This window comes from Balaenoptera ricei, chromosome 18, assembly GCF_028023285.1.
Source record: "Balaenoptera ricei isolate mBalRic1 chromosome 18, mBalRic1.hap2, whole genome shotgun sequence".
In the NCBI taxonomy this organism is placed as follows: Eukaryota; Metazoa; Chordata; class Mammalia; order Artiodactyla; family Balaenopteridae; genus Balaenoptera; species Balaenoptera ricei.
In genome coordinates this window covers 75710310-75854488 of record NC_082656.1, presented here as the reverse complement: position 1 = coordinate 75854488, position 144179 = coordinate 75710310, and the positions used below count along the sequence as shown (strand labels likewise).

General features: G+C 40.1%; 1 protein-coding gene, 1 long non-coding RNA gene and 1 pseudogene across 2 annotated transcripts; 2 read left to right on the top strand and 1 right to left on the bottom strand.

The window, feature by feature from the left end:
- The first annotated feature begins 40149 nt into the window (after positions 1–40149).
- Positions 40150–40262, top strand: LOC132352806 (U6atac minor spliceosomal RNA; annotated as a pseudogene).
- A 48339-nt stretch (positions 40263–88601) lies between these two features.
- Positions 88602–100109, bottom strand: LOC132352361 (uncharacterized). Its single transcript, XR_009498689.1, has 7 exons — positions 99987–100109; positions 94740–94983; positions 93466–93582; positions 93005–93089; positions 91488–91636; positions 90018–90093; positions 88602–88871 (listed from the first exon to the last, which is right to left on the bottom strand). It is a non-coding gene; the product is annotated as an uncharacterized LOC132352361 (long non-coding RNA).
- Positions 100110–122360: 22251 nt separating this feature from the next.
- Positions 122361–142446, top strand: SLC10A2 (solute carrier family 10 member 2). The gene is made up of 6 exons (XM_059902705.1): positions 122361–122831; positions 129592–129710; positions 133923–134011; positions 135472–135647; positions 137898–138055; positions 140591–142446. Exons 1-6 carry the CDS (start codon positions 122455–122457, stop codon positions 140746–140748), a joined length of 1077 nt encoding a protein of 358 aa, XP_059758688.1. The 5' UTR covers positions 122361–122454; the 3' UTR covers positions 140749–142446.
- Positions 142447–144179: the final 1733 nt, after the last annotated feature.

The following is a 144179-nucleotide window of genomic DNA, read 5'->3' as shown; positions in this document are numbered from 1 at the left end:
GCAAACAGGTGTGCATATTACCAAGCTCAGGGTAATAAACACCCCCCTTACCCGCACAACAATAAGGACTGGAAACAGGGGACACTTCGGTAAATGTCTCAAGTTGAACTGAAGTATGAATAAACTCAGCTCAGTGATTATCCTGCCCTATATCCTGCTACAGAAGAAAGTTTCGGTTGTAAACCAATTCCGGAAGTGTCAAAGATCAGCATTGTCTCAAAAATGTACCTGACGGTCTCACTCCACCCTATAGGGAGTTGACTGCCAGGACAACTTTTGAACAGAAAATCAGTAACGATGCAAGGTCATATGAGTTTTCCTAGTCTTTTTCCTCCTGACTTGTCTGCATGGGTGTCTCCTCAAGGTTCACTGGTCGGACTTTTAGGAAAAGCAAACTAGCATGGTATGATGCCATTAAATCAAATTACTTACACACCCCTGAGTATGGTCAAAATAATTAAGTGGTACATCTGGAGTTAGATTTTATAATATCTCTCTATAGGTCAACTGATTTAGTTATCTGTAAATGGAGGGCCATTTTGTAATTCACTATGTCTGTCCTCGGAATCTTCCAGGCCTCTTTTCTAGAATTTAGGAAACAGAACCTTTAAGTCTTCAATCAAACAGTACTGAAGAATTTTCTCACATCCCAAAAAATTTCCTGAAAAGAGTTTCAGGCTACCTGTAAACAGAGGGAGGTGGCATCTCCAAACACAAAAGTCTTCATTAAGAATGCCTTCATCCTACTAAGGATATATGTACTGGAAGAGCCATCTACTTTCTTGCTATCTAAACACATACCTGGCAAGTAAAAAGATAACCTGAAACACTCAGCCACAGCTATTCGCATCCATTTACCAGTGGGAAAGCAGGCATTTCTGGGTGTCACCTCTCCATTGCTTTGGGACATCTGATACAGAAAACGCATAGGTTTGGAGAAGCCTCTGGGGAATGGGGCTCAATGCCATTGCTTCACTTGTGTGTCGTGTCCTTATAATCAACAACACAACTACGGGCACTTCAGGTTAGCTCAAAGGCTTTACTCTCAAATTCTCAGCCCTCCACGTCATGTTAAACTCACTGAAATAGTTGATTTCCAAGGGCTTTCGACCTTTAGCCATATTGGCCGAAAGTAATCCTCTGGACGATTCAAGTTCTGGATCTCCAAAAAGTCAAACTCTGGGACAATTATTCAATTAATAATTTAGTTTTATTAGTGTATAGAAAATCTCACGAAACTCATATTTAATACTTATTACACACACAACTTTTGTACAAAGCAGCCTTGGAGAAACAATGAAATGGGTATCACTACAATGAAATGAGTATCGGTTCCCGATTTACGATGCTTTGACTCATGATTTTTCGACTTTACGGTGGTGCAAAAGTGATGTGCATTCAGTACATGCTTCGAGTTTTGAATATTGATCTTTTCTTGGGCCGGCAATATGCAGCACTATCCTCTCTCGTGATGCTGGGTGGTGGCAGTAAGCCACAGATCCCAGTCAGCCATGCAATCAGAAAGGTCAACAACCAATACACTTACAACCATTCTGCACCCACCCAGCCATTCCAGTCTTCCCTTTCAGCACAGTGTTCAATTACATGACATATTCAACACTTTATTCTAAAATAGGCTTTGTGTTAGATGAATTGCCCAACTGTAGGTTAATGTAAGTGTTCTGAGCACATCTAAGGCAGGCTAGACTAAGTTATGATGTTCAGTAGGTTACGTGTACTAAATGCATGTTTGGCTTATGATATTTTCAACTTACAATGGGTTTATTGAGACATAACCCCATCATAAGCCGAGGAAGATCTGTACATCTTTTGTAAAAAGTCTGCCTTTTAAAAAGGAATAAAGATTGTGATGTAATATCATATTCTCTTTTGTTTGCTTTTGCCTTGCCTTCCAGATCATTTAGTGCAAAAACTTTGTCCTCGATGATGTCTGATTTTCCTAGTGCAGGAATTTTGGTGAAAAGACCCTCTTCACTCCTTGAGGGAAGCATCATGCAGTGCCTGGCACACAGCAATTGCTCAATAAAAATCAGTTTCCTACTTTCCTTCATTACAGACTTTGAGCAAGGGTAATAGCCTCTCTAAATTTCATTTTCTTTATAAATAAAATAATAATATTAATACTGCCTACTACAAAGGGTTGTTGAAAAGATTTAGTGAGTTAGCACATGTAAAGTGCCTGCAAATCAAAAAAAAAAAAAAAAAAAGCAAAATAAATGTTAGGTGCTGTTATTGCTGCTTTTGTTATACTATTATATTTCTATGTTCTAATGGTGGTATTGTATTTTTCTCTTGTAAATCACTGCTAATCCATCTAATAGGTGAATAGCATGGATCATAAATCAATGATATGTATAAACATATCTAAGGCAAAAAAAATCAAGAGTCATACCCAATGATGTGCCATGATTGTGAAGAAGAAAATAAAGGCAGACTTTCTGAGCTTTAGGAAGAAAATAGAAAAAGTCTATTTCATATTATTGAGGTGGCCATCAAAAACTTTTCTGACCATAAATAGGTATATTTTGTGGACTGAAGAGCTCTAGAAGAAACCTCTACCAGAGGACACTCTGGTAGATCCTAGGAAGGTAAAATGATGACCTGAGACACTCATCTGTGCCCTTCATGTCCAGTGGCCAGTGGAAAAGGAGTTGTTTCTGGGTATCCCCCTCCACAGCATTGGGACATCTGACACAGAAAACACAGAGGTAGTGAGAAGTCTTTGGGGAGCGAGACTTCAATGTTACTGCTTCATTTGTCTTATTTAGTAAGTTAATCAGGACAAATATGAACGGATTATAAAATGAAGTAATGTGTCACTTCTTTGAGGGTTCAGACATTTTTCTTCCCATATCTTTGCTCATTTCATGTTATTTTCCACGATGCAGAAAAAAATAGTTCAAACTCCTGGTTTCATTGGATCTGCAACTGAATGTTTGTGTCCCCGAAAAACCAGATTACAGTTAGAAAAACAAATGAACACAGCATACCCTAATGATCGGTCCAAATAGCTAAAGAGTTGCTTCTTCCTTCTTCAAACATTCATCCCAGTCTCCATTTCGGGTTTTAGAGTTAAGACTCTGATGGTTGTTTCTTATGGTTTACAAGAAGTAGATAGGAAAGGAATAAATTAAAGGAACAATAGGAGTAATAGAAAAGGAATCAATTAAAATGACCCTCTTAAATTTTCATTTTTCATCTGAAATGCCAAGCCTCTTCCACAAATCCTTGGACCTCAGCCATCAGTCTCTTACTCACTTTACCCTCTAGCTTCCGGTTCTTTTCTCTTCATGACCCCAAAACTCTTAGCCATTCACTAACACAACAAGCCATTTATTTATGTTAACTAAAATTAGAAGAAACAGGTAATTAATGAAAAGACAAACAACCAGTGTCTTCATTTACTAACTCATAATTTCATCTTAAAGAAAGCATGCTCTCGCTATGATTTCTAATTGATTCCTTCCTCTTTGGGAACACTGGTGTTGTAGTTAAGCCATTCCTTTAAAAAAAAATAATAAAATAACTATGGCTTATTTCAAAAATAAAATATGAATAACTGAAATGATTTTTGATTTCTTTTGACTGCACAAATTATTTTGAAAGCTAACAGCTCTCCACATTTTAAAATAGATTCAATCATTCAAACTCAATCACAAATTTTCTACCCCATAATAATTTCTAATCATTTCACAGTGCACACACACCCGCATCTAAATGCCTTCTTCCACATGTCAAAATAAAATTCATATCTATTACCACATCTCTGAACCATCAAATCGTTCAAAATGAAGATCATAAAATGAAGATATATGGAAATGATGTGTAATGCCACAGTGGAATGTATTCAGCAGAGGTGAGCTAGCCAAACTCCGATAATACATTCCTAAAACTCAACAGTATTTTGCCTTTGAAATAATTTATTATTAACTTTATAAAATAGTTCGTAATACTTGCAACTTAACTCAAATTTTGCTTAAAAGAGCCCAGATTTGTGCTGAACACAGTATCATTTTTGGAAGCATCTACAGGGTAAACACTGCTAATATCATCATTACTGTCCCTCATTCCATTTATAAGGTTGCTGCAGTAATTTATGCAGAAGCTCAGATTTTAGGAAAAATAATTTACCCCAAACAGAAATAATTCACTTGTGGATAATGAGAAAACTTTATTAAGACTGAATGATCTATATACACTTCCCCTTCTCCAATAAATACCAATAATTATAAAATAAATGACTCCCTTCACGTTTCTCCTCCTCAGGACCTCCACTCCGGTCCACACGTGGAAGCAGACAAAGAAAACTTCCACGTACACACACTTGCACACACCTAGACTCACATTCTCAAATGCTCACACACACGCACACACGTGTATACACAGCACACCTACACACAGACATGCAGGTGAGGACAACCCGGATGGTCTAATAAGGGTGACATGCTAGGACTGTCCTTCAATACACCTTTATTCTGGGCCCCTACTTATAGAAGAGAAATGTATCTTCTGAGCCCTATACATACCTGTGAACGAACTGCTAGACAGCAAAAGGCCTCATGACCCAAGTCCTCCCAATGCCAAAAGTGGTTTCCTGGCTGTGATCATGACGTGACTAAGTTAGCAGTGACCCCAGCTGGCATTATAACAGACTCTCCTCTCAGAGGACAAAGTTCACCTACAGAGGACAATCCCATTATCCTGGAATAACCATGCCCCCTTTTCCTTCCTTTAGCTGGGCTGCCCCTTCTCAAAAACCCCTACTCCTCTCTTCCCCTGATGGGCTACACACACCCTGAAGGATGCCAGAGGCTCAATTAAGCAGGCTTTCAGCTGAAGGCTTCAATCAAATGCTGGGAAACAACACACAGAGAAGGAGTCATCCACCCCTGGAGTGGCTAACCCATCCCAGGGACCACTCAGAAGGGATGCAGCCTCACTGGGTAGACCTTCCAGGAGAACCCAGTAAAGATATTCCTCATTCCCTCCCCCAGATGTTCCCTACTAGATGCCTCTTATCTTTAATTAATCCTGACCTTGCTGTTTTCCTTCCTGTCCCCTCCCTCCACTTGGGCTACCCCATCTCTGTGATAGAAGTGTCTCTTCTCCAGTTATTTCCCTATGTGTCTTCAGTGGGAGGCCCAGGGTGTCTTTAGATGTTCTGTCCAGCTTGGAGTGATTTTCTTACAGGAAGCCCCAAGAGTGACTCTTTTTACCAGAACTAGCCTTCTTTAACTGTTCATAGCTTAGCCCATTTTCTAAGTTAGATTCTTTCCATCCAGTCATTCCAGAGCACCTTGTCTTGAACTTCTACACATTCCTATTAAATTTGTATTACTTGAATTAATACAGCTTCCCAAAGCATCCTATTTGGGCACAAACCATGAAATCCTCTTATTTTACAACAATATGATAAGACTTGAGGAATCATTTGCATTCCTGGTTAAATGGGATATTGTTTCTGATTCATCAAAGTAACCTAATTTTCATCAAGAGTTTGGTCTTTCCCTTTTAAGATCTCCCACAGCCCAGTCCCAGGAAGGATACAGTAGGGTTCACATTGCACTGCTTGTTCCTCTCCAAAATCATTAGCCTCCATTCTGATGGTGTCAGCCAGAAAGGAGGTAGAATCCTATGCTGGTCAGAATGGCCATTATCAAAAAATCTAGAAACAAATGTTTCTTTGAGTTCGATTTACAAGGAGTTGAATTCATAACTTCTAAATGGTTTGATTTGAGAGGAGGTTATTTGTTAAAATGCCTCTGGAAAGGTACATGATAGCATGATGATTCATACGGAAGCTTAACACAAGCCATAGAGTGTATTATTTCGGAAACATCATCTCCGGGGGTCGGGCCAGCAGGCAATACATTCTGCTGGTAATCCCATCAGGCTGCGTGTTTGGTCATTACTATTTCCTTTTGTTTTTGCTTACCTACTTATCCAGTTCCCTGGGAAAGTGATCTTCTCTGATTGCTAAATGAAGATACTGAAATTTGCTCAGAAAGAAAAAAAAACAACAGCATTCTTTTAGTAGATTTTGCAATGTCTTGCAGTTTCCTTGCATCATCGTCAAAGCATAGGATTCTACCTCCTTTCTGGCTGACACCATCAGAATGGAGGCTAATGATCTTGGAGAGGAACAAGCAGTGCAATGTGAACCCTACTGTATCCTTCCTGGGACTGGGCTGTGGGAGAGCTTAAAAGGGAAAGACCAAATTCTCGATGAAAATTAGGTTACTTTGATGAATCAGAAACAATAGGCTGCTACAAAACTGCACAGAATATAGTCTTAAGCATAATGATATTTCAGTCTTACAAAGGATTATAAAACAGATACACAATAAGAAAAGTAAACTAAGATACGTGTAAAGGAATGCTTTGGAGGTCAGGGAGGTAAGGATAAACTCCATCCTAGCTATTAAGACAATGGATGGTTTCACAGAGGAGATGGCGTTTGAACTGGGGAAGATTAGGTGGGACGTGCTCATTTGGAGGCGGAAGAGAGAGAGTTGAAAGGGGAATGTCATGGCAGAGGGAAGAGGACCAACGAAGGTGAGAAATCGTGCGGTATGGGAATAGAAAGTAGTATTCCCCTTAAGTGGCCTGCAGCAATGGCTCATGAAGAAGGGGAGTGATGGGAAACATATTTGTTAAAACATGTTGAAATTAGATCAAAGAGAGACTAGCACGCCACCTGAGGAATTGCTCTTTATTCTAGAGGGAATGGAAAATCTCTGAAAGGTCAGTAGTCAAAGGTGGCTTCGGGAAGATTGCCAGCTGTGTGTAAAAAGTAGAAGGGGACACAGCTGGACACAAGACCAGTTAGGAGGCTACTGCAATAGACCTCACAAGAGAGGGAAGGAAAAAGTCCAAGAGTGTGAGGGATACCTCAGAGACAGAGCTAAGAGGGCTTAACAATCAAACCAATAGGAGGGAGACGCCAAAGAGGAGGGCTCATAGAGCCTTGAGTAACTGGGAGAACCATGGCGCCTTCACAGGCAACGCAATAGAAGGAAGCAGAAGAGAATAAGCTCATTTCCATGCATACAAATTTGTGTATTATTTCTGCAAATTTTAGGTGCATCCTCCAATCCAGAAAGTTGTGCAAGTCATCTACGGAAAATATGTGTGTTGGATAAATATCACTCCCATTAATTCTAAAGCAACATTTGCCCTATCAACACCTCAACGTGATCTCCACCTAATCTTCTTTCTGCCTTCCCAGCAGCGAGCCTTTCCACCTGATGGCTGGCTTGTCACCTCACCCCGTTCACCCACAGCTCAGGCTCTCCATGCTGGCCTTCCACTGACTTCAGGCTGCTCTTAAGCATTGGACCTTCTCAGTTCAGCCCCAGCATCCTCTCACCAGGACTTTCTAAAAATCCAGCTGGACACAGCATGTCCAAGGACCTGCCCCCATTGGATGGCTGGGCCCAGACAGAATCTGAGGTGTCCGGCCGAATGAAGGTGGCGACAGTCCCGTTGGAAAGGCAAGATGGGAGCGGAGAGTTCTGAAGAGCTGGGAGATCTCATGACAATTATCCTCAGTCATCACCACAGCGAGGGGGACCATGGAATGTGCCAGCCCATCCTGTGGGACAGCAGGGTGTCCCTCTGAGGACAGGAGGGCGGGGAAGCTCACACACCTGGTCTCTTACACACACCTGGACGTTTGCCTAGTAGAGGATGGACAGGCGTTGGGACTATTTTGCCACGTTGATTCTGCAGCAGGAGAGTGTGAGTGTGCCCTCTGGCGGCTCACGGATGCTGAAGGACCACTGGTGGCCCGCTCTAGCCACAAGCAGCAGGCGTGCCCTTCAGAGTGGAGCCCTGGGAGGCTCGGAGTGAATGAACAGCTAAAGTGAAATGAACAGAGGTTAAATGCTCTTTCACTTACTTCTAAGTGACAGGTTTTAATTAAACATAATTCACACCTCAGTTGGGCCCATCAGCTCTGCAGAGAGTCCAGGTTTCTGCTGCTGACGGACTTGAAGGCTGATAAGAGAGGAAGTGAGGAAAGGAGACCTCTGTGCAGATGGGGTGGAGAGGGAAAAGGTGCAACTTGTGTGAACCCATCAAAATTAAGAAAAGAAAGAAAGTACACTAAAGGGAATACGCTATGACTAAATACAGTTTGACATATTTAGGCTGGTGATTTTGATGTTTTCACTCTCTTAAAAAAGTAGCTAAATAACTTGTCTTTGTGAAACAATACCTTGGATCCCAATGTTACTTTTCACCAGTTTCAAAAATTACTGGAAAATGTTATCAATATTTATTTCATGACAGTAGAAATATCATAAATCCAAGCATTCCCATTATATAGATTCGACCACTATATAATGAAGCAGGGACCAAGTTATGTGGAGAACACGGTCCAGGATGACAAAAGAAACTCCGATTCCTCCATACAAGACTCCAACCTGGCTTTCAATGGAAGAAAATCTGACAGCAGCAATGGCTTTTGCCATTGAAGCCATTCCCCTTTTGTTTGCCAGAGCTAAAAACAATTAAGGATATACAGAAAAAACTTATTCTTGCTAAAATTCTATTTCTGGGGTCACAGCTGCAGGATTAACATATGTTAAAGCTCAAACTACTGAAGGTTGATTGTGCACATCTTTCTAAGTGCAGCTTAATCGTCCAAGAATGCAGATCACATTTCAGATGTATTTAAAGCATGAAAAATATTTATATAATTATTGTCTCATCCGATAAATATTAAAATCCTGAACCACTCTACTTAAGGTCCCTGAAGTTTCTGCTTAGCAAAATCCTCACCATCCACTCAAATCAGCTCAAATTCCACATCCTCCGTGAAGCCGCCCCTAGTGCCCCAACAGGAACTAACTGTCACCTCTGTGAAACCTCAGAGCACTTTGTCTTCCTAATGTGGCGCTTATGTGCCCTGGATGGTCGTTATCTGAAGACGCACACGTCTTATTTCCCTACTTCCCTGTGTAATCCCCAAGGGAAGGAACTGTAATTTACTCATCAGCATATCTGCCCTAAGAGCCCAGTAAAAGACATCCCACTTAGGAGGTGTTAAATATATTTTATAAATGAATGATGACTGCATGAAAATTCTCCAGGGTACCCCAGTTTTCCTTTTAAAGTTTGGTCTTCTAGAATATGAAAAGCAAGCTTCTGCCAGATGCACCTAGCCCGGGGCTACTCCTCCGCCACTACATCATAAATAAATCCCATCTGCTGCTCCTCTGTGCCCAGACCCTCTGGAGATTCCCTTTCAGCTAAATGGTCACTCTCTGCTCTTACCTTGGATTTCTCTCAGTTCTCACTCCTGGGGAAACCTCACTTAGGCCAGGGGTCTATTATCTAGGATGCTGCTTTCTAAGTTATACGCTCAATACCATACGCTTTTCCTCTTTAAACTCTTAATCACTACTTTCTTTTTAGTTATCTTCATTTCCTCCCTCTTGAAATGTTCCGTTTCCGGGTCTCTCCTGAAACTATCTCCTTTGAGTCTCCCACAGAACGGAAGGCAAACAGATGGTACTCCAATATCACTGGTAATTACCCCCTGAGAAAAGCATCCTTGTTCCCAAAGCAGGTAACTTGGACTAAATGAGAACTTTCGCCAGAATAACCCAGGTGAATAGGGTGATGTGCTCTGTATGTATACGATCATATTTTACATCATAGGAACCATCATCATTACTTTTTGGCAAAACCAGGCTGTCACTCCCTACAATGAAGGATGGCCAACATCTAAAAACTAATATTAATGATTTTCCTTTCTGTCTAAAAGGAAGTCTTTCAGGCTCCACCCACTTCCACATCCAACTCCACCTTGAGTATGGATCTGGGGGCACCTGAATCACAGAAGAGAAACTCTTGGGCACCTACTCTTACCAACAGTCGTGTACTCTCCTTCTCATAACTAACGTTTAAGCACAATGATCTTATTTTTAAAATGCTACTTATGCAGTTTCCACCACCACCAGGTAAATTATTTTGACTTTTTGGCAAAGTCAGTATCAAATCTTTAAACCCAGGCTTGGGACAATGGGACAAACAAAGACCCCTCTTTGCTCGAGAGGAAACAGAATTCTGCCTGCACATTCAGTTTGACTGTAACTGCAAACCATGATCTGCTGAAATTTTCCCCTAACAGTAACACTAACTAGCGAGCTTTCTCCAAGAACAGAGCATCTATGTCATCGGGCAAAATGGCAAAGGTCATCCAAACGTACTTCACACAAGAAGAAGGGAAACAGTGAGAAATGATAATTGCCCTTTTCTCACCCAGACCAGGTCCAATTACCATCAGTTCTTTGCGGTGGTGTTTTTCCTCTTTTCTATCTGGTGTATTAGAGGGATCATCCAAAGGCTACAATTTAGATGCAGGGCTCATTAAAAAGAAGGTTGGGATTTTAATATGTATACCCAACACAAAAGCAAGATATTTATTGCACTTGGCAGATGGCTGAGGTTAACATTTCATTGAAAAGATTTTTCAGAGATTAACATAACTGCATGTATCTCTTTCCTTCTTCTCTCATAGAGAGGCAAAATAGAGCAGGAAAAAGTACGTAAGGATGGCAGAGCTCCTGCTAAACTTGTCAGCTTCATCAACATTATGGACAAACGATGGTCAATTTTACAGTAAAGTGCCTGTGTTTTCCATTTCAGCATTTTGGGTCTTAACTTAGAAGGCTGTTTGGTACTGTTTTGTAATCTTCTCTTCCTCTGCTTCTTCTGACATTCCAAGTTGTCCAGACTGCTTGTGTTTTCTGTTATTAACCTTCGAAACTCCCATCCACGCTATGATAAACTTGCTGGGAAAGTAAAAAGTGAGAGAAGAGTGATGTTTTATTTTTCATTGTTCTACTTAATGAAATAGCTTAAGGAATTAGTTTGCTCTTTAAAATTTACTCACCTGTATCCGTGGGAGAGAAAATAGCTGTCACATGAAGCAGCATCAGAACCTCACAAGTATTAGCATTTCTAATAAGACTCAATTCTCTCAGTCTGGTGAGAAGGAAAAAACAACTGTCTTGGTCATTTGTAAGAGTAAACTTAAGACAAGTAACTCTGGTTAATATGAGGCCAGATAATTTGAATAGTAGTGAGACCAACAGAGACCTACCAGAGGAAGTAATTGATTGATAATGGATAATCAATTAATACTATGTATGGCTAATAGCCAATACTTGACTCTTATCTCTTATGGACTCTGCCAATAGAAATAGCTCTATTTTCAACCCAACTGATAAATTCCTTCACATTGAGTCAAATTCGTACTTCAAAACAGTCCTCGATAAGGCCTGGTAAAGCCACGAACTGCACCTCACATCCAAGGTACTTTGATGTTATTTATAAAACAATTAACGTCATGTTAAAATCAGTTTTGGACAGGCTATGTCAACATGGGTAGACACAGTCTATGCGTTGGACCCTTTGTACCTTGAAAATTAGCAATTTGTTCCACTGGGGGTCCAATTTGAAGTTTCATTGTGAATAACAATAATTCATGACCTGAAAAGGAGCCTATATCACCTATGAATTGTCCTTCAGCAAACTATGGTCTGAGGCATACTGTCCTCAGACTCCTCAGAACGGTTGGTATTTGTCAAAGTCTGACTCTTTCCTGACCAACAGGCTCCCATAACTGGAATACCCGGGAGCAGCGGTTCTCAAAGGGCAGACTCAGCATCACCTGGGAACCTGTGAGAAAGACAACCCGTGAGGTCCAGCCCCAGACCTGCTGAATCAGAAACTTTAAGGGTGGGGACCAGCAGTGTGTGTTTAACAAGCCCCAGGTGATCCTGATGCAGGCTCAAGTTTGAGAACCACTATTCTTGAGAGAGATTTCTCCAAATGTGGTATAGGAACCATTGGCCTTAGAATCACCCAGTACTAGTTCCTGGAGCCTGCCCTGACTTGCTGAATTACAATACCTAGAAATCTACATTTTCCATAAGCTCCCCAGGCCTCTGTATGCACCCTATAGTTTGAGAAACACCCAGTTAGACGTAAATGAATAGAAGATTCTTCCACTGAAATGCAAAGGGGGATATGAACCCAACTATTGGATTTGCTGAAAATGTGTCATATTTGAAGACATCAGTCTAGGTCTCTCCTTCAAACTTGGGAACTGTGAAGTAAGTCAGACAGAGAGACAAATATCAAAGACATCACTTATATGCGGAGTCTAAAGAAATGATACAAATGAACTTATTTACAAAACAGAAATAGACTCACAGACATAGGAAAGAAACTTATGGTTACCAAAGGGGGAAGCGGGCAGGGGGAAATAAATTAGGAGTTTGGGATTTACAGATACACACTACTATATATAAAATAGATAACAACAAAGACTTTCTGTATAGCACAGGGAACTATACTCAATACCTCGTAATAAACTATAATAGAAAAGAATCTGAACAAGAATATATATATAAATATATATATTTATATATATATATATAACTGAATCACTTTGAAACTAACACAACATTGTAAATTAACTATACTTCAATTAAAATTTCAAAAAAAAAAGAAACAACTTGGGGACAAGTAGAGAGATCTTCCGTACTGGTTAGTATGAGAGCTAAAGTCTGCACCTTCATGGTAGCTATGAAAAGGCCTTGACTCATCACAAAGAGTGATTATTTTCTAATTGAAAAGAATAAAGCTGAAATAGAACTAACATCTCAGTGTCCCCAGATCATTCTGTAATTAACATGAGGCTGCAAACAGCCCAAGGAGTAGGCATTTTTTTGTGAAACAGGTTTTTTTTTTTTTTTGGGAGTCCAGAAATATCGCTGGTGACAGCATGGACATTCCCATGCCTCTCCTCAAGCGGCCACACTGTCCATCAGTAACATCATTAAAGAGTCTCCCTCTCCATCAAAACACAGCCAGAATTAGTTAAAAAACACTTGCCAGTACTAACAAATATTTTCATGTAGGAGAAGGGGCAGCAGATGTTGAGATGGGGAAGGGAGGAAAAGGAAAGTGAAAAATGGAAAAGCAATAGATTAAAAGACAGAAGGCCAGGCTCCAGACTGGCCTTAATAGAAGTCAATTACCTCCCCCTTTATCTTGTTGAGTGAAAATAAAAATATCTACAAGCACAGTAACATTCCTATAACAAGGATTATAATCATGGCAGCAGTCTCAAAATCCCACCCTTTTCCTCTGAGGTCTCTGAAAATAAAAATCCACAGAAACAAAACATTACATAATTAAAAACCTGCACAGTGCAGTGGTTGGACATAGTGGGTTTTCCCAGCATCTTCATACATCACAGAGCCTTTATCAAGGTAACATTTGGATTTTGCCAAATTAATTTTTTTTAGCCTTATCATTATAAATGAATGTGTCTACTCTCCAACCCTGCAAGCAGCAACAACAAACAGATGAACCTTTCAGATATTGCAAGAAACTGCTTTCTCACGAAGACAACGTGATATTTTGGAGAAAGCAGGATGTTTGCAACAAGAGAGCCTGGGTTCAAATATCTGCCCTCCCATTTAACTACTATGTTAGAGGAACAAGTCAGTAAAATCAATCTGGGTTTCAATTTTCCCATATTACAAAGATCCTTCAGAAGTTTGGATATCAGTTAAAATCCATGAAAATTCTTTAAGTGTAATGAGTTTTCATGCATGTCGCTGTACTCTAAGTGTCCTAACATTAGGAATTGTGTCTTTTCATCCTTTCCAATGCACATAATAACACATAATTTATTTAATTAGTAGATTAATTAATTAGGTGATGTCTGATCCTGTCATGGGCATTAGAATTGGCCCCAGAAGATTGTCAGCCAAGTAGACCCAAACCCCAGGGTTCAAAGCCAAACCAAGAATGGCAGTTATCTAAAATGGAGCCACCAGTTAGTACAAACCCATGTCAGAGGGTGAGTGGAGACGGTCCAACAGCAGGTACTAAATCTTTCATCTGGCCCCAGAGGACAGGGCAAGACCCAAAACTCGAGGCCATGCCCAAACATCTAGGAGTGAACAGCACAGGCATGTAGAGGAGGGAAGAACAAGGAAACAGGACCAGAGACGTCACAAACTATGCCCAGGGGACCCTCATTCCAGGTGGTACAACACCCCAAGACTTGTGTGATTCAACCTGAGTTAAAGTCCCAGGATCAGGGCAGATGGCTGGCTAATTTTTACTTACCATTATTTGAAGGAGTGAACCTACTATATTTGAAAGAACTTGGGTGGGTTTTCAGCCAGACAGAACCAAGTTCAAATCCCATTCTGCAGTTTACTAGCCTTATGACTTCATGTAGGGCACCTAACCCTTGAGAATATCAATTTCCCATCTCCCCATAAAGTTAGGATAATAATACCCTCCCTAATCCCCATAAAATTAGGATAATAATACCCTCCTCACAGTGCTTTTGTGGAAGTTAAATAAAATCAGCAGTCATGAAGGGTCTGAAACAATACGTGGCAAACACTCAACAAAAGTTAACTTCCTCTTCTGGCTGTAATTTCTTGACTTCTCTCTTGGCTACATTTTTATTAGCAATTTATTATCCTTATAAAGTTTTTAGTCAGTAAGTTCTTATTGAAAAAGAAAAATTAGACTTTAATTTTCTTTTAGCCTTACTTCAATATCTGATTCTAACATAAACCATACCACCCAGAACCTCTGATTCCATTCATAAGAGGCAGCAGTAGGATGCTGGAAAAACATTGACTAGAATCCTCGGCAGTAGACTCTTCAATAAAAGCAAACAACCTGCCTCACACTGACTAAATAGGCCTCGATACCTATGCCATAAAATAGAAGGTTCCCTATGAACTAACATTAAAAAAGAACTTTTTTTTTCAGAATGTGAAATCTTAAGATTGGCCTTTACAGGTGAAATACAAAGAAATCATAAGTTGATGAATACATTAATTTATTAATTTATTAATTTATTCAGCACATATTTATTGAGCTCATACTGTATACTTGATATTCGGTTAAAAGTTCAGGACACAACATTGGAACAGACAGACTTTGTGCTGCCCTCAAAAAGCTTATAGGCTATTTATCAGGATAGCCTGCATAATAAATGAACTTATAAAGTTTCAGTAATTTCACAAGACCAAGATGTATTTCTCAGTCAGTTAGTAGCTAGCAGTTCTCTGTGCTTGGCAGCCCTCCTTCCAGTGGTTAACACGTGTATCCAAGTTTCTTCCATCTCTTTGTGCCATCATCTTAAACACGTGGCCTCCAGGGTCTTTAAAGAAAGAGAAACGATAATTCCCAAAATATGCAAACAGCTTATACAACTCAACAACAAAAAAACAACCCAACTGAAAAATGGGCAGAAGACCTAAATAGACATTTCTCCAAAGAAGACATAGAGATGGCCAATAGGTACATGAAAAGATACTCAACATTGCTAATTATTAGAGAAATGCAAATCAAAACTACAGTGAGGTATCACCTCATACTGGTCAGAACGACCATCATTAAGAAGTCTACAAATAATAAATGCTGAAGAGGGCGTGGAGAAAAGGGAACCCTCATACACTGTTGATGGCAACGTAAGTTGGTGCAGCCACTATGGAAAACAGTATGGAGGTTCCTCAAAGAACTAAAAATAGAACTACCATATGATCCAGCAATCCCACTCCTGGGCATATATCCAGACAAAATTCTAAATTAAAAAAGATACATGCACCCTTATGTTCATAGCAGCACTATTTACAATAGCCAAGACATGGAAACAACCTAAACGTCCATCGACAGATGAATGGATAAAAAAACATGTGGTATATATATACAATGGAATACTATTCAGCCATAAAAAAAGAATGAAACAGTGCCATTTGCAGCAACATGGAAGGACCCAGAGCTTATCATACTAAGTGAAGTAAGTCAGAAAAAGAAGGAAAAGTACTATATGATATCACTTATATGTGGAATCTAAAATACGACACAACTGAACCTATCTACAAAACTGAAACAGACTCACAGACATAGAGAATAGACTGTGGTTGCCAAGAGGGAGGGGGAATGGGGGAGGTGGAGTGGGAGTTTGGGGTTAGGAGATGCAAACTAGTATATATAGAATGAATAAACAACAGGGTCCTACTGTATAGCACAGGGAACTATATTCAATATCCTGTGATAAACCATAATGGATAAGAATATAGAAAAGAATGTATATATGTATAACTGAATCACTTTGCTGTACAGCAGGAATTAACACACCATTGTAAATCAACTACTATATTTCAATTTATAAAAAATAGAGAGAAAGCGAGAGAGAAGAGAGTAGGTGATCGACAGCGCAGCCTGGAAGTGGATTACAACACCTTACCCACGTCCCACTGGCCGAACCCAATCACGGGGCTCCAACTTCATGGCAAGCAGCGCTGAGGAGGTAGTTTTCCTATATGCCCAAGAAGAAAAATTTACAGTGGGATTCAGTGAATATATAAAACGACCTCTGGCATCTCTACTGTTTGCAAACTGCTATCCTGGGGAGTAAGAGAAACAGATGCATTCCCTCCCCCAAGGCCCTTCCAGGAGCTTACAATCTAGTGAATGATGATAAATATATACATGAATAACTGATCAGAGATAGACTGGACCTATGATATTACAGAGGGTCTGAGCCCTGGAAACACTGAGCTCCTGAAGCATATGCAGGGGGAAAAAATGTAGTGAAGAAAGGGATGAGCTTTTACAAGGAAATGTGAGGGAAAGAGTTCCAGGTGGAGAAAGAGTTTGAGAAGAGGAAATGTTTGAGCGACAGCGGGGGGCCCAGCGTGGCTGGCGTGTAACTCATGAGACACATGATGAGCTTGAAAAGGGAGGGAGCAGGGGTTTGAATGTCACGGCTTAGCGTTTGAAATGATCCCTGTGTACAGCAGGTAGAAGGAGCAGATGTTTGTTTGGAGAATGCAGTCAAGAGGCACTGAGGTTCTAAAGTGAGGACCTTCCCAGGCCGCTCCTTGATTCCATGCCCCTTGGAAGCAAGTACCATGTCTTCGTCAACTCCTTTTCTTTTTAATTTTGTTTTTAATTCACTTCCCTGTCTACCCAGGGCATAGAGGGCTCACTTGGTCGGTGTCGATTGACAGAACAGCTGCCCAAATAAATGTATGAATAGAACCCTTCTGACAAGAGCAAACACCACAAGGACACTGATAACTGCCCCATACGTAGGGGATCCACGTACAAAAGTTAAGGAAAGAAACAAGTAGCAAATGATGGATAGTGTGCGCCATTTTAGAGCTGAGACCACACATCACTTGTTCAGCAAGAAAAGAGTATGATTCATAGGCCAAGGCCCAAGAAATGAAGAAACAGAAAGGCTGTCCTTCCATTTTGGGTATCTCCATGCCCCCTGCAGCAGGGAGGGCCTTTACCCTGGTTTCTGGGACAGCCGAGTTCTCAGCTGCCTCCACCGATTTCCAGCCCATTGGCCTCAGACAAGCCAGCTGCCCGTTCCATTTCTTCATCCAGACACACTGACGTTGCCAGCTACCTCCCCCAGATTTTAAGGAGGTAAAAGGAGATGGATGTCAAAGCCCTTTGAAAAGATGAAAGTCCTAAATAATATATAAAGTACCCATTTTAATGGAAAGTATGGTCTTCAGGTAGAAAGCGCAAGAGATGGAAGCAGGACACTGGTTAAAAGAGGAATGAAATCGAAAGCTTTTTTTCCCACCACCATGCTTGGCCCGTCCGCGGTGTAGGCTTCAAGTGCCAGCTGATTTGAACAGAAAGCATCCCCGTCGGCAATAAAACCAGTTTCAGACCCAAAGCAGCTTCTGCCTTGGGCTTTGCACTGGTGATTAGCTTCTCTTGTTCAGCACCCGAGGGATTGGCTCTTACCATACTGTAGGGCAACTTAATTAAAGAATCAGATAAACAATGCAATGCCTCCCTCTCTGAATCAAGCCAAAGTGTCATGAAAAATAAAACAATTAAGCAGAAACAAAGGCCCCGATAAAGTATTCAAGCAGAACAAGTTTATACAAAAACTTAATGAGGGTTTATTATTACAAATCAAAAGGCCAAGAGGCAGCACGCCAAGCTCTCCATGGCTACCTGTATCAGGCTCACCTATAATGCAACAGCGCCGAGGGGAAAACGAACAATTATGCAGAAACCACACTATGCCGCGCATGTGTCCTGCGTTGAACTTTCCCGGGAGCTTTGATAGGCTACATCTCTTTTAAGCCTTCCAGCAACCTCTCTGAAATAGGTATTAGCTTCATTTTTCAGATAATGAAACAAAGCCTTGGGGAGTTCATGTGGCTTGCCCAAGTTCACAGAATTATGAAGCATCAACCAGAACTAAAACCTAGAGAGCTCACCTCAAAACACCGTCCTGTACTGGGGTTGTAGGTTGATCTCCCTACCCTCCTCCTCTTCCCTGATTTGTGCCCACGCTGGACCTTAAGTGGCCTCAGTGATGCATTCCATTTCTCTAACTCATCTTTGAGGCTAAAATTTTGAGATGAGAAGAAAGAGATGAAGTATGGAAATATTGTGACCTGTCAGAAGGCAGAATCCCACCCTTTGTAGTTTGAACCAATTAGTGATTCTCATAGAGAAAAGTTCAGAATGGATAGCAGATGCTAGTAAGCAATATTTCTGGGCAAGCAAAGTTTTTAAATATGCTGCCAGGTGGGGTTGCCCACTCCTCCTATTGAACCATCGCCAACTTTGTGTCTGACTCTGAGGCTCCTTCCTCTATTCTGAGTATTGCTGATATGGAGGGATTTGGTCAATGATAATGGATGCTTATGAAGGTGAAAATCAATAAATACCAACGTCAAAGGTATTATAATTCGTGAGCTTAGAAAATGCCCTGTGTCCTGAGTTCTGTTGTTGTTCTTGTTGTTTTGCATTAGAGGAAATGGAGAAGAAATGTCAGATCTAAGACACTGAACTCTTAAAAAAAAAAGGCAGAATTTGAAGATAGAGATAGGTTGACAGTGAAGAAAAAAATCCTGTAGATGTGGACACCCACATCAGCCAGGACCTGAGCCTCATAACCAGGAGAACAGGGTTGTTGATGGCAATAAATGGGAGCACTGGAGTCAATGTATAGCTGAAGTGGAGACGACCCAGAGTTTTCTGGAAATATGCAATTGTGAGAGTCTTGACATGTCGGTGGTAACTGACATGACAAAGAGAGTAAAGGTGAAGTCAGAAAAAGTAAGAAAGGATCAAGTTTAGACTCAGAGAGAAAACGTGAATGATCCGTGGGCAAAGAAGAAAAAACAATGAAGGGTAACAGGATAAAACAACTAAAGAAATGAAGAAACAAATCCAAACCAAGAACCCTTATTGTAAAACCTAAATCAGTCAGGATCCCAGCAGGAAATGAATGGTACACTCACACTGGGAGAAGGGTTTATTAAACCCTTCAAGGAGGATTTATTAAAGCAGCTCTTACAAACAGGGAGGCAGGGCATTGGGAGACCACAAGAGAAACTGCAGAATCCCAAGGCTAGCATGAGCTGAGCAGCTGTCTCCACCCCACGGTCTGAAGGGCTGTGAGCAGAGAATAATGACCAGATCCTAGAAGGTGAGACTTACAGAGGGAGAACCAACTTGGTGGGGCTGTGAATTTGATTAAGGGGCACACCAACTTGAGGTTACCCTGCAGGGAGGGTTCTGGAGACTCAAGACCCCAACCACACCTCCTATTCCTCCCCTCCCTGATCTCTTCCTGGGGCTCCCCACTGGACAAATCCAACCAGAACAAGACAGTGAGGGTGCCATTGGGGTAATTCACGCAAGTCAACCACAGAGCTGAGAGAAAGGGGGAAAGGTACAAACGGAAGGTGCCCAGCTTAGAAGCCAACAGGACAAGAGTCAATGCCTCTGATCCAGAGTCTAATCTTGGTACAGAGAACCAGTCTCCAGCTATGACATCTGAGTGCCAAGGAGAACATGGAAGGACTAACTACATTTCAAAGCTCTGTGTGAAACTGATGTCACTTAGCAATCATCTACTCCTCAAAACAAATACATATCGTTTACTTTTAGAGTCGGATATAAAGAATATTAACACCCAGAATAGACTTTAATGAATCTGTTAAGGAAAACAGCAAAATATCACCCAGCAAAAATTCAACTCCTTAATTAGTAGTCACAACAAAAGCCCTAACACGTTTTCGCCACCACGAGTTACAGAGACCTCACTCGGCCAGACTGAAAAGTCAGGCTCTCGGCTGTCAGGCCTCCCAGCTGCAGGATCAGCCGCGCTCTGGGCAGCCGGTCTATGTTCGCCGCACTAACTCATTAATAGCCTCTCTCTCTAAACATTGAACTTGCCCAGGCCATCTCGTCTAGTCAATTGAGAGTTCTCTTTGGAACACGGCATGCCGAGGTTTAGAAAAGAAGCACCAGCATTTTTTTTTAACATGCCCAAGAATTATGGGTGCCATAATTGCTGTCCCACGTGGTCACCATTTAAAGTTTCCAATGATCCCGCACCTCTCGCTTATTAAAGGCTATTTGACTTAGAATGTAATAATTAAAAAAAAATGTTTTTCTACTTATGGCATCAATTATGCAGGTTGGCTTTTCTGGCGGGGGGAAGCAGAAAGTAATGAGACATCATCAGTATTCTTTGAATTTCTAACTTTAATTCACAGGTACCGTGATAGTATAACTTATTATTGGGTACCTGAGGTTGATGAATCCTCCACAGGCTGTCAGTAATTATTCTCGCGTATCTATTAGGAGGACACAGAAAATTGCTCTTATGTGCTGACTCAGAAGTGTGTGTGAGCCCTCTGCCACCCTCCCTTTTCCTTCTCCAGGCTCTGAGATTTCACCATGATCTATCTGAGCTGATTCGCTCACAAAAGTTCTATTAAATTTCAAATTATCTCATCACACTTCTGATGGTATATTAAGATATAAATAAAAGGAAATAGCGACATGATTTATTGGGTACGTGTCACCCCATAGGAAGAAAATGCAAAATGAAACCCCAGGATGATATAAGTAGCAGCTCCAAAGAAAAATATTTGAGGGGATTTCTGTTCTATCTCATCTCATGAGGCCTCAAATATAAGTTTTGGTGGAACATGAGAGCCCCAAGCACAGGACAGCTGTCCCTGTGACCTTGTCAAAGTCTGGACCCTTCGGATGCAAGTGAATGCAACCCAAGTGGTTCTGGACAAAGCAAAAAGGGAAGTGATTGGATGTCGTAACTGAGACGTTGGGGCTTCAGGAACTGCAGAAACTCACATGAATGATGGCATCCGTTGCCCTCCCCACCTTCAAGGTGACTTGTTCCCCGTGTATTGGTCTTGTTCTCACTTGTCGCAGTTCTGTCTTTCCTTGAGGGGTGTGGAGGAGAGGCCTGGGTGACCTCGGGTGTGGTCGTCTGAGCTCAGGGCCTGGGATGGGGACAGAGGATGAGCCCATAGGCCAGGTCCTCCAAGGAAGGTGGTGTTGTCTCCAGGAGAAGAGCAGGAAGGAACCCTGGGGGACAAGATCAGGAAATGTCCCTAGGGATTCTAACCCCAGAGGCCCTGAAGCTTCCCCTCCGGACAGAGGCATTGGATTTCTTTGGGGCCCCAGGGAGGCGGAGAAGGGGTCCTGAGCAGATGCACCAAGAGTTGTGAGGCTTTGTGTCTTCAACAAAAGAAGTTACATTTATATGTGGAATCTAAAAAAAATGGTACAAATGAACTTATTTACAAAACATAAATAGAGTCACAGATGTAGAAAACAAATTTAAGGTTACCAAGGGGGAAGGGGTGGGGAGGGATAACTTGGGAGATTGGGATTGATATATACGCACTACTATATATAAAATAGATAACAAATAAGAAACTACTGTATAGGACAGGGAAATCTACTCAATACTTTATAATGACCTATATGGGAAAAGAATCTAAAAAAGAGTGGATATATGTATAACTGATTCACTTTGCTGTACAGCAGAAACTAACACAGCACTGTAAATCAACTATACCCCAATAAAAATTAATTTAAGGGGCTTCCCTGGTGGCGCAGTGGTTGAGAATCTGCCTGCCAATGCAGGGGACACGGGTTCGAGCCCTGGTCTGAGAGGATCCCACATGCCGCGGAGCAACAAAGCCCGTGAGCCACAACTACTGAGCCTCTGCGTCTGGAGCCTGTGCTCCACAACAAGAGAGGCTGCGATAGTGAGAGGCCCGCGCACCGCGATGAAGAGTGGCCCCCGCTCGCCACAACTAGAGAAAGCCCTTGCACAGAAACGAAGACCCAATACAGCCAAAAATAAATAAATAAAAATTTTTTTAAAAAAATAAGAAAAAAAATTAATTAAAAAAAAAAGTTACTTGTTATGTTGTTCCTTCCTCTTCAATCCCAGAAGAGAAAACAAAGATCTGAGGCCTGGAAACAGCGGAGGCCGATGGAACATCCCCGAGGCTGGAAACCTGGGGAAGAGGACCGACTCCTTTCAAGGGTCGTTTCTTCTGCTCACTAAAAACAAATTAAACAAACAGCCACCAGAACAAACAAACCTCATTTTCTTTTAGTTCCTATAGCCTTTTAATAAAAATTCAAAATCTACTGGGAGCCTCTATGTAGTCCTTTAGCAAGTAAGGTGCAAGAGCAGAGGATGTTTTCATTGGAATAGACGGTGCTCCACGCTGATCTGTGCGGCTTTTCTTAAATGATTAACCTTTTTTCGTGTTGACATGCTGACTGCGTATTTAAGAAGTAGTATCTGATGAGTCTCCCCTTCAGAGCTGATGTAAGAGGCACCGTGGCTTCTCCATCCTATGCAGGGGAGAAAATTAGACACCTCTCTGTAGCCCTCTCCCACTCCAGCTGCATTCACCCACCAAAAGTTTTCTGAGAGGGCAGGAGTTTTCCCCTAAAAGTATTTTAAAATTTTTTTTCCTAAAAACAAACGCCTTCCAAAATCTGGGGAAATAGAGTCACAACCATCAGTAAATTCTGATACAAGGAGAAGTGTGTACATGGGCGACCATATGACACAGAAGCTCAGAAGACAGGGCAGCAAACTCTGCCCTGCAGATCGATGAGGGCTCCAGAAAAGGCTCTATTTATGCTGTGTGTCTTCAAGGACAAATAGGACTTTGCCAAGCAGCCAAGGGGAGGGTGACAGGGCTGGAGGGGGATTGAGGTCCTCCAGGCAGACAGATCTATATGGGAAAGAGCATGGAAACAGGAGAGACCACAGAGTGGAAGTTAAGATATGAGCACCGGGTGCTGATAGAAAGTATTGGGAGCCTGTGCTGGCTGGTAAAAATCTCTGTATCCCAAGTGCATTAGTCTCCCAGGATGGCCATGACAAAGCACCACAAACTAAGTGGCTTAAAGCAACAGAAATTTATTCTCCCATGGTCCTGGAGGCTGGAAATCTGAAATCAAGGTGTTGTCTGGATTGGTTCCTACTAGAGGCTCTGAGAGAGAAACTATTCCAGGCTTCTCTCCTGTCTTCCAGTGTTTGCCAGGCATCCTAGATTCTCCTTGGTTTGTAGCTGCATCCCTCCAATCTCTACCTCTATTTTCACATAGGCTTCTCTCCTCTGTGTTTATCTGTGCGTCTCTTCTCTCCTCATAAGGACACCAGCCACATTGAATTAGGGCTCACTCGACTCCAGTATGACTTCATCTTAACTTACATCTTCATGACATCTGCACAGACTTAGTTCCAAATAAGGTCACATTCATAGGTGCCATACTTTTTATGTGGACAATTCAACTCACAACGCCAAGGTAACTGGTGTCAAAGAAAAATTGCATGGACAAGTTAGACAGGTAAGGAAGGCTTTATTCAAGATTTTGCAATGCAGAGGAGATCAAGACCATTGAAATAGGTGGGAGAGATCAAACTCAGCTCCATGGAAACACAAAGGATGCATTTTTAAGCACAGGATTGAGCTGGTGGAAAAGTACTGAAGAACATTATTGGGGAGTTTGGTCAATGTGATGAGGCATCTGTGTTGGCTGATTGGTGCTGATGGAACTTAGGCTCCTACCCTCCCACAGAGACCGGCAGATGGGGCACTAGCTTTCTTGATAGTTGCTTTTCAAAGGGATGGCTCCCAGGTCCTTGAGAAAGACATTGCTGGCTTGTAGAAGATTTACATCCCAAAGGGGCAGAGAAAGAATCAACAACTGCAAATGTCTAAAGGAAATGCTCTAAGAAAAGGGGGGTCAGGGCCTGTAGTCAGGAAGAAACAGGCTAAGGAGAACATTAAGGCAATCTTGGTCACTGGTTAGTCCCAGGGGTCAGAGCTTCAATGATGTGCGACGGTTACAGGTGTGTCTGGGTATAGAGCCCCTCCGCCCAACAGCCTCAGACTTTGAGGAGCTCTTTCCATGCATTTCGGCGTGCTCTGACATGAAGGTCTTTATGTAGCTGCTGGAATTTGCAAGAAATTTGAAAGAAATTCTAAAGACCGGGTGAAGGATAGTTCATAAGGAGACAGGAATGAAGGCAAAACAGCTAATTATGAGGAGCTGGAATATCCAAAAGTAGCATTAGAGGAGACGAGAGAAGAGGTTAGAAGCATTTTTAATGTGTCTGAAATAGTCTCAAAAATTGAGGTTGATTTGATGCAGTGTCTTGTGGTCTCGAACTGTTCTGGAGACAAAAGGCCTGTCACTTTCCAGTCCTTTGAGGTGTTTGGAAAGATGCCTTGGGAAGTGTCCATTCATAGCTTGTAAACCGCAATCACCTCTCCCTTCCACTGTCCTCGTGCAGAGCAAGAGACGGAGGAAGAGGGGCTGGGAAAAGGAAACGAAAGATTGTCGTCTGTCCCTAAATGACAATCTGAGTGGCTGTCTTTCCAAATTAAAGAGCAGCACATGGGCTTCCCTGGTGGCACAGTGGTTGAGAGTCTGCCTGCCAATGCAGGGGACACGGGTTCGAGCCCTGGTCTGGGAAGTTCCCACATGCCTCGGAGCAACTAAGCCCGTGCACCACAACTACTGAGCCTGCGCGTCTGGAGCCTGTGCTCCGCAATAAGAGAGGCCGCGATAATGAGAGGCCCGCGCACCGTGATGAAGAGTGGCCCCCGCTTGCCGCAACTAGAGAAAGCCCTAGCACAGAAACGAAGACCCAACATAGCAATCAATCAATCAATCAATCAATCTTTAAAAAAAAAAAAAAAAAAAGAGCAGCACACACTCAAAGACGTCTTCAGCAGCTTTCGATAAACTCAGGATGCCCCAGGGACCATGCGTTCGTGATCACATGTTGTCTTTGGTCCATAGATTTTAATCTTCCTCAACTTAAAAAAAAAAAGGTGATGCAGTAAGCCTTGCAAAGAGGTCCACTGGGACCTGAATGAATAAAACAACCCTCTTGTCCTTTTCTGCTTGAAAAGAATTCTACTGGTAAGCAGCATAGAAAGTCTACAGGTATCAAGCTGGGCAATGTTCAATTGTAACCAGTGTATTTCTAGGGAGGGCTAAGGCTTTCAGTGAAGGGTTAGCAAACTTTTACAGGGAAGGGCCATAGCATAAACATTTTTGGCCTTGCAGGCCCCATGGCCTCTGTGGCCACTACTCAGCTCTGTAGTTGTAACGCAAAAGTAGCCGTAGTCACTGCGACAATGAATGGAGATGACTCTGTTCCAATCAGACTGACTCAATGACACGGAATCTTGACTTTCATATGCAATATTATCTTTCTTTTGATTTGTTTTCCAATCATGTAAAAATGTAAAATCTGTTCTGAGCTTGCAAGCTGTACAAAAACAGGCAATGGGCCAGATTTGGCCCACAGGCTGGAGATTTAGACCCCTGGCAAAATGAAAAAAGAATGGCAAACCCCACATATGCCCAGCGTATCTCATTTTCTTGCTTTTCATCCAAACATGAGCCAGTCATAGGGGCAATGTCCCAGTACCCACGCTGACAAAAAGAGAAAGAGAGGCAGATCCTAAGTTGCTTTACCGGTGTCCCAGCCTCATAAGTGCCTAATACTACACAGAAGCAATCATTAATCAACATGCTCGCCACATGTTTACTGAAGGCCTGCTCTGGGCCAGGCATGCACGAGACACTAAGCCTACTTACAGCAGAGACCCAAACCCTTGGCCTCATGGAGTCCTCCCCACACTGTTGTCCTTTAACCTAAGAGAGCGTTAGATTCACCGATGAGGCTCTCAAAATTACAGAGAGTGGATATTTCTCAGAATGCCCCCAGATCAATTAAACCAGCATCTCTGAGGTGGGGCACAGCCAGCCTTTGCTGCCAAATCGATTGGCTTTTGAAACCTTCCGCTGCCCACACGGCAGCCTCGGGAGTGGATTTAATTGCTTTGGGGTGGGCCTGGGCACAGGTAGTTTTTAAAGCTCTCCGGGTGATGGTAAAATGCAGGCAGGATTGTGAACACCAGCCTAGAGCTTCTAAGGAAGCAGGTTTGATGCATGAGACTCGTGGGGCCCATCAGTCACACCAACACCTGAAAGCAGCTTGGGGAGGAGCCCCCCAACCCCTGCCCACACCCCCAGCCTGCTGGTGACTTCATGTGAATGAGGGCAGAGTGTTCTAGCCTCGGTCAGTCCCTCAGATCCTCAGACCCTCTGTACCCAGGTTCAAGTCCCTGACCTTTTCACCTTGAGATCCAATTTTCTCAATTACTTCCCTTACTCCACAAGGTCATAGCTCAGCTTCTCCTTTCTCCCCGAAATATAGCCTTGAAAACATAGTCTTCTTACTACTAAGATCTGTGCAGAGTAGTGGTTCTTTTTTTTTTTTTAATTTTATTTATTTATTTATGGCTGTGTTGGGTCTTCGTTTCTGTGTGAGGGCTTTCTCTAGTTGCGGCAAGCGGGGGCCACTCTTCATCGCGGCGCGCGGGCCTCTCACTATCGCGGCCTCTCTTGTTGTGGAGCACAGGCTCCAGACACGCAGGCTCAGTAATTGTGGCTCACGGGCCCAGTTGCTCTGCGGCATGTGGGATCTTCCCAGACCAGGGCTCGAACCCATGTCCCCTGCATTGGCAGGCGGATTCTCAACCACTGCGCCACCAGGGAAGCCCAGAGTAGTGGTTCTTAAAGGATGGCTCTTGATCTGGCAGCGTCAGGGTCACCTGGCACCTGATTAGAAATGCGTATTCTTATCCCCATCCCAGACCTACGAACCAGGAACTCTGAGAGTGGGTCCCAGCAACCTGGTTTTTCTGTTTGTTTGTTTTTGTTTTGAAGTATAGTTAATTTACAATGTTGTGTTAGTTTCAGGTGTACATCAAAGTGATTCAGTTATACATATATATCTATATTCTTTTTCAGATTCTTTTCCATTATAGGTTATTATAGCATATTGAGTAGAGGTCGCTGTGCTGTACAGTAGGTCCTTGTTGTTTACCCATTTTATATGTAGTAGAGTGTATATGTTCATCCCAAACTCCTAATTTATGTCTCCACCCCACTCCTGCTATCCCCTTTGGTGACCATAAGTTTGTTTTCTATGTCTGTGAGTCTATTTCTGTTCTGTAAATAAGTTCATTTGTATCATATTTTAGATTCCACACATAAGTGGTATCATAGGGTATTTGTCTTTCTCTTTCTGACTTACTTCACTTAGTATGATAATCTCTAGGTCCATCCATGTTGCTGCAAATGGCAGAATTTCATTCTTTTTATGGCTGAGTAGTATTCCATTATATATATGTACCACATCTTCTTTATCCATTCATCTGTTGATGGACACTTAGGTTGCTTCCATGTCCTGGCTATTGTGAATAGTGCTGCTATGAACATAGAGGTGCATGGATCTTTTTGAATTAGAGTTTTTTAACAATACCTCCAGGTGAGTCTGAAGCACATTTGAGTTTGGAGAACCAATGGCACAGAGAAGTGAAGAGTATAGTGAATTTGAAGATGTCACTAAATCAATTAGCACTTGTTGGAAAAAAATAAGCAGTGGACTAAAGTTTGGGGAGATAAGTGTTTCGGAATTTCAGCCTTTGATCCCTTAGAACACTCAGACTCTAACTTGAAAGATGGTAGAACTCTTTCAGACTTGAATCCTTCCACTTGCAACACCATGGATGAACCTGGAGAACATTATGCTGAGTGCAATAAGCCAGACACAGAATGACACTCACTGCGTGATCTCACTTATAGGGGGAATCTAAAAAGGTCAATCTCATAGTAACAGAGAGTAGAATGGTTGTTACCAGGGGCTGAGAGGTGGGGAAAATGGGCTGATGGTCAAAGGGCACAAACATTCAATTATAAGATAAATAAGTTCTGGAGACATAATGAACATCACGGTGATTATAGTTAACAATACTGTACAGTCTACTTGAAATTCGCTAAGAGAATAGATCTCAAGTATTATCACCACACACACACACACACACACACACACACACACACACACACACACACAATGGTAACTATGTGAAGTGATGGGTATGCTAATTAGCTTGATTGTGGTGATCTTTCCACAATGTATACATGTATCAAAACACCAGGCTGTACATCTTAAATATATACAATTTTTATTTGTCAATTATACCTCAACAGAGCTGGGAGGAAAAAATAATGGAGCTCTTTCAGCTAAAAACTGCAGCTCTTGGGGATTATATCTCCAGACTTAGAATATTCTCTTAAATTAGATTACATAAAACATATCACAAGAACACTTCCAGCATTTCTAGGTCACCAGCATAGAACTTAATTGGAGAATGGAAGACAGAGCCGTCTCTTGCTTGTTGGAAAATTAAAACTCCTATGAGAGGGTTTGGGGTGGCAGGTGGAATGGGAATTGGGCCATGATATCACGTATAAAGCTTCAGAGAGTTTGGCCAGCAAGGAGCTAGTAAACTGAAGGGTAACCCACCCGCCACTCTAGGTTGGGCCTATCTGATCCTGGTGTTTGGATATGCTGTTTTCAGAAGCTTGGTTAAATTTGTTTTCATTGCCCACATGTCACCAAATATGAAGGCTTGAGAGGGACATAAGGATAAGGGGTCTACATAGCCATTGTCAGTGATAAACAATGCCAGATGCTAGCTCAAGCGGTAAGGATGGATTTTAATCAGTAATATAGTGTTGCACTAGGGAAGAGAGTCCAGTGTGAACGCAACTCAAATTCAATTTGTACAGAGGAGATGGGGCATTTTAAAGGGAGAAGGAAATTAGAGAGAGGGAACCGTAGGGGTTTGAGAAGAGTGAGGGAAGTGAACAATGGCAGGGCGGGCAAGGGGGCTTCGCCCATGTGAGAACCACCTGGGTTAGGCCCCTACCCTCCCACAGAGGCTGGGACACAGCGACCCTGCCTTCTGGTGCTCAAATGAGGTCACCTATCTGTGCATTTGGGGACATAGCAGGCCTATGTCAGTGTGTGCGTGTGTGTGTGTGTGAGAGAGAGAGAGCGAGAAAGAGAGAGAACAGTGCTAAAATTTCTCAAACTCCCCTGAGAAATGGTATCAGGGGAAAATAAACAGAGAAAAATTAAGAAGCCTCTCAAAGACATTTTTATCTCAGAGAAAGTGGGGCACCACCCACGGCTGCCTCTACCCAGGAGAGAACTTGTTTAGAAAATGCAGCTACATCATGAACCTTAGAAGGAAGGTTCACAGAGGCATTTCCTTTTTAACTTCAGTGAGAGAAACACAGCATCAATATTCCAAACTGCTGCTCTAAATTTGTCAAAGAGACCAAAGAAATGGCAGAAGAGTTAAAGGCACGGCCATCTAAACACAACAGATGGTAGGAAGCCTGTCTCCTGGTGGGGTGGGGGGAATCTTGAAAAACAATCAGTGCCCAACAAATATTATTAAGTGGCAAAAGCAAGCGCAGTAAAATTCAGGTGGAAAATAGATTCTCAGCTGTAACCAAGCTAGGAAAACAAGACAGATTAGGGGCTGTAAGAGACTTCAGAGTATAATTAGAAGGGCAAGAAGAAAAAAAGCCCACGAACGCCGAAGGTATAGAGTGAAAAGGTGCCCCAGGCGTGTAATGAATGAAACGCAAGGAGAGGAAGAAAATACTTCACAGATTCTGACCCTCATCCTCTTGTTCCTATTAAATTTCAGTCGGAATCAAAGTTACACATGCAGAAGAACAGCAGGCTTAAGAAGATATAACATGAATAGATGTATAAAAATCATTTCTTACACAAGAAATTAAATTGAATCAAGATTCTCTTTAGTCTTTTTTCCTCTCATGTTCCGTCCAAGTTAGATTTAATCACCCCATGAGCTCAGAGAAACCCATACATGTAAGGACATGAAGTCTGACAATTGCTCAAGACACCACCACCTACGAGGCTCGAGGCTGCTGCAAGTGAAAGCCAGTGAGCCCTGGGGAAAACTTCCCCCAGATTCTGCAGTTACTAGGGGCAAAAGATGACCTCACAGCTGGTGCCTTGAACGTTTTCCTGACTCAGGGGAGGAAAATAGCTCCCAGGGAGCTGGCACGACCAGTAGGAGGGATACAGACGCTGATCAAAGGAACAGCTCGGCAAAGCCGTACACCGAGATGTCTGCGGAGTTCTGGAGGATGCGTGTAGACGGGTGGTTCCCAGCAGCGGTGCTCTGGTCCTGAGGCGACAGCTGGCAATGTGTGGAGACACTTTTGTCACACCGGGGGAGGGCGACAAAGACATTGAGTGACTAGGCATCCGACAATGCATGAGACAGGCCTCCGCAGCAGATCCATTCAGCCCCAAATGTCCCTAAGGCTGAGATGGAGAACCCATGGTGTAGACCAAGAAAGAAAAACGCTGCTGAAGAATGAAAAGGACTCAGCTTGTGGCAGAAGCATTCATATTAAGTATCGGAGGATGCTGGAGAAACAGCCAGCCGAATCGTTAGCACAGTATGTGAACGTTAGTACGGGCAGGTATGCTCTGGGAGGAAAAGAAGACAGAGGCCTGGGAACAGGGTGCATAAGAAGTCATACGATGTCTTCTACGCCATACTTATAAGTTGGACAGGGTTGCACTGGGCGTTTGAGATTTTATGAAGTAAGATATGCAAACAGTGTAGAGTGAGGGGATTGGTCTGAACCCCTGTGTGAGTCACATAAGACAGGCTGCCATGCGGAAGACAGAGGCTAGTTGAATTAAAACCACTTCAGTGAGGCGTCACCTCACACCAGTCAGAAAGGCCATCGTGAAAAAGTCTACAAACAGTAAATGCTGGAGAGGGTGTGGAGAAAAGGGAACCCTCTTGCACTGTTGGTGGGAATGTAACTTGGTGCAGCCACTATGGAGAACAGTATGGAGGTTTCTAAAAATCCCAAAAATATAGTTACCATATGATCTAGCAATCCCACTCCTGGGCATATATCTGGAGAAAACTATAATACATGCACCTCAATGTTCACTGCAGCTCTGTTTACAACAGCCAAGACATGGGAGCAACCTAAATGTCCATCCACAGAGGAATGGATAAAGATGTGGTACATATATACAATGGAATGCTACTCAGCCATAAAAATAATAATGAAATAATGTCATTTACAGTGACAGGGATGGACCTAGAGATTATCATACTAAGCGAAGTAAGCCAGACAGAGAAAGACAAGTATCATATGATATCACTTATATGTGGAATCTAAAAATATAATACAAGTGAACTTATATACAAAACAGAAATAGATTCACAGACATAGAAAATACACTTATGGTTGCCAAAGGGAAGGGGTGGGTGATAAACTAGGAGTTTGGGATGAACACATACACACTACTATATATAAAATAGATAACCAACAAGGACCTACTGTATAGCACAGGGAACTATATTCAATATCTTGTAAGAACCTATAAAGGAAAAGAATCTGAAAATGAATATATGTGTGTATGTGTATATAACTGAAGCACTTTACTGTACACCTGAAACTAACACAACATTGTAAATTAACTATACTTCAATTTTAAAAATAGGTAAAAATAAAAGAGAATGACAGGAAATATTGGAAGATAAAAAGAAAGAAAGGAAAACACTTCAGTGGCTGTCCAGCCGCCAGATGGAAGGTTCGCAATCCCTCTGTCAATCGAGGGCAAGGTTGGGATCCTTAGGTTGCTGGTTTATGGGTTCTCAAAATAAAGCTATTTGCATGGTTGGAGGAGCAGTTTCTTCCAAGAAGAAGGCTGAAAGGGGGAAGTTTCTGAAAAGGTAGAATTCACCTGAATCTATTGATTCATCTAGATAGAGAACTAGAAATTGCAGCATCGTGATCCTATGAGTATCATATGAAAAGCTTCTTCCTAGATTCTTGATTTAAATATGGTACTTTTGGACCTTCTTCCTAGCTCTCTGAGACCCTGCAGGCTTAAACGCTAACAATTATGTGCAGGACAACTGATGACATCAGAATCCTTAGGGCCTGGGCTTCATCTGCCTCATGCTGACATGCCCTTAAAGAGCCAAACCCAACAGCAAATTTAATAAATCCCACACATTGTAGTATGTAGTCCAAGTCTAGTGTGTCCCACTGGTGGATTTTGTTTTATCACGCTTTAAGCAGTCTCTCTGGAACTCTCTGAGTAACTATGCTTTTTTATTCTTTTTATTTTTAACAAATTCATGTTCACTGATCCATAGATGTTGTGATACCATCATAAATCCTTACAATACCAGGAGTGCCTTCAGAGATTTTATTTTTGGTTGCTCCCAGTATTCTCATCTACTTTGATGTGAAGCAAAGCCTTTACACAAAATTCAAAGGGCTACAACATTGAAAGGATTACAACGGCAAAATGTCAACAATTTTGCACAATGAACTGAGAACTGTTTCTGAAAACTGCTCTCTTTATCAAAGGAGCATACACGTCTAGTTATTTGGAATCTGTGCCAATCTTCTTGCAATGCTGTCCTTAAGAGCGTGTAAAGGGCTTTTTGTTCCATTACAATGACTGAAACAATTTTAAAATAAAGTTGGAAATGACATTTCAATAAGTGAATTAAAAATGAAGGAGAGTGGCACCTAATTCATCATTTTTCCAAATTTATTTACCTGGATGTTCATTTGGATCAAACCACCAGAAAATGCCATATTGTCCCAGAGATACCCTTAAAAAATACACTAAAATAAAAATAGCTGCTTCAGAAATGTTTATATATATAATTTTTATTTTTGTCATATAATCTTTTCAATAGCTGTAAAATTGTTACTTACTTTGGAGAATTCCTTAGTTTTCATCAAATGTGCATGAATGTCACTTCTTATAATCATTGATCTCAATTTTTTTTTAAAAATGAGTTCTAAGAAATGCACATAAGTATGCCTTGGGAATCCAGTTTTCATTTCAGCTGACCAGACAAAACCTATGAAAAATTTAATACTTGTGCAATCTTAAAAAAGTCTGATTTTAAACAGGAAAATTATATCTACCCTATAACATACATTCAATAAATTTGAATATCATGTATTTAATATTCTATTTCAAATTTGCATATGATCCAAGTAATTAACAAAAGACCAACAATAGTTGGTCTAAAAACCACCTAAAAACACTTCAAATCTACCATACACTTTTATATAGAACTATTACTATATCATTTAAATATTAATTTTCACACAAATGAGTTCATATAAAAACACCTTAGGTCTGCAGGCCAATGGGTAAAAAGGTCTGCAGGCCAATGGGTTAAAAAGTCAAAATTACAAAATACTAATTTCTATTTAGTACTGGTCTGAAGTTCTTGATTTTTCCAAAAAGCAAAAGGAGAAAAAGTAAAGGAGGGAGAAAACCAAAATTCCAGAAGCACCCACCACGTTCCAGTCCTTTATGGATGGTCCTATACTTGGTCCTTTATATGAAGTTATTTCATTGCAAGAGTAATTGCATGGGATAGACTCTTACACATGAGAATAACCTAGGCATACGTATCACTTTAACTTACCCAATTTCTGACAGCTAAACTTGTAGTAAATACAATTTGGTTTTCCCCAGTGTCATGCCTTTTTGGTAATCTCACAATTTTCCAAAGACCTATAGGAAACAAACCTATTTAGTTTTATTTACTCCATTATTTTCAAATTCATTTGACCACAGAACCCTTTCATTTTCCTACAATTAGATGTTAAAGGAACAATGAACTATACCAGTCTTTCTGGTGTGGGTAAGTTGAACATATTACTGGAAAATACAAACCATACAATTTGTCAAGGACACTCAGAACAAGCCCCTAGGAAGGGACCTTGATCTAGTATAATGCTGCATTTCACCTCTTGGCTTTTTAATGTTCTCAGACTCTCAACTTGTTTCAAACAATTCCCTATAACTTGTTATGGCTTAATTGGCTACCCTCTCTAGAAATGTTTTCAAATTAAGGAGGGGAATGGTGAGAATTCCCTCCTTCAACGCAAAGGTAAGATCTGCCGGAGGAGTTAGAGGGCTCCTTTGGAGTAGCTAAGCTTTTCAGGTGCACCTCAAAACCCAGCACCCCCAAGATTACCTGATCAGCGTATCTTGGGTCTTGGGCACCTACATGACCCAACTGCGTCTTTTTTTTTTTTTATATTGATTTTCATCTTTATTTATTTTTTTTAACATCTTTATTGGAGTATAATTGCTTTACAATGGTGTGTTAGTTTCTGCTTTATAACAAAGTGAATCAGCTATACATATACATATATCCCCAATTACATCTTCATTCCCTCTTTAGAAAATGTGAATAACAAGATGCCACTTTCCACAGATGTATAGAAATGCTTAACAATTGAGTGAACAGTTTTTAACACAATTTGAGCTGTGCATAAAAAGATGTAGAAGAAAAGGTCTAAAAATGTAAGGTACTCCCATCTGGTAAAGTCAGTGATTTTGGTTAAAGTATATGTTTCCATTTAAAAAGAAAATAGCATCAACAGTGAAATGTGCAACTTAGTAAATCCAAAACACATTCTATGAAAATGACTTTTTTTATTAAATCAGGAAGAAACTAAAAATGTCTTTGACTATGAGTTTGCTAAAGTATGGCATGGTTACCATAATTTCCACATTTAAACATGAAATAAATGTATGATTTTGGTTTGTCGAAGTGAATATTAGGAAGCCAGAGGCAATTTAAATTGAGATAATCTCCCATTTTCCTGTTATTGCATTGTCACAAAAAGGTCAGCAGAATAAACAAGAATATGTTAACAGAATTTCAACTCTAATTTTATCACAAAGCCCTGCATTAGTCGGGTGTTTTCCTCTGCATTATTCTCTGTGAAATACTGTGTTAAAATGTGACTTTGAAAAATTCAAGTCAAAGTTTTCAGAAACTACACGCATTCACAACTCTCCAAATATTTACTTACCTTGCTAAATTAAAAACATGCTGTTTTTCTAAAATAATTCAGTTACTCTAATACTTCTATTATGGGCCCAACCTCTGCTAAAGACACTACAGGAGAACACACACACACCAAGTATATATACCATGGTCCCTGTCCTCACAGAACTTACAATTCAATTATGAATTAAAATAACAAGAATAGTAATGGTTGAACACGTCACTACAGCGTAGATCCTTGATGTTCATGACAAAGGCATTCATCTGGAGAGCCTCATGGATCCTAAAATATCAGGCTCTCCCTAAAGCCCTCCTGTGTTACAGAGATGGAGTAACACACCAGCTAAGTGACTCTGAGAAGTGAAACAGAAAGAGGAGAAATGATGAACGGTACCTTCATGAATGCCCAAGTCTACTTCAAATCGCTTGTAAAATTGTGTGATGCTGGCAGTAATGCTAATATAATTCAGAAAGTATGGATATGTACAATCATGTATTCGCAACGAATATTATTGCACACTTACTATGTATCTGGTAACTGTTCTTAGCATTGGAGATATAGCAGCGAATACAGGATACAAAGGCTATTCTCTCACGAAGCTGACATTCTAGTGGGAGAAGACAGAGAGTAAATCAATAAATACTGAATTTGTCAGGTTATGCTGTGAGTGCCGGGGGCAGAGGCACTGCTGGAAATGGGGATTGGTTGCTCTTTATATGGAATGGTCAGGAAATACCTCTTTGTGACTTTGATATTTGAGTAGAGAACTAAAGATGTCAAAGGGAAGACCTCGCCAAGAAAAGAGGAAAGCACATGCAAAGGCCCTGAGGTGACAGTGCTGTTAGCAAATTTGAGGAATAGCAAGGAGGGTGGTGTGGCAGGAGTGAAGTGCAAAAGGCAGAGGTGGGAAATGAGGTTAGAAAGAGACAAGTACATGGGGTAAGGGCAGCAAGAGCCAACTGTGCTGGGCCTCAATCAAACATGGGCTGGAGTCTTACTTGAAAGTGTCATGACATGGGATACCTTTGTACAGATACTGAAGGATAAATGAGATTTATCTAACTTGAAGGAAAGGAAATTTGAGATTCATGCTTATGTCTGTTTGCTCTCTATTTTTAGATCTTTCTGGTACTTCTGAGAACATTAAAAGAAAGACCAATGCTTGTGCTCAGACTTTTATTCAAAATGAATCATCCATTCCTGGCCATTTTTTTCCCACCAGAACATCTTGGAGCCCACTGAATTCATATGGCCAGTTCACTGGCTTTCTAACTTTCTTCACTTTATTCAAATCTCTCAAAAAAATGAGAATGTATAGTAAAACGAGTCACATATGGCTCCACGTGAAAGGAAAACTTCTCAAAAACTATTTAAACATCTGATTAAATTTTTTTAAATCCATTGTGGCCTCAGTCGGCTACCAGCTTATAGTAGCAGAAACTTTAAGAATGTAAGAAGGTGAATTTTCATACACCTGTCTGATAAAGGCATTCAAGCATGGTTTGGAAAAAAGGTGAGAACTAATCAAGCAAGGTGATCTCACCCTAAATATACATTAATTTATGAGATGTTAACAGCATGGGAATTAACCTATGAAATAGCTGCTCACTTTATTAAGCAAAGAGGACCGAAATGTGCTACTCTCATTATAACAAAAAAATGAAATACATCATACTGCAAGGCAACTAGGCAATGACTGAAATGGGTTTTATAAGGACAACATGCCTACTGAATGGCCCAGCCCATTTCAAGTTCAAGAGACTAAATCAAGAACTAAATTTCAAACTGATTTCTTGAGCCTTCATAAGCATATATGGAAAATTGATTTCTCTTTCTACTCTTCAATTTTCTCAGCTATTCATTGAGGAAAATTACATTTCACTACTTCCCAAAGGGTATGTTTTGGAGTTGTTCATGTCTGCGACTGCTAAATATTATGGTTTTCTCTGCTGTGTCTATAACCTCAAAACAGTTATTTGCAAATTCCAAGACACACACACACACACACACACACACACACACACACACACACACAAAATCCATGCATCCTAGTTTCATTTATTAGAAATCTCCTAAAAGGTCATTGGAGTGCATAGCCCAGTATCCTGAATATCATTTTGTGAGGTCTGGGATTCCTCATGGATTTTTCTGTTGAATTTATACAAATGAAAAAAAAAAAATCTGAGAAGTCATTTGGGAATGGGAGTTTAAAAATTCTGCAACCTTCATAAAGCCTTTCTCAATCAGCTACATAAAAGTGATGTCTCCCTTCTTTGAAATCTTCTAGCAGTTATGGCCTGTATTAGTCATTTGTCAATTTATTTTATACTTCTCTTTGATAGTTCTTCTAGTCTTTGTATTTAAGTATTATTTTTAATATTTTATTGTTACATTTCTCGATACTTAGGACTTATTTAACCAGATTTTTAACCTTTACAAGATTAAAGACTAAAACTGTAACATCTATGCAATCCCTTGCCCACCTAGGCATTTCCAGATAGGAAATATCTGGAATACAGCAGCTATGCCTTCCAACAATAAGTTGATTAGATTTTTGATTTCAGATACATTGTTGGAAAAAAGTCCACAGCTGACACAGCTGCTGATACTAAAGCAACTACATCTTCCAAAAATATTCACAAGAGCCTGAATAAGTCAACCTATAAGGATAATCACAATTTTTACACAATTGAAGATATAAAAGCTGTACATTGAGGAGGATTCTGGAAAATAGCAGAGTAGGAACCACCTGGAATCTGTCTCCCCACCTAGACAACAATTGCACCAGCAGAACCAATCTACTATAACTATTTTAGAACTCTGAAGGCTTGAAACTTCCAGGGGGAAGCAATTAAAGGCATCCAAATTGGAAAGGAAAAAATAAAAGTATCTCCATATGCAGATGATGTGATTTTATATGGGGAAAACCCTAAAGATTCCACAAAAAAAACCTGTTAGAATAGTTCAGCAAAGTAGCAGCATGCAAAGTTAACACACAAAAATCACTTGCATGTCTGAACACTAACAATGAAAAATATGAAAAGGAAATCATAAAAACAATTCAGTTTACTAGAGCATCAAAAATAATAAAATACTTAGGAGTGAACTTAACCAAGGAAGTGAAAGACTTGTGCAATGAAAACTACAAAACAGTGCTTTAAAAAATCAATGAAGACATAAATAAATAGAAGCACATCCCACGTTCGTGGATTGGAAGATTCAATATTGAGATGTCAACACTATACTAAGCAATCTACAGATTCAATATAATCCCTATCAAAATTTCAGTGACGTTCTTTTGCAGAAATAGACACACCTATCTTAAAATTCATATGGAATCTCAAGGGACCATGAATAGCCAAAACAATCTTGAAAAAGAAGAACAAAGCTGGAGGGCTCATACTTCTTGATTTCAAAAGTTACTATAAAGCTACAGTCATCAAAGCAGTGCATTACTGGCATAAAGACAGACGTATAAAAAAGTGGAATAGAATAGAGAGCCCAGGAATAAACCCTCACATATCTGGTCAAATGATTTTTGACAAGGGTGTCAAGATCATTCAATGGGGAAAGGACAGTATTTTCAATAAACGGTGTTGGGAAAATTGGATATCAACATGCAAAAGAATGAAGCTGGACCCTTATCTAACACCACATACAAACATTAACTCAGAATGGATCTAATAGTTAAATATAAGACCTAAAGCTATAAAACTGTTAAAAGAAAATATAAGACAAAAGTAACTAAGAGGATTTTCTTGTTTAATTTTTTTAAAGGAAACTCAGAACATTTAGCCCAACCTTATTAGTTTATTAAACAAACTCCACTGCATGCATTTCTGTGGACCACCTTTATTTGTCTACTTCTGTTCTACTCTTAGTATGTTTCTATTTATGTTTTGTTTTATTACATTGTATGTGTTTATGCAGCTGCAAAACGTTTTAGAAGTTATCTAAATACATGAACAAGGTACATTAGATAATGCTGGGCATTGACAGATTTCCTTAAGGATTACCCAGTTCAATGATTGGGTGTTTTTTTTTTTTCCATCAATAAGCAAGAGAAGAAAAGAAGTTAAATGCAAAAAGTCAGTTGATCATATTTTTCACTTTATATTTTTAATTGAAGTATAGTTAATTTACGATGTTGTTTTAGTTTTAGGTGTATATATATAAATATATTCTTATGTTGTTCACTTTTGATTGTTGTGTCGTTAAATAGAAAATGTGTAATTTTGGCAGTGGTTTATGAAATAAAATATTTTCCTGCATTAAAGTAAACAGGATCTTACAAAGGCATTGCTGTAGAATAGGGGCATATAACTGCAAAGAATTAAGAAAAGGCTATAATTAATGATTTTCTTTAGCCCTCTCTGTGCCACTCATCCACCATGAATGTCATGATTTTCTCATTTCACTGAGTTTAACAGGAAACCAAAATTCCTGAAAAAGCTGAGCTCTTCATCTTACCCCTTTCACTTTACGATTCTCTTAACAGCTTGGACAGTACAGGTTTGTTCACGTGGGAATATCCCCCAAGTCACAGAGGTTGAGATTTTGACCCATGCCTCTTACTTCACAGAAGAGATCCCACTGCACCTGGTGTACAAATTAATGTTTTTAAAGTCCTCACCCGCCAGCAAACACATTAACTTTTTAAATTGTGACTGAGTCATTTCTTCGAAACTCTCAGAAAAATGCTGAGCCTAACAGATTTGCTTTCAAAAAATCTGGATATGATTTCCATAACATTTTGAGGGCAAAATGCCAAACGCTCAGAACTATTAAAGATAAAGAGCAAGCAGACGAACAAAAAATATTATCAGCTATAAAAGTCACCGACTGGGAGAGCTTCACAGTTAACTCTTGCATTTCTTCAGCTATGGACTTATCTGGATCAGCTTCTTCAATAAATCTGATTATTCTTTGATCTTAAAAGGAATCACAGTGTTATTTGAATGGAGAGAAGATTGGTATTTCACTTGTCGTGGAGAAGGAGGTCCTGTGACTTTACTTAAGGCATCACCACCTGTATGTAGTCTCATCAGGGTCTCTATTTCCTTATTTAGGTGATGGGTAAGCTTTGTGGACATTTATTGAGCCATACGGTTATGCTTTGTATGCTTTTGATAAGTAAATTATAACCCCCCAAAATTATTAAATGTTTTTAAATAAGTGATCTTGATAGAAATCTTTTAGGTACATACCAACCTGAGAGATGTACTGAATCCTCCATGTTTTGAAATTCATACCAAATTTATTATAGGCAGTAATGATTTAGTGTATGGTTCACTTAGGCATCTTGTTTCCCTTCCTCTCTTTTCTTTAAACTACTTGCTACTTAGTATATCCTCTTCCAGATGGACAAGAGAAGGAAAAATAAGATCAAAGTAACCTAAGGCTTTATACCACCATAATGGGTGTACCAAAAGTCTCTCATTTTTGTAAAGGAGGTAAAATATATTTGCCAGGGAATTCCCTGGCAGTCCAGTGATTAGGACTCCGAGCTTTCACTGCCGAGGGTGCAGGTTCAATCCCTGGTCGGAGAACTAAGATCCTGCAAACCTCACAGCGTGACCAAAAATAAATAAATAAATAAATAATAAAATATACTTGCCAAAGAGAAATTGGGTGATTATCAGTGGGATTCCATGATTCATTCTAATGCTCACTCATTTGTATGATACTCAAGAAGTATTCAGAAATAAAATTCTGACACCTGTACAAGATCTATTAATAATTTGTTTCATATTCAGATGTCCCATCAGTTACTCTGGGTTTCCCTTTTCCTACTTTGAATGCTCTACCAAAAAACTTCCCCCCTCCTCGATTTGTTCTTCTTTTTTGGCTCTAGAAAGGATATGGCAGAGCTAATCAGTTCTTACCATGATCTTCACTCATTTTACTTTGATTTTCCAGATTCCACCTCCTAGGGCACATGTCATATGGTCCCACGTGCTTCTCTTTATCTTCATGGGTTAAGAAATCTACCAGGGGTCAATCTGAGTGACAGTATATATATTTTTCTAACCAAGGAATTCAATCTATGTGGGATTTAGGTCTACTTACAGGAAGTATGCATAAAATGCTATCAGTTGAAGTGTGTGTGTGTGAGAGAGAGAGACAGAGAGAGGAAGGGAGGGAGGGAGTTAAGGAGAGAAGCAGGGACAGAGGGAGACAGAGACAGAGCAAGCATTGGAACCCCGTTTCTTGGATGCTGATCATTTCACACGTCTATTACACCTACTAAATTCCCATTCAGAAGCCATTGACTTTACAGACCATTCTCACTGATCTCCAACAAAAACAAGTTACAAACTATTAAGCCTTTTATGGCTATAAAGCACATTGATATATATTACCTCATGTGATCATTACAACCACCCTTTCATAAATGTAGGCGGACTCTCATTAACCTATCAAAGCCATGGGAAAGAAACTTTTCAGTTAGTGCTTTAAAAAAAAAAAAAAGCAGTTACCATGGGAAGCATTGCTTGTAGTACAAAACCAATGGAAATGTCAAAAACTTTGTTTAACTGAAAATGTATAAAGTTGCTGAGAAGCCTGTTTAAATAATTCCTCCTTATATTTTTTAAACTGACTTTTTAAACCTAGCAAATAAAATACAGTTGACCCTTGAACAACATGGGTTTGGATTGCATAGGTCCACTGACACGTGGATTTTTTTTCAGTAGTAAATACTGCAGCACTACACAATCCATGGTTGGTTGAATCCGTGCATGTGGTACCATGGATATGCAGGGGTCACCTATACAATGGACTAACTCTAAGTTATACTCAGATTTTCAACTGCTCACAGAGTTGAATCCCCCGCTTTGTTCAAGGGTCAACTGTAGACTAAAAGGTTCAAATCAAACCAATCATTGGAATTTTCAGATCATCTTCCACAATTAGAAATGTTTTTCTCTTCCTTAAGAACCTATGTTAATAGAGAGATGATAAGGTTGGTCTGAACTATCTAGATTAACCTCACTCACACAATATTCACAGATTATTGATTCCTCCATTTTAGATTATTATTCAAAGCAATAATAAAAAATTCAACTCAATTTTAAGTGGGCAGTTCTTTAAGATGTGAAAGTTCTATTTTAAAATATGACCCTAGCTTTTTCCAGTGTTGTACGATATTTATCAAAAAAGGTGTCATAAACTGCATGAAAATTTAAACTGTGATGAATTACTTATGAGATTAGCAGATATCAAGTATTAATGGACTAAATTAAAGTTATAACTTTGTCAACACAAAGTGCCTTTCACATATGTTATTAATAAAAGAAGCTATTTGGGACTTAATTTTTTTACTAGCTTTCCAGTGTTAGATTGTGAGATCCATATCAGAAATATGATAGATATTCTTAATCAGTGATACTAGAATTCTCATTAGGTACTCATTAAACTCCTGCACCTTAGAATAACCTTGAGAAGTACATTAGACACTAATGAGTATATGCTTTCATTGTATAGTCCTTATTAATGATAATGGAATTTACGTGCCTGCAGTAAGCAAAGACAGTATAGATAAACTATAAAAATAATAGCAGTTAAAACTTCATACCGCAAGACCAAAATAAAATATATATTTGTTGATTTGTTAAAATAAAACTCTCTGCATAAATATGGGATAAAAATTAGTTAAAAGAAAAAACTTCCAGACATTTAAAAATACTTAAATGCTTGGAGATAAAAAATGAAAAACTGCCTGGATTTTTCAGAACAAGAATAATTTTTCAAAAACAAAGCAGTAGTTTTGGATTCTGTGAGATGTTAGTCAAGTTTCTCAACTTATTTAATTAGCAATACCCTTGATGAATGGATAAACCACTAATCTCACTACTGCCCTTTCTGATTTTTGTTTATTGTTGTTATAGTTTTTCTTATTTAAAATATGCCCATGCTCAGAAATGCTTTGCTGTGGGGAAAGACATTCTAAAGGTCAAATTAAACCATGAGTTGGAGGTAATAAGAACCTGTCTATTTACTTCCTTTTGATTTTGAACACAAGTAGCTAAATCATTTTCATAAATTACTATGGAAACTATCTTTCAAGTTGATCTGCAATTGAGATTTCCTAAAACTTCTGATGGTCCTACTCGTGAAATATCGTTGCCTTTCAGGAATTTCTTTTTCCTTGGTACCTAAATTGCTCTAATGTACTTAAATTCCATTTCTTCTTGAATACTCTTTAGAGATGAGGAAAATAAGGTCACCATCTTGGAAGAGTAGAATCTTAGATCTGAAAGCTGTTGAAAAGATCAGCTACCTGCCATATAGTAGTCATTCTTCTTGCATATCTCTAGCACTGAGAAACTTAGTACTACAGAAGGGAGCTCGCTCCAATTGTTAAAACATTCTTTCTTTTAATTAGCTGAAATCTACTCTGTGGGTAATTTCTGCTCCCAAAACCTAGGTCTGAAAGCCCAGGGGAATAAGTGTTAATTCCTCCTCTACATAACAGACCTCAAATGCAGTAAGGCCTGTTTCTATGCTGATGTCCCCTTTTTCCCACTGAACATCCACGGCACCCTCGACCATTGCTTATGTAAGATCGGGTTCATTACCCACTGACCTCTGGCAGAGATGTTAGAGAGATGCTCTCCTGCTTCAGTAAGGCACCTAGAATTAATCACAGTTTTCCTGGTGTGGGTTTAGTTGTGCTGAGTGCAGGGAGCTTATTATCTTCTGTGAAAAGGATACCATTCTTCTATTAATGCAACCTAAGATTACATTAGATCTTTCGCCGGCCTCATCACCTTGGGTCACCCTCCATGTCCGTGGTAATAACCAGAAGGGAATTGAGAGGAACTTTTAACAGAGCGTCTAATCTGCCCCCCTGATCCCTTGGTCAAAGAGCAGTGCTTTTATACCTGGCTATCTGGAAACCTATATAAATGGGTCGTTAAAAACATTGTAGTTTTTGAGCCACTAAAAAAGGGGGCAAAAAGATTGTCCAAACACCTCTTCATTCATTCCTGTCCTCACAAATTCAGAGTTTAATATTGAGCCATAGCCTTGTGTCCGGCTGGGACAGACACTGGCATCTCAAGTCCCAGGTTTCTCCAATAATATAAGCAAATCACCAATAACGAACTGCACAGAGTGGTGTGATGACAATTAGTAGCAGTGATGTGAGAGCACAGACCAGAAACACCCAACTCAGCCCAAGTCAGATGAAGCAGGGAGGCGTCACGGAGAATCCTATTCTGACTTCAATCTTAAAGGAAAAGTGAAGGTTTTCATGGATCCCACTCATTAGTGCCTTAGAACAGTGCCTGGGTGCTGAAAAATAAAGGAATGAAGGGAATTCTCCAGCGGTCCAGTGGTTAAGACTCTGCGCTTTCATTGCCGAGGCTCGATCCCTGGTTGGAGAATGAAGACCCCACAAGCCACGCGGTGTGGCAAAAAAAGGAATGAAAATGTAAAATAACACAAATTTAAGTGGTGGATGAGTTAATTAACTGATGGATGGATTGATTAATTAATTAGAAATAAAGAGTATTTCAGGCACTACGTGCCTGTCAGGAAGATGAGAGTCTAAGCTAGTCATTGAGAGGTAAGTAGTTTGGTTAAGTTACAGCTGGTGCTTGTGCAGGTAGAACACGAAATGGGACTAGGGAAGTGGGCAGTGGAGAGAGAAATGCGAGGGGAGTGACTAGACATGCAAGAACCAGCCAGCATCACTCCTGCAAAAGTCCAAGTGGGAAAGAGAGAAGGGAAGAGAGGTGGGGACAGGTCTGAGAGATGCTGAGGACCCGACAGATGTCAGAAGTAAAGGAGAGACATCTTAATTCCTTCATTTCTTGCTTGGACTCCTGTAAAGAAGAAGATTGCAATTATCAACCACAGGTAGAGCAGAGTTTGAAAGTGGGGAGGATGACAAATCCAGTTTGATTTGGATTAAATGAAAGGATGAAATAATGCCATTTGCAGCAACATGGATGGACCTAGACATTCTCATTCTAAGTGAAATCAGACAGACAAAGACAAATATCTTATGATATCGCTTATACATGGAATCTAAAAAAAAAGGCTACAAAAGAAGTTACTGACAAAATAGAAATAGACTCACAGACATAGAAAACAAATTTATGGTTACCAAAGGGGAAAAGGGGCGGTAAATTAAGAGACTGGGATTAGCATATACACACTACTAGATATAAAATACGTAACTAACAAGGACCTACTGTATAGCATGGGAAAATATACTCAATATTTTGTAATAACCTATAAGGAAAAGAATCTGAAAAAGAATACACACACACACATATACTGTGTGTGTGTGTATGTGTGTGTGTGTATAACTGAATCACTGTGCTGTACACCTGAAACTAACACATTGTAAATCAACTATACTTCAATAGAAATAAATAAAATGAAACAAATTAAAGATGGAGTATTCACAAAAGATGTTCCTGAGGAATTCACCATCCACACCCAGTCTCCAGTTGGGGAGAGAGGTCTAAACACAGATATCTGCATCATCAGAGTCAGAGCTGAAGTCCTTGGTGTGGGGGAGATTGTCCAGGAAAAGTGCATAGTGCAGAGAGAAAAATGCCAACGTCTGCAAGCCAGACTTCAGAAAGTAGTGAGAAAGGTTTCCTCGCTAAGATGGAGGGACTGAATATATGTGTATGTTGAGTAACAAAGCCCAGCTGAGCAGAAGTTGAAAACAGGGAGGACAGAATAATTAATGGATCAAAGCTTCTAGCATTTATCTATAGTTCAGAAAAGTTCTCCTATCTTTCAGACTTTAATCATAAAATGAGAACTTTATTCCCAAAGAATACATTTTTCTAAGAAATCAGCTAACAGGTTGTTTTCTGAATTATTAATGATGTTTCCTTTAGTCTCTTTCTCACATTCAGAGTCTCCACTCAGCTACCTTCTGATGCTAAAATTCCTCTCCTGAACCTTCTGGAGAAGCTAAGGATGGAAAAGAGGCAGGGTCCAAACATGGGCCTTGAGATGGAGTTGGGGTTTGACTCTCTGTCAGGTAGGAAGCTCTAACCAGTAATATTCAGCTGCTCTGGACCGCAGCATCCAGCCTTTACCAGAAGGTACTGATGTTCAACAAGACACCTTGCCTAAGACCTCAGTTATGCAGAACCCAAGGCCGCGGCTCATTGTGGATAGCTGGATGGTTTACCAACCTGCTCCCCAAACCCCATGACTTTTTGTGTGGATTCTTCCCTAAAACCCGTCTACAAATATTTCTATCTTTATTTCTGTTTCTTAGCATGTTATAGTGAAAAAATAGAAACCCTGAGGGGCATCCCCTTATCTTACCACCAGCAAAGTCACCAGCCTTCTCCGTATCTGTTCCCTGCCATCCCTCTTTATACCCTGGGCAAGTGCCTCAGATGGCATCACAACCTACCCATCCTTTGTGCTCTGGACCCCACCCTCACTCACTCACCTTCACGATGACTTTGCCCAGCTATTCTCAGAAATTATCCCATCTCTCCCCTCTCTTCTACATTCTTACATTCTCCCTCACTACTAGAGCTTTCCCTTTAAAATACAAATATACTATACAACTCCCATGTGACACTTAACATACAAATAAACACCTTGACAAGCCAAGGTCTACACTCGCCTTTATGGTGTAACCTCAAATCAGTGTGACTATTCCTGCTGCCTCTACTCTCACCTCCCATTTTCTCTACCACTGACGGTGCAATCTGATGTCCAATTTTTCAATAGAATTCCAAGTGGATTTTTATTTTTTCCATAAACTGATCAAATCACGATCGCCAGTGAGCCCCATGTTGGAAGATCCAGTGGCCCCTCTTCAACCGTCATGATATTCGACCTTCCACAAACATCTGATTAAGGCACACTTTCTTCTGTTGGTTTCCACAACCCTCTGAAGTTTCTGACTTACCTTGCCGACTGCCCCTTCTTGCCTTCCATTGTTCATTTCTCCTCCTCCTTGCACAATCTCCACTTTGATGTGTGTTACAAATCCTACACTCAACATCGCAAAATGGAGTTTGTCCTTTACACCCCAAATTCTCTCGATATTCCCCATTTCAGTAAACAGCACCGCCAGCCGTCTGCACAGTTGCTCAAGTGCCCGCGAATCTTCCTTGATGCCTCCCTCTCTTCCCTTCACCCCACACGTGGAATCTGCCAGCAAATCCCTCCAGCTCTACTTCTGCAATATACTTGAACTTCACCACTTCTCCCCACCCCCAATCCCTCCCCCTGGGCCAGCCACCAACCTATCCTGCCTGGCCTTTCCTAATTACCTGATAAGCTCTCTTCTTGTGCTTTTACTTCCTTGTAACCCAGAGTAACCTTTTTTAACCTTTTTCAAACTAAGTCGGTCTCCTGAATAAAACTCTCCAATGTCTTCCCACTTCACAAAGAATAAAATCCAAACTCCATATCAGGGTCTTATATACGGTCCCAGCCTCCTCCCCTACTTCAGTCTAGAATTCTCTCTACTCACCATGCTTCACTTTAGCCACAGGAGCCCTTCGGTTCCTTGAAATTACAAAGCCCGTGCTGACCTCAGGGCCTTTGCATGTATAGTCTCTCTGCCTGGAGCACCCCTCCCTACAGGCTTAACATGGCTGCTGCTTCTGTGCATTCAGGTCTCTGCTGAAAGGTCACCACTATGAACAGTCTTCCCTAATCTAGACTCCTCTGCCCCAGCTGTAAGCTGGGTCTCCATCCCACTATCCTGTTTCCTTCATCTCACTTTTTGCTATCTGAAATTAATCTTCTTTCTTATGCTGTCATCTGTCTCTCTCCACTAGGATATAAATTCAATGAAGCCAGGTATCCTGTCTGTTTGAGTCAATTCTGGGTCTCTCCAGTGCCTGGCATATATGAAGGGCTTCACGAATAATAAATCAATGGTTAATCAGGGATCAGTGCTGCCTGGCTTTGATTCTGCGATTCCTGCTAAATCAAAATAACATTTGTGGTGATAATAGCTGTTGTCCCTTACATGCTGACAAACTCATGACCTGGTCGAGGTGTTGGAACACCTCTGATTTAGAAGTGTAAAGACGGACACGGAACCTGAAGGAATGTATTTTGACACAGAGTCCGCCCGGGACGGTGTAAACACCTTAACACATGACCTGTCCCAATGACATTAAATAGTTTTTAGAATTGTAAGCACTGCTGACTATTGTTTTACAGTTAACATCTCCAGGTCCACAAACAGAGGCATAAAAGGCAGCGTGACGCTGACTCCAGCAGAAGTTTTAATGGAGTGGCCACGATCATTAGTCCAGTATCCCGACCACTCAAGTTCCCTAAGCTCGGGAGCTGCACGGCTGGTTGTGAGTCCCTCTCTGCCTGTATTCCCACAGTGACTAGAGCTCTTAGATTAGAACACAGGGGATCTAGAGACTGTCGTACAGAGTGAAGTAAGTCAGAAAGAGAAAAACAAATATCCTATATTAACGCAAATATGTGGAATCTAGAAAAATGGTACAGATGAACCGGTTGGCAGGGCAGAAATAGAGACACAGATGTAGAGGACAAACGTATGGACACCAAGGGGAGAAAGCGGCGGGGGTGGTGGTGGTGGTGGGATGAATTGGGAGATTGGGATTGACATGTATACACTAATATGTATGAAATGGATAACTACTAAGAACCTGCTGTATAAAATAAATAAATAAAATTAAATTAAAAAACAACAACACAGGGGCCTACGCTTGTCTTAGGGGAGCGAGTTGCAGAGAGCCAGGAGGGGTGTTGACAAGGCTTTGGGAGATGCGGGGAGCTGTACAGAGGAAAGGAACAGGTGAGAACTACTCAGTCCTCCTGCAAGAAAAGAAAGGAAGCATGGGGATCCAATTGGGACCTAACAAGCGATAAAAACTAGATTTGCAGCCACAGGACCATGGTGCCTCCACGCTGCCCCCTCAGTGCTAACGGCTATGCGGGGTCAGAGCATCTCAGGATGAGGCTGCCCGCTCCTTGGCCTTGAACCTCAGAGTTAACGTGATTTTTCGGAACTCAGCTTTCTCATCCGTAAACAGGCATTCCAGGTCACTATTTTCTCACGAGGGTGCTGGAAGAATTAAATACTACTAATAAGTAAGGATTTAGTAGATGACGGCTGTTATTGTTGTTACACAAAAGAGCTTTGGTGTCTGATTTCTCCAGCTCTTCTGCTTCCATTTTTGCTGTTGGAGCATCACTTCTCAGCAGATCTGCTTTGGGAAGCCCTTCTCTTCCATCAGACTCAACAGTTCTTATCTATATAGGGCCTGGTACGTCTTAAGATTGAAAATAAATGTATGGTTTTTCATTTACTCTCTATCTTCTCCGTTATGCTGTAAGCTCCGGGAAAGCAGATGAAATCTGTCCTGTTCACCCCACACCCTCACAGGCTCGCTTTGGCTTCAAGCCAACTTCCATTTGTCTCCGGACTCAATGAATATTTGTTGAAGGTTGTTGAGTGAATGGCTAGAAATCTGGTCATCAGACCCATCATCCTAGTGATAAGTGAAGATGTGAGTGAAAGTCAGGGGTTCCTTTATGAGGACCGTGCAGAAGCTTTAGTATGTGAACTTTTAAATAACCTCTCTCAGAAGCTTCTCGTCCTACTTCTGAGTGATTCAGTAGAAAGAGCTTCGAGGAACACTGACTGGGGAGGGGCCATTTCCCAACCTCTGTGACCTTGTGCCAGCCAACCACGCTGGGCTTTAACTCCTTCATCTATACAATGGAAATAACGAGAGCAAACCCACAGGAATGCTGTCAAGTCTAAGTGTGATATAGAAACAATTTCAGTTTTATTTTTAAGTGAGAGGAATCATTTTTAAAACAAATATGATAGGAAATCCCAAGATACAACAGAACAAGTGGAACTTCATGGAGGAGGGCTGGTACTTGGCATGTCCCCAGGAAACCTCATCAGAGACCAGAGCTCAGTGGCCCACAGTCAAAGCCACTGACACATAGACTGATGGAGAGTCTAATTGGCAAGCAGTGGACATTCATTCTCTCTTTTCTTGCTTCTCTTCATTCTATTTAGCTGAGGTTGCTTGATAAATAAGTTATAGATCACAGGGCAGGGGAGGGGAGGGATACATGACTTTCCTCCAGTATGAAATTTAAGTTTTCATCTTAGAGTTACAGAAAATAAATTAGCATCTGCGCTGGCAATTCTCTAAGTTTTAAATTCTTAATATTGCATTAAAACCGAGATTCAGATCCTTAAACCCTAACTGCAGCCATGAAAGAAAGAACACTTGCTCAGTACTGTTTCACATCATCTTAACTAAAGTCATGTGGATAAAACTGAGCTCCACCCAGGGATAAAGCAAGAAGCATTATTTGATAACATCACAAGCGTGTGATTGGTGCAGGGCCCTTTCCAGTACAAGCAACCAGCAAAAAATATTTTCACAGCTACAGGTTGACTATGAAACACACAGGTGATAGTCAATTTTTTGTTGTCGTTTTTAATTTCTCCTCCATTGTAGGAGAGAAGGAGAGGGAGCTGGCTCCTGGCATTATCTGGCAGCTGAACCCAGTCTCGTGACTGGCATCTTTTTCTTCTCACCTCCTCAGACACAGATCACTAAGCTCTGCCGGAGGCTCGTGGGTCTGGCGTAAGCTCACCGGTTCCTGCTGCCATCTCAGCCCGGGAATCTCATCCAGTTCCTTGGCATCTCCCCTTCTTGAGCCGCCCCATCCACTGACTTCCTTGGCCTACGAATAAAACAGTCTGGTTCCACATGCACCCAGGGCACCAGAGATTAACCTTTGCATTTCTTTGTCTTTCAATTTAGCTGATGATGGTCTTTGGTTGGCACTTAATGGTGCTTCTCACTCTGCCAGAGGGCATTGCTTTATGTATTTTTTATACAAAACATAGAGTCAGCATGGTAGGCGACCTGTACAGCCTGACAAGAGTGTCAGGATGCCTTATTTTTTTTCCCTCTCAGCTCATCAAGAGTGCCCCCAGCACCGCCATACAGAATTGTCCCTCTAGCCCACTGGCAGCTCAACATTTGCGAACAGTTCCTAGGAAGGCAGCAAAATGTTCAGCTAAAATTCTCTCTTATGAGGAGAGAATGCCCAGCCTGAACAAGAGCTCAAAATATAGCCAGGAACTTTGTTGCTGTCTTTCATCCAAGTCTGCTCAGTCCCTGTGAGGAGGCATCCAAGACTGACAACCAACAAATTTACATCATCTTTTGAGTTTCCAAGTCTGAGAAAAGGAAGTGGCAGGAAGCCAAGTTTAGGTAAATCCTAACAATGCTGGTCATCCACAAGTTTAATTTTAAGGGGAAAAAAGAAATAGCAAGTGGTCGTAAATTGTTTCCTGCAGTTGATTTGGACAAAGCACAATAGGATATCATTACTTCAGTCCCTGCAATTCCTTTTATGCCAGCTGAGTACAGACCAGAACAAACCAACCCTTCTCTTAGCAAGGCAGGTCTTAAAGGAACTCAACTGCAGCTTACCGATCCCCCGTCTGCTTTGATCAGGAAAGCTAAGGAGCTGGCCTCCAGTCTCATTCCCACCAGGCTCCTTAGCCTGTCTGATGCAGAGCAATGTTCCCATGGGGTGAACACGTTGCATAAGAGACACAGGGAAAATTGTTCAGTGACAACCAAGGAAGGTTCTATGGCCTCAATCAGCCTCACAGTACGAGGAGACCCACATCACATCAGACACACTGAAAGGCAGTGGTGGCTTATCCCTCTTCCAGTGTGTTTCCTGTGCCCCAGAGTCAATGGACCGGCACGGCCTGGCTCCTTGGCTAGCTTTACCAAGAACACAGAGCAGTGTAGGAGGAGTCATAAAAAGAAGGAAAGGAGATGGAGGGATAAATCAGGAGGAAATGACCTGGGTGACAAAGGCAACAGAAGGAAAGCGTGCCCAGGTCTTGAAGAAAGTGGCTCCTAGGGAGATGGTAAGTCTCCTTCCATATTCAATGCTGCTGGCCTCTGTGCAGGACCCTAGAGGGGGCCTCAGGCAGCCTGGCGACCTCATTTCCCCTCTCAGTTAGTTGAACAGAGGGTATGGCAACTGATCCAAGATGGCGCTACCAGAGTTTCTCCCAGAGGTTTGGAATTTGGAAACAAAAGTGACACATTCACATTCTTTTTGGAGGCCAGGATCTATGGCATGTGGGTATAATAATAGCTAATGGTCACTGTTCTTGGGACTTTAAGGACAGGACTTGTTGGGTCAGGATGAGGGAGTATCTTCCACCCACCAACCGTGGAAGCAGAGAGAGCCACGTGCAGACACCTTAGAAGTGTCTTGGGTCCCAGACCAATTGTCTTCATGGGCAAGCTGGCCAGAGAATTCTCCCACTCTCCCAGATTACTGAAATCTCCTTCTATTTCACAACCAAGTAAAAATCTGCCCCACCATTAAGCATGAAGCAGAAAGCACTGTCCTCCACCTATTCCTACAACAATATTTGTTGAACCAGCACTGTTCCAGGCACTAGTCAAAAACTGAACAATAGCAGCAACAATGCAGCTTCTGTAGAACTACATACTGGTGAGAACTGAGTAAGAATAAAGAAGATGATGTAGAAAGTAAATGATATAACCAGTTATAGTTGAGAGGGAAAAACTATTACAGGACAAGAATCATAAGTGTTGGAAGCAGTATTGAGATCTTAAATGTTGAAATTTTATGTTTCAAAGGACATTTGCTCAAGTGAGAAAGTATTTTGAGAAAGTGAGGAAGGAGCCATGTAGATATGTAGGGGGAAAGCATTCCAGGCAGATGAAGCAGCCAGTGCAAAGGCCCTGGGGTAGAAACAGCAAGGAGGCCAGTGTGGCCATGAAGAATGAGGGTGGGGAGAGTGGTGGAGTCGAGGCCAGAGCGGAAGAGGTACTGATTGTGTAGGGCTTTGTAGGCCATTGTGAGACATTATCTTTTTTTTTTTTTTTACACACACACACACACACACACACACTGTATTTTATTTTTACAAGAGATAAATAGACTGACACCAAGCATTGTACATGGATGACCACAACAAAAGCAACAATGATTGCAATTACCAAACATGAAACACACTCATACTATGTGAGACATTATCTTTTGCTCTGAAATAAATCAGGAGCCACTGGAGGTGTTCAGTAGAGGAGTGACATTATCTGACTTACATTTCAACGGGATGGTACCCAATGCTCTGTTGAGAACATTGAAGAGGACCAAGGATGTTAAACAAAGCAGGAAATCACTTGGGAAGCCTCCCAGGATTGATAACAGTGGCTTGGATCAGAGCTGTAGCAGGAAAGCTAGTGAGAGTTGTTTAGCTCTTAGAAATATTTTGAGGGTAGGGAACAAATTACTTCTTGATGTTAATTTATGTTACTATTTTTACATCATCCTCAATACTCTAACCATGCATTTATTCACCTTACCTTATTGAGCATCTACTTTGTGCTCAGCCCTGGGTTAAATTTTTTTAAGCAATGAAATATTTAAAACAAGGATTCTAGACTCTATGGAATTTACAATCTAGTTGTGAGGTAAGAATGACAGCTATTTAAAGAATTATACTACTTGGGGTGGGGAGGAGTGATTATTGTCCTACAAAAATAAAAGATCAGCATGACAAAGGGTTCCTGCTTTTGAAGGTGTGAGACTTGCCCAACAGCTATAGGAGACTCCTGAAAAGAACTGCCTCCCAGTCTATGTGCCTATGACACAACCCCCAATGTAAGAGGGAAGAACAAATCTGACTCCATATTGGATCTGTTTCTTTTACTTTAACCTCTGCATTCTATTGCTTTTGCTATAAGTTAAGAATATTGCCTCTAGCCTGAAATATACAGGATAGCCTATTCTCAAGGCTCTGACCTTTAACAGTATTATGCTTTTCCATTCATATAGAGATAAAAAGTTGCAGAACAGAGAATAGCATTTGTCTTGTTGGGGGTTTGCTGGAACATCTCGACCTGACCTACGTGGGTAGATGCAAGAACAAAGGATTCTGACACCAAGAAGTCTGCAACAACCAACCACACCCCAGCCCCTTTTAGTATAAACGAAATTTGAATTCTAACTCAGGGAAGACAGTTCTTTGGGACACTAGTCCACCATCTTCTCGGTCCCCTGGATTTCCAAATAAAGTCAGTATTCCTTGCTCCAACAACTGGTCTCTCAATTCATTGTCCTGTCGTGCAGCAAGCAGTACAAGCTTGGACTCGGTGACACCAGCATTTATAACATGTTAGATATAACAGTAGCTCATTTAGAGAAGTTGTTAGCTATACTCCAGTATAAAATATAAAGTTTAAAAAAAGTAAAGAAGTTTTTAGATTTGTTTTGTTTTGTTTTGTTTTGTTTTGTTTTGTTTTGCAAAACTGTATTTGAGGAGATTATCCTTTTTGTCATAGAGGCTAAGATAGGAAGCCCAGCACTCCCTTCAGGAATGTAGGACTTTTCCTACAGGTGCTGGGGTGTTGCAGGCAGACAGAACCTCAGGTGTCAGCCCGCTTTGGGAATTGCTTTGGTTAAAGAAGGAACCCAGGCCCCTTCTTCCAACTCAGCACAGCTCTGAAGGGTCATCTCAGCCTCAGAGCTCCCCATAGAGCTGCCTCTTCCTTGCATCTAAGCTCTTCCTATGAGTGACCCAAATCTCCCAGTAGCAAAGCAAGTATATACCTTTTTGTTTTTACTTTGGGACAGGTAAGAAACGTTTCCCATACCCTTTGAATTGAAAGACCCTATCAGAGCCTTCCATTTAGTCTCTTCTTTTCCAGTTTATTTATCCATTCACCTACTGGAGGTCATCTTGGTTGCTTCCAAGTTTTGGCAACTATGAATAAAGCTGCTGTGTACATCAGTGTGTCGTTTGTGTGTGAACATAGTTTTAAATTCTTGATGAACACAGCACACAACACCTGTACATAGCACAATCCAGTGAGCTAGGTAGAGGGAGTTCTGTATTATATTCCTATCAGCTCTAGTTCCAGATTAAATTTTGTCTTTGAACGAACTTCTAGGACTTATTTTGTCAGGAAAAAAATAACTTTAAAACCCCAAATCTTTCCTTTTTGTCTATAGCTGCCAGGAAACATAAAGCTAAATTCAACAATTAGTTATAAATAAGAACACATTTCTACCATCTGGAAACATCTTCTCCCTCTGATCTTATTTTTCAACCCAACTGTGCTTCTTTCCATGATGTTCAATCTTATAAGCCCCTCAAATCCCTTAGGAAGAAAATTGGCAAATAGTCTAGGAAAAGATATTTGCTGCAAGGGTTAATAATTTGTTAGGTATTTCCAGCTGGCTGAACTAGGGTCCAGAGACCACTAATACAGAAAACACTCCTTAACCTCTTCAGCCTGAATAAGCTTTTTGCTTCATCCTTATAGATCGTTCAGAAGAGATGCAAATCTAGCTCCAAAAGCCTTGGACAGTAATGTAGATTTTTACTGAAGTTGTCTTGAGGATACCAAGCAAGGTGAGGTGACACTATAGGGACAGAGCAAAACCTCTATAAACCTTGTCATTAATCTCTCACCCAGGAGTAGTCAGGACTCTGGGGATTACAATTTTTAGTGACTCAAATCAAATTAGCATGAGAAAATACAGGGTTTCTTTTCTCAAAAACCTGGAAACTCCAGGAGTGGATCTGCTCCTATCATGGCAGAATCCAGAGTCTCCAATGGTGTCATTAGGACTCTATGTCTCACTCTGTCCCTTGCCTCATCTTACCTTGGTTTTAGTACAGACAGGCTTTCACCACCTGGTGGCAAGGACGGCCACCAGTGACTGTGGGCTGACACAGTCTTTGCAGCTGTTGATCCCAGAGAAGAGAGCATTCCCTTTCCCAACAGTTCCAGAGAATGTCCAAGGAGCTCAACGACTGGCCCTTTTGGTTTTGTGTGCCCACCTCTATTACGGGGTGAAGATGCATCTACCTAACTCCAGCCACATGAAGCAGGCTCACTATAAGAAACAGGAGTTCTGATCACAGGAGTGGAAAAAGGAGAGGCAAACTGTGCGTGTTACCAGACTCAGGTTCAACTGCTCGTCGTTCAAGAATCCACTACTGAGAGACAAGTGTTGTGTAAAAGGAAGGATAGCTTCATTGAGGAGACCGGCAATCCTGGGGAGAAGGTGGACTCACGTCCCAAAGAACCAACTCCACCTTGCCCATCAGGGGGCAAGAGCTTTTAAAGGGGAGTTTCAGGGGTGTATATGAGGAGGGACAGGGCTACATGCAAAGCAGCACCATCAGCATTGGCAGTCATCTTGAAATTGGTCATATGCACTGGTCTGATCAGTGTCATCTTGATTGTTTTAAGTACAGTTCATTTCCAGGGTCGGTTTCTTCCCATTTCTTTGAGGCCAATTCTCTGAATTATGGCAGTTTATATCATGGCTATAGTCTGGACACCATGTAGTTAAGTTCTTCCACCTGGTGGGAGTTTCAGTATCTACAAACAGCTCAAAGGACATGGCTCAGAACATTATCTATAGCTCTTGAGGAGGAACTAAAGATCCTTGACTTTGCTTAATGGCTAAATTATTATTATTTTGTCTTGCTTGACTATTTCCCTTTGTTTCTGTATTTTCTCTTTTCTCTGATTAAATTTTTTCTTTGGCTAAACTTTTTCTACAGACAAAAGGCAGGCCGAGAAAATGGTGGGGGTGGGTGGTCTGTCCTGGGAGGGCCCCATAGGGTCCCGCTCCATTATAGACAGACAACAGCTATAATTACCAAGTTGACCACAGTCCCCAATTTCCCACAAGCCACAGAAGCTCCCCTTATGGTCTTAAAATTCTAGTCTCAACTTCCAATGCTTTGCTCTGATATTGTTTTGGTCACCATCATAATTAGAATTTATTTAGGCAAAAAATCATTTATGGATCCTAAAACTATTGAGTGAAGGTTGATGAGGAATAAGATATTTACAATGTCTCCGAACACCTCCTGGCAACTTCTATACTAATCACAAATGGGGAAATAGTGACTTCATAATGGAGAAATCTGGCTGAAACCACATGAAGCAGATGATCAAAGTCAGTCACCATCACAGATCGCAGCAGGACACTAGTCTGTCTCACTCAGCAGACTGTGAAATTGTGGAGAACAGGATCCAAGCCTCCTTCATCTTTGTCCCCCCAGGTTCTTTAACACCACTTAGTAGCAAAGGCTGAGGGAACCAACATCTTTTGGGAGCTAAATATGTCTTCATAGTTCTCTGTCAGGTGGTACTTTTCCCATTTTACACAAGAAGCTAGTGGCCAAAGGGAACAAGGAACTTCTTCAAGGTAATACAACCAGCGATTTCCAGGGTCCAAACTTGGGTCCAGATCTGCCTACCTCCAAAGCCCATGCTTTTTTCACTTTCTCACAAAGCTTTTGGTATGAAATCTAACCATGAAACAATTGAATTCATCACCCGCATGACAGAGATTGATGCATCAGAAGAATCGAGAACAAATGACTTTGTATAGGCAAGGTGGCACAAACTCAAAATCAATGATTGTCCCCTTAGTACACAAAATGAGTGCATTAGGTAAGAAAATAGTGCATTGTGGGGACTGGGTTGAACTGGAGAATGAACGACTCATCCAAACAGGGCAGCTGCCTTTAGGTCCAATCCGCTGCCGGCATGTGCAGATAAAAACCCTGCGTTGCCAGCTCTTCTGATATTTCATGGGGAGGAAGAGGTCTGAATGCGTGTGAAACCTTCCAGTTTTTAAACATTGGCGGCTAATTTTTAAAAATGCGAAGTACTCAGCTGGCCAAACTAGACACATTTATGTGCCCTATCTGGCCTGTGGTCAGCAGTTTACAACCTCCGGCAGACAGCATCATTCTTATGATTCCTCATGTGGTCGGTGGTGGCCCTGCCTTCCCAGGGGATGCTGGTGTGAGGGTTTCACCGGGTGCACCCATCCCGGAACTCCTCCCACAGTTAGGGACACAGCAAACAGAGCTGAGCCTTTGCTGAAGTCGGCGTGAAAGTATAGTAGGCTGACATGCTGGTTGGTGCTTCATAACCAATTATCTGGGCGTCAGAAGGACTGAAGGAGATCCCAGACACCTTAGTCAGCAACATCCAGGCCCACTGATTGACACTGCCTGCCACTGGTCATGGGGCTTTGATTTAGTAACTCCCCTGTGCACCCTTGAGGTGACAACATCACCAAGAAATAACAATACATGCCTGTGAAATACATATTCCGAGTATTTATAATGCTCTGAGTTTATATTAAATTGACAAAAAAAAAAAAAAAAGGAAAAAGAAATACAGTTGTCTAAAATCTTCACTCGGAAGAGAAAATTTAGAGCTTCCTTCCTTCATGTATTAAGGAAATACGACACAAAGTCCTTAATCAAATGGCCTAGGTTCAAATCTAGGTGTATCATGCATCACCTATGACTTTGGGGCAAATTATTGGAGCTGTGTATTTTTCATTTCTAATATGCAGATAATAATAGCATCTACCTTAGTGTGTTGTTGTGAGTTTCTGGTGGGGATTTGATGACACAAAAAGAGTATGCTTTATTTTTATATGTTTTATATATTAACTTTATGAGACAGTGACTAAGAATAATATAAGAAAATAACTAAAAGTATGGTCATAAATATTAACTTAAAAGTCTTAGTTTGATAGAGCTGGAAATAGTTTCTCGCAAGTTTGTTTCCAATACAATAATTTGTTAAGAATCTCTTCACCAGTGATTGAATGACGATAACCAGCAAAGTCATTAGGATTCTGCCTAATTTTAAAGCAGATACTTTCTTTATAGAGAGTCCGAATGAAATAAAAGTAAATGGAAGATGATGGAAGTGGTTATAGATACTTAAGAGAGTATTTTCCCCTGCACAAAAAGTGGATGTAACCATGACTCTGTACAGGGGTGATATAAAATATCAATTCAGGAAAAGGATGATAAAAACTTTTTTTTAAACATTTTGTCATATACCTCCCAGAACTGCTAAATTGCCTTTCTATTCTCAATAACACAAGTCAAAGGCCTAAAAGCCAGTATAAAAAATGTGAAACAATCCATCTCAGAAGCAGCACCTGATAGGAGGAAACAGGATTTCCAAATCAATTTGTCATGATCCAATATGGATTAAGCAGTTTGTTTTGACATTTCTCATTTGCTAAGTGCCAGCATGCCAAAGTAATCTTCCTGTGATACATACACAGACCAGAACATTTATTATTATTTATTTAGGGGATTTAGAGCCCCTTTTCCTCCAGAGAAGTCATTTGAAAGCAGAAATATTTTGAAATCAGGACTGCAGGTGGTTTCACCTGATAATAGCTTAACCTCATCATTTCAATCCTTCAATGGAAAACCGTGCTCTACCACCTCAGACAAGGTAGGAAAGACCTTCCAGGTTTATGTAGCAAACACAACTACCCCAGGGTAGTCTTGAATTCCACCCCTGATAGAAAGTGATGGAGAGTAACTTGTATTCTAGACCTTCCTAGCCCCATATACTATCCCTTCCCATTTGTCTTACTTTTGAACTGGGAACAGGTAGAGACTTAGAGACTCAGTAGGGACTCTTGAATAGAAACTAAACTGCAAGACACAGGATGGTATAATGACACGATCCCTCTTGGTGTCAGGCCAATTTGAGTGTGAATCATCGCTGTATTTCGTCTATTAACTATTTGACAGGAAGCAAATTACATAACATTTCTGACCTTCAGTTTCCTCATCCAATGATATAATCCTTTCCTCATTGGATTACAGTGAACTTTAACTCAGATACTATAAGTACATTAACTAGTACAGTGCTCGGCCCACAGAACCTCAATAAATGTTTGTCCTTCCCCTCCCGGCGTTCCCCAATTCCCCTGGTCTCTCACTTTGTGAGTTTTACAGAATGGGTGGGGGCAGGGGAGGGGAAGGGTAGAGACAAAGAGAAAGGAATGGACATCTTTCCAATGTGGCACAGATACATATTGCTTAATGTGATTCTCAGAGGCTCCATCCCCCAAAATGCCCTCTTCAACCCGTTTTAGGGAAGCTTGGAGAAATATTTAATACATCAAAGAAGATGAGAAAGAGAAGAGGGAAGAATCAGTGCAAATGACCCTATCAGGGTAGGGATTTTACCTTGACATGGTGATAATCCATCTCTTAACTGGACAGCTAGGAAGGTTATTAGAGAAGGGACATTACCAGCATCTGAATCCCTGGTACCTCTTGCTGTGAGGGTTGGCTTACACAGGTGTTGCCATTTTCACTTGTGTATTTATATTTTTTTAACATTACATATGTCCATTATTTCTTGAGTGTATTGGCTTAAGTGCACATTAGAATTGCTATTTATAGTTTGATAATGAGAAAGGATGACTAAGATGCAGCTAGAGTGCATCTGCCTTAAAAATGAAGAGGTGGAGGAGATGGTGATGGAGGAAGGGGACAGATTCAAATACCTGTGTTTCCAGGTTGAAAAAAAGTAAGTGAAGTGAATTAAATACACACCCTTGTATAAGCTGATCTCTGCTTGGTAACCGTAGAAAGAAGTATAACCTAGGACTCTCCCAAATCCAGAGCAGTGTCTTGCCTTCACCAACTCTGAGTTCTGAGCACAAGGGTCATAGGAGGGCCTGTGTGCTCAACACTGGGCTGAGTGTTTCCCATGTAGACCATGTTTAGTCTTCCCAGCAACACTCTGATGTCTTGCTAAGATCGGGAAACCAAAACTCAGATGTCATTGGTCCACACTGTCATTAATACTGTGAGCCTGGAAACCAAATCTTTTCTAGTTCTAAAATCTACACTCTTAATTTTATGTAAACTCCCTCCACCTCAAACTGTATCCTGCAGGATGGACAAAGGTTGAGTCTCCCCTGTTCCCACAGAAGACCCATGCTTGGAAGATTTGGGCTTGGAAAATAAGTGGTGGGTAAAAGTTCTGAAATGATAAGTACCTGAAAGAATCTAAGGAAAGTCATGGGCCAAATAATTTCTATACGCCTAGTTGCCTGAATACACAGCTGAAAAGAAATTTGAGAGGCAGCTGTAAAATATGGGACAATAAAAAGAGTTTCAGACAAAGGATTACAGTCGTGAACTAAAAGAAGACTCCTCCAAAGAGTGAGCCAGGCATTAGGAGAGAAAGGCAGAAGACAACCGCCTTTCTGCGATTCTGGTCGGCCAGGTCTGCAGTGCAGGCTCTGTCTGAAGCGCAGCCTGAGATGCTGGGTGGTTGAACTGCATGATCACTTGCATCCTCTGCTTCCCACAGAGCGCATAACTCCATAGCTAGGAGAAGTGGATGCTGTCGGTGGAGACAACTGTGCACCCTGCTGCCACTTCTGCCCAGGAGACCTGATCTTGTTCCAAACGCCACACACCGAAAAGGACCCTCCATGGTCCTGACTATGTACAATGAAGTCCTGATTCAATGCTCCTAACAGCAGAAGAGATCGGCGAAGTGTTTGAAGTGTGTGAAGATCGGCGAAGTGTGTGTTTGACATGTTTCCTTCTACAGTGGGAGGCTGACTCTTCTACAAATGGCCATAAGATGGGGGATTCCTGAACACAGGCAGGGAAATCAAATACTGGACCGATGAAGGAATAGTAAATGTCCATTGCTGACTTGTTTCAATTTATGTCACTCACTATGGCCTCCAAATACTACACAGACAGTCCCATAAAGCTGATCTCACTACATCATCAAACTCCAGAAAGTTGCAGGATTCCCAGGCTTTCTGTGGAAAGCATAAATTGCTTCGTAAGCCTATCGTGCCCTAAGATTGTCTGTGTTGGATCTGATGAAATCTCAAATTCCCTGACCTACCAGATTCCTCCCGAAAGTGATTGGAAATGTCTCAAACCATAGAGTTGTTTTGGAATGAAACATTCCCAAGGAAATTACAGAACTAAATATATCCCAAGGTCATGCCACCATTAAAATCTGCGTCCCGGAACGATCACATTGGGCCACGTTGTTGATCCATGTCCCCCATCGTGGACACTTTGCCCGACAGGACTACTGAGATCTTAGTCACTCTCAATCCTGGGGACCCCAGAATCCTATGTCATTTGCACCTAGCTGGCCTCATTCCACAGCATCTTTAAAATTTAGGTGTAGCTAAATTTAGCACCAGAAGAATCTGTGGATTAAAAAACTGTGTTGTGGTTTAAAAAGTGAGTCCTGATTTAAGACTGCATCTACCAGGTTTCAGATCCTAGCTCTACCACTCACTAGATTTTATGAGCTTGGACAAACTTCTCTAAACCTTATTTTTCTCATCTGTAAATTAGGGATGCCAATAGTCTCTGCCTCATAAGGTTTCTGAGAAGATACATAATTACGCATGTAAAAATACCTAAAATGGTTTCTGACATATTCAATGCCTTGACAATCCTATTATCAACTTTTTTTTGCTACAAAATTGAGGCTTAAGAAGATTAAGTAACTTGTCCAAGATTATACAGCTATATTATGTGCAGATGTGATTTTTCTAAATTTATTCCAAAGGGTTGGCTAAGGACTCTGATGGGCTATGGAAAAATAAATGAAAACAAAGAGCAGAGGATATAATACATAAGGAATCCAGAGAGCTAAGCCCCAGTTTCTACATCTCTAAAATGGGTGGATTGGGCTTGATTTCCAGGTTAAGACGGCATTTGTTTATAATTCCTGGTAATCTCTAAATTTCTGCTATTGAAATAGTTATAAAAATATGGAAAATTTTTTAATATGCCATTCTCTAGGAAATTAGGGGTAATAGGATGGAGATAGACTAATCAATAAAACTGCTGGTCTAGATATGTGTTGTTCTCTAAAATAGAAGAGTATGTCATGCTGAGATGATAGTAGGAAGAAGCCAAATCCTATACCCACTGTCCCACTGCCTGTTACCAGCTTGGAGTCAGAGGATCTTCAAAATAAAAAAATTAATAAATAGGGACTTCCCTGGCGGTCTAGTGGTTCAGACTCTGCACTTGCAATGCAGTGGGTGTGGGTTTGATCCCTGGTCTGGGAATTAAGATCCCATATGCCACATGCAGCGTGGCCAAAAATAAAAAATAAATAAAAATAAAACACTCCTTCCTAAAAAAGAATAAATAAATAAATAATAAAAAATTGTATCCATCCCCATCCACCTTGCCTCACCCTACCATGCAGGTACTATTTCATAGGTTGTAAAAGTTACGTCCCTGATGTGGCCACCACTACACCGCTCTATCCCCCCCAGACAAATTAGCATGGTCCCTTAACAGGCTTTCTAAAAGAACTAGAACTTCAAACAACTTAATGGCAAGCAGGCAGTATCATTTTTGGAAATGAAAGAAGACCACCCAAATGAGAACAGACAAAGGCTGTTTATTCACAGCTTGTTATAGCAAGACAGTCAGCCACCATCACTTGCGTTTGGCAGAAACTCAAGGGCAGGCAGGGGAGGGGGAGCGAGGAGAAAGGGAAGCCTCCACGTGTACCCTGATTGGAGGTTGTTTGCCTGGAAGCTGGAGGTGGGCCAACTAAGAATGGGGCTCCTATGTGATTGGTTAGGGTGTCTATTTGGCTTTCTCTGATTGGTGGAAAGGTGGAAGCAGGGGTGAATATCAGGGAAGCTGTCAGATATTAAGTCCTGGCCATTTGGGGCCAATTGTTGCAGGGCCTATTGCCTGGCTTCCTACACTGGTTGCTGGAGACTGTGGTGGGACTTGTGTTAGGTCTGACTCGTAGATAGCAGGCTGCCTCCCTGAGCTGGTGACTGTGGATCATAGGGTGGTTTCCCCGGGCTGGTTGCCACAAAACTCTTTTCTATGTGGTCTGGCTGTTGTCTGTTTATATATTCAGTCTCTCAAATATATTATGCTTGGGATGTGCATGGAAAGGCAGGGGTGGGAAACTACAATGTCAGAATATGCCAGAAATTCTAATTTTTCACATAACTGCTTCTGGTTAGAAAAGAACCGGAGACTGTCAAGGCGATCTGAGGAAGAGTTCCTTGGTCCTACAGGGAAAGCCCCTGCAGAAGAGAAGAGGACCTCATCTAAGTCAAGGAGGACATTACTGAATAAATTCTGCTTTCAGGATACACGACCCTGACTTTGGTCTGAGATAGATAGGTTTTCAACAAGTGGACACTAAGAGCAAGTTTTCTATCTGTTAGGAAAACACTAAAACTAGACTAATGCTTCCTCAATCAAAGATGAAGAAACAATAAATCTTCATTATCTTCATGAATAATTTTTCTATGGCATAAAAAGGGAATATTAGCTGTTTTAAAGTCTTCAGAAATCATATTTCTGAAAACTATTATTTGCTACCAGTAAAAATAATTTTCAGAAAAATATTTTCATTTTTCTCAAATATATACCATAAATCATAGACTATTGAAAAAATAGAGATCAAGATAAGACAGAAAGACACGAGGCTGAGATCTAATCTGAGATCACAAAAGTTGAAGACCCTCTCTAAAACTGCAAGGGTAAGATTAAAATCCAAAGGTAGGCATCTTTTTTTTTTTATTTATTGACGTAACATTGATTTATAACATTAGATAAGTTTCATGTGTATTTCATTATATTTCTACTTCTGCATACACTAGAGTATGCTCACCACCAAAAGTTTAGTTTCCATTTATCACCCTTTTACCTATTTCAACCTCCTTGCCCCTTTCCTTCTGGTAAACCACTACTCAGTTCTCTGTATCTATGTGTTTGTTTTTGTTTGGTTTGGTTTGTTCATGTATTTTATTTTTGTTTATTTGTTTGTTTTTTATATTCCACATATGAGTGAGATCATAGGTATCTGTCTTTCTCCATCTGACTTACTACGCTTAGCATAATCCCCTCAAGGAAACCCTCACTGTTTGTGGGAATGTAAGTTGGTGCAGCCATTATTGTGCAAACAGTATGGAGAGTCCTCAAAAAATTGAGAATAGAACTACCACATAATCCAGCTATTCCACTTCTGGGTGGGCATCTTAAAGAGAAGACTTTACATATATGTAGCTCCTACTTAAGGAAAAACTAAAGAAGTTACCTCAGAATGCAAAGAAAAAGACAAAAAGATTCGGAGTAGATGATAAAATGGAGGGAAAAGTAGCAAAGAAAACAAAGAAACTAAGAAGTTAACAAAGAAACTAACTAAACATATATATGTATGTGTGTGTTTGTGTGTGTGTGTATATATATATATATTTAGAGATGAAAAAGAAATTCCCTGAGCTAAAAAAAATAACTGCATCTGTAGATCAAAAGAGTTCCCCTTCATCCCAGGAAGAGAATATAAAACTTGACAAAAATGTTAAATTTCAAAGATCTAGGGAAAAAAATCCTGGTTTTCAACAATAGAAGAGACATTATATTCGCCTCTTATTTCTCCTCCATCAGACTAGATTCCAGAAGAAAACGGAGCTAGGTCTATAGAGTTGGATAAGAAACCAGAGAGTTTCTTACACCATACTAGCTATTTATTCACAAATAGGAAGGAAAGATATTTTTCAGACATGCTATGAAACTGAAAAAATAGTTTTCACATAGATTGCTTGAAAAATATACTGCAGAATATATTTCAGATGACCAAGAAGTTAATCAAAATTAAAGGGCTAAAAATATGCAGAACAGCCTAAAGAAAAAGCTGAGACTGAACACTGAATAGTTTTAAAGTAGTTATACATCTAAGTATCTTTTTGTAAATGAGATAAATTAATACAAAAAATTTAAATTATCTTTTGAAAATGGGCAAAATGTTTAAAAAATTCTGTAGTTTACTACAAATAATATATATCAATACACCAACATCAATATATGATAGATCAGGTAGATTAAAAGAGACAGTAATCATATACCTTAATTTTAATCACACTACATCAATCTTTGTATTCTACCAAAAATTGTCAATAGAAATTTGGCAAATTGACCTTAAACTTGGCCAAAATAAATCTCAATTCTATAATTATAAGGGCCAGACTATCTAATTATAAAACTAATATTATAAATTAATTTGTTCATGTAATACAAAAAATATTCTTGTATATTAAAAAATTATTCAAAGACAATAACAGATAAAAAAGAAAAAGAGAAAAATTTACAAAATAGAACTATGAAGAGGCCACCAAAGGCATATTTAAAACTTTAGAATGCTATGATATTCTTTAAATAGAAAAATACTAGTATAATTTATTCAAGAAGCAGATATTTAAAATATTAAAGATAAGTTAACCAGAATATAATAAATTTGTGAATAGAAAAGAAAGAATTAATAAATGAGTGCAGGAAAAAGTTAAAATTAGTATATATTAGTACCAAGGTTGCTTCTTAGGGAATAAGTTAAATAATAGAAATGCCACATTAAGAAAAAAAAACAAAAACAGTAAGAAAAAGTTGAAATAACAAATATAGAATACTTTGTATAACTTCATGTTAATAATTTGATTTATTTCAAAGAAATGGAGGTTACCCTGGAGCAATATAAAATAGCCAAACTCAATTAAAAGGAAGTAGAAAAAGTGAATATATCTATAAACAAAGAATGCATGTGGGAAGACCATTTCTAGTGTCTCTGGGCACATGAGTGAATTATTTCAACCTTTAACATGCTAGATGATTCTAGACATTTATATGCTTTTTCAACACCTAGGAAAAAAGGTAAGTTGAGCAATTTATTTTATGAATCCACCGTAATCCTCATAACCAAAGTTTGATAATGAACAAAACAGAAATTAGAGATAAGTCTCATCTATTTCCATATGTATATAAAAAAAAATCCTAACTGAAATACTAACAAATTTGTAGTCCACTAAAATCAAGAACAAATGCTTGGATGTTTTAATATTAAGAATTTTAGCATTGAAATATATTATTAACTCAAACAAGAAAAACCTTGTAGTCGCCTCAATTTTTGGTTGAAAAAGATATTTATTAAAGTCCAATCATTATTCTTGATTTTATAAGCTTTAAAAAATCTAAGAATAAAAACATGAAACAGAGTAACAATTTCACACCAAAAGTCATTGCCGTTATTAAGTCAATGAGACTCACCTTCTTCAAAGGAAGGTTATAATCATCATTCTGTCTTAGCATTGTTCTAGATGCTACAATGCTCAAAACAGATGACAATAATTAGGAAGAGACAATAGTATCATTATTAATGACTGATGTGGCTGTATATCTAGAGAATCTATATAAATAAGCTGAAAAACTTCTTCTAATTCATATGAAAGTGGATATACACCAGACACACAAAAATCAATAGTTCTTTCAATATACCAATAATAATTTTTCAATAAAATTTGTAGTTTTTACAAAAGCTTGAAAACTATTGCCCTTTTTTCTAGGTACTTTATTGAGAAAAAGTCTTTTTTTTCCCTACCGTATGTCTAAACATTGTAAAAGAAAATCTGAATAAATCATCAGAAGTACCCGTGTTCCTGGGTATGTAGACAGAAGACACTGATTCCTCACAACTCAATGTATAGCTTAAACATACTAAAATCTCAAGTTTGGAACTGAAAATTATTTTTAAGAATACAAAATTTTGAAAGACTACAAAGTGATGGTTGCTAACAAGTATTTTATAAAGAACAATGAAAGAGGACATGATTGCTTAGACAATAAAATACACTCTCAGCTGAGATGTTTGCAATTTTAGCAAAATGCATGCAACACATACAAGTTACAAATTTAATTACAAAAATACTAAGGTTCCAATAAGGGATTGGAGAACAAACATAACCAGAAAGTCATGAAAGAGGTGATTCCAATGGCTAAATACTTGAAAAAAAAATGCGTCATGACCAGTAGTTAAAGAATTTGTCCAACTGTGAAATACTACTCAGACCTATTAAATTTGCAAATATAATACCAATACTGTCAGGAGAGATGTGGTACAACACCTCAAAGTTATTACCAGTGGAGGTGTGATAACTTTCTGGATAGTGATTTGGAAATGTAGCTGCAAATGGGGGGGAAGGAAGGGAGAGAAAGAGGAAAGAAACAAACAAAAAATATTTGCAGCATCTCAGTATAGTGAGATTCTATGATGTTTCCCCTTTACAGTTTTCTGTGCTTCTCAAATTTTCTATAATGAGCATTTACTAATATAAATTAAGCTGTAATAAGATAAATATTACTTTTAATTAATCTAAAATTAGAATGTGGAGTTGAAATAGACAATCTCTAAGTGACTTCCAGTTATGAATAATTCTATGGCTGTAATAATGTCGACATTCAGTTTTCCACAATTATGTTTGATGTACAAGGGAACCATATACATCTAAACCATTTTTAAGACTATCGATGACCTACCATGAATTTTAAATCTCTGTATCCTTAGTCAAGCTTAATGGTATAGTTTACTTTTCTTGTTTCGGTAAAGTAGACTAGGAATAAAATTCCCCTGCTTACTCTAAAATTACATTAATATGTAAAGAATAGAAATAACTGATTGCCTGGAACATGTCTGACAATTCTACAAATTATTGAGACTCTTCGATTAGGTAAGCAAGCCTTACAAGTCATCTTTAACAAACAAGTTTGAAATATCTGTGAAAGAAAGCTTTTGTATGGGGCCCGACTATATGGACAGAGTATAATGATGAGTGAAGAAAGAACCATATCATTTGAGTTTTTTTTTTTTAAAAAGCAGGGGGAAGTAGTGTCTATGACTTTGCTTAGATTTGAGAAAGACTCCTATCGTTTGGGTTTAAAAAGGAGAGAGGCCTAAAATGTTGTCCATTCAATTGCTCACATGGAGGAGATTAACCAGATAGTTATTCATCAATTCACATCTCTAATTGCAGAACATGATCATTGCTTTTGTCTCTTTCGAAAACAAATCAGCTTGTTGTCATTATATATAGTCTTCAATTATACAGCAGAACAAAATTTAAAAAGGAAAAGTATGCTGTTAAATCTCTGTTTAATGTCAGTCAAGCTAAACTGTGGTCCTGAAACAGGCTTTCCAATATATACGACTTAAATAATTGACTCAAGTTTTTTAATTCTCTGTGCCTGGTTAGGCAAGAAAATCTTTCTGCTCACTTCAGTAAAATAAAATCAAAGGTGCAATTGCTGGGTTTGCATTTCATCAAGCCCATTACCCTTACTGCTTCCTTATCTGAGAGTTTAAAACTGCGATTTCTTCATATTCACGAGTTCACTACTCTTTGAGAATCTAAAGGGAATACCTTAAAAATTTGCTAACCTAGTCCCAGTAAAGGCAAGATTGCTTTGGGGAAAATGTTTCTTAGAATAGAAACTCCATTATTTCCATCTATTGTCAAGATCATCTTTTACTACAGAGACAAATTCCCGATCTAATTAGTCATTACTCTGACTTTCCTAAAAATAAGAAGAATTTTGCAGGTTCTCATGTATTTGTAAAACTTGAGCACATATCCAGGTGTTTCAATGAAATAGTTTCCGCTGTCTTCTATTCTCTGTAATAGACTGTTTACCTCAGCCACAGGTTTGAGTCAACTGTGAATCATTCACTGTCAAAATAATTTGATTAATCACTTTGAATTTTAAAATTCAATTCAAAGTAAAATCCTTTTCTTATTTTTTTCTTCCACCATGTGCTGTCTTCCAATTTACCTTATCTGGTGTAAATGAAGAAATCTGTGATGCATCTTAATTCATAATAATTTGTTCAGGCTCATGTAGACAGATGCTTTGAAATCATTATCATGCCTTAAACTTTCTTTCTCCAAACTGAGTGTGAAATCTTTATGATTTCTTATATAACCCACTCTTCTTACCCCATAACACATTTTTTGCTCATCTTGACCACTCTGTTGATTTCAATCTTTTTATAAATTCTGAGACAAACATTTTCTGTAATTCATCAATTCGTCTAGTATTTCTATACAAATTGAGTATATCACATGTACCAGGTTCCATCGGAGCCAGTAAGAGATTAGTAGGTGAAACGCTTGAATAACTACCTGAAAGGTACCGAAGACCACTTGGTCCTCTTTCTGCTGTTAGTCTATCCATCCCAACATCACAAACATTTGATTTCTGGGCAACGAGAGTAAGTGAGTGATTTGATGATGAACTGACTATTTTCCTGCCACAGTTGTATATAATGTCAATATCCTCTAACAGAGTTAAATATTGGTCCCTATGTCTATACTTTTGCTTTCAATACACAATTTTTCTGATTTATCAAAGCCACTGTGCAATCACTAACGTCATGTACTAAAATCTCAGTGGTTTAATTCCATTTAGGGACTCACGTGCTGAACCTAGTTTGAGAAAGAATTTCTGTCCATCTTCAATCCTAGTCCTTCAGTTAATAATTTTATTCTTGAGACACACTGTGCTCAGAACCCACATGACAGGTGTTGGCCTTGAGGAAGTGGTATCTAAGGCCCTTCAAGAAGCCATTTCACGTACTTGAGGCAGCAGGTTTCACCACCTCTTCTGCCTCTTGGTTTTGCCAACTTTGATTATAATTCTTCAAGATGGAAAGAGGAAAATTAAAACAACTAGAGAACCCAAAATAGAATTAAAACAGACTGGAGAATGAACGAAGGATAGGGTCTCTGAAAAAGTATCAGTGGCATTAAATGGGCTTTCTTAGGGCCCTGATACTTTCAGAATACATTTGTGAACTTAGACGTTCTGCTCAATGCGCTCTTCCCCTAATCAGTACTGGCACATCCAGCTATGATTCAGAATGGATGATAAATTCGGTTTGAGTATAATGAAACAGAAAACACAGAATAACAGCGACTGAAGCAAAAAATAACCGATTTATCTCTCCTGTAGACAAAGTGCAATGGGTCCACTAGGACTAGGATCTCGGCCGTTCCCACCACATGGCAGTGACCTTGTTGATCAAGATGGCAGCCTCAGCTCCAGCATGTCCAGAGGGAAGGAGCCAGAAGGGAAGTGGAAAGGGCAAGAGTACATGCTCCCTTCCTTTAAGGATGCTTCCTGCAAAGCGCCCACACTGTTTCTGCTCCTGTTCTGCTCACATCACTTTGGCGAGAATTTAATTATATGGCCGTATGAAATATAATGAAAGAGATTGGGGAATATCGTTTTTGTCCTGGGAAATTATGTGCCCAGCTAGCATTTGAAGTTCCATGATTAAAGAAGAAGAGAGAATGGATATTGAGGAGAAACTATCATTACCTGCCAGAGAACTAATTATTTTTGTTAAATAATGATTAGAATAATTTGATGACACATGAGATCTGACCACCTCTTCTTCTGCTTAGACCAGCTTTCCCTCAATAGGGTGTGATGGATGATTTTGCCCTGAAGCATGGTTATAACAAAACCATGATTATAGATGAGATACCATTGAGCACAATATCTAAATTTATCATAGATATCATATCTTCAGATAAATCAGACAAAATGACTCATGCATAACATTTAACATAGAAAAGTAAAATGTATATTAAAGTTCACGAAAACTGGTTACTTCAATTTAAGCCATGTCTTGATAAACACATAAAAATGTTCCTCTCGTCCCTAACTGCAATTTAGCATCACCTGGGGAGTCTGTCTTGTTGCTGTTGCTGTTATTTGCTCCCTGATCATCTGATAATGCCAATGCCCAGCACACACTTGAGACCAATTAATCCAGAATCTGGCGGGTATAGAAAAAGGAAGTGGGACTAGGTCTCTGTATGTTTTAAAAGCACCTTCTCAAACATAGAACTCCATCCATACGAACTGCTAATGAAGCCTTAGAATATAAGCATTAAAGAGTGCAGCACTGATGCTTTTTTCTAAAAAAAGCTCAATTTTTATTATCAATGCTTTATTTTTTTTTAATTAATTAATTAATTTTTTTTTTTTTTTGCTGCGTTGGGTCTTCGTTGCTGTGCGCGGGTTTTCTCTAGTTGTGGCGAGCAGGGGCTACTCTTCGTTGTGGTGCCCGGGCTTCTCTTGCGGTGGCTTCTCTTTGTTGTGGAGCATGGGCTCTAGGCACGCGGGCTTCAGTAGTTGTGGCACATGGGCTCAGTAGTTGTGGCTCGCAGGCTCTAGAGCGCAGGCTCAGTAGTTGTGGTGCGAAGGCTTAGTTGCTCCGCAGCATGTGGGATCTTCCTGGACCAGGGCTTGAACCCGTGTCCCCTGCATTGGCAGGCGGATTCTTAACCACTGTGCCACCAGGGAAGTCCAGCACTGATGCTTTTAATTGCACTCAAGAGTAAAGTGCAATTAAGAAAATCTGTGATGTGATTGATCTCTCTGTATATTGGACTTTATTTTGCACTAAATAAAGTAAGTCACTAAGGTCAACTAAACATGTTTCTGATGACTTTCCTTTGAAACCCAGCACTTCTTTTTCTTCCAGGTTAATTATATAAAGCAATCGCAATGATATAATCTGTAGTAACAAAATAATTTTTACGTGCAGAAAGAGGGGAGACTTAGGTGCTCATCGTGATAGAAAATATAAGATTTAATTGAGATCTTTTAATGTCGTCACAGAAATTTTCAATTCTACCTGTTGGTGCCAGGGCCTGGGCGTCTCAGAAGTAACCCACTGCTCTTTTAGCCAGGAGGCTTTTGGTAGTTCCAGCCTTCCTAAATAAACGGGACAGATGCAGAAAGATAAAACTTTTCCCCAAAAAATTAACGTAAGGGCCAAGCCCTATGACCAACATGAAAAAACTTGGATTCTAAGCCCAGATCTGCCCTGATTACCAACATGACTTTGACTTCTAATAACCCACTCTCCCCGAGGCAAGGCGTCCTCATCTGTAAACACACAGGCATTTGACTAGCGGTGTCCAGATCCCCTTCTGGCTCCAGAACCCTAAGTTTCTCCCCAGCAGTCATCCTACTTGGAAAGAAAAGTACTAATTCAGATTTCCTGTCCAAATTATTTCATCCATCCTCTCCCTGACCCCGGGTCATATTAGAATAGACGCAATGACTAGAGGGAAAATCCCCAATTTGAGCCACTCCCAGGTTCCCCTGACGATGTAAGTACATTAAGTTCAGGGAATGTGGTTGGAGTTCACTCAGGGGTTATGCACATAATACAGAAAACACCTGGCAGGACTTCTTCTCTTTGGGATCTCTAGGGAGGACCACTGCTTAAAGCTTTGAGACTTTCTGTCAGTCATGGGATGCCTAACTTTCCAATGGTCCATACAACAAAACTGACTTCAGAATGGGTGGTAGAAGCACTGAGGGTCTAAGGGGATAAATCTCATAAAAATCCAGATGCTGAGGATGAATATGGAAACCAAGACTAGAAAACTGGAGCCTCATTGATATGAGACAAACCTGGAACGTGTCTCAGTTTCCAGAATGAAGGGCCATGGATTGAGTTTGGGCACTGCAACACACAACCTTGATGATGGAGTCAAGAGACTTGAGGTTTTTGTGCAGAGTTACATGCCACCTGTTAGGAACTCTGAGTGAGAAATGGCGTAAGGTTAATGGGAAAAACACGGAGAGTCTAGGGCTGCATGTATCAGAAACTAGAACATCAGACTACTCAAAGGCAGGGCCAAATGAAAGAAGAGATCATGAGACTCAGAAGAGAATTAAGATAGATATCTTTGGTGGATAGTACACCAAATATTTTTCCAATTGCTTACTGCAGAATCCCAGGTTCATTCAGGGCAGTGATACATCCTGCTAGAAATTCTCAGTCTCACAGCCTCCCTTGTGTGAGCAGGGGGTGCATAAGTGGGGAACAGAGTCATGAAGTAATTCTGGCCCAGGTGATGTAGGCAGTAGCCCCTGGAGTTGTCATCCTCTCCCAAATCAGAACAGACAAAAGCCTCTGAAGGAGGCAGGCTGCTGACTCCTCCTCTTCCCTCAGCCTGGAGCGTGACTATGAGGCTGGAGCTGAAGCCTCCATTTTGCAACCATGAGGCAAAAAGAAGACAAAAGCTGGAAGGTAAGGGTGGGACATGGGACATCACAGAACCACCAGACCAACCTAGACTTCAAGCTATTAGAGGAAATAAAGCGCTATTTGATTAAGCCAAATTACAGGCAGACCATAACATTCAATAAGCCAAACAGCTCATTAATTACAGTTTAATAATACTTCATGACTTCATAATAGTGAAGAATTGGAAAGCATGAGAAAACTGTACAATAGAGCATATCCTGCTATTCCAGCATCCGCTCGTAGGAACCAACCAAATGCCTCTTGTTGATAATCTCCCTTGAGATTTTAAAAAAAATAATTAAAGCCTTCCAGGAGCCAGATGAACTCAGAGCTTTAAGACACATGGGAAGGAATTCTCAGCATACCCTTACTGAAGAGGGGAGTGTTTCTGCCATTTCTATAAACAATGGAGGAAAGATAGAAAGGCACTAAAATTAGATTCATGCCAGAGCCCTGACATTTGAGATGATACAAAAACTACAAACTGGCACTTATAAATGACGAGAGATTCACAGGAGACAAGCACATCTGCCCCGTGTAGCTGATTAGTTTGAAAGGCAGCATTAAGACTCAGCAGTTACAGATAATGCCTGAAGAATTTCAGATTAGTTGAAGAGAGACAAATAGGAAACTGTTATTTTTCCGGTTCGTGAAGAGGTCTTGGGGCCCAAACACCTGGCTGCTGGAAGAAATAAACTCCCTCGGGGCTGCACTGTATGTATGGCTCGGAGCGAGTAGCATTTGCCTTCTGCGTGGGCTGGTCGGAGCAGATGCGAGCCTGGTGACGTCCAGCCCTGCAGCCTTCTCAGGCTACTACGTGGACATCGGAGAAGGCGCAAAACAGAAAAGACCCCTTAGCCCAAGAGCTATTTTTTATTAGGAAAACCTAAACTTTCAGAGGAGCTTCCCTGAAGAAATGCTGCCAGCAACGCTTTCAAAGGCACCTCCACCAAGGAGCCTGTCTACACAGTCCTTCGTTCCTTCCGGGGAGATTGCTCTTTGGCCCCTCATAGACGCCTGGTGTCATGAATCCCAGTCAAGGGCATCACCAAGTTGGACCTCAGAGCTGACGACCGCCTCACTGTTGCTGGCTCAAGACAGACCAGCAGTACAATGTACGGCCTTGCCATTTCATTACAAGGAATGTTGTTTTAGAACATGTACTAAAGTGTTGATCTTTAATACAATTAATAATTTTTACTGCTTTATCATGAGCCTATTTAAGTGAAATTGGATTTGTCCCTTTGTTTTCACTGTGACTGTGGGTGGAGAAGAACGTCATGACTGCCGGTCCGCGTGGCTGTCACGGCCGTGATTCTGCTCAGACACCAGCAGTTTCACTCACCGTTGCTTTCGCACCATGAGTGCAAATGTCAAGACAAGGAAAAAGGCAGGTTTGTTGCCAGTGATAACATTTGACCTTTCAAGAGAAAAATGGAAATCTAGAAAACTTCTATTGTCAATGGGAGCTTGCCAACACAAAGATTTTTCTGATGGACTTAGTCGTGATATTAACAAATAATGATTTCTTGATGTTGTACTAAAAATTTGACAATTGGAAGATCTTCATAACTCTGTGAATCAATTTTTCCTAATGACCAATGAATGGTATTAGAAAGTCACTCACGGTTAAAAGATCTTTTCAAAGTGCAAGACCACTGGATTTTATGGTAATAGACCACAAAAACCTTGTTGTGCTTTTATATTCCACATTGCAATTAACCTGTAAAAAACCCACTTTTTTAATTGTCAAATTTTAGTGTACTATTGAAGACGTACATGCACAATTACCTGTAAAGGCTATTAACACGCTCCTTTATTTTTCAACTACATATCTGTGTGAGGCTGGATGTTCTTTATATACTTCAACAAATCTGCATGTTGCAGCAGATTGAATGCAGACTCAAGCATGAGACTCAGCTGTCTTTTATCAAACCAGACATTAAAGAGATTTACAAAACTGTGAAGTAATGCCATTTTTCTCACTAAAATTTTGTTTTAGGAAATACAGTTATTTTTAATTAAAATATTAATAATATTAATGAGTTTATGATGGACAGTTTTAATGAATTAATAAATAAATATGTTTAAATTTTGTCAGTTTTAATTCCTAATGCAGTCAATATCAATAGATATAACCCACAAACAAAAGGCCTTTGGGATCCTCAAGAAATTTTAAGAGTGGAGAAAGGACCCAAGATGAAAACACTGGAGAGCTACTGACTTAAGCCAAAAAAATTATAAGTACTTAAAAAAGTAGTATTTTGAAAGATGAGCTTATTGTTCCTTCTAGAATTAGTCAAGATATGCACAGTGCTAGGCGAAATAATGGCCCGCAAAGATGTGCAAGTCTTACTTCCTGGAACCCGGGAATATGTTACCTTATGCGGCAAAGTGAATCAAGAGGCAAATCGGCTGACTTTAACACAGGGAGATTATCCAGGTGAAAGAGAGGGGTGGAAGTTCAGTGTCAGGGTGATGCGATGTGAGGAAACCTCCACCAGTCAATGCTGCTTTTGAAGATTGGAAGGGGCCACAAACCAAAGAATGCAGCAGCCTCTAGAAGCTTAAAGAGCAGAGAACACAGATCCTTCCCTCGAGCCCCCAGAAAGGAACACGGCCCTGCCAACACCTTGATTTTAACCCAGTGGTACCCACGTCAAACTTCTGACGTCCAGAACTGTCAGATAATTAATGTGTGTTGTTTTAAGTCACTTCCAATGTCAAATTTTACCTGAGCCCTGTAATCCTGGAAAATAGCCAACATTAAGCAATCCCTCTGCCATTTTGAGCTTGGAGAAATGACTCGCTGCAAAGAACCCCACTTTCCCCATGGCTTAGATACGACTCAATGGATGCCGCCCTTGTTTACCTAATACAAGGCCAGATGCTGACCCTCCAAATCCCCATCCTTTGCCTCATAAATGATTAGCTGAGCTGTTTTGTCCACGTTGCCAAGTGGAACAAAATTCTTATTACCCAAACATCACTTAAGTTTCTCTCCTTCCTCCAGAGCCCTGAACTTTGACCCACCCTCTGCCAGAGCCGGCATATAGCTTCTCCTTAATGTTTCCGCCTAAAAATAGGGTGACCTCAGGGAGAAACATCCTTTGATCCGCTGTCCTATCATGTCACCCTCCTTGCTCATCCCACTTCCCACATCCAGTTCTTTCTAGCCCTGCTCACTCCTCCTTATTTATAATAAGAGAAGGCTTTTTTCTGACGTTGGAGACGCTTGCACCTTCACAACCAGAGACTCTTCCCTATTGCCATCGTCCCTTCACCCCCCTTGCAATAACCTTTTCAAACAAAGTATTTCCTTATCAAAGTGGAGATTTGTTTTTTATTTGACCCCACTAAGTGTGTGGTCATTTACTCCAGCAGCAATAGGAAGGTAATGTGGTGGGTTAACTGGAAGGTGAAGCAGCTTAAGCCCCTTACTGTTCCTGTTCTAAGTAAGTACTTTTAAACAACAACAACAAATCTGCCTAGCCCAGCTAACAGCAGGCTACTACCCAAAATCATCTTGGGAGAATGGACAAAGCAACAGCAGGAGATAAGAACATTTTTTCCCCCTCATCTATAATTCCCATCACCTTGCTAGTATGGTGGCGCTCAGAGCGAAAGTGGTGACCATTTGAGATTGAAGGAGGTTACCAAGATGAGGATCTCTGATGACTCAAATCAATGATTCCTCCATTCAAACTTGCAGGTGGCACAGCAGGAAGTCTGAAAGAAACATCTAAAAATACTCAGCGGCCCAGAATCCAGACGGTCACTGTGGGGGACCCCTTGAGAGCCCAAACAGGAGTGCACTTGACCTCTTAGAATCCCTTCTTCTAATACAAGCCTGCATGTGGGAACTCTTACTTCATTTAAAAATCAAAAAGTAAAACTTGCAGAATGAATACGAGTCACACCATTCCCCGGGGTGAAAGATCAAAAAATAATCTTCCCTCGGTCATAATATTTGAAACCCTTGAGGAGTACCCCTGCCCCAGACCTTATGACATGTAGTATTCGCAAGGGTGTTGTTCTAACAGAAAGTGACTTTGTTCTCCTGTTTGCAATATTTTGAGCATTAGGAGGTGTGATGCAAGCAATGCTAATAGCTGATATTTGGGACTTGCAAAATGAAACCCTTTAGTTCATAAGAAAGAAATCTTTATCTCATAAAATCATCCTGATGAACCAGATGTTTGAGTGATGTCGGATGCTATTTTAATATCTTAATTTCTTTTTTTTTTTTTTTTTTACTTGAAGATTTAAAAATGAAGATGCAGAGGGCTCACCCAGTTTCCTCAGCAGCAGGCAGGGCCTAGCTCATGAACGAGTCACACACACGTACACCTACACACACACGTACACCTACACACACACATGCACGCATCCATCATGCCCTATCACTTCAACACAGCCTGCTGGTCAACCCTCCGTATCTAAAACCACAGGTTGCAAACTTCATCTAGCCAGAACACTCATGACCATCTGAGTAATCACTGTTGTGCCAGACAACCACCACACATCCACTTTAGCCATCCCCATCTTTTCCATACAGTAGGTAGAATCTGAGACTTCTGGCTTATCATCCTATAAAATGTGGAGCCAGCAATTTAAGATATCTCATAAGATAAAAAGGGGTGAAATGGGGAGCTCTACCCACAGCTGCACTCCCGGCCACATTTTATTATTATTCTGTCCCTCTCTTGGCACTCAGCAACGTGGTTTGCATTTCCCCTGCAGCTGGAGATATGCAGGAGGCCTTTCCCAGCTGAGTGGCCCGCGGCAGAGGCAACGGCCCTTCTCCAAGGAGCACACAGGACGGCACACGTGCTGTTTCCAACCGGCCAGCTGACAAAACTGTGAATTGCCCCCATGTGAGGGTTGGAGATTGTGGAGGAGAGTTAGAAAAAGCAACAGAGAAAAAAGAAAGCAGGTTGAGTCTAAAGTGAACTCAACGTGTGAGTGGACAAACTCCACCCCTGGCCCACCTTTGATTCCCGGATACACAAAGCATTCCTAACCTGAGGTCCATGAGTAGGTCTTGGGAGAGAGATGGTTTCCTGTTATTAGATGCAAAGTTGTGGGGGGCGAGCAGAAGTGGAAAGAGCTTTTATCAGATTCTCAATAAAAGGTAAAAAACCCATCTTAGTAGGATTTAAAATTCAATTGAGTCAGAAATATCCTTTTTAAACTCTCCATCACAGTTTAAAGTATTAAAAATAATCTCTCTCATATCTGTGTTTTAACTTCAGTTATAACCAAAGGGAAGTTTCTGGTTTTTGTTTTTTTTCCTGTGTCCAAGAAAGAAAATTAAAGTGGAAGAAATGGAGAAACAAAGGAGAGAGAGAGAAAACAAAAATTGGAGTATAAGACAAATTGTCCAGCTATATAAAGATGAGAAGTAAAGGATTAAAAAAAATGAGGATGAAATAAGAAATTGCTGCTGTCCAGGAATTTGAGAGCTAGAAGGATCACTTATTCCAATGCTCCCTTTTAACAAGTGAAAATAATCAGTAATTTATCAAAGACCAAACAGCTAAACTCTGGCCTGATCACACTGTCATGCATCTTAAGACCAGCAGCAAGATAACTGACCAGGGTGAGTGGGTCATGATGAATCATTACACAAAGGCATCACCTGCTGGGTCTCTAACAGGCTCCTTCCAGAAGATACTCCCTTCCGGGTTTGCCTTTAAAGATGTTATGGGTGCACAAAATTGTGTAGTGGCAGCTGGACTGACATTGAACAAATTCAAGTGAAGATTTTTAAAATTTTATTTGGTGATATTTATTTGGTTTTTCGCTTTTCTTTCTACCTATCACTGTGCCCAGGGAATTGAGAGAATTGGACTCAAGAAACATGTTAGCATTTGCTTAAAGTTGATTCCATTGTTTCATGCACTTCTGTGGTGTCTGTGTGCATACTGTTGCTTAAAAAGATGTTATTCGAGAGCATTCCATTACCTGAGCAGAACGTGAGGGGTGTCAGGGCCATGGTTCAAGGATCCTCAAGTCCTTCACCCCACACAGTCACCATCTCCATGTTAGTCTTTGCCATGGTCACCAGGAATGTTGGCCAATCAAGTGACTAACCACGCTGGGCTGCACCCTTGTCCTTCCTGCCTTTGGTCCTGCTGCTTCCTCTCTCCAGAATGCCCTTCCTCCTTTGTCCATCTGGTGAGTACCTGCTTGTATTCTCTCTTTCCCCCTGAACCCACCACTGGCAGACCGGCACCCTCTTCCCCATGACACCACCAGACCCTAAGGTTGTTGAAGGTTAGAACGGTATCTTAATCATCTCGGAAGACCCTGCAGTTGGCAGAGGGTCTGGCCTATAGAAGGAAGTCTCTGACTGTGTAATGGTTTGAACTAAAGTTTTAATGGACCTAGAATTTATTCATCTGACCAGTATTTATTGATCATGTACTATGTACTATGTCTGTGCCCTGAGGAAGGGATATAAAGCTGAATAAGAAAAGATACATACACCCCAATGTTCATTGCAGCATTATGTACAATAGCCAAGACATGGAAGCAACCTAAATGTCCATTGACAGACGACTGGATAAAGAAGATGTGGTACGTATATACAATGGAATATTACTCGGCCAAGTAATATTGGCCGAGTAATAAAGAACAAAATATTTTGTTCTTTTTGTTCAAAAAGAAAAAAATAATGCCATTTGTAGCAACATGGATGGACCTAGAGATTATCATACTAAGTGAAGTAAGTCAGAATGAGAAAGACAAATATCACATGATATCACTCATGTGGAATCTAATTTTAAAAAATGAGACAAATGAACTTATTTACAAAAAAGAAACAGACTCACAGATTTTGAAAACAAACTATGGTTACCAAAGGGGAAATATGGGGTGAGGGATAAATTAGGAGCTTGGGATTAACATACACACACTACTATATATAAGATAGATAACCAACAAGGACCTACTGTATACCAGAGGGAACTCTACTCAATATTCTGTAATAACCTATATGGGTAAAGAATCTGAAAAAGAATGAATATATGTATATGTATAACTGAATCACTTTGTTGTACACCTGAAACTAACACAACATTATAAATCAACTATACTCCAATAAAATTTTTTTTTTAAAAAAAGCTGAATAAGTCACTGTTTCTGTTGACAAAGAGCTCTTAGTCTAATGAAAATGAATGCAAATCTGGCACCAATATGGGAGAAAAAAGTATCTAAGTTTTTTTTTTTTTTTTTTTTTTTTTTTTTTTTTTCACACACACACACACTGTATTTTATTTTTACAAGAGATAAATCGACTGACACCAAGCATTGTACATGGATGACCACAACAAAAGCAACAATGATTGCAATTACCAAACATGAAACACACTCATACTATGTCATAGTATTGACATTCAGTCCAGTAATCCTCCACTGTAACAGCTCCTTTACTTTGCAGTGAAAATTGATTTGTATATTCTTTGCCTCTGAGTCCTTGTGGAATTTTTTTTTTTTTTTTTTTTTTTTTTTTTTTTTAATTCAGACAGAAAGTCACAAAAATTATACTCATCCTCATCAGTTCACTCAGTCCCATGTAATTAATTTTTTTTTTTCATCTTGATAAAAGTATCTAAGTTTATTCCCTCTGATAATAGTTCTGAGATATTGTATTCATGGATGAATATTCCACCATTATATTCTGTCATATTCTACCATTCTTAGAGGAACTCACTTAACTGTAAATCACATCCATGCCTAATGAAAGTTTAATAATTTGATATTTTTAAAGTCAAATTCAAGTTAACAGAGGCCTGAAGGTATTAGGGTTGGGTAGGGGAAATACAAGAGAGAAAGGAAGAAAATTAAACATGAGAACAAGGAAGATAAAAAAGATAATCAAATTTTACAGGAGGAGATTTCGTTGAATTTCTTTGTCTCAAAGTAAAGGCTAAAGGAGAATTTCCCTTTATTCTTCAGAAAATCCACAGCCGGCCCAGGAGGCCAGGCTCGTACTCAGTTCCCACCTCAAGACTTCATTTATAGCATTCTCCTATTTTTAAAAATGGATTTCTGTGAAATGTTTCATAATGTGGATTGGTTTCTTTGGGGTCTGCCTCTGCACTATAGCTGCATAAAAAGAGACGTTAATAACTTCTCCGTTAATGGGTTTTTCAGAGTCTCCAAAGACTCACCTTGTACATTATAACTTCCTCCTACTTAGCCCCCTGGCTAAATCTTGATTGCCCTTGTAAGACATCTTCAGGACATATTGCTTAAGTTAAAGATGGTCCTTAGGAGAAATAACTTCTCATACTATGCACAACACATGCTCACGCATCGGCAGAGCTGAAGGGCCATCGTTTCGGGTGTCATTTTACATTGGTCCCGCGAAATGTTCAGCTCCGAGGGGGCCGACCTTGTCTTGTAAATGAACAATGTCAGTGACAGAGGCGCTGAGGCTCTACCCCAGACCTAAGAGGTGACTTTGAACTGGTTACTTCACATTTTTGTCCCTTGCCTGACACTCTATAGCCAAGTCCCAAGCCATCGGTTTCCTAAGGTGGAATGTAGAATTTCCAGAGCATTTCGCACAGTTTTGAAACCAATAGAAGAGGTTTAAAAAAAGACTCCACAAAATTGCAATTTCCTAAGTATATATTTCTGTGTGTGTGTGTGTGTGTGTATGAAGTCTTTAAGTATATACATGGTATTTTTATGTATATAGTGCATAGATTTATAGATTATAAAGGTATTAAAAGTACAGTCTTGAAATAGGTCTCAAATTTGCTCCATAAGGGCTATGACATCACAGGATGTAACGCATCCAAGGGTGGGAACCATGCTGGGCTCATGTTTGTCACTGCACCTAGTCTTAAAATGTTAGCCTTTTCTGGTTCCAGGAGAAATGGAACCTGCCTCTCTCTAAATGTCTGTCATGGGAACTAGTAACTGCTGCCAGCCCTCTCTAGTTTGGCAAGCAAAATCTGAATTCAGATGTGACAAGCAAAGAATCCACGGCTCTCCTTGCTAAAGCAAGAGTTCTTTACCTTTCATGAGTTACAGACGGCTTTAAGAACCAAAGAAAGAAAGGTACATTGGTCCATACGCACAAGAGTTTGCATGCGATTTTTGGAAGATTTTTGTTTAGCTAGTTAGAGCCTAGCTAACAGAAAAGGCTCTGCTCTTCAAAATAGCTTTACAAGCACCTTGTCTCATGTCCCCACATCTTTCCCTTTTATTTGTGGGTTGGCAGCTCTTTGTTTCATTTGGGTCTCAACCATGTGCGGTGCTGACCAACGAACACTTGTTACGTATGTCACCACTGAAATTAACAGGTAATTGCAGTGGTAGGTGTGTGTCACCAGCTGCCCTTAAAAAGAAATGACAGTCTGATTACCAAAGCAGCACTGGTTTTAGACAGATGACAAAGCATTTGTAGCACTGAGATCGGTTTCAAAACAAATGGCTGTCTCACGCTACTCACCACTCTGTCATGGGATTGTCAGAGGCTGCCTGTGCATCGTTTGCATCCGAGGAAGCTTGGCCAAGCTGGCACTCTGAGGAGATGACATATATCAACAGCATCAGTCTCTGTAGGCTTCTAAGTGCTACACGAAACCTGCAAACACAAAGCATGATACGCTGGATATCCTGGGGTGGCAGCTGCAAATAAACAGCAGACAATGAAAAGTTGCTTCCAAAATTGGGAATCATGGTTATGACTCAGTGTAGCATGATGGCTCAAAGCACAGGCCTTGGACTCCAACAGACCTCCTGCCATTTGTCCGCTAGTTACTGAACGACCCTGATCCTTGTTTCTCCCTTATAGAAAATGCGGATGGGGGTGTGGGGAATCTCCATTTTCCAGGGTTAAGAGAGAGGAGAGAGAAATAGGGAAAGGGAGAGCTCCCTGGTATCTCTTCTTATAAGGACACTAATCCTATCAGGTCAGGACCCCACCCTTATTGTAACCAAAAGTGAGGTCCAGCTGCTCCCCGCTCAAAAGCCAATAGAGAGGCAAGGCTGGTGGCAAGGAAAGTTTGCTTTATTTTGGATGCTGGCAACTGGGTTGGGGGGCAGCGTGGACGCCTGTCCAAAGGCCGACTCCCCTCCTGCAACCAGTGGGCAAGAGCTTTTATAGATGGAGGGAGGAGGCTACATGCAGAAGCAGCACAGTCAGCTCTGACTCTCATCTTGAAATTGGTCGTCAATGGTCTGACCAGCGTCATCTTGATTGTTTTAGGTACGGTTAGTCTTCAGTTCCAGGGTCGGTTTGTTCCCATTTTTTTTTAGGTCAGTTCTCAAAATTCTAGCAGCTGATGTCATGGCTACAGCCTGGTCATCATGTAGTTAACTTCTTCCACCTGGTGAAGGGTTTCGGTATCTACAAACAGCTCACAGGACATGGCTCAGAATAATATCTATAGCCCTTGAGGAGGAACTAAAGGTCCTTGACTTTGCTGACTGACTAGACTATTACTGTTTTGTCCTGTTTGACTGCTTTTCTTTGCTTTTGCATTTTCTCATTTCTCTGATTAAACTTATTCTTTGGCTAAAGTTTTTCCACAGACAAAAGGCAGGCAGAGGACATGGGGGGAAAGACCATAGGGTCCTGCTCCGTTTCATTATGACCTCATTTAACCTTAATTACCCCCTAAAGGCCCCATCTCTACATATAGTAATGTTGGGGGTTAGGGGTTCCAACATATGACTTTGGAGGGGGACAAAATTCAGTCCACAGCAAGTGGTAATAGATTTTATGCATTCTGAGCAATTTGGAACAGTGAGATCAAAACTATGATATTATCTCTGATTTACAAATTTTATAAACATTCAACTGAGAAAAATAAAACATGAGTTGAGAAAAAAAAACCATATAAAATCTATTTCTCCTCCTCTGGGTTTAGAAGGAGCCACATTAAGCATGGAAATTCTTCAATAGTTGACCCACCATGTGAGAATATTTATACAAGTTGAGGTTTGGGTAATGAGGACAAAAGTACATGACGAACCCTCCAGCAACTACAGCAGCGAGAGAAGCAGAAGAAGGAAGACTGACCTACTCTTCCTACTCCCTTTGCACTGGGCATTTTCAATGGAGGGGTATAGGATGCCAAGAGAATATTTTAAGGTTCACATCACACAGAAAGAGCAGAAAGAGGCAAGACACATGTACTGAATTGAGAAAAACCTGCCAAGTTCTCTACTAAATCTTCATGGCTTTCTAAATAACTATCTGGGAAAACTAAAATATGAGAAAAAAAAGTCCTCTGCATTTCCAGCCCCCTCCATCTGTGCTTATTCCTTCAGCCTGAATGGTATTCCTCCCTTTCCTGGTGGACAAAATAGTCCCTCAAGACCAAGGGCACTTAACACTTACCTCCTCTCTAATTTTTCCTAAGTCCCTTCTGCACTCTCTCTCTATCACCCTATGTCCCAACACACTACCCCCGCATACAAACACACTTTCTACTATGTGGCCTTTTCACAAGTTCTTCATCTCTCCATGCCTCAGCCTCCTCACCTACAAAATGGGTACAACATTGAAATGTATCCCATAGATTTATGATCTTTACAGAAATCATTGTCTCCTGTGCTTGAGTATGAATAGTTTGCATTGCTGTCTTCAAACTCTTTGACCTTTACTTCTGCAGCATCTAATCATCTGGTAAACTGGTCTACTTAATTTTTTTATTTCAGATATTGTATTTTTCAGCTTTATAATTACACTTGGTTCTTCTTATATCTTGAATTTTCATTTTCATTGTATTTATGTTTTCTTTTAAATCTTTGAGCATATTTACATCAGCAGTTTTAAACTCCTTGTCTGTTAATTCTATCTTTTGTTATTTGGGGGGCTATTTCTAATTGACTTATTTCTGCCCTAACAATGGGCCACATTTTTTCCACTTCATGTCCAATACTTTTTCACTGGATGGTGGATTTTGTGACTATTATGTTATTGTATTTTGTTATCTTCCTTAAGGAGTGTTGAGTTTGTTTGGGCAGTTATTTAAGTTAGATATCAACTTGACCGTTTGGGTACTTGTTTTTAGGGGTTATAGCAGCATGTCTACAGTAGCCTTCATTTCTGCGGTTTTACTTCTGAGGCATGAACTTTTGGAGTCTCTTCTAAGGCATGGCCTCTGGACTCTCAACTGAATGCCCCAAGTATTCCACAAGGTCTCTCCACCTGCCTTGTCAGAAATTAGGTGTCTCCTGGTGTCAGCTCTGGGAGTTATTCCGTTACAGCCCCGTGGTAGTTATCCTTTGCCCAGCCTCGTAGAGTTTCATCCTATGCACATGAGGTTTGATGGTCGGCCAAAAATCAAGGGCATCCCATGCAAATTTCTGCAGCTCTTTCTCTGAGCAACTCCCTTCCCTCCAGCCTCTGTCCTGCAAACTCCAGCTCCTTCCTTCTCTGTCTTCTCAGCTAAGTGCAACCTGTATGTTCTGCTTGTGTTTTCCTCTCCCTGTACCAAGGTCCAGAAAGTGTTTTCAGGCAGGAGTCTGGGACAACTATAGGACTCACACTGTCAGTTTCCCTTGTTCAGACCTCAGAGGACTGAGCTGCCTACTGTCAAATATCTGAAAACCGGATTTCCTACATATTGACCAGCATTTTAGTTGATTGCAGAGTGAGATGAGACCCACATCAGTTATCCTCTCATGGTTGGAAGTCCCTACAAACTTCTACACATATATTTTATTATTCAACTTGTCACTGAATTATAGTCATTTTTTAAATTAATCTTCAGCACCCCACTGGACCATATTGAGGTCGAGAACCTTTGGCTTTCATATTTGAGGACCCTGAATCTAGCAAAATGCCTGGTATGCCATGAGCATTGGCATGAAATATTTGTTGAACTGATACATGTGATTTCTTCTTCATTCCTGACTCTAGCCTCCAGTTTTTTAGATGTGACTGGCAGACCAACTTAATTTTCTTTTTTTTTATCAACCTTGTTTCCTCAAGGAAATATTATTGTCTCTGCTTGCTTCAGACGGAGAACTGTGTAGTTTAAAGCCAATCTGGTAAATTTATCCAGATTCCTATTTATTTCTTTACTTGATTTTTAATTTCAGGATTTTGAACTAGACTTTATCCCAAGTCCAACCAGTTTAGTTAGAGAGCAGGAAAGATGTGAACTTTCTCCTTGGCTGGTGTGTACAAATCAGGTAACGTGTAAAAGAACTGAAACAATCCCTGGCACATGGATGGTAGCTAATAAATGGGTTACTGTTTCTATATTCTCAACTAATCAGCCATCATGGAGTCAGAAACAATCACAAGAATCTACAACGTTTGCATTCCCAACTACACATTAACGGGAACACTCAGTGGTTAATTTGCCTTTTATATGCAAAATTCTTCATCTGGCTTTGACCTATACTCACTATAAGTGTTTTTGTCCACTCGCTTTTTAGTTTCATGTTTTATGCTGTTGCTCTTTGTCTGTCTGTTCTTCATATGCCTAAGCCCATAGTAGGCAGTAATATTGGCTCATAGCTAATGTTCATCTAGCACTTACTCTGTGTCAGACACTGTGGCATGCATTGTATCTCTATTAACTCATTTACACTTCCCTAGGTGGTAAGTACTGCTATTACCTCTATTGTAAAGATGAGAAAACTGAGGACCATAAAGGTTATACCACATGCCCAAGGTCACATAACTATTCAGTATAGGAGCTGGGATTCAAACTCCAGAGCCAGAACTTCTGCTCACTACAAGACACTATTTTTGCAAGGATGAGCTTATGCTCCCTCACAAATATAATGTGCTTTGAATTGGATACCAGGCCAGTTTATGCATCATCCCAGGTACTCCCAGCCCAAATGTCCCCCTGGGTCTCAGCCACTTGCTTCCTCTCCTGGCAGGAATGGCTCCACTAAATACACACCTTTCTGTGGTCATTTCCTCTCATCTCCTGACACTATCAATTTTCTTAGCCTCTCTAGAGGGTAAGAGTCAGGCTTCGTGATGGCTATATCCCATTCATCACTGCGAGAACTACAACAGTCCCGGTACCCAGATCCAACATGATGAGACCCATGGAAGGGCTTTTGCGTTGTTGTCCAGAGTGACAAAATAATACTACCAAGGAATGTGGAGAGTTCATGCTCCATGGGAACTACTTTGACCTAAGACAGACAGGAAGAAGCCAGCAGGTAAATTCCTCTCCCTTCCTCCCCACTTGACCCCTCCAAGACAGAACGGTTCCATACCACCTCTCTAAAGACATCCCCTGCAACTGAGCAACCAACGGCATCATCCTGAGAAACTACAGCCAGCTTTGTCAGGTCCCACTTTGAAATTTTTCCTGTCTTCCTTGCCTCACTTTCCTTTCCCCCACACCCTTGCTTCCCTCAGATTGCATTCTCCAATAAAACAAAAGCATGCAATCTTGACATTCGGCTCTGTCTTCTTGAGCAAAAACAATTTGTTTCCTTCTGATAGCACAGTTAATTTGTGCTGACATGTATATCGTCTCTCTTGGCATATTAAGTAGTTACTGTTGTTTGTGTAACAAATTATTCAACACTTAGTGGCTTAAAACAATAAACTTTTTTTTAATCTCGCCATTTCTGTGGGGAGGGAATTCAGATGTGGCTTAGCTGGGTGGTCTGGTTCAAGGTCTCTGACAAGGTTGCAGTCAGGAGAGGAGTCAGGGTTGCATTCATCTGAAGGCTCGACTGGGCTGGAGGATCAGCTTACAAGATGGTGCCCTCACATGCTTGTTGGCAGGAAGCCTCGGTTTCTCATTGACTCTTGGAAGAAGGTCTTAGTTCTTCATGATGTGAATCTCTCCATATGGCTGCTTAAGTATCTTCACAACATAGCTATTGGCTTCTTCTAGGGGGAGTAATCTGCGAGAGAGCAATGAGGAAAATTCAAAGCCTTCTACAACCTAATCTTTGAAGTCACACACCATCATTTTCACCTCACTCACTAAGTCTGGCCCACACCCAGTGGGAGCAGAGTTATGCTCTACCTTTTTTATTTTTTTTTTCTTTTCCATTATGGTTTATTACAAGACATTGAATAGAGTTCCCTGTGCTATACAGTAGTAGGACCTTGTTGTTTATCTATTTTATATATAATAGTTTGTATCTGCTAATCCCAAACTCCTAATTTATCCCTCCCACACCCCCTTTCCCCTTTGGTAACCTTAAATTTGTTTCTTAGGTGTGTGAGTCTGTTTCTGTTTTGTAAGTAAGTTCATCTGTATGACTTTTTTAGATTCCACACATAGGTGATATCCTATGGTGTTTATCTTTCCCTGTCTGACTTATTTCACTTCGTATGATCATCTCTATGTCCATCCACATTGCTGCAAATGGCATTATTTCATTCTTTTTTTATGGCTGAGTAATATTCCATTGTGTATATATAACACATCTTCTTTATCCATTCATCTGTCGATGGACACTTAGGTTTCTTCCATGTCTTGGCTATTGTAAATAGTGCTGCTATGAACATTGGGGTGCATGTATCTTTTCAAATTATGGTTTTCTCCAGATATACACCCAGGAGTGGGGTTGCTGGATCATATGGCAACTCTATCTTCAGTTTTTTAAGGAACCTCCCTACTGTTTTCCATAGTGGCTGCACCAGTTTACATTCCCACCAACAGTGTAGGAGGGTTCCCTTTTCTCCACACCCTCTCTAGCATTTATTATTTGTAGGCTTTTTGGTGATGGCCATTCTGATGAGTGTGCAGTGATACTTCATTGTAGTTTTGATTTGCATTTCTCTAATAATTAGTCATGTTGATGCTCTAATTTTTGAAGGGAAGAGTCAGAGAATTTGTAGACAGGTATTAAAATCACCAGGCCTGGTTTCCTTAGTTGCTGAAAATACATATTTACAAGACAGTTCACTAGGGAGAGAGTCTTTACATGAAACAGAGCACTGCTAATAATCCTACAAGAGAATTAAACTAATGACTACCACCAAATAGCTGCTTTGCTGTATTGCACTATCAAAAACAATTTGCACATTTTTAGACTTACATCTGATGTCAAGGAAAGCACCCTGAAGTCATCTTAGTCCGTTCTTTCTTTGTTCTTCGTTTCCTTAGATCTGTATCTGCATATTATAATCAATAACCCAATATTTGATCAATACTGACTACATCTACTATCAATATTGACTGCATCTACTAATGAATGTTTTAAAAAATGTTCTCATTTGTCAGTGATCACAAGGTTATTAGAAGAATCAAATAACTTAGCAGGTGAAAAATCATCATAGCGCAGTGCCTGGCATAGTAGATAAATAGTTCAATAAATGTTCCTCTCTAAGTCAAAATGAAAAAAGAATGTAAACTAACCACTAATAAATCAGTATCTCTTGACTTATTAAGTCATTAAGACTTGCTTAAGTCACTTCACCTATAATCTTGTAGGCTCCGGATCATATAACCTGATTTTTTCCCTCTGGTCCTAAATGGTGGAAAGTAACTTGTCTCTTTCACCTGATATATTATTGGTACAAAATATACAAAAATAATAACATGTCAAGTTGAGCATTCTGCTTAACTGCCTTCTTCTTATACTTTGTCTTTCCCTTTGCCTTTGACCTTGAGGAAACATGAAGTGAATCTCTTCCACACTACAGGTTTAATGAGGTGATTACCCTGCATATCCAATGAGATAGTGGCTTATGTCATAAATTTCCGACTTCAAGATATATTCCTCTAGCTGTTGAAAGAATTAACCTTTTAACTGATAATAAACTTTAATTGCTGATCACAACTAGACCTTTCGATCTATTGTAACTTAAAATGAATATTTTGCATATGAGCAAGGTAAGCCTTGTGTGTAGCCACTCACTAAAGATATTTATGCCTCTTGTTAAGTTCCTGTGTCAGCCAACTCTTAATTATTTGTGCTAATAGGTAACAGCATAATTGAAATTAATGATCAAATAATGCCATCCTATTTTTCAAAAACCTTTGTTTGGTATTTGCCACAAAATGTACCACACTTAAATAACTTAAGTTTCATCTCTTTCTATTTCTACTACCCGTGTTTATAGATGAAATGCTAATAAGCAGACAAGAGTCAAATAGGTCAACTAGAAGAATACAAGAAAAGAGATGAGTACACTCAAAAAAGAATATCCATTCCCCAAATAAATAAGAATCAACTGCACTTCCTATTAGAAGAACAGAGTGGGGAAAAAAACTTTACATTGTGGTAATTATAAGTGATATGCCATCAGATCAAAAACTAGTACTTTTCACTAGGCCAATAAATAGTTTTCATCTTATTTATCAACTTTAATCTAAGTTATATGATGCTAAGCATTGTACTGCAAAGGATTGCAGAACCAAGGACATGGATGGAGGGAGAGTGGAAGCATATCTTCCTCTGTCTAGACTTTTGAGAATAGCCTCATTCATAATAAATTGCTTGAACCATTTCATATCCATCATGCTCACTTAATTCATATAAACTTTACCTTTGAGCCAACCATACCTTCCATTTCTGGGATGTAGATTACCGTTGACCATCCATGTCCTGCTCCCCACCTCCACTAATGCAACTGCCCCTGTGGATTCCCAGAAAATGGCACTCACTCCCAAAGGAGGACAGCTGCCTGAGAGAAGCTACATGGGAAGTTCAATCTGGAGAAGGAAGCAGAGAAGATAAGACAGCAAAGCTCCATGGGAACAGTCAGAGATGGTCATAGCTTTGAAGGGGGCTTATAATTCTTAGGGGGAAAACAAATAATGCAGGTTGGATGTCCCTGAAATCTTTGCCTGGTGATTCACCTTCATAAGGCTTGACCCAGCTTGCCTACGGATCTACTTATGGGCCAGGGAGGAGGATAACATGGGCTTCTATAGACAGTATAAAGTAAGGCTCTACCTGACAGCTTCTGGAAGACAATTATTTGTACAAAACAGTAGCTCTTCTATAAAAGGTCAATGCTAGACAAATATGCATTCAACAAACATGTTTACCCAGTGCCTAGGTAATGAAAGAATATATGTATTATTATTATTATTATTATTATTATTATCATCATCATCTCTACCAGACTGCACTCTGACACAGACCTCTGCCTTGACACTACTCCTGGCCCTCTGGAGATTTGCTCAAAGTATCAATCTGGCTTATCAGAGTGGGAACCCAACACTTCTCTCAAAGAAGAAGGAAAACTTCCACAATTACTTCTCTCACAGCAACAAGGATCACTTCATATTCCAGAGGAGTAGTTTCCCACCTGTGGCTCAGCACATAGCTCCCAAAGTGTGTTTACTCACTAGGCTTTCCTGAGCATCCATTTCTTTAACAAGTGCTTTGCCCTTACAGAGCTGACGCAGACAGATGTGTAAGGGCCTCTCGCCGATGTGCCTTAGATCTTGAAAGTCCTTCCAAACAAATGCCCAGTACCCGAAAGCCCATTTATTGTAGAGACAAATGCATTTGTTTCTACTGTAGAGCTACAGGCAAAGCCCAGAAGTTTGGAAACAAGTAAAGGAAAAACATATCTTTACATCGTTATGTCCTGTGTACGATTTCAGTCAAAGTAACAAGACCGACAAAGTAACAAGTCCAAACAAATTTATACCAAAGACCTCCTTCACCAATTTTAACATGTGTGTGCATACAGCTTGTAAAAAAAAAAATAAATCTGTTTCGAAGACCGAATCTTCATCTTGCAAGTACCCAATCTAAGTAACCACTTATTTATGTTAATTTAATAAATCCTTGATAATATCCATGTGTGATTGTTACCTGCATTTCTATGACTTGAATATTGAAACAATGCCTTTATTATTTTTTAATGTTCCTAGACTATTTACCTTCATAATTGCCTTTTTTTTCTATTTTCCTTTGTAAGCTAAATTCTAACTTCACCACTCCCAGCCTGTGTGGCCTTGAGCAAGTCACTTCCCCTCCTTCTGCCTCAACTTCTTTACCTATGATGTCAAAATATAATAGCCCCAAACCCCTAGGGTTGGTGAAAGGATGGAACGTGGTGATACCTTGAGAAGCACAGAGACCCGGGACATTTTCAGTTTGAATATCCATTCAGGGAGAGATCAAAACCTCAGGTGACAATATCTGAAACTTCAATATTACAAAGTGAACATTAAAGAAGTATTAACTATTGGTTATTGTCACCCAAGGGCCCAGCACCCGACAGTAGCAAGTTCAAGGCATCCAAATGCTAGACATTCTTATCTCAGTAAATAATTTCCCATCAATGATATTCCCATCATTAGCTGACTCCTGACTTTTTAGACTTTCCCTCTTTTCTGGTACCTGGGCCTGATGACAATTCGGCTTCTGCAGTTTCACTTTTCAAATTCCCTGTAGGGAAGGTTTTGTGCTTGTCCTCTGGCTTCCTTCTCTTTTAACTGTCTTGAGTTGTGCGATGCCTGTCCTCCAGTGCCTCCCTCATGACACCCTTGCCAAAGGTAACTAACCAATGAGAAATAAGTACCTGGGCAATGGAGGCACTGGCCCAAGTGCATCCTGGGAGGGCCTCCTGAGCAGGACCAGGTAAATCAGCAGAGATGCACCTTTGGAGCTTGTTTGAACTCAGTCTTTCTTCCAGCACCTTGTGGTCGAAAGAGTGATCAAAAACATTTTATAATGAAAGCAACATTATATAGAAGTAGAGAGAAAATTAGCCATCAGCTAGATGCAATCTTGGCACGTGCTCTAATCCCGTTCCGCTTTCTTGCTTCCCAGAAAGCCTAGAAGGGAGCAAGTGTTTCGAAGAGAAGCGAGACACACCTAAACCAGAAGCAATGAGCTGACTGGTTCGGACCAGCCAGTCTCCCTTGAATGCCAGCATCAGGCTCCACAGCTTAGGCTCTCAGATCTCCACCCCTAGTGCCACCAACCTCCTTCAGGGCTTCTTCAAAGCCCCTTTCAAGTTCGTCCCCACCTGGCTGTCCAGCCCTGTTGCCTTTGATTGCCTCCATACATGATACGCTCCAGCAAGGCTGGAATATTTGATGTTCCCCTGTGATCTTTCTCAATGATGTGTAATATTATTTCCACCAGAAAGTTATTTACCCCCATCTTACTCATTTTCCATATCAAATTTTACTTCCCCCCCTGACCACAATCACCGTGTCCTCCCACTCTCACCACAAGATATAATCTCTCTCCATCCAACCTCTCTTAAAACTCTGGGTATACCTCTCGTTGGGCCCTATTCCATTCTGCTCTATACTATAATCATTCACATATTGAATTTTTTGTTTTGCCACCATCAAACCATATTCAGCTTCAAGGTAAAGACGGTATCATTGTATCCCCTGCCCTGCCTAAAACAGAGCTGGGCATGCTGAAAGCCCTGAGTAAATATTTTCCAAGTTGAATTGAAGATTGTATTATGGATAAATATCCTTTCATTTACTTTATATTTATTTAAATTTATTTTGTATCATTTTGCAAATATTACTGACTCTATCAACTTAATATTTATCTTTCCCTGTTGTTCCTCTTACTGGCAATGAACAACACTATAGAGTGTGTATATATGAAACCCACAAAGAAAAAAGAAAGCAAGAGAGAGAAAAAAATAGAGAAAGAAAGAAAATGGTGAACCGACCGTTGTGTTTACTCTCCATGTTTTATATTTCCAGATAAAAGTCCAACAGCACCCCCATGTTCTCAGACAACCTGCGTAATACACTAGGCTATGGCTCCACTAAAAAAAACAATATTTAAAAAGCAAGGTTATATTATTCTTTGAGACCATACTTCTCAATTATCCTTTGGTTTGTCTCTAGATCATCTTCCATCCCCATGAAGTTTAGTGTTCTCTCCCTTTTTCCACTGTAAACAATTCACTTCACAAATGCAGAATAATGAAGTTAGGTTTAATCATAGAAGGTTATGAATGCTGGTAGAAAATAAATCATCTCTGTTTATCCTCCCTGTGCTTTGCTTCTTGGTCTCTGTGGTTTCTTCTTTCTGGATCTGTGCCTCTTCAATGCCTTAAGGTCTAAAAGTTGAAAAGTGGAAAAGATGAGAAGAATTTTTGTTAACGAGAACAACTGGGTACTGTGACTTTGTAGTCAATATTCTCAGTACAAAGCAAAAGAATGCTAATTTCAGAGCTAGCTTAAATGTTTCATCTTGTTTTTCAACAGGAACACCTGGAAGAATGTTCTGTTTTTGTTTAAATAGATTTTTTATAAGGCCCAACATAGCCCAGCATATTATGATGAACAAAAGGTTTTGAATAAAGACAGTATGATAAAGATAAAAATTGTCAATATTTTGTTTTCCAGATTATTTAAAAGACATTGAATCACTGAACCAGTAAAGGAAACGAAAGAAAGAAAGAAAGAAAGAAAGAAAGAAAGAAGGAAAGAAAGAAAGAAAGGGAAAGAAAGAAAGAAAGAAGAGGGAGGAAAAGGAAAGAAAGGGAAAGAAAAGAAAAGGAAAGAAGAGAAAAATTGCTGACATGGGAGAATTAACACAAGCTGTCTTTTATAATAAGTAAATTGAAAGAGCAAAGACTTTCAATTAACTTCCACAGCAGCTGTCAAAGTCCAGGGTTGAGTCTATCTAAAGAAAACAATATGGTCAGTTTTTACTTTAAAGAGCTCTAATAAAGCCATCTGAAATGTCTAAATGTTTGTTCATTGTGACTCACGTTTTTCCTGAACACCCCGTCATGTACCTAACTGTTGTATAGTCAGCAGCATATAAGGTATCTTTCCAGATTCAATGCCCAAAGGCTAAGAGTCTTGGAAACCTTTTGTCTTCTACCTTCTACAGCACTTGTGCTGGAGGGAAGAGAATGAGGTGGGTGAAGGGTGTTCAGAAACTAGAATATACATTTTTTCAAAGTAAATCAGTGAAGAAGAAGAGGGACTATTGGAGGCATTTTCCTCCATCACAATTCTCCATTCAGATATTCCTATTCAAAGACTCAAATTCTCTTAAAAGCAAAATTTTCTCCCTATTTTTCTCTTGCCATTTCCTTAACTTAAGATTCCATCTATTCTCTATACCTCTTATTTGGGTTGCTGGATTTTGCAAATAAATATACAGGATGTCCAGTTAAGTTTGAATTTCAGGTAAATAACATAATTTTTTAGTATAAGTACCTTCCATGCAAGATTGGGAAATCTTATACTAAAATAAAAACCTCATTGTTTATCTGAAATTCAAATTTAAACAATGAATCATTTTTTAGTATAAGTATGTCCCAAATATTGCACAGGACATACTTATACTGACAAATTATTTGTTGTTTATCTGGAGCTCACATTGAACTGGACTTCCTGAATTTTTATCTGGCAACTTGGTTCTTATGTAAAATCTTCCATTATTCAAGCCCAGATCAAATCCTATTTCTTCAGTGAATGTTTCCACATCTATCTTATTTTGAAGGGATTTGTGCATTTATCCATCACCCCCCCAATCAACAAATATATATTGAACACCTGTTTTCCTCCAAGAACTGTGTTAGGGTCTATAGCTAAAAGGCAGAGGATGGCCTGGAAGGCAGCAACAATGACACAAGGGAACAAGTGCCATAGAAAGAGATGCACAGGGTACCAAGGGAAACCCCCAAATGAGCCTCCTAGAAGGACATGTCTTTTATCTCCTTTCTAACTGTATCTTGTCCAAAGCCAAACACTGTTCACACCCCTGGTTACTACCAGACAACAACAGATCTGCTTGATCTGAGAAAGGAGAGTCATGAAAAGCTTTTTAAGTAACTGTTTAACTTAAGGTTAATTATCATGTAATTAAAATAAGTGAAAATATCCTTACACATTTGGTAAAAAAAATTTAGAGAAAATCAAACATGGTGCACAGAGATATACTTAGGATGGGGTATTGCAACGTTATTACAAACCTAAGTATGCTGAATGCTCTAAAGTTTTAGTGACTTGATGAATATTAAAAATATCCATTTTTCCATTTGCATAGAATGAGGATACTTAAAACATAAAAGATTAATTTGGAAGCACTCCAAACCTTCATTCTCTAAAGTGGGTTCTGCACGTTCCCACTTTTTGATGGCCAGGGTTTCTAGCAAATATGTCATAATTTAAATTTCAGCTACCTGGGATACCAATAGGAACCAGAGAAAAAACATTTTTACCATGGAAAGAGATGAGGAACTGACAATAGTCATGAAGAGGTTTTCATCTTCAGGAAATCATCTTGGTCTATGAATAACAGAGGTGGTTGTGGTACGGTCTCAGTGTTTATGTCCCACTTAGTTTAATGCAGTAAATCAGGGGAAGTATAATCTTTGCTAATAAGTTAAGGTGTTAAGCAAAATTGTCGGAAGAGTTGTTTGTCCCCATATGGCATATGGCTACCAAAGCTAAGACTTCATTAACTGTGAAATATAGTCTATGGCTTCTTTCATTTCAGAGTCAGAAATGGGAAGGAATCATAGCAAATTTTGTTTAATACTCATATAAATCACATTTTGAAATCTCAAAAATACACAAAATCGTCTTACTTTGGGTAAATTTTCCAACATATAAATTAGTATGAACTTCATATATAATTGATAATAAATAGTATGACATTTAGAAAAAGATAAAATGTCAACAGAGACATCTAGAGTGAACATGTCACAAAAGCCTGTGTTTATCACAATAAAAGATAAATAGATTTGGGGGAATAATAGAATCTCAGACGTTGAAAGAACTTTAAAGGTTATCTAGTTCACTCACCCTGAGTTTTAATATACTCTCCAGTATCTTCTCCCAAATCTGGCTTAAGTATGAGTGACTGTACAATGTCACCCAGGAGTTTGTAGCCTGTTTCCACTCAAAATCATCACTGAGACTGACTTATTGAGAAAGAGCAAGAAAATGGGACCAAGATTGGGAAGGGACTTTGAAAGCACCTGTTTTCCATCAATTCCCCAACAAATAATCCTTTTTGTCTCTCTTTCAACTACCACCCACTTTGTCTTCCAACCCTTAGAAAGAGTACATGGGCCCTTGGAGAAGGATTGGGAAGCATGGATGGGAAAACTGATAAGAAAGGAGAGTGAGGGTAAGAACAGGTGTGAGGGTCAGTGGGAACAGTGCGGAGTCCTGAAGGAGGACAGCAAGTGTCTTCACCTTAGTCTGAAGCTGGGGAAAAGCAGTGTGATCAGACACTTTTCTTTAATTGTGGTAAAACACACATAACATAAAATTTACCATCTTAAACCGTTGTCATTTAATAATAGTCCGTCATCACGGTTCATAGATCATTCTCTTGTGAGTTGTTTTAAGGTGTCAGTCTTTGAAAAGTTGATGAATTCCAACCACTCTGCACCAGCAAACCAGAAGATACGACTCTCACAGGGGCATCTCCCCAAAATTCTGCCACTAACGGCATATTCCATGCACAGCTGAGCTCTGTCACAGGTTTATCTTTGGTATCTAACTTCCACGTAGGGTCAAAGGATATCTATCTATTTATCTATTTATCTATCTATATATCTATCTATCTATCTATCTATCCAGCAATAGTAAAGAATGAATCTCAGTGGGAAGATCCACCACAAGCTATGAAAGTCAAATTTAATTCAACCTGAAATAAAGGATAGTAACTGGGACAGTACAGGATAAAAGCTTAAGTTGGGAAATGGTCACAGTCATTAAAACCAGGACACCTAATAAAAATGAAGAAATAATTTAGACAGTCCCAAGCTATGACAGGCAGGGCTGGAAAGAAGCAACTGCATGAATTAGGACAGATGTGTCTTTGACACCCTTCAACCCTCCCCAGTCAGCAAAAGAATCCTGTCCGCCATTTTCACCCCATTGTCCCTTGATGTTGAACCTCTCTTCCATCCCCTTTTAGGTGCAACTCTCAGAAAAAAAAATATAAAATCAATCACTTACACCTTAATGTGGATTTTATTCTACTCTGTGGGCTCTGAGGATTACTCATATGTTAAGCCCTACCTTCTATGACTAAGCACCATAGTGAACTGAGTCCCTGGAAATAACCATAGAGGTATTTAAGCGGTCAGATGGCAGGGGAAGCAAATGAGGTAATCAATAGTTGTGCTAGGCCCAGGTAGGCTAAGTAGGTTCAGAATCAGAAACCCAGGCAAGCTAGAAGCTCAGTTTAGAGCCTGGTTCTGACCTCTCTGGCTGGATTTTGTAACAGACATCAGTCATTGACTGCAGCTTTTATTTTGTTTTCTGAGTTTTTGTCTGTTTGTGGTTTTGATCTGTCTGACATCTTGAGGGTCGCTGGTGAGGTTGGGGTGAGGAGGAGAGTGTATTATTCCTTCTCTAAGAGAAAAAGACACGGATGACAAGGGTTATGAATCCTAGTTTTAACCAGTTATATATATATCTATAGCCACCTCCAAAAAGACCTGGGGTAGTCATACACACAAAACACGAGGACGCACAAAATTACACTGAATGACTTTAGTACTTTGTTCCACAACCCGTAATCTAAAATAATTCAGTATGCCACCTCTGCCCTGTTGCTATCTGCACCAATTTTAATGGTTGTTCTCTGTTACTTTAAAAATCCACAGAAGGACGAACCCAAGGGGAAAGCATGCCAAAAGAAGGAAAGAATGTAGTCCTAAGACCAGCTTTGAAAAAACAATGTAAAAGGCAAGAGCCATAAACAAAAGTTGGCCCAGGCGATCTATTCTACCTTCCTCATTCTGTGGTCATCACCCTGGTTCCTACTTAGTAGTGCAATCCCTCTACAACATTCTGAGTTATATAGAAACCCAAAAAGTGGCCAACAGCTTGGAATAAAGATGGAACTCTTATAGTAAAAACAAACAAAAATACCTCAAAAATTATTTTGCCACACAGGCAACAAAAATTCAAAATGCTCTCCTCAATAATTATCAAATGTTAAGATAATTCTCAGTGAAACAGATGGAATAAATTATAGTTAAATATTTAAACATTTATTGGGGCTACAGCAACTTTCTAGACAGTCCAAAATCCCAGAGTAATATTCCTCAAGATGTAGTGGATTTTTTGGAGTTCTTACCACATCTGAGAGGCTCTGCTATTTCTATTAGGTCCTCAGGAACAGGGAAGGGCATTCTGATGGGTGACTTCCAAATCAATGAGATTTTTCTGTTTGTGGAAACAAGATATGCCACAGGAAAATCAAACTCATATGTGAGTAAACTATGGTGTCTCACATTTCTTTATGGGAATTGACATCCATTGATTTTTTGAAAGTATACATTTAACCAGAACTCAGGAATGTTTTAAACGAGGCTTTCTCACACAGTATCATCAGCTTCAGTCACTCTATAATTAGATTCAATTAACATGTCCCAAATGCCAGAGGGGTTGGCAATAGTAACAACATTTAGTACAGTTAATGCATAAAAATTAAAATGTTTGCTCTCCATAACATTGAATTACATATCATATGCCTCTTTACTTCTCTAATTTTTCTTCTTAGGAACATTGAGAATTATGGTTTCTTGTAGTGGGTCATACATTGTGACATATTTTAAAGACAAGTTCACTAGTAGATTACATATTATGAAGACAGAAAAACCAACTCATAATAAAAGTGAGAAGTTTCCATATCCAACCCCTCTTTCTTGTCAATTGCCTGGTTGGAATTAAGCTTCCTGGAAGAGATCACCTTTGAGGATGAGAGAAGAGTAGTTTGAAAAGATGAAATGTAATATTCCTCAAGCTATGTAATAGCAACCTCCAGTTCTGTCAAATAAGAAGTATAAGATAAAATAAAATCTAAGTACAATCATGCCTATAATATTTAGTGGCTTCATAAGCATGGAGCAAAATACCATGTTAAGAGTGCAAGACAGAAAGTAAACAGCAATAAACTATAGTATGAGGTTTGAGGTTAGTACAACACACTGCCACATTATTTTCAGAATAAAGTTTACACATGAATTACTAACTCCAAATAGACTAATTCATTGACAGAAATAAATTCACATACAAATATTAATCAATAAAAGAGAAGAACAAAAAGAAGGGAAAAGTAAATAAATACTTAATAATTTGTCAACATAAATGTACCAATGTTACCACAAAGTAAGCAATTTTGAAAAACATTCCAATGAGATTAAAATCATTGTAAACACCTTTTTAAAATCTGCTTGAGGATAAGAGAGCTGATAATACAAGGAATGTAGAGCTGCAAGGAGGTTAAACAAGTATTGGGGATCATATTCCCCCAAGGTCCTTGGAATTCTACAAGAGAGCATAGAAAGGATTAGCTGCACAGTTGACACTTTTTAGGGATGGAACACTGTGATCAGAGTCTAGCACATAAAAAATAACCAAGAACTTAATAATACAGGACAAACTAAGTAAAGCCCAGTGGGAGAAAAAAAAGGCACCAGAATCAGATGCATGATGGTTCCAAATATTGGAGAGTCTGTATTTTAAAAGAAGTATGATTACTGTTTTCAACAAGATTGCAAACAATTGATAGTTATGATCTGAGAACTGGCCAATTTCAAAATAACGAAAATTCTAAAAATAAAAGGCACAATAACTGAAATTAGGTAGATATGAATCAGTTTAGCAACAGAACAAACACAGCCAAATGAAAAGAGAATTGGTGAACTGGTAGACAGACCAGAAGAGAAGATTCAAAATAAAGGATAGAGAAAATATTATAGAAAATAATGAGAGAATAAGCAATTCAGAAGGCACAATTATGAGACCTAAAATATATGTAATTTGTGTCTGAGAAAAAATGGGACAGAAGTAATATTTGCAAAAGACAATGGCTGACAGCTTGCCAAAATTGAGGAAAGATGTCAAACAACATATTTAAGAATACTATAAAGTCCAGGCAAGATAAATAAAAAATATATGTAAATACAACATATAAAATGCTGACAACCGGGCTTCCCTGGTGGCACAGTGGTTGAGAATCTGCCTGCCAATGCAGGGGACACAGGTTCGAGCCCTAGTCTGGGAAGATCCAGCAGAGCAGCTGGGCCCGTGAGCCACAATTACTGAGCCTGCACGTCTGGAGCCTGTGCTCCGCAACAAGAGAGGCCGCGATAGTGAGAGGCCCACGCACTGCAATGAAGAGCGGCCCCCGCTTGCCACAACTAGAGAAAGCCCTCGCACAGAAACGAAGACCCAACACAGCCATAAATAAATAAATAAACAAATACTTAAAAAAAAAATGGTGACAACCAAAGACAAAGAGAAAATATTAAAATCAGGGAGATGGGGGAGGGGAAAAGGCAAATACTTTCAAAAGAGCAACAGTAAGATTTACAGCTAATTCTCAACAAACGCAATGAAATTCAGAAGAAAATGGAATAATTTCAAAGCTCTGAAAGCAGGTAACTGCTGAAATAGAATTTCACATCTAGTTTAAATATCCTGCAAGAATGAAGATGAAAATCAAAACTAGAAGAATTTTCTGTTAGAAGCTCCTCCCTAAAGAAAATGTTGAGTGCTGTTTTCAGGCAGAAAGAAAATCATCCCAGATGGAAGCTCAGAAATGTAAAAAATAATAAAGAGCAACAAAATATTAACTATATAGATGAGATCAAAAAAATATTAACTATGCAGATGAAATAATAGTTTCTTTTTATTTAAGATAGAAAAACATAAAATTCACAACATCACTGGCATATGTCAGGAGTGGTTACTTGCATTATCTGGGGATAGGACAGAAGTAACAGTAAAATTGGACTTGATAACTCAGGTATGCATGTCGTAATTTCTACTGCAACCACTAAAATAATAATAATAGTAAGAGTGTATAAAACTCCCATGGATGTAATAATAGAAAATAATAAACCCAAAATAAGGCAAGAAAGAAAGAAAGGAAACATCGAATATGTTCAAACAGAAAGCATTTAGTAAAATTAAAGACTTAAACCCAAATATACAATAAATCACATTAAATATGAGAAAGGATTTTTCAGAACAAATAAAACTTAAAGTGAAACTCTAAGTGGCTGCAAGAAAAACATCTTAAATATAAGTAAACAGAAAGATTACAAATAAAAGAATACAAAAAGATGTACTATGCAAGCAGTAACAAGAAGAAATTTATCATAGTCATATTAAAAATTGAGAAAATTGATTTTTTGACAAAACGTATTACCAGAGATAGAAACAGCTGTAATAAAGAAATGTTTAAATCATTAAGAAGACATAATTTGAGATTTCTATAATTTAATAAAATAACTCACAATACATTAAACCAAAGCTGATAGAACTTTAAGAAGGTGTAAGTATATTCACAATTAGCATAGGATATTTTAACGTACCTCTCTATATAACTAATAGAACAAGCAGACAAAAAATGGTGGAAATACAGAATATTTTTAAAATATGATTAACAAATGTGACTTAAATAACACTATACTCAAAATTGCAGGATACACATTCTTATCCAGTGCACACAGAACATTTACTAAAATGGAACATAGGCTCATTCATTAAACAAATCTCAACAAATTTCAAAGGATTAAAGCAAAACATGTCCCTTAACCACAAGGCAAGCTATAAATTTCTTAAAAAGATAATTAAGAAACTCTATATATTTGGTAAATATTAATATATACCTCTAAATAAACTTTGTATCAAAGAAGAAATTTTTTAAAAATTAGAAAAGATTTGCCACCTAAACATGCCTCCCTAAAGACCATAGTATGGTTTTGCTTCTTTTTTGCATTTTAAATAAATAAAATCACAGACTATGGGTTCTGGTAATGGCAGAGTGGCTCATGGTGAGCTCATCCTCCTACAGGTACCAATTATAAATTTTGGCAAAAATATTAAAAAGAACTACTTGAAGGTAATGAATAGCCACCAAAGGCAGGAAGAAACCAAAAGATATTTGATTTTTTTTTAAATTTTTATTTATTTATTTATTTATTTATTTATTTATTTATTTATTTATTTATTTATGGCTGTTTTGGGTCTTCGTTTCTGTGCGAGGGCTTTCTCTAGTTGTGGCGAGCGGGGGCCACTCCTCATCGTGGTGCGCGGGCCTCTCACTATCGCGGCCTCTCTTGTTGCGGAGCATAGGCTCCAGACGCGCAGGCTCAGTAGTTGTGGCTCACGGGCCCAGTTGCTCCGTGGCATGTGGGATCTTCCCAGACCAGGGCTCGAACCCGTGTCTCCTGCATTGGCAGGCAGATTCTCAACCACTGCGCCACCAGGGAAGCCCAATATTTGATTTTTGATTAAAAAAAAGAAAAGAAAGGAACCACCTGGGTGAGATCTATGACAACAAAGCTTCTTTCTGAAGGCAGCCATCAGTCCATGCAGTGTGGTGTAGAATTAAAGCAGAAAGCCACACAAGCTTGAGATGTCAGAGAAAAAGAAATTGGGATTGCCAGAGAATCTAAAAGTTAAGGGAAAAATCCCAGGAAGAAGGAAGATATAGGGAGATTTCCCCAATTCTCCATATAATCTTCCCTAAATCCTTGGCTAACTCCTCAACAGCTTATGTGCAGGGGAGACTCCAAGGAGAAAGGCAGAAAGACAGAGCTGGGAGTCTGAAAGAGGTGGACATAGTTTTCAGCTTCTGCCCACCACAGAAGAAAACAACTTTCGATTTGAGTTCCTACAAATTAGAGGGGTTTTGTAAACACTTCAGACTTCCCATCAAAATCAAAGAAGGGCCATGCCTCAAAAATAAAATCTATGTCTCAAGACTAAGAGTCTAGCCATAAGATTAGACTAAGGATGAAATGAAGAGCCTCACTCTTACAAAATGAAAAGCTGATACAAGTTCAGTGTAATAAGCCAGTAATTTAACTGTCTACTGGGTCAATAAGAAACACTCTTCAGAAGAAGATCCTATAATTAAGGTCTCTGCAACATGTAATGTACAATATCCAGTACACACTTGAGAAAATAAAACCTAGACATGTGAAGAAACAGGAAAGTGTAACCCATACTCAAGCAAAAATGTAATGATGTCTAGAAAAGACCTCAAAATGTGACATTTAGTCTCAAAAACTAGTAAAGCCCAGCACCCTTCCTCAAATAAAAAAAATGAAAGTCTGGAAACAAACAGGTTGGATACATAACCCAAAGGTAAGAAGTTCAACATGTAGTATCCCATCAATGGATGAATAGATGAAGTTATCTATTCATATATATATATAATGGACTAGGAATAGTACTCAGCCATAAAAAAAAATCTTGTCATTTGCAGCAACATAGATGGACCTTGACAGCATTATGCTAAGTGAAATAGGCCAGATGGAGAAAGCCAAATAATGTATGATTTCACTCATATGGGAAATATAAAAAACTAATAAACAAAATAACAAAATAAATGAATAAACCAAAACAAACAAGCAGATATAGAGAACAGGGTAGTGGTTACCAGAGGGGAGTGGGCAGGGGAGAGGATGAAGTGGGTAAAGGGCATCAACTGTATGATGACAGGGGGAAAATAAATTTTTAGGGTGAGTGCACGGTAGGGTATGCAGAAGTAGAAATACCATGTACAAATGAAACTTATACAATGTTATAAAACAATGTTACCTCAATAATTTTTTTAAAAAAAGAATATTTTACCTAGTCAAGTTGCTCTTCCAATAGGCAGGCAAAAAGGTATTCATTCTCAAACAAGAAAGAACAGGTGATGAGCCTTTCTGGATAAAACTAATCAATGGAATACACACAATTAAAAAGATAAATCAAAATCCAAAAATCATAAAAGGAGAACTCAAATCATCTGTGATGAATTAAAATTGGCCACAATTTTTTTTTGTCATTTTCCCCAACGAAAGATGAAGGTTTTTCTTCCCTACCTGGAATCTGCAGCAGAAACGGCGCTGTGCCAGTTCCAGACGTAGATTTCAAGGGGACCGGGATGCTTTCTCTCAGAACCCAAGCGCCATGATGCAAGAAAGTTCTAGCCACATGGAGTGGCGGTGTGTAATTGTTACAGGCAACAGCTCCAGCTGAGCTTCCAGCCAACAGCCAGCATTAATTTCCAGCATGTGAGTGATCCATCCTAGATGCTGTAGTCAACCACAGAAGCATGGGAATTAACGTTACGGTTATTGTTTTAAATCACTAAGCTGTGGGATATTTTGTTACACAGCATTTAAAAAAAACTAAAACACTAATATAGAAGAATTGATAATAAGCACTAAATCCGTCTTTTAAAAATCTAAACATCCATGAAACATAATTATAAAGCAGGATGTAAAGATTATAATGATTGCAATGAGAAAAAGAATATTATGACTCATCATGACTCATACTTCACTTCGAGTATAAGTCAACATCCTCACAATGTCTTATAGGGCTCTGCTTGGTCAGCCCTTCCAATCTGTAAACTTCTGCCCTCTTCTGTTCCTCTCTTATTCACGCACTCCTGTCCAGCCCTGCTGGCCTCCTCACGGGTCCTAGAACTGCCAGCCATGGCTGAGGGATTTAATCTAGGTTTCCTATGCCTAGAATGGGAACACCAGCTATCTGACTCCACTCACATCTTTTCTGCAATCTTGCCTTCAAAATGAATTATTCAAGAGAATAACCTTCTCTCAACACCCATACCTGGCACTCCCGCTCTTTCTTACCGTTTGTTTTTCTATTTTTATTTACTAAATTATCATCATGTTTACTTTCATTATTTATCTTCTATCTCCCTCTGACTATACTACAAGCTCCACAAGGACAAAAATCTATTCATTCTATTCATTGACGTATCCCAAACACCGAGAACAGTTCCTGGCTGATAGTAGGTGCTCAAATACATATTAAGTAATACAGTTGGAAGCTGGCAGATTGAGAAGAAATGTGAGAATGCTGATTTTTCCTATCTTTTATGCGAGGGAGTCAAAATTGCATAAAATTCATTGTGAGTTTTTAAATGCATTCAATGTCTTATGCTTTCCATAATATCCTCTCAATATTTACTTGAAATCCTTTATTTTACATTTTTCTGATAAACTCATATGAAATCATTTTAATGCATCTAATTTTTACAAGAGTGTGCATACATGATCTCATTTTTATAAGCTTATCTCTTTCTATGCCAACAGAAAGACCTTACCCTTCCCTCAGTTTATCTGCATAGGGACACATTTGACCTGATGCTCACTTAATATTAGCAAAGGTTATTTCTGGAGGCTGGTATTTGGACATTTTTCTTACTTCCTTCTTTGAACCTGTTTGCATTAATCGAATTCTTTATAATAAATATTTATCAGTTGTAAAAATTATAAAGTTAAATTTAAAAGATAAATTACTTACTGCTTAATGAGGTATCTCTACTCAAATGTCCCCAAGGTAGCTCATATTTGACATGTACCAAAAAAATTGACTATCCTCATCCTATTTACCCCAAGCTTGTTTTCTTGTGCTTCATTGAGGATGAGGCCTGCTTATCAAATTGCAACTTGAAATTTAAATCTCTCTTTGACTCTGTCTTAACAAGGCATCTAGTTACAAAGCGTTCTTTGTTTATAATTTTAATTAGTGTCTCAGATCCATGTCTGCTTCTCAATTCCATTGCTGTGATCAAAACCCCTGTGCAGGAAGCAGTCCAAATTCCTGCATACATCACTGAAATATCTGATAATTTGTCCTTAATAGCTTTTCCTACCTCTGTCATTGTCTCTCCCCAGCCTAAGCAACCCTCTTGAATTCTTAAAAGCCTGGACAATTTGCCTATATGTAGGCTTTCGTGTATTTTATTAGTTTTGCTTTCTCCTCTCTTTGTATTTAGTCAAGTATCCTTAGAAAAGTCGAGTGTTTCAAAGTGCAAAGGAAAACAAGGAAAGGTTGCCTGTCTGTTTTTTTGTCTTGGTTTCCCCCCAACCTAGAAGTTTGACAAGAGCTAGAGTACATGAAGATGGTGAAGAGGTGGGGAACCAAAGGGAGAAAATCTGAGAAAGAAGACACACCAAAGGGCATATTCCAGTGTTACATCATCTGCTTAATCAGCTGCCCCTGCCACTTGGAGAGGGATATTGCCCGGATACCACTGCTCCAGTTTTGGCGGGTATGTGTTTTATTAGAAAGCTTGGTACCCTGAACTTTGTTTTTCAAAGTACAATTGAACATGGCCTCCTGACATGATTGACAAATAATTGGCATGCAATGGCCAGGCCCTGGGTCCTCTCTGAGGTCCAGGCAGCGGTGAAGCCACCTCCTAGGGCATCATCTCTCATGGGTAAGAGGTCAAGCTGTGGTGGACATGACCAGTTCCTTGAGGACCAGGAGAGACAGTGGAAATCCAGGCACTTGTAGAGAAGCATCGGAAGTCAAAGTGAAAACATGTTCAAGGACTTGTGAGGTTGAGGCTGGCAATAAACCTGAGGTCTAAGAGGGGTGGGGGAGAGTTGCTGAGCAAGGACAGTAGGTCCCAGTCACATAGCAAATTCATAGGCGAGGCAGGGAGGAAAGGTGGAGATGACTGATACAATCAGGACACAGGAAGTTGCATATGGGCATCGACCATGGAAACCCCCATGACAGACAGGGGTTATCACAGCCTGATACAAAGCACTAAGCAAAGGTCCAACTGAATGTTTGCAGGAAGAGAATATTCTCATGCATTTAGTTAGCAAGGACATCTTTCCTGATACCATTCTGGTGCCAAATATATAGTAATGAGTAAGCGAGAGCCATTCTCCAGAAGGAACTCATAGGGTTGGTGCTATGGATTAAATTGTGTCCCCCCCCAAAATTTATATGTTGAAGTTCTAACCCCCGGTACCTCAGAATGTGACCTTATTTGGACATACAGTCTCTACAGATGATCAACTTAAGATGAGGTCATTAGGGTGGAGCCTAGTCTAATACAATTTATTTTTAGGTCTCATTTCAAGTTTTATTTTTTATTTTTTTATTTGTTAATTATGTTTTATTGGAGTAGAGTTGATTTACAATGTTGTGTTAGTTTCAGGTATACAGCAAAGTGAATCAGTTATACATATACATATATCCACTCTTTTTTAGATTCTATTCCCATATAGGTCATTAGAGAGTATTGAGGTTCTTATTAGTTATCTATTTTATATATATTAGTGTGTATATGTCAATCCCAATCTCCCAGTTTATCCCTCCCCCCCTTTCCCCCCGGTAACCATAAGTTTTTTTTTGCTACATCTGTGACTCTATTTCTGTTTTGTAAATAGGTTCATTTAAACCATTTTTTTAGATTCCACATATAAGCAATATCATATGATATTTGTCTTTCTCTGTCTGACATACTTCATTCAGTATGACAATCTCTAGGTCCATCCATGTTGCCGCAAAAGGAATTATTTCGTTCTTTTGTATGGCCAAGTAATATTCCAGTGTGTGTGTGTGTGTGTGTGTGTATATATATTTTTATATATATCATATCTTCTTTATCTATTCCTCAGCTGATGGACATTCAGGTTGCTTCCATGTCCTGGCTATTGTAAATAGTGCTGCCATGAACATTGGGGTACACGTATCTTTTTGAATTATGGTTTTCTCCAGATATATGCCCAGGAGTGGGATTGCTGAATGATATAGTAGCTCTATTTTTAGTTTTTTAAGGAATAGTCCAATATAATTGTGTCCTCCTAGAAAAAGGAAATTTAGACAAAGAGATAGACATGCACACAGGGAGAACACCTTGTGATGATAAAGGAAGATACTGAGGTGATGCTGCTACAAGCCAAGAACCACCAAAGACTGCCATCAAACCACCAAAAGTTAGGGGTGAGCCGTGGGACAGAGTCTCCCTCATGGCCCTCAGAAGGAACCAACCCTGCCAAACACCTTGATCTTGGACTTCTAGCCTCTAGAACTCTGCGTACCAGTTTGCAGTACTTTTTTATAGCAAGAGAAGCAAACTAATACTGGTGGAAATTGACAATAAATAAGTGAACAAACAAATATGCAATGGAGTCCCACTAGTAGTCATGGCTTTAAAGAACAGAGTAATGGGATTCAAATGGGGATGGGGTACTTTTTTAAACAGGGTCAACAGAAAAGGCTTCTCTGAAAAATTCCAGTTAAGGAAGACTTAAATGAAGTGAATGGATGAATAGTCCTAAAATCAAATGGAAAGTGTTCTGGGGAAAGCAATAGTGAACACAAAATCCTGAGGGAGAAATGAGGTGCTTTTATCCAGGAACAGTAGGAAGACCAGAGCAGGAGCAGGAACACCAAAGAAGATCAGATTAAAAAGATGGATGGGGACAGTCTATTTAGGACCCTTTACAACACAATAGTTTGGATTTTATTCTGTGGGAGCACATTTGGAGAATTTGTGTATAGATTGGCATAATCTAATGATTTTAGTTTTAGTTGTTTTGTTGTAAAGATTGCTTCGTGGAGAACAGATGATGGAGGAAGAAAGATGGAAAGCCTGAGTCTAGGCTGCGGCTCAGATGATAACGTGCTGGTAGCTGGAGTGGGTTGTAGTGAGGTGGTGATGAGAGGATGCTTCGGGATGTATGGCGATGGCCTAGGTGAAGGTATGAAGCGGGGGTCTTGAGAAGCAGTCAGTAAGAGGGAAGAGTTGGTAGTAACATGTGGGTGATCTGGCTGAGATGCTGGCTCTAGGGATCAACCTTCAGGTATGAGGTGGGCAAGTTGAGCTTGTTAGAAAGTTCCTGCTAAATGGGCCAGGTCAAGGTCAATAGCAGGGGTTTATTGAACTAAAGCACAATCCACCTTCAGCCAGATGGAAATAGGTCTTCTGAGATACAGCTATCAAAGTCTCAGGTGTTTCTCTTGCCACCAAGCCTTGAAGATTTTGAGAGGGGAAGTAGTCTGTGTACGCATTTGTGGGGAGGTCTAAACACTGAATAAGAATAAATGTCTGCACAGCTCCCTTCTCACTGACAATAGGAAATTGGGGAGACAGTGTGACATGAGTCATTTAGTGTTTGTTGGATACAAACCCTGTGCCCAAATGGATCCAAGGCTCTGAGAAAAACTTTTCTTAAAAAAGGAGCTGAGGGGGGCGGAGTCAAGATGGTGGTGTGGGAAGACACCAAGTTAGCGTCTCTCCACAACTAGGGCAACTGCCGGCCGCTGTTGGGGGACGCTGATGTCCAAGGAGACGGGAGGAACCCCCAAGTGAACTGGTAGGACATAGGAGGACACAGGCGGGAGGAGAAGTGGAAGCCAGACAGGATGGACACCCCGGAGACTGGGGAGATGAGGAGAGGCAGGTGGGAGGGGCCCTCTGGGAGGAGCAGGAGAGGAGAGGAGGACGTTTGCCCCACCCACTCAGCCCGGGGAGCCTGCTGAGCTCCCAGGCCAGTCCCAGGCCCTCCAAGGTCCCCACCTCCCCCAGGCTGCATTGGTCCTGGGGGCATAGGAAGGAGACCGAGGGGAGAACTGGAGAGGCAGGTGGGAGGGGCCCTCCCGGACAGGAAGAGGAGAAGGAGCAGGAGAGGAGAGCAGGGTGTTGGCCCTGCCCACTCGAGCCCAGGAAGTCTGCTGGGCTCCCAGGTGAGGTCGCCTGCCCTCTGAGACCAGGGATGGGGGGAACGTCTGGGCCCCTTCTGTTCCTTGAGCCTAAGCCCCACCCCCCCCACAGCACCCAGGGCCTTTTCCAGCCCTGTGGGTCCTGAGCATAGGCCCCGCCCACCACCCAAACCTTGCCCTTGCTTAGGCCCCACCCTCCACAGCCAAGGCCTTTTCCCCATTTTTTTTCTTTTTTTTCTCTTTTTTTTTTTCTCTTTTCCCTCCTCTTTTTTACTACTGTGGTACTGATGTACCTTCTGGTTGCTGATTCATCTATATTTTTATTTTTATACTCTTTCTAACATATCTGTTAGTTTCCTAGTCTAATTTTATTTTTTACTTTGTTATTGTTCTCTCCTGTTTTTTATTTTTTGCCACCCCATGTGGCTTGCGGGATCTTGGTTCACGAGCCAGGGGTCAGGCCTAAGCTCCTGCAGTGGGAGCTCTGTGTCAGAACCACTGGACTAACAGAGAAACTCAGACACCAGGGACTATTCATCGGAGTGAGGTCTCACAGAGGTCCTCATCTCAGCACCAAGACCCAGCTCTACCCAACAGCCTGCAAACTCCAGTGTTGGAAGCCTCAAGCCAAACAACCAGTAAGACAGGAACACAATCCCACTCATAAAAAAAAAAAAAAAATGAGACGGGCAAAAAAATACATCACACATGAAGTAGCAAGATAAAAACCTACAAGACCAAATAAATGAAGAGAAAATAAGCAATCTACCTGAAAAAGAATTCAGAATAATGATAGTAAAGATGATCCAGAATCTCAGAAATAGAATGGAGGCAGGATTGAGAAAATACAAGAAATGTTTAACAAAGATCTAAAAGAACTAAAGAACAAACAAACAGAGATGAACAACACAATAACTGAAATGAAAAATACACTAGAAGGAATCAATAACAGAATATCTGAGGCAGAAGAACAAATAAGTGAGCTGGAAGACAAAATGGTGGAAATAACTGCTGCAGAGCAGAATAAAGAAAAAAGAATGAAAACAATTGAAGACAATCTCAGAGAACTCTGGGATAACACTAAACACACCAACATTCGAATTATAGGGCTCCCAGAAGAAGAAGAGAAAAAGGAAAGGTCTGAGAAAATATTTGAAGAGATTATAGTCGAAAACTTCCCTAACATGGGAAAGGAAATAGTCACCTAAGTCCAGGAAGCACATAGAGTCCCATACAGGATAAACCCTAGGAAAAACAGACCACAACGCATATTAATCAAACTAACAAAAATTAAATTCAAAGAAAAAATATTAAAAGCAGCAAGGGGAAAGCAAAATATAATATACAAGGGAATCCCCATAAGGTTATCAGCTGAGTTTTCAGCAGAAACTCTGCAGGCCAGAAGGGAGTAGCAGGATATACTTAAAGTGATGAAAGAGAAAAGCCTACAACCATGATTACTCTACCCAGCAAGGATCTCATTCAGATTTGATGGAGAAATTAAAACCTTTACAGACAAGCAAAAGCTAAGAGAATTCAGCACCACCAAACCAGCTTTACAACAAATGCAAAAGGAACTTCTCTAGGCAGGAAAAACAAGAGAAGGAAAAGACCTACAATAACAAACCCGAAACAATTAAGAAAATGGTAATAGGAACATACATATCGATAATTACCTTAAATGTAAATGGATTAAATGCTCCCACCAAAAGACATAGACTGGCTGAATGGATACAAAAACAAGACCCGTATATATGCTGTCTACAAGAGACCCACTTCAGACCTAGGGACACATACAGACTGAAAGTGAGGGGATGGAAAAGATATTCCATGCAAATGGAAATCAAAAGAAAGCTGGAGTACCAATTCTCATATCAGACAAAATAGACTTTAAAATAAAGACTATTACAAGAGACAAAAAAGGACACTACATAATGATCAAGGGATCAATCCAAGAAGATATAACAATTGTAAATATTTATGCACCCAACATAGGAGCACCTCAATACATAAGGCAAATACTAACAGCATAAAAGGGGAAATCAAGAGTAACACAATCATAGTAGGAAACTTTAACACCCCACTTTCACCAATGGACAGATCATCCAAAATGAAAATAAATAAGGAAACACAAGCTTTAAATGATACATTAAACAAGATGGACTTAATTGATGTTTATAGGACATTCCATCCAAAAACAACAGAATACACATTCTTCTCAAGTGCTCATGAAACATTCTCCAGGATAGATCATATCTTGGGTCACAAATCAAGCCTTGGTAAATTTAAGAAAATTGAAATCGTATCAAGTATCTTTTCTGACCACAACGCTATGAGACTAGATATCAATTACAGGAAAAAATCTGTTAAAAATACAAACACATGAAGGCTAAACAATACACTACTTAATAACCAAGAGATCACTGAAGAAATCAAAGAGGAAATCAAAAAATACCTAGAAAGAAATGACAGTGAAAACACGACGACCCAAAACCTATGGGATGCAGCAAAAACAGTTCTAAGAGAGAAGTTTATACCAATACAATCCTACCTTAAGAAACGAGAAGCATCTCAAATAAACAACCTAACCTTACACCTAAAGCAATTAGAGAAAGAAGAACAAAAAACCCCCAAAGTTAGCAGAAGGAAAGAAATCATAAAGATCAGATCAGAAATAAATGAAAAAGAAATGAAGGAAACAATAGCAAAGATCAATGAAACTAAAAGCTGGTTCTTTGAGAAGATAAACAAAATTGATAAACCATTAGCCAGACTCATCAAGAAAAAAAAGGGAGAAGACTCAAATCAATAGAATTAGAAATGAAAAAGGAGAAGTAACAACTGACACTGCAGAAATACAAAGGATCATGAGAGATTACTACAAGCAACTCTATGCCAATAAAATGGACAACCTGGAAGAAATGGACAAATTCTTAGAAATGCAGAACCTTCCAAGACTGAACCAGGAAGAAATAGAAAATATGAACAGACCAATCACAAGCACTGAAATTGAGACTGTGATTAAAAATCTTCCAACAAACAAAAGCCCAGGACCAGATGGCTTCACAGGCGAATTCTATCAAACATTTAGAGAAGAGCTAACACCTATTCTTCTCAAACTCCTCCAAAATATAGCAGAGGGAGAAACACTCCCAAACTCATTCTACGAGGCCACCATCACTCTGATACCAAAACCAGACAAAGATGTCACAAAGAAAGAAAACTACAGGCCAATATCCCTGATGAACATAGATGTAAAAATCCTCAACGAAATACTAGCAAACAGTATCTAGCAGCACATTAAAAGGATCATACATCATGATCAAGTGGGGCTTATCCCAGGAATGCAAGGATTCTTCAATATATGCAAATCAATCAATGTGATACACCATATTAACAAATTGAAAGAGAAAAACCATATGATCATCTCAATAGATGCAGAGAAAGCTTTTGACAAAATTCAACACCCATTTATGATAAAAACCCTCCAGAAAGTAGGCATAGAGGGAACTTTCCTCAACATAATAAAGGCCATATATGACCAACCTACAGCCAACATCATCCTCAATGGTGAAAAAATGAAACCATTTCCACTAAGATCAGGAACAAGACAAGGCTGCCCACTCTCACCACTATTATTCAACATAGTTTTGGAAGTTTTACCCTCAGCAATCAGAGAAGAAAAAGAAATAAAAGGAATCCAAATCAAAAAAGAAGAAGTAAAGCTGTCACTGTTTGCAGATGACATGATACTATACATAGAGAATACTAAAGATGCTACCAGAAAACTACCAGAGCTAAACAATGAATTTGCTAAAGTAGCAGGATACAAAATTAATGCACAGAAATCTCTTGCATTCCTATACACTAATGATGAAAAATCTGAAAGTGAAATTAAGAAAACACTCCCATTTACGTGCAAGAAAAAGAATAAAATATCTAAGAATAAACCTACCTAAGGAGACCAAAGACCTCTATGCAGAAAATTATAAGACACTGATGAAAGAAATTAAAGATGATTCAAATAGATGGAGAGATATACCATGTTCTTCGATGGGAGGAATCAACATTGTGAAAATGACTATACTACCCAAAGCCATCTACAGATTCAATGCAATCCCTATCAAACTACCACTGGCATTTTTCACAGAACTAGAACAAAAAATTTCACAATTTATATGGAAACACAAAAGACCCCAAATAGCAAAAGCAATCTTGAGAAAGAAAAACAGAGCTGGAGGAATCAGGCTCCCTGACTTCAGACTATACTACAAAGCTACAGTAATCAAGACAGTAAGGTACTGGCACAGAAACAGAAATATAGATCAATGGAACAGGATAGAAAGCCCAGAGATTAACCCATGCACATATGGTCACCTTATCTTTGATAAAGGAGGCAAGAATATACAGTGGAGAAAAGACTGCTTCTTCAATAAGTGGTGCTGGGGAAACTGGACAGCTACATGTAAAAGAATGAAATCAGAACACTTTCTAAAACCATACACAAAAATGAACTCCAAATGGATTAAAGACCTAAGTGTAAGGCCAGACACTATCAAACTCTTAGAGGAAAACATAGGCAGAACACTCTATGACATAAATCACAGCAAGATCCTTTTTGACCCACCTCCTAGAGAAATGGTAATAAAAACAAAAATAAACAAATGGGACCTAATGAAACTTCAAAGCTTTTACACAGCAAAGGAAACCATAAACAAGACGAAAAGACACCCCTCAGAATGGGAGAAAATATTTGCAAATGAAGCACCTGACAAAGGATTAACCTCCAAAATTTACAAGCAGCTCATGCAGCTCAATATCAAAAAAACAAAAACCCAATCCAAAAATGGGCAGAAGACCTAAATAGACATTTCTCCAAAGAAGATATACAGATTACCAACAAACACATGAAACAGTGCTCAACATCATTAATCATTAGAGAAATGCAAATCAAAACTACAGTGAGGTATCACCTCACACCAGTCAGAATGGCCATTATCAAAAAAATCTAGAAACAATAAATGCTGGAAAGGGTGTGGTGAAAAGGGAACCCTCCTGCACCTTTGGTAGGAATGTAAATTGATACAACCATTATGGAAAACAGTATGGAGGTTCCTTAAAAAACTAAAAATAGAGCTACCATATGACCCAGCAATCCCACTACTGGGCATATACCCTGAGAAAACCATAATTCAGAAGGAGACATGTACCACTATGTTCATTGCAGCACTATTACAATAGCCAGGACATGGAACCAACTTAATGTCCATTGACAGATGTGAAACATATATACAATGGAATATTCCTCAGCCATAGAAAGAAATGAAGTTGAGTTATTTGTAGTGAGGTGGATGGACATAGAGTCTGTCATACAGAGTGAAGTAAGTCAGAAAGATAAAAACAAACACCGTATGCTAACACATATATATGGAATCTAAAAAAAAAAAAAAATGGTACTGATGAACCTAGTTGCAGGGCAGGAATAACGATGTAGACATAGAGAATGGACTTGAGGACACGGGGTGGGAGGGGGAAGCTGGGGTGAAGTGAGAGTAGCGTTGACATATATACATTGCCAAATGTAAAATAGTTAGCTAGTGGGAAGCAGCATAGCACAGGGAAATCAGCTCGGTGCTTTGCGATGACCTAGAGGGGTGGGATAGGGAGGATGGGAGGGAGGCTCAAGAGGGAGGGGATATGGGGACATATGTGTGCATATGGTTGATTCACTTTGGTGTACAACAGAAACTAACACAGTATTGTGAAGCAATTATACTCCAATAAAGATCTATTAAAAAAAAAAAAAAAGGAGCTGATACTCCCAGGTCTTCCACATCTGCTTGTGTGATCTGAGCATAAGGAAGGCTTACATCCTCTGAGCCTCAATTACTTCATCTGTAAATTGGGCATGATAATACCTTCCTTACAAGGAGATAGACTATTATTCTATGTTACAATGTCATGATCTTTCTGTTCCTAACTTGACAGATGATAACTGAATAATTTAAGACCCTGGTGACCCTCTCTAAGAAGCCAAATTTTACTTAATCTATTGATGGTATAAAAATTTACAGAGAGTAAATGATTGAAGGGCTGAGATTATGAAACCATTCCTTGAAATTACGCATCTACATTTCCACCAGTTCTTGATGATGTGATCACATGGTTGAAGATTCTCAGAGAATCTGGTGCAGGTAGGAGCACAAGTTCTCCATTTTTTTAAAACATAGTGTCAACTTTCAAGTTTAGTACCACTTTGAAATCATTGTGTGGGTTGCAGTGTGTGATTAGCTGTATTTGTATAAAAATGTTTGCAGGTTTGAACCATTAAAAACTAAAAAGAATACCCAAGAAATAGCGATGGTCATCCTCCTAATAAGAGAGGACATGACCCAGAAAACAAACTTATGGTTACCAAAGGGGAAAGGGGGTGGGGGAGGGATAAATTAGGAGTTTGGGGTTAACACATACACACACTACTATATATAAAATAGATAACAAACAAGGACTCACTGTATAGCACAGGGAACTCTACTCAATATTTTGCAATAACCTATAACAAAAAAGAATCTGAAAAAATATATATGTATATGTGTGTGTGTATGTATATATATATACACACACACACATATATATGTGTGTGTATAACTGAATCACTGTGCTATACACGGAAAACTAACACAACATTGTAAATCAACTAAACTTCAATAAAATAAATTTTTTTTTTAAGTATTATGGGTCACTGAGGAAGCAAAAAGGACAGAAGCATTGCCTTCTATAAAGAGGATTTGCTTGGAGGTTTATCTAGAATTGATTAACCCAAAAGTACTTTATTAAAGATTCACAGAGATTAATGTTTTTAGACATTTAGAAAATGTTTAATTGATCACCACAAAATTACTAAGCCATAGTTAGATAGTTAGTAACCATAGGATGGTTAATAGAACCAATCCTTGTTAAATGGTAAAAGCAAAATATCCATCTCCCTACCTCCTTCCTAATTTTGATCCTCCCCAAACCCCCCACTTCTACCCCCTGCTTTATTCTCGCACGAAATCATCTCAAGTCTAGTGTTATCTTCTGTCGCTTGACTTCCCTAGGACAGGACATATATCTCCTCCCAGGCTGTTCCTACCAGGACAGAAGCATTGTTATTTTTAACTTTCTATTGAAGTACGGCATACTTCTGATCTCTTCAGTCTCTTTTCTCCCGCATCCAAGGGTAATACCATCCCGACCTCTAACACCATAGATTAGCGCTGCCTGTTTTTGCATGGGTTCTTGTGAGTCTGGTCTCTTTCACTCAACATTAACCTTGTCATGGTAGATCATCCATCCTAATTGATGTATAAATTTACATTGTGTGAATAGATCACAATTTATGTACCCATTCTACTCCTGATGGACTTTTGAATAGTTTCCGGTTTGGAGCTATTATGAATAGGGCTACCATGAACATTCTAGTTTGTGTCTTTCAAGGAACTCAATTTATGCATCTGTTTAGGTCTTTACCTGGAACTGGAATGACTGGGTCAGAGCCCGTGTGTATAATTTAGCTTTAATCGTTTTTGAAAATGGTTGCACCTCCTCCAGACTTTTAATAAGGCTTCACATTCATTCATAAAAGCCTTAAGAGTTGGCCCAGTATTTCCCACAGAAGAAGACCTAGAACTCAGATCTTCTGATTCCAAGTCCAGGGCTTTTCACATTCAGTAAATTCTAAACCCTTCATACTACTTTCCTCTCACCAATACTTTGCTGTTTTTTTTCCTTTAATGCAACTCAGATGCGCAGACAGCTAGTCATTCATGGGCTATTCTCCCCAGGGTATTTTTGCCTCAAAGAGGGTCCTTGGAGACTCCAAATAATAACTCTAATTGTGGACTTGCAGGTTCCACAAAAGGATGGGAGAAAGGAGAGAGGAAGGTCATTTCAGTCAGAGAAAACAGTTCTCCAGAATCTCTCAAGTCCCAAAAGACTGTTGGTCTGAATAGAGCCATCCCTGATGAAACACAATAGAAAATAGAAAGCTCATCTTTTATCATATGAACTTCAGAGCAAACACCTTGAAAAGCTATTAAATCCTCATTTCTCCAGAGCTATACACCAGAACCAGAGGGACGCCTGAGCTGTCGAGTTGACTCACAACCCTTGGTTTCTCCACCCAGGGAGCTAGGAACAGAAGTCTGCTGCTGGTTTCTTGAAGACTGCCTATAGCTGATCCCAGGGCATGAAGAAACAGCAGAAAAGATTGAAAAAGATGACAATGGAAATCAAGCCCCAGCCTCCTGACGGCCCACTCAGGTGTGCATCTGTTCCCCGATTCTGTGTCGTAATTAAAGCACATGATTTTTTTTCATATTTAGATCTTTCCTATTCATCCTGGTCTGATGCCTGAATTTGAATGCAGCTGAAGTTCAGGGTATTAATTAATTGTGAATCTCTCCAATACTTGAATAGAAGGCCTCTCGAGCCTTAATGTGCAAATTTATGTAAAAACAATGTGAAAATTAGAAATGCATTGGCACCTTTTTTTTAACCAGAACTGTAGCGCTCTGTCTAGTCAAACAAACTGCTCATTTGCAAGTTGTCTATATGCAAAGCATTCTGCCCCTGGGAGCCTCAAGTCTCCTTAGCAAGTCGTCTGAAATCTGAGGAGAGCTTTGTTCTGGTCCTGCTTTCTCTCTCTCTCCCTTCACTTTCTCTCCTGCAGACCAGAGGCTCAGTAGGCTTTCACCTGGCAACTCCAGGCACGGCCAGAACATGAAGCCCCTCCCGGGAAAAATCCTAAGCCTTCACGCCACCCGACAGGACCCCAATTTCCCTTTCCAGACCAGACCCAGTGAAGTAAAAGAGGCTGTTTGCGGGCAGGTCCTGGGCTAGCTTTCGGACTCTCGGGTGATGCTGGAGGTCAGAGAAGGGCAGCTGCTTGGAAAGCTGACGGACCCTGGGTATGTATGTGTCAAGTGCACGATTCTGCAGCTCTGTACCAGGCTGCCCCTCACCGCCCCCCAGCTTGGCTGGAGAAGAGCCAGCACAGCAGGTGCCAAGGTGCAGCGGCAGGGGGCGCGTTCAGCTCATGCGCCCTTGGCTGGCTGGCACGTGAGCCGAGAAGTGGGTCAGAGATCAGGAGATGCTTGGAGCCAGCCAGCAGGGCAGGGCCAAGTCATTCCACGCCTAGCAGTGGGAAGGGAGCCCTGATGGGAATGAGCTAGCTAATCATTTAGCTGTGGGAGTGGGAAGGGTGATGGGAGAGCCAGAGGATCCCCAGGACCTGGCAAGCAGACAGGCAGAGCTGATGGCAGCCCACCCATGCGGGGAAGGCAGCTGATGAAGAGCGCTCCTGGGACAGGGGACTGCGCCAGCAGTGAGCGTGAGTCACCGTCACCCTTTGAGGACGGGGCTCAAGGTTCTCTCAGCAGCTCAATCCAAGATGAAGCGGCCATCGTCAGGGACCCCAGGGGCTGAGGCTTTGGGCTCAGTTGGCTCCTTTGCTTGGTGGCCCCCCTGCTGCCCATAGCTCATGTTCATTCAAGTTATGAAAAAGTTTAATTTCGCGCATCAAGTTGCTCTGTAAACACTGTTTTCAGTAAGTTCTTCAGTAAGTAAGTGACCAGTAAATTCAGTTTTGACCAGCTCGGGTGCAGTTAGGGTCACCCTGATGTGAGTGTCCTGAGACCAGTGTGGTCCCCAGGTCAGCACCGTCACCGTGAACCGTGAGCTTGTCAGAAATGCGGACGCCTGAGGCCCACCCCAGACTTCCAGATTCAGAATCTGCATTTTCACAAGACCCACCCGGGAGCTGTGAGCACGCTGAGTTTGGAGAAGCTCATTTCTAAGGTATTTCTCTCAGTCGCCTCCAAGCCAAACTGAGTTTCAGTATTTCCAGTTATCTGCTGGGTAACCTTGAATAAAGCACTTCATTTCCTAGACTCTCAAGTCCTCATCTGTGAAATGGGGATGCTAACGCTATTTAAGGTGATTAAATTGAATAATAAATTAGAATTTGTCCTATAAATTGTGAATCATGATCCAAATATTCAATTTTATTCTTATGCTGCATCCTGACCCAAAAATTGGATTATAAACTCCTAAAAATAGGAAGAATCTCTCCTCTACTTCTTTTTTTATCTTCCCTATATGCTGAGGACAGCTTTCTGCTCATAATAAGTTTGACCATTTGACATGCACAGAAATCAACCTCCCTTGGAACCTCAGATTTCCACCCCCCCAAAAAATTTCTAATTTCCATTCCTGACATCAAGCACAAAGAGCTCCCATCACTTTGACCTAATCCTCTGAGGTTCGTCCCTCCAAATAATTGTATTGTCTCTTGCTATGAAGCACTTTGTTACCATGGCAACACATACATAATTGTGTGTGTAAGTAACTGACAGGGGCTTTCCTGGCCACCTTCCCACCAGACAGAACAGAAAACATCCTACCCTCCTGCATGTTACTCTCCCATAGGTTTGCATCAAGACCCTACAAGTTTCTCAAGCGTAAATATTCTTTATGCACACTATAGACCAACACACACAGACAGAATAATACAGTAGGAAAACTAGTAAGGGAGGAAATTGATGGTCTGGGTTCCAGCTCAGAGTCTGATACTAATCGGCAATTTGATTTGTCACAAGGCACTGGACTTCTCAGGACCCAATCGCCCCCATTGCAAGGAGATGCTTTCCTGCGGCTTAACCCCTACAATGTTCTGTAATAGTCTGAGTTGATTTTAAGCGTCATTTAACTGAGATTATTGAACAAAGCTTCCCAGCATTAAACATTAACACAGCTTTTTTTATATGGCAGAGTTCATTATCATGTCAATAAATGATTAATTAGAATTCTCTGTCTGGACCAATAATTTGGCAGGACTTTTATGATTCATAATTTGTGCTGTGTTGTAAGGTTACCTCTCGAAACTGACATACTAGCATTTATTGTTTTTTATTGCCTCTCTGAGGTGGCTTTTGAAGGAGACACCAGGTGACATATGTTTAAAAAGGGTTTAAAAGTTTGACGCAGTTGGAGTAGACAGTACAGGACGAGCGCGTCTGTGGACCTCTGTGAGCATTTGAGCAGAAAAGCCAGCAATGAATAATTCAGCGGTCTGTTTGGCCAATGCAACAGTTTGCGATGGCGCGTCCTGTGTGGTGCCAGAGAGCGATTTCAACACCACTCTAAGTGTGGTCCTGAGCACGGTCTTAACCATCCTATTGTCGCTGGTGATGTTCTCCATGGGATGCAATGTGGAAATCAAGAAATTCCTAGGGCACATAAAGCAGCCGTGGGGCATATGTGTTGGCTTCCTCTGTCAGTTTGGAATCATGCCCCTCACAGGATTCGTCCTCTCCGTGACTTTTGACATCCTCCCCATCCAAGCCGTAGTGGTGCTCATCATGGGCTGCTGTCCGGGAGGAACCACCTCCAACATCTTGGCCTATTGGGCTGATGGCGACATGGACCTGAGGTAAGATATCCAAACCTCCCAGTACCGCAATCACATTGAATTAATCTTCTCAGAAGCCTATGGGGTTGTGAATGTCCGTCTGATCTGCCATTGATCTAGGGTCCAACTAAGAATTGAAACAGGAGACGAAATGCCTTGACTCGCCTTCCTACGCAGCTGCTGAGCTCTGCGAATTTAGGGGTTCTATTTTGTGTCTGTGTTTTAAAATCTAACTCAGTTAACAAGGAGTTGTATAATTGCTGTTTCTCTTTGGGGAAAAGAGTCAAAGTTTTCCAAAAAAGAAATCCTTTCCAAGCCACAAGCTGCAGCTGAGAAAGTTTTCCTTGTTGGTATCAGAAAAAAAAAACCACTTTCTTTGTGGTAATGAGGAGCTTTGAATGCAATCGTGAAACTAAATTGTTCATTAAAAGTTAGAACCTAGGATGAGACAATGACCAAGCACAGCCAGTTTTTTGGACAAGCTTTTTCTTGGTATAAGGTGTAAGAAAGATTTTGTACATTTGCTTCACTTCTACTGGCATTAAACAAAAAAGAAAAGAAAAAAGAAAACCACTACAACAGTTTTTAAAAAATTATGCTTACCTTCCTATAAAATAAACAGAAAATGGTTTCTCTGCTTCCCACAGAGTAATCTAAATTGCAATGTTTGCCCAATTCATCCTGTGCCAGTCTGAACTAGCACCGGAAAAAGAAAAAAAACGAATAGGAATAAGACGAAGCAGTAATGTGAGGACACCAAGAATTTTAATGCTGCAAGTTGAATAGACAAATGTCTTTTTCCTTCCCTCACCATTCCTCATTTCCTGTGAAAGGTATGCATTTCTGCAAACCAGCCAGGAGTCAGTGTAACGAGTGCTTATTAAATACTGTACAGTAGGCAATGGGCTCTGTGCATCACGTTATAACACTCAGAAGCAAGAAGCTCATGTGTAGAAATGTAACCAGAGCAAAATGTCAGACTGGATTCCAGGTTGATCCAGTGCCTAGTGGGCAACTGGAAGCCTGCCAACTGAGCCCGGCTGGTGCCTATTTCTCCAGAAGCTTTAGAAAAGCCATACAAATGATATACCTTCATGTGACATCTCTTTCACGTAAGGAAATACCATCTCTTCCTTGCAATAGATTTTTTTTCTAAGGAAAGTCCTGTGAGGAGCAAAGGATGGCAGGTGCTCTTCAGGTTTAGTTAATCTGTGAACCACCGTATAGCGATAAGGCCTTGTTAGATTTCAACTTAGTGTGACCTGGAAGAAGGCACAGAGGTGAGAATTCTACAGACAAGTTGAGGGGAGTGAACTGAGTTGAATACAGGACTTTGCCACCAAACAGCTTTTACATAATATTTGTAACTTTTTAACAAAGCAAGAGTCTTGTACCTCCACGAAATGCCACACGTGTCGTCATTCTGTAAGACAGAAAAGTGTGTGTGGTGCTGAGTTGGGCAGCTACTGGGGCAGATTCCCTTCTGGGGGCTGAAACTGTAAAACCCTAACCTAAAAACTCTAAGTTACACTTTCCTGTGGTTTTAAGGAAATCTTATTTCTCTGGAAACAGGAGATGATTATGTAATCTTATCTCCCTGGCATAACAATTCCTGTAAGAAATAAAAATATTAAGAAATAAGAACCAGAATTAGAATTTGAAACCTCGGTGGAAAACCCCCAGCTGAATCAGTATAGATGAATCCTTCAGCAAGTCCTCTAATGGGACACGTGGCGTTGAGAATTGTTAATTTTCATTCTAGAAAGTGTGCACTCCACAGATCTCCCTTGTCTTGTGAACAACACCAGCACACATCCAGTGCAGTCATCACTGGATCTCTAGCATCTCTAGCAACTTCACCTATCCGGAACTCAAACAAGACCCAATGAAAGACTCTGCACACCCAAAGTAAATCATACTTCATCTCATAGACGTTCCTCACACAGGACCCACTCACTCTCCCAATTGTAAAGCTCTAAAACTTTTTCCCAGCACAGAGGATGAAAAACAAGAAGTGGGGTGGAGCAAGTTGTTAGAAGGGGCAGGCCTATGTCCCACAGCAGCCAGTGGCCCCAAAAGCCTGACTGCAAATGAAAAGATCAAAATGCCTCCAAAGCAAAGAAGATAAGTCAGAAAGCACAGCAGCTCTGCATCACTATTTTAGGGACAAACAGCTCTGTAAGCATATCACCCAGAAGACATCACCGTATTTCAGTGGAACAAGTAATAATGATAACCCATGATCACTGAAAGGAGGTTAAACTATGCCACTAGGAAGATGATGACATTATTCCTTGCATATGTTAGAGGAAAAACTGTTGAAATATTCCTTCAGAGCAAATTAAGAAAGTAACACCTCAGCTATTGGGAAACAGTTTTCCAACACTTTTTATTCTTCTGGAATGAGCAGTGGATAATTAAAGTCTCATGATCATTTATGTAGATACAATTCTATCTACCCTTTATATTTCCGATTCTGTCCTCTTGGAACTTTACCTTCTCCATTTCCACTTGAACTCTCTCAATGGCAGCTAAGATATGACTGTTTATACCAACAGGTATCTGCACTAGTTGAGCAGATACCACATAACGCTGGCAAAACAACTCCATCTGGCTTTAACTTCCTGGATGTGGTTCCTGGGAGAAACCAAATCATCTCCCCTTCACGCTGTCATCTCTTCCAAAACCTGGGAAACCATTGCATTCTGCAGTCTCTGGTGACTTAAACACAAACACACACACACACACACACACAAATAGCAAAAAAAACAGACCTTGCTAATGGAATCCTTGCTCATTGTAATACAGCAAGTAATATTTCAGCTCCTTCCCAGACCACTCCAGCCTAGAAAGTTGTTCTAGGAATCTGATCAGTGAACAAGTATTTTCACCTCTTCTAGCTCTGCTGTGGGTGCATTATGAACAAAATGTCTCAGGGAGAAATGAAGGTGGTGTTCTCAGGTGAATTTGCTGGTGGCCCACAGTTTAGGGAACAAACACAGAGACTTCCACCCCTTTGTGTCTGCTGTATACCCAAAGACTCCCCATTTTTTAATCTTTCCTTTCTTTAGCAATGGCCTCAGTCACACCACACAAGGATTTTCCTTCCTATTTTCCTTTTTTATTTTTTTAAATTTTTGTTGGAGTATAGCTGATTTACAATGTTGTGTTGTTAGTTTAAGGTGTACAGCAAAGTGAATCAGTTATACATATACATATATCCACTTTTTTTTTTTTTTGGATTCTTTTTCCATACAGACCATTACAGAGTATTGAGTGGAGTTCCCTGTACTATACAGTAAGTCCCTATTAGTTATCTATTTTATATATACTCGTGTGGGTATGTCAAGCCCAATCTCCCAATTTATCCCTCCCCAATCCCTTAACCCCTGGTAACCCTAAGTTTGTTTTCTACATCCATGACTCTACTCTTTTTTGTAAATAAATTCATTTGAATCCTTTCTAAAGACTGTCGTACTGAGTGAAGTAAGTCAGACACTGAGAGACTAATATCATATGATATCGCTTATATGTGGAATCCATTTTCCTTTCTCTGACTTCTTCTTTGGGGAATTCCTGCCTATGCATCCTTTCTTCAGTTTCCCCTAATTCCTTCACTGCTATGCACCGTCTTCCCTCCCTTTGATTATTTTCTAGATTTAAGAGTTTCTAAATTTTCCTACGACAACCTTTGTTCTTTTGCCAAATGTTGTTATATTTTTCATCTTCCAACTTTGTGCTCACTGTTATTTTAGTTGTTCGAAATCCCTGACCCTCTGGCTTATCACAAATTCAAAGCAGTTCTTCCCATTTCAATGACGCAAATGTCCAGCTCCTCTCTAATCTAAGAATTAATCCAACACTATTTGAATTCCCCTTTATTTTCCCTCAGAGGAACCAAGCTTTGTTTTGCTCTGCAGCATTTCTTTGTATTTACTATCTAACATTTAGTTAGCTGTAAACTGTTAGGAACCACTCACAGTATAAGTACTCCAGGTGTATTTTAATCCTCAAACTAATCCTCTGAGGTTAGTACTATTATTTTCTGCATTTAATAGATGATAAAATTAAGTCTCCTATCCTTGACAGAGGTCATAGTCAGTACATGTGAGAGTCAGAATCGGAATCCAGACCTATTCACTTATCCCTATCCAGACTCTTAACCTCTGTTCAACACTATTTCTATCAATCATCATGTCTCCACCTTCTAGCCCCACCTGTATACACTTCTTTTGATCTTTCAAACTTGGTGTTTCATTTCTAATATGATTATAATCTTTGCATTCCTTATCGCTGACTTCACCAAATTCCTCAGCATTCACTGAATTCTCATGTATTGCTTTCTTTTAATTCCAAAAAGAAAAAAGAAGGAAAAAAAATTCTCCCTGGCAATGAATAGGACTAAGGCAAGAATTTAAACCAGGAGATTTTTTTCTGATGTTTTCTCTTATTCCAATATAAATGCAGGGTATAGTATTTCCATTGTTGACATCTTTGCTCTTTGTAGAACTTCAAATGTTTTATGTAAAATGATTCTTTCCTTGCTAATTTATTCTCCTACATGGTTCCTTAAAATCGTTTATCTGAGTTGGTCTTCATCTCGTTTTGAGGGGTTCTGGCCATCTGCTCTCTTGCCCCTCTGCAGCACCTCATGGTCAAGGCGGCCACTAAATGTAAACCGTTCCCTTCTCCAACTCCTGTTTTGTCCCTCCTCATGGCCTTTCAGAAACCATTCTTGCCAAACTCAAACCAGGACACAACTTCATACACTGTCTTAGCAATGAGTCAGAATTGAAGCTTTCAGAAGGAAATCTGAAAGAAAAACAAGGGGAGAAACAGACGTCCTTCTAAAAGTTGTTCTCATGGTTTAAAACCAAAGATGGTCAGCCTTCTCTCCGTTGTGATCCAGGTAATGAACACTGCTCCTTCTCCACCCCCATCCCATCATCTCCACTCTGGAAAGCATATTGGATGCATTGGAATAAAAGTAATTTTATCATGGGGATAACTTTAGATCCATCCTAATTTATTTCTTTAAATAAAAGATGAAAAGGAGAATGGCAAAGGAAGAGAGAGAGGGGAAAATCAAACTCCAGGATCTTACATATAAGTAGGACAAAGCACTATTTGTAACAAATTAACTTATTATTCTGGTGTGGAACTCTGCCTTTAGCGTCCTATTGCATATCTAAATTAAGTTAACCTGTCACCATAACAGATCGAACTTCTTGGAAATGCTTTACATACACCCCCAGCACTGGTTATTGTTACATAATTTTAGCTGTACTAAGACAAGTATTTTTTTCTAAATCCTTTAAACATGTCTTAAGCGACTTCATTCTGGTTTTTAAGAAAATGATTATTATGCAAGGTAAGCCCCCTGATAAACACTGCCCCATCCTTGATTTTGCCAAAACTGCTTAGTTAGATGCAATGGAACGAACTTCCTCACCTCCAGCTGTTTTCCTTAGCAATGTGTAGGGTGGTTTGTGGTTTTGGGTTGTTTTTCCGGAGGGGAAGCAGGTGTTGTAAATAACTTAATATTTCCCTGAAGTCCACATATAATTCCTTTAAGAAATTACTACTCTGATAGTCTCAGTGCTACGGCTATTAAAGAAAGGGCCTTTCAGAAAAATCTCTCTAGTTTCCTGATTCTGTATTATGCTGAAACACAACACACACACACACAGACGCAATGGCTGGATAGGGTTAGGGTTAGGGTTAGAGTTAACTGGCTTTTAATGAGCGCCTTGCATTATTCTAAGTACTGGACTCATTGGGTCCCTTAGTCCTCACAGCCTATGAGGTGGTGATGATTATGATCTTCATTTCACATTTCTTCATTTCACAGATAAGGAAACTGGCAAAGGGAAGTCAAGTAAATTACCCATAGTCATAAACGTGGCCACGCCTGCTTCCAAGCCAGCCCGTGTCTGGCCCAGCCGTTTAAGGGCTCTGTTTCCCAGGAAGAGAATATGCCCCCGTACACAGGGCACTTTTCAGGGACCAAAAGACCCACTCCCCAAAACCTCTCCTCCATCCATTGCAGTAGTGCTGAAAATAGCATCATTCCATACCCTCCACCTCCAAAGCCAAAGTCCACTTATTCAACCATGTCCCCTCACTCAAACACTGATGTTTCAGAAGGAACACTACCAGACCCTGGTGCTGCTGAACACCATTTGCTACATTTCTTAGCAGAGCTAGAACCCAGGCCCACCCTGCCTGCTTGCACGTTTTCCTTGGTTTTTGAAGTCAGCATCCTCTCCTTCTCTCAAGCTTCGGGCATTAGGGGAATAATTTGTCTGCTTTAAGGAAAGACACTGAGGCTTCCTCCCTTGGATGTGCGTTCTCCTCCAGGGGCCACGGAGGCCCGTCTCATCCCGAGCAGACACAGCAAAGCCCCTGATATCTTGGCGTGTATAATTGTGTTTGCTGTTCTCTGATTGGAGGTTCGAAGGGTGGCATGTCCAAGCACCTTGTACCTTGTTTAACAATGAGTTGAAACAGTCACGAAATATCTTCTCTGATCCTTGAGAACCCATGGAGAGGGAGGGGTGGCACAAGACCAAGTAGAAAGACACGAAATACAGATCTCACCATCTTGCCCCAGGTGTGGCCCTGCACAGACCAGGGTACGTGTGTATTTCTGTCCGCCTGACCGGATGGTGCTGCTGGCGGAGGGTCTTTGGCAGGACTTTCTAATCGCGCCCTGAAAAATGAAACCACCTCTCCCGTAGAGAACGCAGGTGGCTGTATCACGCTGCCCGTTTCCTTTCAGCATCAGCATGACCACGTGCTCCACGCTGCTCGCCCTGGGGATGATGCCGCTGTGCCTCTTAATCTACACCAAAATGTGGGTCGACTCTGGGATAATCTTAATTCCCTACGATAAAATAGGTAAGTCATTCCTCCACCAGACGGCTTAACCCGGCCCTCCTCGCCTCTGCTTGTCCCTGGGTAGATCCTCAGGCCAGGCTCAGACCCAGCTAGACCTTACTTCTTGCACCAGCAGTAGTTGGTGCCCAGTGAGGATTTCAGGACAAGTCTCGCCTGCATTTGAATGAGGATTGGCCGAAGCTGAATTCCAAAGCTTGACGCTGTGGGAGAACTGGTTTTGTCCTCCATTGAAATCACCAGGGAGGGGCTGACGGAACGGACCCCCGTGCACAGCCGTGTGGGCCTGAGGAGGCTGGAGCTGCCGATGCACAGGAGGCTCTGTCCTGCCCTTATCCCAGGGCGCAACGGGTCCAGGGTGCTCCGGAACACTCGTACGGAACGAATACAAAAAGCATTCTATCTATGATTTCAAAATAGGGCACCCGGTAAGCAATGGCCATGAGAACCCTCCACATATAAATAGTGAGTTCCATGAGAAACACACTATTTATAACCCTCCACTGGGAACCACGTCGTGATTCAGAAGTTGATCTACTGGCTCAGCTTGTGTACCAGGCCCTGGGAGTCAAATGTGCAACTTATAACTCTGTCTGCACTCAGCTCCCAGATGGTCACCCCCAGCCCCAAAGGGCTTTATTTCCTGTTTCTGGGAGAACAAATATTGGTGGGAGATTAAGTCATTGGTGGAACATGGGGTCAAGGGCAGGACAAGATAGTTCCTGGTCTACCCAAACCAGGCATCCGCTAGAACCATGGTCATCAAAGATGAGATGTAAGTGAACTAGTACCTCAGTACCAACTGCCAGCTACTTGACATGCTAAATAGTCTTTTTCCAGCTGACCTTGCAGACCAGTGTCTCCCTGATGGGCTGCCTCAAGGAGGTGCAGGGGTCCTGTGGAAGGGAACATGTGAGCAAAGACTGAACGGTGCCTCAGAAAGATGTTTGTAAACAGGATTCCTGTTGACATGGGAAGCTGGACTGGATGCCTTCCATTTCTAAGAAAAATCGTTTCTGTGATAAAAACATGATTCGGGTCTACACAACTGAGTTAGAACAAACTTGGGAACACTCATGGGGGACAATCTGTATTGCAATATTTTCAGACAGACTCTACTCTATTCCTACCATGGCCATTAGACATCCTCCCCACACATACAAAAAAGTGGTCCTTTTTGGCACACCTTGTTCAGTATGGGGTTTCTCCTCACGTGGTCCTTCTACTGGCCCCAGGGAACTCCTTCCTATCAGATGTCATCTCCTGCAAGCAGTCTTTAGGGTGACCCTGTACAGCCACCTGCCTGTGCCTTACACTGCTCAACTTTCAGTCTGCTCCCTGGGAGGACACCTTCCTTCAAGGTAAAGAGTGCAGTTTGCTTGAGTGGTGTGTACTGTAGGCCTCTCACAGAATGTGTCTGTTGAATGAGGACTTTTAATTCTATATTATTTGTTGTTTAAGAAAAAAAATTTAAGCCTTAAAATATTCTCCTCTTGATAGTCATTCCCTCCTGGAAAATGCCCCATGGCAATATTGGGAAATTCTAACTACAGTGTGAATGACTGATAGCACCTTCTTCAATGTGAATACATTTTGAAAGGAAGAGAAAGTGAGTCATTAGTACCTGAAAGGAGGAAAAAGTCATCCTACAAGGCATAAAGGGCAAAAAGAAAAGAAAAAAGAAAACAGAAGGGGAGAGAAATGAAGAGGAAAAGATAAAAAGTTTAAAAATGAGAGTTTGAAAAAACAAAAGTATTAACTCTGCTTATTCACCATTTTGTCCTTGTTCTTTTTCCAACCTAACCTTCTTGCTACCCTTTAATGTAGAAAACACACAACCTGATTAATTCACAAGATGTTTTCGATACTTTTTCAATGAGGCAATTAAGTAAGGCTCGGGGTATGTGTTTAATTTGTCCAAGATGACCAGGGAGCTGGAAATAACCCTCGGCCTGCTCTCCACTCTGCTCCATTGGCCGGCCTATTGGGCCCAGTTTCCGTACGGTGCTCACCACGTTCTGATGATTCAATAAACACCCCCTGAGCCCCTTCAGATGGTGACATCTGGATGGAGGAGGGAGGCAGCTTGCGCAGCTGGTACCACTGCAAACACTGCAGAAAGTTCCCGTGCCACCTCTTCCATCCCTTGCATGTCTAGGACCACAACCTGTGTATCCACTTCCCCATCTGATTCTCACAACAGCACCATGCATTAGACATAATTCTACCCACTTCACAAACGATGAAACTGAGGCTGGGAGGCTTAAATGATTCACATGGTTCTCACAGTTTGCGAATAAGGTTCGGCTCCGAGTCTGTCTGACTCCAAGTTCTACCCCGTGACTCTGTTTCCCACTCGCTTTTCTTCTTTTTTCTTTGTCCCTTTCTTCCCTCTTGTACCTGCCGTGTAAACTTGATTAAAGACCAAGCTATGGTTCGAACAGTGCAACTGTAAGCGATGCTCTCTTGTCTCAATGGACAGGCATTTGCCACAGAGAGCTCAGGCACATGGGGAATAAGAAACACAAATCTCTAGGCCTCTGGGGAGTAAAGAATTCCAGGTGGGAGTCACACACTCCGAGTGGGATGAAGGGCGAAGAGTGTCTTTTCCAGCCAACTTCGAGTCCCGGAAAATCTTTATCCGGTCTCGTCTGGTCAAGAGGGGAAATGCAATTCTGCCATTATCTTTGGCCACTGGTCCTGCTTGTGTGTTTATCTGGTAGCCTTGGGCTGCCCCCAAGAGATTAAGACTCAGCAAAGAGGGGCCGAACATGGGCTGGGCTGCCTTTGCACAGATCCAACACATGGCAAATACATTACCAAAACCTAACCACACTCACATTCCAATCACAGTATTGGCACCCAGATTTAAGTGACTGCAGTACAACCAATTTGTATCAAGACGGCTTTCCTTTAAGGCCTACAAACATCCATTTAGGGAATAGTCTGGGCACCCAGAGGAGGAAGTCTCCTCCCAAAGTAGCAGGATGTAAGGATACCCAAAGGGGATTTTTCTGGGGGCTCTGACCAGTACCTCCATCAGTGACCTTTTTCATTTCCTTTATTCCACCATTTTCTCCTTTACTCTTTCATCCCTAATTTTTTTTTTTTTTCTTTTCCTGCTCTTGGTACCCTTAGCTATTACTTAAACCCATTGAGTAATTTCTGGGAAAAAGTAATTGCAGACCCTCATATCACCAGGAGGGACAGAAGACTACAAAGACATTATGTTTTCATCACTATTATATTCATTTTAAGTTGATATTTACAGCCCTGGAATCTAGAATCCATTTCCCAGTCCTAGTTCAATCTACTCCAATACCAAACAACAACCGCTCTCAGAATCTCATTATTCAATTCCACTTTCTCCTACTACTTTAAAAGGATGTTTGAAAAAGAAACAGCCTGTGAGAAGTTAGAAGTTGTTTGGCGCCATATTATATAAAAGCAGCCATCGGACAAATGAGTGTTAAATAACATGGAGAAACAAACCACATGTCACAAGAACAGCGGTAAATTTAACACAGAGAAACTGAAGTATGACTCTTTTATCTGGCTGGGTGGGCACATTCCTGCAAAGAATTTTAATTACTTGAGAGGTCGACAAATATATTATCTCATGGAAAATTTAAAGCATGCTTTTTCAACCTATTCTTTCACTTCTCTGCTGCAGATTTGAATCACCCAAGTCAGTCTTAACCAGAAGTCATTAGCCACAGAATGCCTGGAGAATTTTGAAATTTTTTCTTTTATGTCTACTACCGTGAAGTAACAGACAGATGTTAAATATCATCTTTGTACACCCCAAGAATATACACACATACACACACACACACACACACACACATACACATACTTTGAAAAGGTATTTTTCCTAGGATATAAAGATCCCAAGGCTACATAAGCCAAGATTCTGACAAATTGAAACCAAAAGATATTGATTGGCAGTATAAAGAACTCTAAAAAAAATTAATCCAGGATTTAGGGAAAGGATTTATATCATCAATATTATCAATTTTCCACCAGTAATATTGAATTATTTACTGGAGTAGGTAAAGAAGTAGAGTTTGGGGGGTGGGTTGTTCTTTAACTTATTTAGTGTATTCAAGAAGGGAGCCTGATCTACATCCTAAACTTTTTTGGGGGCTGTTTACTCTTGTTTTCCTCTTTCCTGTGCTGTATTCTGTTGATCAAATTGCCCTCTGTCACCTTTAGGTATATCTTTGGTGACTCTTGTTGTTCCTGTTTCCATTGGAATGTTTGTTAATCACAGATGGCCCCAAAAAGCCAAGATCATACTTAAGGTAAGTGTCCCATGCCACAGGCAGCATGGTCAAGTGCCCCAGAGTGTGCACTGCAGTGATGGATCTCTCCATCTACTGAACTGGTTTTTCTCACTGTATTATAAAGCCCCTCCTAGAGGGTCTTAAAGTTATTAGACATGCAGCCCACTCTTCTAGAATGCCCTTCCCTGTCCCAACCACAGGGCAAGTTTCTATCCACCCTTTGAGATTCCCAATTCAAACTTCACCTCTTGGTTTTATTCTACTCTGTACACCAACAGCACTTTGCTTTTATCTCTGTTATGTGGGTTTGTATTATAAAATATATCAAGACAGCTGTCTTAGAAAAGAAATCGTATCTTTCTTATCCCTGTATCTATATGGCCAGTTCTGTGCCTGGCAATTGGTAGATTTTATATACACATTTATATATACATAAAAATAATAATATATAACTATGTATATAAATGATGATATACATAATTAGTAACAATTCATTCCCTTTTACCAACTATATTCTAGCCACCTGATGGAGATAGACAATATAGATGATATAGACAAAGATAGACATGGATAGATTCCACTTCTCAGGGGGGCAAAATAAGCCACTTGGTGTTCTTTGTTTCTCTGGACCAGAAAAAAAAAATGTTAACATCCCAAATTTTTTTTTAATGTGAAAAGGAGAAAGCAATAACAGTGTTTTGTTTGCCCATGACTTTCTAAATTTATTTATTTATTTATGGCTGTGTTGGGTCTTCGTTTCTGTGCGAGGGCTTTCTCTAGCTGCAGTGAGCGGGGGCCACTCTTCATCGTGGTGCGCAGGCCTCTCACTATCGTGGCCTCTCTTGTTGCGGAGCACAGGCTCCAGACGCACAGGCTCAGTAATTGTGGCTCACGGGCCCAGCTGCTCCGCGGCATGTGGGATCTTCCCAGGCCAGGGCTCAAACCCGTGTCCCTTACATTGGCAGGCAGATTCTCAACCACTGCACCACCAGGGAAGCCCACCTTTTTAACTTTTATAGAATTTTATCTCCATTTTCTCATTATCATAACAATCATAAAAGGTGACTCAGGTAAGATTTCATCCTCAATTACAGATGAAAAATCTAAGACTCAGAGAGGTTTCGTGATTGACCTGAGGAAGGCAGGCGGGAGGAGTTGAATCTGGAAGCCGGCTCTTCTAGTTCTTATTGGAGTGGGTTTTCTTCCTCTCTGACCAGGATAATTTGCAACTAGAACATCTTCTTCACGCTGAGTACGGACACTCAATTGGTCCTGTTAATCTTCTTAAAAATTAAACCGTGGGACAAGCACCAGCGTTTCTGGTGGGTCTACCACAGCCGTTGGGCAAGGGTTACACAGAAAGATCACTTATTCTCACTTTCCCAGAGAGAAAGAGATGCTTAGGCTTCTTCTCTGACAAGAACACTTGGATTTGCCTTGACTCACGATTGTTGCATCTGCTCGTGTCTTTCTTCCAGGTCGGGTCCATCGCAGGCGCCCTGCTGATTGTGCTCATAGCTGTGGTTGGAGGAGTTCTGTACCAGAGTGCCTGGATCATCGAGCCCAAACTCTGGGTGATAGGAACCATATTTCCCTTGGCCGGTTACTCCCTAGGGTTTTTTCTGGCCAGAATAGCTGGTCAGTCCTGGCACAGGTATGGTGTTTTGGTAAATCAGACTAGGGATTTTCTTCTGTAATAGCTGCTGTATTTGTTTGCTGGGGCTGCTGTAACAAAGCACCACAAACAGTGGCTTAAACAACAGAAATGTGTCTCCCAGTTCCGGAGGCTAGATGTCCAAAATCAATGTCAGCAGGATTGGCCCTTTCTGAGGGATAAGGGGGATCTGTTCCAGGCCTCTCTCCTTGGCTGGTAGATGACCATCTTCTAGCTATTTCTCTCCACATTGCCTTCCTTCTGTGCATGTCTCTGTGTCCAAATTTCCCCTTTTTATAAGGACACCAGTCATATTGAATTAGGGTGCATCTGAATCACCTTGTCTTAACTAATTGTATCTTTAGTGACCCTATTTCCAAATGAGGTCACAATCTGAGGTACTGAGGGTTAGGACTTCAGCATATGCATTTGGGAAAATACAATTCAACCTACAACAGCTGTACGTACTGATGCAGATTCAAAGTTTCTCACCTGTAATAACATTACCCTATTTCTGAATACATCACTCTGTATAGACTCATTCATCCCTAAATTATTATGCAAGTCCCCCAGAAAGAAAACACTGACTGCCTCTTTTTTTGTTCAAATCCTCCTGGACCATTCCCCCTACGGTGCAAGTTGGGCTCTTCCATTGTCACACGTCCTTATTCTCCAAACAAAGTGACTTCAACCAAATTACCCAGGTTGGCCTTGTGATCCACAAGGGTTCCTCAGGCCAGAAACAGGATGCACTCATCATCCACATAGTGCTGGATATTAGAACTTGTTTTAGCGTGTATGGGCTTTCCTCTCTGACTAGAGCATCGGAATCAATAGTCAGAGAGAAAAGCAGGTGTCGGAGCTGGTACGTGTATGAGGTCAAGGACAAGGCGGGAGGTACTGGACAGTGGAAAGGGTGTGATGTGAGTCAGGCTGACCCACCACTCACCCACGGTGGAACCTCACACCAGGCACTTACTCTTCCTTTGATTTTCTCATCTGTAGAATGGGGCCAGTAATGCCCACCTTGCAGATTTTTGATCAAGATTTAACCAGAAGAACAAAACCAATTTAACAGTAAAACAACTATAACACATACTCTACCTTGAGTGTTTTCTCAGCCTCTGCTCTGTGCTCTGCACTGTTACCAAGGACGTAATTGAAAGGAGTGACATGAACCCCCTCTGCCATTTATGGAACATTAATATAAATGAGCCTGCTCCTTTCAGATATATTTTTTAATTTTTATATATATATATATTATTTATATACACACACATATACATATATATATCTGCTTTCAATGTGTATATATTTATTCAACATGTAATTTTATTTTACAAATAAATATATAAATTTAATCAATATTATATTTAATAAGGATATATTGCTTATTAATAAATGTTATCCATATATTAAATATAATATAAATAATCTCTGTGTATATATGCACATATAGAAATAGATGACACAGATACTTCCACTGCTCAGAGGGCAAAATAAGCTAATTGGTGTTCCTTGTTCCTCTGGACAAGAAAATATTATAATCCCCAATTTTTTTAATTTGAAAGGAGAAAATAATAACAGCGGCTTTTGTTTACATAAAGCTTTTTAACTTTTGTACAGGTTTATGTCCATTTTCTCATTATCATAACGATCATAGGGTGACTAGAGCAAGATTTTATCTATGTATATGTAGAGAAAAAGTGATAAAATATTTATTTATATGATAATGTATTATCTAATAATATGTTAATAAGTTACATATTTGTTTAATATAAATAAAACTATATAGTGAATAAATACATACATTAAAAACAGATATATGTATACACACATACATATGTACTTGTTCTCATATCTGCTTTTTTTCCGGAGTAAATATTTTTTTTAATTGAGGCTTAATTGACAATGTTGTGTTAGATTCAAGTGTACAGCAAAGTGATCGTTATACATATATGTATATTATTTTTCCGATTCTTTTCCTTTATAGGTTATTACGAGATATTGAATACAGCTCCCTGTTCTAGACAGTAGGTCCCCTTGCTGTTTACCTATTTTATATACAGTAGTATGTATCTATTAATCCCAAACTCCTAATTTATCCCTCCCCGCCCCCCGCTATCCCCTTTGGTAAGCGTTAAGTTTTCTATGTTCATATCTGCTTTTAATGTTATACAATAACAAAGCAAAACAACTACACCCCAAACAAACCAATGAAAACATAGGTTCTCGGAACATTTCTTTCAGGTGCCGAACAGTTGCTTTGGAAACAGGGATGCAGAACACGCAGCTGTGCTCCACCATCGTCCAGCTCTCCTTCACTCCCGAGGAGCTCAACCTCGTATTCACCTTCCCGCTCATCTACAGCATCTTCCAGATCATCATGGCAGCAATACTCTTAGCACGTAAGGAACACTGACCACATTTCATTGTGATGTGCTTCTTTGAGAAATCCTGGAGTTGCTAGTATGGCATTTTTTAATTCCCTTTTTCTGGCAGTGAAATCAACAGGTAGGAAAAGCCACCCATAATATTATCACGACTTCCCAACTGCTGATGAAAAAAATTATAATCTTACCAAAACGTTCCAGTAAAGGGTATTTTTAAGTGAAAAGTAATGGAGGTTGATTCTCTCCACTGACTTTCTTTTTCTCAGTAATTAAGGAGCATATTAACCTGTTAGGACCATTTTATAGTGTGCCTTCCTACCTGCTTCCAGGAACCCTGAACTGGTCATTTTTCTCAAATCATCATCTTGATATTCTTAGTATATATGTAGGATATTTATCAGAAAATTAGTATACAAGGGATATTTATCAGGCTAAGTTGTATCGGAAGACATGTATGTATGTGCATATATGTGTGTATATATATATTTTTCTTTTTATAATAACCATACAATTGAAATAGTTGAAGCAAACATGTTCTTTATTTCAAGTACTAAGAATAGCCAACTTGATTTCTAATTTCACTCTAATGTAGCATATAGCTTTGATCCATTAGCCCTTGCCACCTGCTGGCTTTCACGTACTTGAAACTTTTCTTTATATTTTGTTTTCTAAGGACTGGTCATATTTGACCTTTATTTTCAAATTCTGGGGATTTTTTTTGGGGGGGTGGTTTAATAAAGAAACTTCCTCTTTAAGCTTAGTGGCATTTTAATGAGGATTGTATAGTGAAAGTGAATGAAAAAATAATGTGACTCTTAAGTGATACAATGACCAGAGGTACAGTTTTGTATAGGTTGAGGTTTGGTTTTTCACTTAGCTCCAACAGATGTTCAACTGGCCCATAGGAGTTCATCATTCTCCGGGCTATCATCTTGAATGTCATTCTCAAAGCAGAGTTTTCCTTTCCAGTACAGGACCCTCTGGACCCATTAGAAACGTTCCACTGACTTATCCCTGGCACAGGAGGGAGGGCTCCAGGGTCTAATTACCTTGTTTACCTGTATGATGGAGATGTACCAAGTTTGGTACACTGTGGGATTTTCCCAAATAATACTAGTGGTGTCTACTAGCCAAACCAGAGAAAGTAGATGGGTGATAGGACAATTACATAGATTTACTAGTTAAATAACTAATTCAAAAGGGCTTAGTAGATAAGCTGAAGGAGTAATGGAAAAGTGGGCAATAGTGTTGGTCTTGTATTTTCCCACAGTTTTAGCAGCAAGAATGAAAACAAGGATATGCAATGCCGGGAAACATATTTTGGTGTAAGGATTAGAAGTCTAAATATTTGGGGGAACAAGGAAAGGAAAGAAGGAAGGGAGGAAAGAAGGGAGGGAAATAAATAGTTTGGTTAAATAAAATCGGTGATAAATTGAGGGACTCCCAGCTCAAAACAGTTTATAATAAAAGTGTTGGGATATTGTAATTAACCACAAGCTCAATTCAATAGAGTCAATAGCTCAGTGGCTTCAAAACTAATATACTAGAAGGGCAGAGACCATCCAAGGGGATATTGACCTTGACATATTAAGACCTTGGAAGCAGGCTATTGTCTCTCTCAGCTGTGTATCATCACAAGAGTTAGTGTTTACTGAGCACTTACTACTCTCCCAGGGCTGTGCTAGGCACTTTACCATTTTATCTCACAATTGCCCTGTGAGATAGACAGTATTATTATACCAATTTTAAGTGTGAGGTATTGGAAACTGAAGGTGCCAATAAATAATACTTTCTTTTCCCCTGTAGACTTTGGAACCAGATGAGAAGTAGAAGAAAAAAGAATCAGATATTTAGATAACAAAATAGCACTTGATAAAGCTTAATTAGAAAATATGGCTCAAAACGACGACCACATGGGCTTGGTAATACCATCCCTCTCCACTGCTTCCTACATGTACGTTTAGCACACGTATACACACATCAACCGCAGGCCAGTCTGTCCAGGTGTGAGCTGACCTCAAATATATGCTGAGAAATGGCTGCCACCAGAGACTGGCAGTTTCATGGAAGAAAGGAGGGCTGATCACCCATCAGCCAAGGCTCCCCCATCGTAGGAAAGAGAGAGTGAAGGCTGGGAGAGACAGTTATTCCAGCTCAAGTCCTCCAACACAGACCAGTAGACCGAGGTCCTGACAATGCCCCTTAGCTTGTAGCATATTGTTGAGGACTAGCACATAACCGGGAGATAGTAGGGACAGCATAAATGTTTGCTGTTGTTGTTATTGGTGAGTACCACCTACAGGGCTGATGCCTGCAGAAATCAGGTGAGCAAATAGCCCTTAACTGTGTGCTAGGTCCTTCTGAAGTGCAGTCACCCCTCTTACCATGAGCGATCATGGAACTAAGAATGGTGATCGCGCTCTCTAAGTAGCCTCCAGCCCACAGAAAATGCCAACTGCTTTTTGAGACATAGATTATAATCACTGTCCAAAGTAAGTTTGCAGCTTATTATTATGAAATTTGCTTAACTTGCTGTGTATTGTTTTCTAGTCTATGTAGCATACAAGAAATGCTACAGAAAAAACAATAAGGAACTTCCAGAGGGCAAAGGCAGTGAACCAGACCCTGAGGCATCATTCCAAAAGGCGAATGAAGGATTTCAGCCAGATGAAAAGCACACACCAGTGGACCAAAAAGAAAAATTCTAAAGAACATGCATCAGCTATAACAATATTTAATTATTTGTTTTGATGGGACATTTGGCAGAAAAAACGTTAAGGAGAAAATTTAAGTTTGAATTGAATTCATGTATTGGTTTTGGTACCATGTGACTGGTGGTCCAAATCCTTAATGTGACAAATATTTATACATATGTACATATATATATATTCTGTCTTTGAATATGCCCCCAAAATATCCTCAAACCTCAGACTAAACCCAACAAAAGAAACACTGAGAATTTAATAACCAAATTAGAATCAAGCCCATAACTCATCAAGGGTTTTGTATAACCATTGCTCTGCTGTGGGAGTCCAGTGATGCCCACTTGATTTTTTTAGGAAAAACAGAATTCTTTCAAATGGCTTGAATTTGGCAGCTCTTCAAGCCCTGGAGAGAGACTTCCTCTAGGCTTGCCTGTGTGACCCTGGCTACTATAACAGCTATTTGGTTCATATGAAGCTCCCACAGTAGGCAACATAGAGCAGGGACGTGGTGGAAGACACAAAGACAGAAGTATTGGAAGAAACTCGACTGCTCTAGTGGGTGAACTCCATTCAATGGGAGATTATGGGAAGTACATGGAAAAGCACAGATAACAGAAACTTGCTTGCAATGCAAGACAAGAGTCAATTAGATGTGCAGAAATAAGTAGCGGTAAGAATGAAGTCAGGGAGCCACGCGGGAAGTGAGTAAGTATTAAACAGTGTTTCAGGAAGAAGAGGACAAGCCCAGGGCCCAGGAATGGGAAGAGCCTCACCAAGTGAGTCCCTGGGATTCTGTAAGCTGGTCTAACAGGAGGAAGCAAAGAGGATTTGGCCAATGGCAGCGGAGTTTCATGGCAAAGGGGAAACAGCTGGCCGACCATTGGGTGTCTGCATTACGGGGCTAATTTAATCTCCTTTCCCTCATTCCGCAGCAAGATGTGGGACCTCCTTGATTCAGTTCAGAGTGGTCTAGTTCCATTTTCTATTCAGACATTTTCACTAACTCATCCATTCCCTTTCAAATGTGTTGGTTTCCAAGGGCCTTTTGCACTTGGCAGATGCGAGTTCAGGTCCAGCTGGTGCCCCTCAACATTACAGGAACATGAATATCAGCTCTACACTTGGTTCTTCCAATACCGAGGGGGAGGGATGCTGCTTTTAAATGTTGTAACATTTATGCCTTTTTATACCACGTTCACATTTACAATTGAATAAGGCTTCTATATTTTTTCATCATTAGACAAATATATTAAAAGGAACTAAGGATTTTTTTAAAGGCTAGTAGAGAGGTGGTACTGATCTTCCTATTAGGGAGGGTCAAAGACTGCTTCCAACAGTACAAAAGGAAGATTTTTCAATCTATCTGTCAAGTCCCTCCTACACCTTCCTCACCAAATGGAAAACAGGCAGGTTCATTAAAGACACACTGTGAATTCATATCATAATTTCAAGACACCCAAAGTCAGGGGCCTGGATGCCAGCAGCTGCAGCAAGCAGCTTTTTCCTCCCTATTGTTCCAGATGTGTGAGTCAAACAGAATCTGGCTCTCTTATACGATGTGGTATCTTGCAAGTGGTTATTTTTTTTTTCCTAATGTGCTAGAGGGAAGAAAAATAGCTGAGCTTTTGCAAATGAAAACTCTCTGTTTTTAAATGAGTTTGAAAAGCTGATTAAATTATGTATTTTATTGCCTCTGTGAGTATCCTATTAAATGAATATTTTATTTTAAAGGCTTGAATAAATGAAAATAATTTTTGTAATGGTTGGTCTATTTGGGTCTTTTTGACAACTGTCAAAATGTCTTCACTCTTCAGTTAGAGAGATATAAATAAGGTGAATTTTTTAAAATGTTAAATTGCCTTTTGAAAGGTGCCTGAAAGAAACTCTTAATTAAATACTCTGATAATTAGGTCTCCCACTGATACAGACTGAGGTGGTCCCCAAGAAAATCATACTGAGGGAACATTAATCAAATATTCTTAAAGACAGTGTGACGATACCTGATTTTAAATAATGGTAAAAGTATTATGTGTACTTATAAGACCATCACCACCTTCTATGAAAAATATATATATAGAGAGAGACAGAGACAGACAGACAGAGAGATGCAGAGATACAGAGAGACAGAGATACTTCCATTATAGTCCTGGTGCATTAAAATCTCTCATTAAAAAGAAGAAGAAATTCAGGTTATGAACCTCATTTGACTACTCAAAGACATCACTCTGTTCTCCATCTAGGAAACTCTCACTCTCTTCCAGAAGGAAACAACTTATCTTTCTGGGAATATTTGGCATTCCATTGCCTATTAAGCCTTTATTTCTCAAAAACCACATTAGCTTAGAACAAGGGTCTTCAGGCCTGTGGAATGGATACTCCCAGGTCATGAAATTTCCCAGGAGTACGCAGGCATGGAGGGGAAGCAGGTCCCATTTCTTCAACCTGCATACGTACACTTTCCCAAAACTACCCTGCTTAAATGCCCCAGTGCTTGAGATGTTCTCCCTTTCCAGCTCCTCCTTCCTGGCAAGATGCTCCCCCTTGAAAAAGGAAAGCCTTATTCTCACCAGCCCTCATCTTACTGTGGTGCATCGGCCCAGGGTAGAAGAATTTTGAACACAAACTAAAGGAACAGTTCAGAATATTAGTGTCTAAGAAAGGCTTCTCATCTTAATTTTTAGAAACATTGAGAGAAGACACTTCTTTTCATCCAAGAGATGACAAACTTATGGCAAATATCCGAACTTTATCTATCTATCTTGAAGTTGGAATTCAAATGTGAGGGGATTGACACAGGAACCCATACTGATGTATTTGTTAGAATCGAAGACGAAGTCAAACATGTTTTTTCTGACAGAAAGTGTGATTTAGCTAATTGGTTTGACAACGGCCCTTGCTTTGCCAGTTAGGAAACTCGAAGGGCATTTTTCCATGAAATAGATGAGCAAAATCTGTAGCACCAGGGTTTTAAAAAATATAGTTAAAAATGTGATAATGTAAAAAGCACGTTACAAAAACAATTAATCTAGAATATATAAAGACTCTTACAACCCAATAATAAGAAGGAAAAGGACGATTAAAAATGAGCAAAATATCTGAACAGATTCTTGAGCAAACAGCAATAAAGCAAATAAGCACATGGCCATGGCAAACAAATACGTGAAACGACGCTCAACACCATGAAGAGTTAGATAACTTCAAATCAAAACCACAATGAGGTACCACCGCATCCCAATAAAATAGCTAAAATTTAAAAATTACTGATGATAGCAAGTATTGCTGAGGATATAAACAGTAACACTCAGAGACTGCTGGCGGTAAGGTCACTTCAAAACCAGTTTGCAGTGTTTTATAAAGTTAAACACATACTAACTGTATAACCCAGCAATCTCACTCCAAGGTTTTTACCCAGATACTAGAAGTAAAACATAGTA

Excerpts from the sequence above, each read along its gene's own strand:
- SLC10A2 (XM_059902705.1), top strand. The coding sequence starts at position 122,455 with ATGAATAATTCAGCGGTCTGTTTGGCCAATGCAACAGTTTGCGATGGC. Across the intron at positions 122,832-129,591 it reads GATGGCGACATGGACCTGAG|CATCAGCATGACCACGTGCT; the intron begins GTAAGATATCCA and ends GTTTCCTTTCAG. Across the intron at positions 138,056-140,590 it reads GGCAGCAATACTCTTAGCAC|TCTATGTAGCATACAAGAAA; the intron begins GTAAGGAACACT and ends ATTGTTTTCTAG.